This window comes from Uloborus diversus, chromosome 9 (genome assembly GCF_026930045.1).
Source record: "Uloborus diversus isolate 005 chromosome 9, Udiv.v.3.1, whole genome shotgun sequence".
NCBI classification, from domain to species: domain Eukaryota; kingdom Metazoa; phylum Arthropoda; class Arachnida; order Araneae; family Uloboridae; genus Uloborus; species Uloborus diversus.
The window spans coordinates 138,509,083-138,653,261 of NC_072739.1; the positions used below are offsets into that span (position 1 = coordinate 138,509,083).

The 144,179-nt window shown below is 33.0% G+C and overlaps 2 protein-coding genes across 2 annotated transcripts; both read left to right on the forward strand.

The window, feature by feature from the left end:
- The first annotated feature begins 1,946 nt into the window (after positions 1–1,946).
- LOC129230530 (protein Hook homolog 3-like) lies at positions 1,947–71,913 on the forward strand. Its single transcript, XM_054864934.1, has 22 exons — positions 1,947–1,966; positions 3,687–3,759; positions 7,418–7,472; positions 14,523–14,648; positions 22,183–22,250; positions 26,813–26,962; positions 28,366–28,460; positions 31,271–31,350; positions 34,369–34,433; positions 37,781–37,864; positions 37,955–37,997; positions 38,664–38,749; positions 38,841–39,005; positions 39,866–39,935; positions 42,029–42,107; positions 43,248–43,388; positions 45,228–45,427; positions 55,400–55,500; positions 56,922–57,026; positions 68,062–68,133; positions 69,478–69,605; positions 71,054–71,913. The coding sequence occupies exons 1-22, from the start codon at positions 1,947–1,949 to the stop codon at positions 71,064–71,066; spliced, it is 2,019 nt and encodes a 672-aa protein (XP_054720909.1). The 3' UTR covers positions 71,067–71,913.
- A 7,013-nt stretch (positions 71,914–78,926) lies between these two features.
- On the forward strand, positions 78,927–99,535 carry LOC129229734 (uncharacterized). The gene is made up of 4 exons (XM_054864101.1): positions 78,927–79,644; positions 83,683–83,889; positions 88,499–88,633; positions 98,975–99,535. The coding sequence occupies exons 1-4, from the start codon at positions 79,522–79,524 to the stop codon at positions 99,050–99,052; spliced, it is 543 nt and encodes a 180-aa protein (XP_054720076.1). The 5' UTR covers positions 78,927–79,521; the 3' UTR covers positions 99,053–99,535.
- Positions 99,536–144,179: the final 44,644 nt, after the last annotated feature.

Genomic DNA, 144,179 nt, shown 5'->3' on the forward strand with positions numbered 1-144,179 from the left:
TTAATCCCACAAGACTCATATTTGTTTATGCCGCTCAGTACAGTGTATGCATCAAATACTTCTCATTAGCGCCTCTCGATCTTGAATTTATGAGCTTTTTAGTTGGCTTGTGTCTATAGGTATCTTACTTAAATGAATAAAGCAGTCGTGCGGCATCAGTATTTCTCAATGTTTCTAATTTGCGTGTGATGTCGATTTGCTCTGCTAAACGTGTTTCAAACATGAATCATTCTTTGCAGAGAAGAATTACGAGAAAGTCCTTTGAGTGCCCTATATTTGGCCACCCGAGAGATTTGTCAACAAAAAATCTCCTTACTTATATGAAAATGTACTCCAATGTTGCTTTCAAGAAACATTTGAGTTAGCTAGAAAAGTCAATAATACGAAAGTGAGTTCTTCCATTGTTAAGGACATAGTTGCGCAAAAAGTTAAATGTATCTTTGATAAGGCCTCGATTCCTACAGTTTCCCTGAAAAGAATTACTCAGCTCATTGATATCTTCTACAAAAAATATCTCAATTTCATGAGATCTTACAACCAAGACAAGAATAAACCAAAGTTTAAAGAAAGGATTGGTAAATTTAAAAGTGAAGCAAGGAAACCCTTTGACGTCTCTGCCTGTAAGTGAGTAATGAATGTTATTTGCACCTGTAAAAAGACCCTTGACATTTGTGAATGTCCAAGTTACATGAAATGTACGTATGAAAAATCTAAAAAGATACCGATCTCTGAACAAATTTTTCTCTATCTTCAGAGGAAACATGGCATTGGTAAAATTGGAACTTTGGACCAAAAGGAAACGAAAAGGTTGAAAAAAGGTTTTAAAGAAAAGCCTATGCCTCAAAACGAAAAGTTTCTGAGTGCGTTTCAGTTATAGAAGATGAATCTGATCTTTTAAATGAAGAACAACTAAGTTAAAATGTCAGTAATCCAACGTTATTAAGCACAAAACTTGCAAATGATTGCAGACACGTGTTTCGGTGTTACAAGGAACACCTTTTTCAATGCAAAGAAGTGTGAGCTTTTGGATGAAAAGTCATCCGAGAAAAGACTTTTCTCGGATGACTTTTCATCCAAAAGCTCACACTTCTTTGCATTGAAAAAGGTGTTCCTTGTAACACCGAAACACGTGTCTGCAATCATTTGCAAGTTTTGTGCTTAATAACGTTGGATTACTGACATTTTAATTTTTCAGCACAAAGGTATTTATTCTTTATTTAACAACTAAGTTGTTCAGTCAAAAGAGAAACTGATAATGATTACAAATCAACCGACCCAGAGAAGAGAACCCGGTGGCAGATGAGGATTAAGCTGAAAACTACGGCACTAAGTAGCGATCGTTACGGCGTATCTGATCGTGCAACTGCTGCCATAGCATCCAGTATGCTTCAAGATGTTTGCTTAGTGACTGAAACAGATACTTCCAAAGTTGTTGATAGACAAAAAATTAGGAGAGAAAAGAGAAATAGCATTGTTTCATATCTATATGAACAAAGAATTTCACTGGATTATTTAGCCATCGTAGGTTGCGATGGTACTAAAATCAATACTGGGTTCAAAAGTGGCACGATTCGTCAATTTGAAATTTATATTGGACGATCATTGCAATGGGCTATTTCTTTATTACATTTTATTGAGTTGCCTTTTCGCCATCTTTTTCGGCTTTTGTATGGTGGAACAACTGGCCCAAGTTCGTTTTCTGGACCAATAGGAGAACAACTCACAGGTTGCGAAAAACTGCTGGTGATAGATTTTCAAGCAATTGACTGTACAATTCCAGATGTGAACAGAAAGTGCTTGAGCAAGGATCAAAGATATCTTTTAGATATACCTCAGGCAATAAAGGGTGGTCAATTGCCCAAATGATTTGTCAAATCGTGACCCCGGCCCACTCTCACATTCCAAATTGCTCACTTGTGCGAATAGAATCCTTAGACTGTATTTGTATGTGTATCGATCCCATCAGGTGAGTTAAAAGACATAGTGACTTTTATTTTGAGATGTTACATGCCGGTCTGATTTGAAATAAAGAACCGCAAAAATGTCACAGACGGTGCCATTCATGTTTACAGAACAATTCAAACCTGTCGATACTGACCAGACAATCTAAAACAAGTTGTTTACCCTGTCACTAAAAGAAACTCTTTCTTAATGCATCCCGAAAACTTATTAACGGCAATGGTGTTTGATGAAAGGAGGCACATAAGAGAACTAGCGTTTAAAAACGTCTTAAAAGCTAGAGAGTGATTCTAAACGCAAAAGCATTAGAATATTTGTCATTCCATCTTTAAATTTTGAAGCAGAAGATTATTAATTGGAACATGACAAAGCTATCTTCTCCACCTTTTCTTCGAAAAGTTCATAACAAAGACATTGAAAATTGTATTGTAACAGGTACTATACCCGACTGGGATATAAAACTATTTCCCTGCCATACGCAAGCTGTCGAAAGATGTGTGAAGCTAGTGACGGAGGCTTCACTCAAAGTGTGTGGATTTAAGTCAAGAAATGGCTACATAAGAGCAACATTGAAATTCAGATCAATTATGCCCGAATTTTCCAAAAAACCTGATTATAAATTTGCTTCAAAAAGTAACACTTAAAACAATAAGACTTGCATACTGGATTGTAAATTTGGGAAATATTTTATAACTTTCTATTATTTGAAAATGTTTCATTGTTGTAAAGAATGGTAGTTTTGCATGTTTAGAAGATACCGTAAATGGCAAGAAATAATTTAATGTTTATGTGTAAAATAGGGTTTTTTAAAAGGCTTTTCCCTGTAACACCGGGGAAAAAAACAACAAGAACAATTTTACTTTAAATCCCTAAGAAAAGATTAAATTCTCCTTTTTTTTTTACTTTTTCATGCTTGTTCCTGGATCAAAAGGTATTATTCGATTTCAATGTGTTTGTTTAAATTACTGAAGGTTTCACCAATCGTAACTTTTCGTCTTAGAGTATTAAAAAGAACGTTGGAGCAAATTTTTTTAAAAAATCGCTAAGAACACATAAAATTTTCCATTTTTTCAAATTTTTAGGCTCGTTGCGGGATCGGAAGATATTATCCGATTTTAAAAATTTTTGTTTTGTTTTGTAAATCTTCACCAATCGCAGCTTTTCTGCACTATTACAATTCGAAAATAAAAACTTTGGTTTTTTCGTTCCACCCTATTCATCACGTGTGTGTCGGTGGTTCTTCTTAAAACATAATTTCAACTCGGTAACTTGGTACTCGACCCCGTAGTAAAAGGCCGAGTACTCGGCCAAAGTGCTACTCGGTATGTCTCTAAAGTTAATTATCAATGATGTTAACAAATAATTTTCAAAACTGAGCTTAGGTGTAGAACTGTGGCTTTATGGCTTAGGTATTCAAAGTGCTACTTGGTTCAGATCAGTGATGTTCCCATCAATAAGTTATTAAAATTATCAAATTTTAATAACTCTAATCTGTACTGAAATCGGTGTCTATGGGGAAAATATCCTGCTAAACCATGGAGCAAATGTCTGAGCCCCCCTTAAAATGTTGCATATGGGCACCTTTGTTTCAGTAATATATAAGTCTGAAGTAATAGTGTTAATAACAACATTTGACTTGCAACCAAAGCAATGATTCAAATACTTCTATAACTATTTTCTTGACATAAAAAATTATTGCTCTAAAAAATCTTTTATCTCTATTTTAGCGATCCTGAATTTTTTGACGAGGGTTGGCTGGCAAAAATCAAAACAGATGCGGGCTCAAATTGGAGACTTAAAGTAAGATGGTTAATTCAGTGCCTCTTAATGGTTATTTATTCATCTATTTTTAGTTTTTATATCTTATTTAATAAGTGTCATTAAGGTTGTATTTTTTTTAATTGTTTTCCATGCATTTCTTCTTTTTCCATTATTTCTTCTTTATACTGCTGTGGGAAGGCAAAGCACACTATCTGCAGAAGTGACTTTTTGAGACATAAGGTGTTTTGGATTCCATACTAACAATATAAAAGTAGAAATATGATTTTTTTTTCAGCAGAAACCAAATGAGCCAGCTTACACCAATAGCAAGTGCAATCAATGACAAAAATGCAAAAAAAAGGAGAAATTTGAAGTTACTTCCCACGGCAGTGCAAGAAATATGGTGTTACTAAATTTTTCTTTCTTTCTTCTTTTTTTTTTTTTTTTTTTTTTTTTTTGTTCAACTGTCAGGAAAATTTTACCCTTTTCTTCATGGGCCTGCTAGCTCTGCTAAAAATAAGTGTAGTTAGTTGTCTTTTAAAACCACAAATTTTGATTTGGTGCCTAAATTTTCAACCCTTGTACCAAATTTGACTCCTAAAGTTTTGGATCACATTGAAGCTATTCTTCCCCAACTCATTGGGATTAAGACTGGAGCAGAGGATAAATATAAGAAAGAAAAAAATTCAAATGCAATCAATTTTGAATCTGAAAAATCTTTTTCTTTAGTACACTTTACAAATATGCTATCAGCAGTGTATTTAATAAAACAGAAATCTATATTTGAATACATATTGGGTCAGGTGGGGTTAAATGGGGCAGATTTTGTGTATTTTTTAAAATGATGCCATTTGCAAACCCATAAACTTTTTTTTTTGTACTTTTTTTAAAGTTTCTTCTTTACATCTGATTCTTCCCCTTTAATTTAAGCTGCTTCTCATTGAAATTTGTTGTTACTGACACTCTGAAAATTGCAATTAAAGTATCTGACCCATTCATTCCACCCCATGGTGGAGTGAAATGGGTTTTAATGGGGTGAAATGGGTCATTGCAATAGAAACATACAATAACTAAGAAATTATTACCAAAACACGTACAATAGCTGAGAGAAATTGTTTCCAAAGAACCATTTATTTATTTTAACGTACTCAACACCAAAATATTTTTAACTAAAACTCAAAAATATAATGTCCGCAACAATCGAATTCTGCTCATTCAATGTCTTCAGAATTTGACATCTAGGAACAATGTCTGTATCTTCCTACTCAGGAAAGATGTAGTATTTGCTTGAGTTGGCTTTTTGTAGAAAATTTACACTGTTGTAATCTTGGTCACTGACTTTATGTCAAGTGATCAACAAATTTTTGATGATTTCTTGCCCGTGTATTAGGCAAGAACCCACTTCCCAGGTGTTAGTTCTTGCATAAGTAACTCAGACATTTCTTCATCTAAGAGTTGGGTTTCATTCGGTTGCTGCTTTTTAGAAGATGTCCAGGCTCTTGCTTTCGTGAGCAATTCTTGCTTTCTCTTACATAAGTGGCATGCCGATCTTTTTTCAAAATTCCTGGCTCACTCTATGCCAAGAGTGCCACTATTGCATTTTTCAGAATTAGTCTTTATAAATACCTTAGCGACAATGATTGTATCTTTCTATCAAATGGGGAATCACACTTTGTAGAGCTGAAGCAATACATTTTTCTTCTTCACTTAGCGTTGTACGTCTAACCAACCTTTTCGACTTTGTGCGCTGGAGACCCATCTAATCAATGTTTCTCTTGGCATATTATATTTCCTTGCAGCTGCAGGAATTGCTAAATCACCTTCAACTTGAAATTAGTGCAGCCTCTAAATCATAGTCTGAATTTTTCTTTTCCCTTTTTCTTACATACACCCCAGGAATTTTCATTGAATAAATAAAAAATGTGAATTAGGAAAGAGTAGGTAGGTAAATATGGATGGCAAGTTTAGCTTTTGACTTCTACACATTAATAATACATACTTTATTTTTGTTACATGTAAAAATCTTCTAAATTTCCGTTTAAGACCTATTTATGGATTTTGAAAGTCAATTTACTCTCATTATGAATTAAAATTCGCTAAGCCTAACTATGCCCCATTTCACCCCACCACATGAAAATAGCAAAAAAAAAAGAAAGAATTGATACTTTTTCTACCTGTTTTTTGCAAATTGTAGATGAAAGTCTGTTATAACTGATAACACTTGACAATTTCAATTGAAAAAAAATATATAGCAAGATTTTAAGAAGTTTGTCAGGCTTCCTAAAAATTCACATGTGACTTGAGAAACAAAATGTCTGCGTAGTGCTCCCAGCAATTTACACAGAAACTTTTAAAAAATCAGAATTGTAGCCAAAAAGCCCCTCATAACTTGTGTAAAGTTTGAGAAAAATTCAGCCAGACCAAAAATTTTTATTAGTAAAAATACACAGCATGACCCATTTCACCCCACCTGACTCTATCTGATCTATTAAAACTTGCTCCTGAGTTGTTTATTTTGATGTCTAGAATTTCATACTAAGTGCCATTAAAATGCTTAGATTAAAATTCCTATTTCTAACACTGCTTTTATACCCTATTGAAATCTCAAATATCGTTCCATTTACTTTAGTGTTAATAATGAGTTTTTCTTGGAAAAATTTACTTTCTGCATTTATGATACTTTCAATATTTATTTTTTCAACTACCATATTTGCAATGTAAAAATTATATTAAACATAGTAATAGTGTTCATTTATATGGGCTCCTATATATAGAGGGGCAAGTGGGGTTCAAGCGCCCCCCCCCCCCAGAAAGGAGAACTTCCTTGCCTTTAGTATTTTTTTTTTCTTTTTAAAAATGTAAAAACATTTCTTTTCCAGCATTAACGAATAAGTTATTAAAAATGTCAAATTTTAATGTCTTATTTGTACTGAAATCGGTTTCCACAGGGAAAATATCCTGCTAAACCATAGGGAAAGTATCTGAGCCCCCCCCCCCCCTCTTAAAATTTTGCGTATGGAAATTTTGACCTTAAAATTTTGCGATGTTCATTTATTATTAAAAATGACCAAAAAGTTATGTAATATATTTTTATGATGTATTAATGCATTCTTAATATAACAAATTAATGTAATATTCCTTCTTTACTTGCATTTTATATTCATAAATCATTTATGAGCAATGTAAATATTCTTTATATCTGACCAATGTTTAATTAAATATTAAACATTGGTCAGATCTAAAGAAAATATCTTATGACTGTCCACTGACTAATGCATATTATTTATTTCTGAATCATATATGTGTATAAGTAGCCAACAGAAAAGAAAAGGAGCAAAACAGCTAATGCTAAATTAACTCCATTAAAACTGATTTAAATTTAAAACAAATTATTGGATATAAATAATGAAAGAAACCTTAATTTTTAGTTGATATATTTTAGTAATAATATTAAGAAAATAAAGAGTGATTTGAGGATGCATTTACTATTTTGAAGGCTAGTTTGTGCTGATTTAAAATATCGTATGTATATCAAAATATCGGATATTTTCAAAAATTTCATGATATTTTCAAACACTGACCTTTTGTATATCTCAGTGCAATTCTTCGTTAATTTATCTTATAATTCATCTTTTTTGTTTAGTTTCAAAAGGAAGTTTAACTTTTTAACATGCACATTTATTTATATTTTTTTCAGGTCAGCAACTTGAAGAAAGTTTTAAAGTCAATATTGGACTATTATAATGAGGTAAGTGCTCACAAGTTTTGTGATTGCAAGAACTAAAATTTCATTAGTTTTAAAAAAAAATCCTTCAATGAGAAATTTTATTGCTACATTTTTTTTTTTTTTTAGTTAATTTCATGCTGATATTTCCTTGACATTTCTGGCTTTTTATTGAATCTTATAAACCCTGAAATCCTGTTACAACAAAATGAATTTTCAATCCCAATTTAATTTACTCTACACTCCTTGAATTCCGTTTCCACAAACGAAATTTTTAGTCGCTTAAAGTTTGTTATAAAGGAATTTCTTTCTTTTTTTTTTTTTTTGAGGAAAAAATTAGCTCGTTTTTGAGTGTATTTTTCAAAAATAAATAAATGAAATAAGTGTGGGTGTTCTTTAGAACGACCTCCCATTGCTGCGACCCTTCCATTATTGCGATCGATGCATTAAGTCCTGTTTGCTATTCCATAGACATAGACATAGAAAATTAACTTCCATTAGAGTGTCCAAACTGAATCATTCTTTCCAATATAACAAACAAAATTAAATTTCAAGTTTCTTGTAATTTTCAAATTTTCAAAACAACATACTGGAAATTGGAAAACTAATATAAACAATTTCATGCTTCTGAAGGTAAAATGTTTCCATTGAAAAGAGTTTTTTGAAGATAAAAGAGTCAAAGATTTGTTAAGAACAGTGCACAAAGCGATAGACATAAGGAGATTTTTTTTAGAAAATGTCAAAAAAGCAGAAAGCTTCTCTAATGCCTAAATACTGAAGATAGAGACTAATATTTTTAAAGGAATCTCAAGCAAAGCAAAAGCAAACCATTATCTTTAAATTAAAAAAGAACTGATTTCTGTCTGTTACTTTCAGTATCTTTTGTTGCTAAATGTATTGCTTTAAAGCTATGTTAAATTTAGTTTGATATTTTTTTATCGTTAATTATTCACCATTTTGTTATTTTCTTCATCCTGCTTTAAAATGAAGCATAGCTTGCCAAAACTATTCTAGTATTTTTAAAAAGTGAACAATATCTTGTATACTTGCGTTATAGCAATTTATCGAAAGGGAGACCGATTTTGTTCTGATGAAAGGCGTTGTTATGACGAACTTTGACTGTACCATTGAATAAAAACACTAAACTCAGATGGATGCTCAAACCTCTGGTTGACCCAGGTAAATAGTTCATGTGAAAAAATAAAGGAAGGAGACCAAGATGAGAGCTCTGATACACAGATGCACCAGAGAGTGTTGAGATCAAAACAATTTTTGCCTGTCATGCTTTTATATCTTTAGTTGCAAGCTTTATCCATAGTAGGTTTTTCTTTTACCTCGGATAATATTGGGTGCTAATTTTAAACTGCATTCAGACTCCTTAGAAACCCCTTAGTTACAAAAAGGGTTTTCCAACGTTCTCAGAGCTCCTTAGAAATCTTGCTAAGGAGTCAAAAAGGGTTCTGCATTTTAATTCTTAATTACTGTAACAAATTGAAGAAGGTTAGCTTGAAAAATTAATTTTACAAACAAAGATTTTACTACTTTAGAGGTACACATAATCAATCAGTTTCAATTACACTATCAAGGGTCTGACCAGAGGGAATTCCGGTCCATTAACGAAACCTTCACAAAAATCGGATCAAACCGAAACAGACCTTTCACAAATTGCTCATTGAGGAAACATTTGAAATCAAAACAGCGCATATTCACCTGTATTAACCGATAGTTTTTGGATATCAAGAGGTCTTGTCAAGAATTATATTCTCAAGAGAAAAGAGAGAAAAAATACTGCAAAAACACCCACCTAAAAGTTTTAACAGACCCTTCACATTAATCCGATCAACCCAAACAGACCTTTAACAAATTGCTTATTGAGAAAACAAATCTGAAATCATAATATAGCATATTTACGTGTATTAACCAATAATTTTTGTGTGTCAAGAGGTCTCTGTCAAGAATGATATTCTCAAGGGAAAGAGAAGGAAAATGCTGCCAAAACACCAACCTAAAAGTTTTAATGTTGTAGTTTGTGCCATCCCGAATGCATTTGTACATCTATAAATTTTGATATTTCGTTTTTACAAAAAATTTAATTTTTTTTTTTTTTTTTTTTTTTTGTAAAGTTATTTGATTTTTCACACAATTATTTGATTTTTCACAAAATTATTTGCTTTTTTACAAATAACATCCCCTGTGAAAAATCCTGGACTGACCCCTGTATTAGAGATGCAACGAATATTCGGCCGCGGCCGAATATTCGGCCTATTCGGCCTGTCAGCCGAATATTCGGCTTCGGCCGAATACCTAGTTTACTATTCGGCCTTGGCCGAATACTTGAAAAAAAGCTTGTTTGTCACTTTTTTCGTTGAAAATTTTACATCTTTAAATTTGTATTCATCATGTTTGTTGAATATTTTCAATGAAGTCAGCCTCTAGCACATTGTCAGGTTCATTATCCAGTGCATTGTCATATTTAAGGGTGGACATTAATGAATGGATACTAAGATATATCTACAAAATTACCTCTGAAAAAACCACACAAAATAGTTTTCCCCTGACATATTAGGAAGGGTTGATACTTCTTATTAAAGTAATTATAATGTTCTGATAAACCATACTTTAAGAATAACTTAAATAAAAAGACTCAAAAAACTTTTATTTTTCTTATTCTTTAAAATACAAAATTTCGTCCAGACATAAACTATTAAGATTCCTTTTACAACATTTTGAAAACCACCTTTGTAATGTCTGCAGTAGTATGATATGTCCAGGTTCAAACCAGATTTTTAATTAGCCGCAAGGGAAAAAAGGGACCTGAAGTCTAAAACTACTAGTACTTTGCATAATAGCTAAACTTAATACATAAAAATTAAAAAAGTCTTTTAAATCCACTTTTATATACTAATCCAACTAAAACATTAAAAATATATATAGTGTGACAATGCTATTTTTCAAGTAATAGATTATGAATGAGAAAAAAAAAGTAATTGTAAATAATAAATTTTCATTTTGAATAACATAGAGCAATTGGTTCATTAGCAGTAAATATTGCATATGCATAATCCTGATCCTGACACTGCAATAAGTTTTTTTTTTTTTTTTTTTCAAAGATAATGAAGTTCTGTTTCATATTAAAATAGGATATGATTGTTTAAAAATTAGATTCAATTGTTTTAACCAAATAATGAACATTTTTATAAAGCCTTCACAAGGGAAAAAGAAACATTGCATGATTATAGAGGGACAAAATCATTATTTTAAAAATAAAAATTTAAATCAAGGGACCAAGAATAGGTGTAATGGTCAATTGTGAATGTGATATTTACAAAATAAAGGAAATAAGACTTATCAAGTTTTAAAATACAACTAACTAAAGGATTCAGAAATTTTGGTATAAACATATTTTGGGAAAAAATATCAATACAAAAACAGAAGTACACTGATTTATAAACACCATATGAAAAATTACATTTCAGCTAAATAAAAAAAAATTATGATTGCAAAAGTGGAACTGTTTTCTTTGGATGTTTTAGAACAAACGAAAATAAAAAATTAAAAAATATTGCAAAAATATTCAGTGTCGTGAAACTTTACGAAATCTCAAAATGCATCATTATTTTAATTAGAAAGGCAGAGAGAAAAATAAAAATCATTTAGAGTACAAGTATTTCTAATCTAACTTAGTATTCTATTACTTAAAAATGGAATTTTTTGCACTAAACAAAAAAAAAAGGGGGGGGGGGGGTGAAAAACTGCCCCTCTTGGCATTAAGCAATAACTATTAGTGTAGATTGGCTTCTTCAAAAATAATTGAATGGACACAACAACTAGAGATAGAGAAGTGGTTAAAATGATAAACATAAATAATTACACAATTACTTAGAAAAAAAGAAATGCGGGAAAAAATGAATTGAAACTTGAAAAAAATAATTTTGGGGACTTGGGAACATATCATAAATTTTATCATATGTTATCATAAAACAGTTACTTATTTTTATACGCACCGCAAATTATGATGTAAGAACAATAATTTTTCAGCATTTTTAGGAGAAAGTCTATTTCTCTTTTTCTCATAAATGTTTCCAGCTTCTGAGAACAATCGTTCACTATAAACAGTGCTTCCTGGTGCTGAAAGGTATTTCCTGGTTAACTGAGATAGATTAGGATAAGCTTCAGTGTTTTGCGCCCACCATTTTAAGGGATAGTCAGTTCTTCGCAAAAGTGGTTGGGAAAGATGTCGGTCAATTTCATTTTGAGTGGAGGTTTCTTCCGGGGCTTCACTTAGTGGTTGCGTTGCAATTTCATTGAAAACACGCCCACAAAGAATTTTGTGCTTCAGATGTTGGAAGGAATGAACTTGAAATATTTTTCTCCAGTAATTCAGCTGGTTTAGTGCTGGTACTTTTCATAATAGCTATAAGTTTTGACTTAACTTTCAGTGTCATTTGCTTCAATTTTGTTGAAAAAAAATAATTTAAATCTCGGATCTAACACTGTAGCAATGCAGTAGTGTTCATTGTTTTGAATTGATGAAAATCTCTTCTCTAAACTTTGGCTAAGAGTATCCTTCATTGTACCAACTCCAGAAAAGGTCGCTTAATTTATCCAAATATAATTTTAATGTTGTAAGTATTGAGATGACTTCAGAAATAAATGATTTTGATAGTGAAATTTGTTTTGTTATTTCTTCGAATGGTTTCAGAAGATGGAGCACCTTTTCCAAAACTGTCCACTGATTTGAACTTAAGTTGCTTATATCCCCAAATTTAGAGGCATATAGAGAAACTGCGTTTTTTTTGATCTAATAATCTTTCCAGCATGTAATATGTGCTGTTCCATCGAGTAGACACGCTTTGTATTAGTTTTTTCTCAGGAACTTTTAACTCATTCGCTTGAATGCTTCTCAATCTTGAACATGCTAAGGGAGAATGACTGAAATGATTAACAATCTTTTTTCCTTGAGCAATTAAATCGCTTATTGATCTTTGTGATGCTAAACCATCGCATACAGTCAAATGCAAGGAGTGTAAAAAGCAGGATTCATTTTTCAAGTTTGAAATACGTACTCCTTTCTTGATATTTGATCCTTCATCACGTAATACTATGTGGATTTTGTCATTCATTTTCCAATCGTCAACCACTGTTTTGACCATATCACAGATAGCTTCACCAGTATGGCTTCCCGGAAAATGCTTCGCTTCCAGGGCAGCGTGATGATAAATAAAATCCTTTGATATCCAGTGGGCAGTAAAGCTCATGAAACTTTCATTGCTGACAGAACTAGTCCAAATATCCGATGTTAGTGATATGAATTCTGCATCTGATATTAATGTTACAATTTTTTTTTTGCAATCTTCATAAAGAGAAGGAATAACTTTCTGTTTAAAATATTCCCGGCTGGGAATTTTATACTGTGGCTGAGCTTTTTTCATTAAATTAATGAAGCCTTCATCTTCGACAAAACTAAATGGTTGATTGTCGCATGCTATCATTTCCGCAATTAAAGTGTGCAGTTCTACTGATCGGTTGTCATTAATGTCCCATTTTTTTTTTCTTTTCAAAAAGTGAATCAATGGTTTCTTGCTTCCTTTTTACGCCTTGACTTGTACTGGGTGTAGATGTAGATGGTATATTTGCTTCCACAACTGCATCACAAGTTTGGTTTTTGCTTTTTTCATTATATTCTTCTGGATGCTTTTTAGCCAAATGGTTCATCAGTGAGCTTGTAGTTGCTTTTTTTCCAAACTCCTCCTCTTGACAGAATACTTTTGCACAATTTACATCTTGCTTTTGTGCAATCATTTGGTATAGGTTCAAAAATGCTCCAAACAATACTTCTTTTATTGACAGAAAAATCCATTTTGCTTTCTTTGAACTCGGAACAGAATAAAATACTTGCTTAGAGCAACTAATATTACTGACCCTTATCAGTTAGAGCTATTCCACTCTTTTGAAAGGGGTTCTTATCAGTTAGAACTAGTCCACTCTTTTGAAAGGGGTTAGGGTAGTGACAGAACAACTATTGAGCCTATTGAAAGAACAGGTTTGTAAAGTAAAAAATATGTAATACCAGATTAAACCAAAACCTGGATCTGCACAGAGCTACTGCCTTCTTGCCATTTACAACCCTTATCAGTTAGAACCAGTCCATTAGTTAGAAGGGGTTAAGGGGGAAAGGATACAGAACAAGCTTTGGTAGGGAGTCAAAAGAAGATTTTGAAAGTAAAAGAGGAATGTTGAAAAAAGGAAGTTCTTATGAAAGGGAGGTAAAAAAGAAGCTTATTTGAATAGATTCTTTATTTTTTAGATTACCAGTTTAAAAAAGAAAATTAAATAGGTTTACATAAGATGAATAGGATTGCTCTTAGTGCCTGCTATTAGTAATTATTCGGCCGAATATTGTTAAAGATAATACTAATGCTTTCAAAAAATAATTAATTCACTCCAAAACATTTTTTTTCTAGTGTGATATAGTATTTTAAGCTGTTTAATGCACACAAATTGTGCTTTCAATACAAACTGTGCTTTGTTTTTAGACAAAAACAAGTTAACTATTCGGCGGACCGAATAGCCGAATATTCGGCCTTGACTATAGCCGAATATTCGGTATTCGGTATTCGGCCAAATTACTATTCGTTGCATCCCCTACCCTGTATGCACCTCAAACTTGAAAAATATTTTTTTTTCCTCCCTTTCTTATAATTTTAATATTAGCGGTAACTTTACTCTGAAGTCAAAAAAAGATTTTCCAAGATATTTTTCAAATCATCCTCAGGCAAAGTCTCTGTCCCAGAGTTAATTTCAAGGATTAAATTATTCCTTTCTTTCTTAGCAAGCATGGAATCTGCATTAGGAGCTAGGGAAGCAAGTTATTGCATTATCAATGTCTAGTAAAATATTAAAAAAAAGTATTGCATGTTATGGATGGATTAATTAAATTATTTAGGATTAAATAAACATTTTTTGATGTCATGCAACATTTTATACAAATCTTTCATTCATTAGTTACCTGCTTTTCATTTTATTTTAAAATGTATTTCATTAAACTATTGACATACATTTTATTGTAGTTTTTTAGGTCAGCAGATTACTGGGTTTAGAATGCCGGACGTAAACTCTTTGGGAGAAAATAATGATTCTGAAGAGCTGGGTCGTCTCCTGCAATTGGTTTTAGGTTGTGCCGTAAACTGTGACCGAAAACATGGTAACTTTTATTCCTGTATTGTGTACTGATATATTAGGCTTATAATTTTATGCGACTTTTGCCATATTTTGTGATGTTTATTGAAAATAAAGAAAGAAAGAGCGATGGGTACGGTGGGCTCAAGACGTGTGTCGAGAAAAATACTTCCTCTGTTTTAGATTTCAATCCTTTTGAATCTTGTCAACGTTTTTAATGTTTTTGACAATCAGAAATTTTTTTTCACATATGCTATCTTTTATTAACTTATTTTATGTTTTATTTTTATAAATAATAAGTGAATAAATTTTTGGAAGCATGCCAACGTATAACTTATACGGTTTTTTTTTCCCCATATTTGAGATTTCAATCTTTTTTGATCCAGTAAATATTTTTATATTTCTGACAATCAAGCTTAAGTTTGATTGTATGCTACCTTAGATTAACTTATTTTGGTTTTATTTCATTAAATAACAAATTTTATAGAATTTCGATGACAAATTGATTTAAAGAGCCAATTAAAATCTAAACTGTTAATACAAAAATGAAACAGTACTAAACCCTGATTAGACAGATCATTTTTTTATGGTAGTGTGACATGGGCAGTTAAAACAGAAGAAAATTGGCTGCTCATTTTTATTCTAAGATGTCCAAGCGAATGCGAAATGAAGACTAACTATAAGAGACTCTTTGGCAAAATACCAACGTGTAAGAGATGTAAAAGTAACAAAGAAACTACTAAAAAATGCAAATAGGCACACAACTGATATAAAAATTATCTGGAGAAATTAAGAAAGTTGATAGAACAGATTTTGAAAGAAAACAAAAAATTAGAAATATGATAAAAGTTTAAAAAAAAAAAAAAAAACAGCAGAGAGAGAGAGAGAGAGGAATAAACCAAATGTTAAACCAAATCAACTGAACAACTCAAAAGACAAGGCACAGGTAAGAGACCCTATCAAGAGTCTCCAGATTCTCTATTATAATTAACAAACCAATGACTGAAATCAGCTATTGAGAAAAGTGATTTGTCTGAAATTAGCATAGCAAAATGAATAGAAGGTGCAGAAAAGTTATAAGAAGGGGGAAGAACAAAAAGAAACAAAAGTTTTTATTGTTTGTGTAACTAAACCCCTAAGAAACGTTTTCCATTTTGTCATCAAAGTTTTAAACTAAATGTTCAAAATTTTTGACCATGCAGTAATTATATGTTTGTTTCAATCACACACAAACTCAATTTATAACTCCTGGTGTTTTTAAAACCAGAGTAAGTAAGTTTTCAAAAAATATATGTATCTGAAGTTTCACTTTATGACTCTTAAAACGTGATGTTACACGTAACATTTTCATGATGTTACGAGAAGGTAACTTACATTTTTTAAAACAGTAATTCCATCGAAAAATGCTAAAAACGAACTAAGTGAATATTGAAACAAATGTTAAATCTAAGAAATAAAGTTTTGATTTTCTTGCATTTACTAGATGTAGTAATGTTTCAAGATGTTGTATCGTGTAGTTGTGTCAAGCAATGTAGTTTTTGAGTGAGCAAATTAAGAAAAGATTATTGGTAAAAGCAACTCACATATTCAAAATGCAACTCAACTGTTCCTCTGAGGAGACCACATAGGCGACTATTTTTTAAATTTCAGGCTACGAAAGCAATTATTTTCAAGTAAAATTTTGATGACAACCCTATACATGTGCTTTACTTTTCAAAAATGAGCTCTTTTATTTATTATACTAATTTTTATTCCATGTAATGCTTTCTAGTGTACTGTATATACTCGTACATAAGTCGAGAAATGTATTACAAAAAAATGATGTTTAGAGTTAGGAGGTCAGCTTATACGCAGGACAAAATTTCCGAAAATTTTCCCCAATTTTTTTTCTAAGAAAAGAAAACACTCTAAGACGTGAACATTTTCAGTTTTAGTCCATCCCTTTTAAGCAGATGCTAAAGAAGTAAATACTTAAATGCTCTGCTATGATTTTACATGGTCTGACTGAAATAAAGAATAAATAATTACAATAAACGCCGTACTGCGCGAAAAATGGGAGGATCGCCTTATTCATGAATTTTCCCGATAGTGGCGAATTATTGCTCATTTAAAAAAATAATATTAAATGGCTACATCATAAAATTTTATTGATATAAAATCGAAATATAAGCAACCAGTAAAAAAAAAAATCGTAATAGCAAAATTGAACTATTACAAAAATCACAATCGCAAAAGTGAACCCTTTAAGTGCAAAAGAATAAAAATCGGACATTTTTTTTAACATAAAAATTTTTATTACATTTAATTTTCCTTCTTTTTATAACATTTAAATTCAAAATTAGCGGCAAAACGCTCCTGCTTTTTCCAAAAGTAGAGACTCGACTTATATGCGGGTTTTTGATTTTTTTCCCGTTTTTTCTCCTGAAAATAAGGAGGGTTGACTTATACACGAGTAAATATGGTAGATGCTTTCATGCTGAACATAGAAAAACTTTTATTTACTTGAAAATGTCTTGTAAGATATTATTGACGAAATAAAAATCTATAAAGATTAGAGATGAAAACAGTCGGAAAAAACCGGAAAATTTCCAAAAAAAAAACGTTTTTTTCCAAAGGGGATTATTTTCACTCCGGAAAAATTGAAAAAGTGAATTTTTCAACTTTTTAGGAAGTTTTAATTGAAATTTTCAGCAAAAAGTGCTTAGAAATTTCTGACTTAAATTCTGATGCAATTTCCTCCTCCCCCCCCCCCCCCCCGTGTGTTAAAACACTATCTCACTTTAATGTGAGTTGTTGTATGATAATATAATTTGCATACAGATCAAAAACGTTTACTAATGCTTTTTGAAAAAAAAAAACTTAAACCAATATCCTTAGTGAAGAATTTATTTTCCTTCTTCATAAAACAAACAAGCATAACTTTAATCACAAAACTATGTTTCTGCTAACTGTGCAAACCAAATGTACAGGGTGTGGCAAAAAAAAAACGGGCAAGTAATTTTCCATGAAACTTTATTAAAAATAAATAAATTAACAAAACACAAAAAAATAATATGAGAAGACCTTTAACAATCAATAAATTTTATTGGTTTCAAACTGGCAGCCTTTTGCAGGAATACGGAGATGCAACTGCTTATTGAAATTTTCATTCAAGGGCCGCAAATCCTTTAATCAATCCTATTCCCTATAAAGCAATTGGTTTAGAGAGTTCAAACTTATGTGCAGTTTAGAGTATACCTTTGACTCTAAAATAGGCCATACAGTGAAATAAATGGGATTGAGGTCTAGCGAGTAGAGCGTCCACACAAAAGATGATATCATGTCAAAAACAATGCGCCTTATACCACTCTTGTCTTTTTTGGTCATATGAATCGGTGTGGAGTTTAAGGAAAATGTCCAGTCTACATTGCTGAAAAAGCTCTTAGGCCCACAGAACTTCAATAACTTCTAAAATGTCCTTCTGGTTCCCTTTTTATTCACTTTACAGCTCTCATCCACAAAAAACTAGAAGTTTTTTTGGTCGCTTGTGCTGATTCCATCACAGACCAAGCCTGACTTTGGATTTTGGTGATACTTAACATTTTCTAAGGTGTTTGGCATGTCTACAGACCAAATCCTATTGTTCTGGGGGATATGAGCTGATTGAACTGTAAATCAGTGAACCGTATCTCTTCCAGCTTAGACTTACAGCCCGTCTCAAACATTTCTGTCATCTTTAGAGTCATACGAATGCCTGAACTTTTTGGAACTCGTAAAACTTCTGTTTGAGCTGTTTTTCCTTTAGTCGCACTTATCGTTCACTAATTCCCATCTTACGAACGACTTCTCTCATGGAAACCCAAGGATTTCATTGAACTTGCTTTCGGATGACCTGACGATTAACTGAAATGCTCACTGTTCGTTTTTGTACACTTTCTGGACATTGACTATCATTTCCAAGTCACTTGGAACGGCATACCATTTCAAACACCGTTTGCCGAGGCACAACAAGCAAACAAACTGTCATTCTACTTGGTTAAACAACTTAAAATAGCAGGTCATTTGCTTAAAATTGTAAGAAAACCGAAAAACAATACATAAACAGCGAAATATATTGTAAATTATTTTCTAATAAAGTGAGAAACAAAAATAAATAAGGCACTCATTACAATGAAATTACCTTTCTTCCATTCGATGATACAATTTTTGTCCAATTTTTTTTTTTGCCGCACCCTGTATACTGCTGTGCTAAGCAAAAAAGTGAAATCTGCAGTTGGGCTCAAGCTGAGATATTGTGTTTTAAAGTCTGACTCTTCCATATATTTGATTCACATGTCTTTTTTTTTTTTTTTTTTTTAATTTTTCAAAAAAAAAAAAATAGTTTTTGATCAAATGACCCTAAAACATTTTATTTATTAAGTAAAATACGAAACAGAGAGCAACTTGGTTATAATAACTCAGTTTTGTTCAAAAGTGCTGGTATGACTACTTTTACTACTGTGCTTAGCACGGCCGTATGAATAAACTGAAACTCCAGTTTAAGTTTTCTTCAGCTTAAGAGAAATCAATTTAGTTTTGATTTGAACTTAGACTGGATTGGAAAACATCAAAACTCAATAGCTTTCATTTTCAGACAAAGTTACATTGTATTATTTTTCTTTCAAAAAAAAAGAAAATCAATCATGCTTAAAAGTCGAAAATTTCAATGAATATTTCAAGTTTCAAAGGTAATCTAAAATAGAAAATGTAATCATTATGATTAGATACACACATTACCCAATATTATTCGTTGAATGCGACTTGACTTATTTCTGGTGTTTGACCATGAAAACTCTCAGTTTTAGAACAAAAAGGCTTTTTTTTCCCCTAATAAATCTTACCTTTATGTGCATTTCTGTCAAGCAGACGAAGAAGATGTGTTGGATAGCATATATTTTTTAATGCTTAACCCCTTATATGTTCCAAGAAAAACAGAGCTACTAAGAAACCCACCCTAATTTTATTCAGAAAAAAATCAATTTTTTCCAATTTTTCCAAAAAAAAACGGTAAAAAAGCGGTTTTTTCCACCACTTGAAAATTTCCGGAAATTTTACATCTCTAATAAAGATACATATTGATAAGAAGATTTGATTGCAAATCATGCAGTAGCTTAGATATGTTGATGTTATCAAACATAGATGCACTGATTAAACACAGTTATTAGTAAGTGGCCACAATTAGCCACTTTTTAATTATTTACATTGGCCCATTTTTACCAATTAACCAGTAGAAAAATTATTTTTCAATTGAAATTGCTTGAGGTTTGCCAAGAACAAAAAAACTGCCTAATGAATTTATGAACAATAAATAAATGGAACTTTCTGCAACATAAGATAAGATGTAATAACAATAAATGATGATAATAATAAATGAAATAGAATTTTTAAAAAAGGTTCCAATAGAATACGGTAGAACCCTGATTTAACATCTCCCACATTTGTCGTTTTTATAGTTTTTTGTTATTGCGGTCCTGATTTTCATCAATGTTGTTAATGTTCTCAAATCACTGCACTCTTGCTGCTAATGTTTTACTACAAGAAACTACATCTTATATTTTTTTTAAAAGCAGGATCATGATTTAAACCAGTTTTGTCAAATTCTTTCCAGTCAGCCTACTAAAAAATTTACGATGGAAAGTTGAAGATGTTACAGTCATTTCATTTCATACCCTCTGCCTGGGAAAATAACACAACTACAGTTGACTCATTAGCCGCATTCACAACTTACTTTTTGACCCCTGCTCTGGCTCTGCGAAAAACCCGATTGAAAAATTCCCCGTTTCCATGTCAGAAGAGGTTCTCCCATTGTACCATAGAAAGCGGTTTTACCCAGCATCCTTGGCGGCTGGTATACAAACTTCTTTCGTGTAATGCATTACAGGTAGAAACATCGCTTTCACTCCAGAAGCTAGCAGGAGTAGAAAGATTCCACATAAAACCCGCTAATAACCGGAATGCAGTGAAAAGCAGGTTTTTCCCGGGGTCGAAAGTGTCCATGCAAACGGCCCTTCTGTCTAATGCCTTTCAAGGGACCACAAAAAAGCGTCCTTTAGTAGAATGCATCCTTAAATAGAATTGTTTTAAAACTACAGTGGACCATCCGGGACAGTGAAAAGCGGTCTTTAAACTGAGAGAATTGTTAAATAGAGCATTGTTAAACAGAGAACCAACTGTAATTTTGAAAGTTTTTTTGTCTGATAGTGAATGAGTTTAATTTTATGTTTTACAAATTACTGTGAGCATTTACTTTTATTCCAATTACTTCATAGCACGAGTGCAGAACATATCCAATCCAGTGATCTAGAATCGGGGGAAATTTGAACCATTTGGGTTTTGCAGAATCAATATTGTTTTTTAATTTTTAATTTCCCAATTTTCCCCCCAAGTGTCTTTTGAATGCATTTTCTTTTGCATCACCACCTTTTATATTTTCATTAGCTATTTTTTGGATAATAATTTACATTTTATAATAAATATTAGATAGCAGATTTTAATTAAAACTTGCATGTATTTACTCAACTTACTTTTTAGATACCTAGTTGTACAAGTTACCAGTTCATTCTATTAGTTTTAAAGATGCATTTTTTTTTCCGTAATTATCTATACTTATAGTAATAGGAATGAATTTTTATCTGAAACATAAAACATATTGTAATATTCTGGAGAAATTTTCATATAGATTGGGGAAATGTTGGCAGTAAAAACATTTTCTGCTCCCCTGCTTCATAGTATTGAATAAAAATTTAGTTGACCCCATGTAATGTTTCCCGGTTGATTAGGTTTTGTCCTATCAGGCCCACAAGCAATGGTAAATCGGCATTCTATTGTAGCACTTTATAGTTTTTTTTTTTTTTTTTTTTTTTTTCACTTTATTATGGAATAGATAAGTTTTGCATAATTCCAATCTATTTCCCTTGGAAATTATTGTTTTTGTGTAGACAGAAGGTGAGAACCTGTCCCTCTTAAGCATCTTTGTGCACATTCATGAAAGGGTTTAAACATAAAACAAAATATTGTGCTGGGAGAAGAGTTAAACTATGTGCAGACTGATATTATTACTGCACAATTTGCAAACGAATACTGCAGGTATGTGTTTTGGAGCTGCAAGGGGAGCGCTGGAACCTCTTTATCTGAGCTTCCTTAACTTTTGGTTTTATCGTGAGCTGATTATTTACCTCAGAGTAAATTAAATTTTGTTCATTCTTAACTCTGACACCGCTTTGATCCGAGTTGCGAAATAGTATCTATTACATTCAACTTATATGATGTATCAGTTTAAAAAATGAAAGTACAGTTGGTTATCTGTTTGACGACTTTCAAGGGACCACAGAAAATCGTCCTTAAATAGAATGCTTTTAACACTACAGTGGACTATCTGGGACCAAGAAAAACCGTCGTTAAACAGAGAGCCAGCTGTAAATATAAAATAGACAAATTGTTTTTTATCGCTTTTGTTTGTTCCTTTAATTAGGTTGACACATTTTGCTGCACATATTTTGATATAAAGTTTTCAACTTTTTACCAAATGATTATTGTTTCAGAGTTCATTGAAGTTATAATGGGGTTGGAAGAAAATATACAGCTTTCTGTGATGAATGCAATTCAAGAGGTAATCAATATTTATCCACTGTTATTATTTTTTTTTTAAATTATTATGTATGTGTGCAACTGGAATCAACACTTTATATAAAACTTGAAGCTTGTCCCAACTAAATCATCAACTGATGCTGTTGGTGAAGGTAACCATAGTGCTACGGGACTCAAAATCAATGTAATAAATAATTTTGATTATAGTTTTAGTTTTAAAAGCTGTTTTAATTCATCAAATTTTTAGCTCTTTAGGCTGGCTTTCAATATTGTCATTCATTTATGTAACTTTTTACTAGTGCCTTGTTTCTTTTTAGTGCCTTTAACATAACTCACTGCAACAAACAAACCAAATATGAATGTTGGTTCATTGATTTAATTTTACTTTGGAGGATTTCAGTTCTACATATTCAGTTATTTTATTGGTACTCAGGCCCGTGTCCAGGATTTCATAAAGGGAGGGTTTTTGCAGGCCTGTCACTTCAAAATATTTTATTTTGAAGGGGAGGGGCAAAGTGTTTGATCGATATATTTTATCTGAAAAAACAACAAAATATGTACAAAAATGCTTAAATTCATCATGTTTGCAGGGATGTGCCAGTTGCGACAAACTGCTCCAAAAGACTGCTAAATGAACTTTTCTGCTCCAAAATTGGACAAACTTGCGCCAAAAGTGCGATTTTGCATTTAATGTTGCAGTTCCTTCAGCATATTTGGCAGTTTTTTCAGATTATCATCAAGTTTAGGCCTTTGGAGCTTGTTTTTATGATTTTTTTTACGTAGCCCTAATTTTTTGCGTATTTCAAAATCCGATTGCATCCACCTTTGAAAAATTCAATCGTTTTAATTTATTATGTGATTGTTTCCTTTGAGTTGAAAAATTTTGCATTGACCATTATTTTCAACCATTCTTATCTTTTGTTTTCAGAAGAAGAGGACTTGTAAGTTCGTCTTCTTGCCACGCACACTCAAAAATGTCAAATCTAATTGCATCTGAACTGATCTAAGCAAATGCCATGTGTAAAAATTAATATTGTTCACCAGTTTTTAATCTTGGGTTTCTTAAGATTTTAGGACAGAAAATTGATCCCTAATTTTGGTTGGAGACACATAAGATAGCAAAAATCGGGGAATTCTAATGCTCTGGCGATGAAAATGCAGACATTTAAAGTTTCTGAGACTCAAACATTACTTTCCATATTCTGAGCCTGCCTCAAAATTTTTATTTTTATTTTTTCACATGTATTTTAAAATTCCTTTTCTTATGACATCATTTCTCAAAAGCATTTTTTTTTTTTTTCATTGTAATTTCATTATTAATTTTTTGATTAAATATCAAATAGTTAAAAATTAAAGGTTTTAATGATTTCCTTTGCTTGATCTTCAGATTTGTTAACCAAGTAGCTCAGTATGTAACATATATGACTATGTGCATAAGGTCAAATGTTAGTAAATAACTTACAGGTACCGAAAAAAAAGATTAATAAATAGCTCTTTAAAACTAACTTGTAATTTGTTGAGGTAAAGTTTTTAAATTTAACTATTCTTTTTTGCTTTTTTTTTAGCCTTTTTGAATATGTTTTTGAGTTTTATGTATATATATCTTGTGTCTTTTACATATATGTATGAACTACATAAAAGCAAACAAAATTTAAAAATAGATATCAAACATCAAAATTTAAATGTGAACAAAAGCAGTGATGTATTAAGCAAAGTAAATATGTGAACTAAATTTAAATCAGTGTAAGAAAAAAGTAGAGCAGGACATGGCTTGTCTTTTGTGAAAAATATTAGACAAAAAAGAAAATAAATAAATAAATAAATATAAAATAAAATAAACAAATAAATAAATGTAATTAAGAGAGCTTCAATTAGTAGTTGGAGTGTTGGAGTTATGGTTTTTTTGCATCCTTAATCTCCTTTTTTATCATTTTATCATGTCACACATGTTTCTGTGCGTGAAATATACATAATTGCTACAAATTGATGCAAAATTTAACTTTTCGCTGCTGCAAGCTGCTCCAAATTTGCAATTTTACTGCTCCAGGCTGCTCCAAATTCACCGTTTTACTTCTCTAAACTCACCATTTTCCTGCTCCCAAGATTGCTCTAAAAGCGAGTTTAGGACGGCACATCTCTGTGTTTGTAAAATCCAGGGAGAGGGGTAGCAATTGACCCCCCTATTCTCCCAAATGACGGGCCTGCTTTTGGCTTCAATTATTTTCATTCTTAGTTGCATTGTCAGGAAAACACACTTCAGTGTGCAAATAATTCTTCACTGTTTAAGGTCACAATGAGGGGCTTCGCAGTTTGGAGGGGAGGGGGGGATGGTTCAAATTCACAGAAGATTAGGTTTTAAGTAATATACTACCTATTCTATTAATGTATTTTACACACAGCAGAACCTCGTTTAGCCAGCGCCTGTTTATCCGGATCAAACTTGTAGAAAAAATATATTTACGTAAATAATCATTTAAAATTATGATTTCAAGAACAGAAGTTTAAATGCCCCAAATACTCGGTTTCATTTCAATTAAGCATACTACTCCTGCAAAGGACGTACAATAAAGTATAGTACTAATTTAGCAAACAATATGATATACTTTGGATGTCATCCCAATACTATTGCAGCTGAATTATAACTGATGAAGTAATTGAGAAAAAATGGTATGATATAGTTTTGTTAGAAAGCATTGTTTTTTGGTGCAATAAAAGATAAGTCTGCATATTTAAGAATATTATTGATTATTATCAGGATTTTCGTTTATTAGGATTGCCTTTGGTCCTATCTAGTCCGGATAAATGAGGTTGTATTGTACATGTAAGGATCGTTATGAACCCTACCTCCCAGAAGGAAATTTCTGGTTGGGCAAGAAAACCTCAGTATTTATCCATTTTACTGCTTGTTTAGATTCAAACCTATTATCTGTTTACAGTGCAATATATTGCAACAAGTACTGAGAAAATTTCACAAACTCTTTTATAACATATGTTTTCAGATTTAATATTGTAAGATAATGCTTAGCAAACTAAATAGGAAGAGTTTTGATGCAGTTGTAAATTACATTAACAAACGCAATTACTTTGCATCTACAGAGCGGCAACAGTTATCGCTTTTTGTGAAACGACCCAGATCAAAACCCCTTATGAGAAGCACTATTAAGCAAAGTATTGACAGCCCATTCAACTGTTCCTCCATCTCTGTTTTTCCAAAATATGATTTTAGTTGATTAAGAGAAGACAGCGTCGTAAGTTACCAGGCAACTTCAAAGAGAATGCTTTTTAAAAAAAGTTCTGTACACAAATTTGAACATTAAAGCTAATTTTAAGTCAAATATGCACAATTCTTCATTTATTTTTTTATTTATTCTCCAATGGGAGGGGTTTAACCCCTAAAACCCTCCCCTTGGACACGGCTCTGTTGGTACTTGCTTCTAAAATTTTGATATTTTAGGCAGCAACTCCGAAATTTCAAGCAGTAAAAAATATTTGATGAGAAAGTTTTTTTAGAGGCATATAATGTTGTTTTCAAAGTCTTGAAAGTTATTTGCAAACTAGTGTATACAATTTTTCAGACTCTTGCCTGTGCTTTTTTTATTTATTTATTTTTTGATTTTTTGTGCTCTCACAAAGTTTGAGGTGAAGCTCAGAAATTTTTTAGTTGCGCAGAATCATTTACAGTACAACCTCGATATATCAAATCTCTCGGGATGGGGAAAAATTTTGAGATATCGAGTTTTTGAGTTATCAAGATTTTTAAAAAATACACTAGTAACTCTCACATTTACACTCAGGTATGCTATATGCATTTATATATGTACTATGGGACCACTTCGAATTACGATCAATAAAGTAGTCTTCAATATTTCAGTAGATTTGAAATTTTCTAATTGTCAAAAGTGCACAGGATGAGATTTTAAAATGAAGAGCAATTTCAACTTGGTTTTTTCACCTAAAAATTTAAAAATTGTACTTTTATCTTTAACCAGTAACCTCACATTCAAAAAATTCTCAGCAGCCATTGGTAGGAGTTAAAAAAGCTGAATGAGGAATGCATTTTCCGTTTTCGCTTGAAAACTGACGGACGAAAAATCGCACCCCTTTCTTCAAAGTGGACAACATGTTCGAGAGAAATGCACAAAGATTCTAAACTCTGGGGAAAATATTGCACCCCCTTCATGCCACCACCCCCCTATTATCTTGCCCCAATTCCCTATTCACAAAATTTCCAAGAAAAGGAATGAAAAACATTAAGCAATTGGCTTTGGAACTGGTTTTACTACAGAAATTGCCAAAGCAAAACGACAATTGAAACTTGCTTCTGTGCAAAAATTTCGACATATCAAGGGTTTCGAAAAATGAATTTCGAGATAACTATGGAAAATACATAGGGGTTTTTATAGAAAATGCTGGGTAAAATTTTTGTTTCGAGACATCAAGGGTTTCGAGATAAGGAGGTTCGAGATATCAAGGTTTGACTGTATTTATTGTTTTTAAAATTGTCCGCTTAAGATGAAAGATATGGATATATTTTTATGTATTTTGTGTGGAAAGGTGTTGGTTTATTTATTGTTTGATTTTCAGCTCATGACAAAGGAAACTGAGGCCGCATCTTACCAATCGGACACATACGCTGACCTAAACAATCAGTTGAAAGGTTTAACAGAAGATTTGCATTCAACAAAAGAATCTAAAGAACAAATTACTCAAAGATGTCATGAACTTGACATGCAGGTGAGTAAATGGCTTGCTTGATTTGATATTTAGCTGCGTGTCAGCCGAGTTGAAATGTCTTGTAATGTAATGTCTTTTCGACTTCTCATCCAGTTGAGTTGATTGATGAGACTATTTCAAATAAAAAAAGTCATAAAGTTGATTAAAAACTGTCTCTTATAAGTTATTAAATTTGGTTAAAAAAATTTACCAGCATAAAGTTTAATGAATTCTAATAAAACTGAAAGTAAATATGTTTTCACCTAATTAAATCTTGCTGCTTTTCAAAAAGCTAAATAGAGAATTTGCTGAAATTCAAAGACATTTTTTTTATAGACTGTACAGCTGCTTTCTCAATTTATTAATTTGAAAAAATTATTTTGCATTATAACTCTTTGCTGACAATATTTTCATCATCACATTAAGATGTTATCCTATCACGCTCCTTACAAACTCCTGCTTTCTAAGAAAAAATACTTAAGGGGCCCTTAAAACTACAGAATTTTCCTGTTATCTCCTTACAAGCTCCTTGTTTTTCTTTCCTTTTACATAATAAAGAAAGTACTCGTGAAAGAATTTTCCCTCTAATTTCAACCTTAATTTCCATTTAACTCACCTCTAAATATAAAGAGTGATTTGAGGATGCATTTACTATTTTGAAGACACTATTTTTTGCTGATTGAAAATATCAGGTACATATCATAATATCCAATATACAGTGAATTCGCGATAACTCGAAGTCCGTTAACTCGAATATTACTATAACTCAAAGTTTTAATTCCATGCTAATTATTCTCAGTATCTCGAAGTTAACTTTTTTTAACTCGAAGTTTTTTCCAAGATATCTTCAAATTTATTTCGAAAGAACAAAAAAAAAAACAAACAAGTGACTGTGAGAGAAAAATTAATTCACCTTCACTTGCAATTCCTGCACAATAGACCTCTAACGCAAGAAGAGCACCTGTTGAGCCAATATGCAATAAAGGAGTTACACGTGCAGAAATGAGTTATCTTGTTTTCTGTCGTTGTACAGTACTGTTTACACTTTGACATGTTGTTGTAATTTTGTCTGATGCGATTGTCATTTTGATTGTTTTTAATATTAAAATGTCAAAAACTGAAACTAGCGGTAAGTCAAACTTCCGATAAGTCAGTTTTTTGTCGGTCCCATTAGATTCGAATTATTGCAAATTGACTGTAAATGTATCAAAATATCAAATATTTTCGAAAATATCATGATATTTTCGAACCTTGCTTGTAATATCTGAAAGATCTATGTGTGAGGGAAGTTTGTTATTTTTTATTCATTCCTTGCACTTACTGAGGCAGAAAAAATATTGATTTCTCTATTTATAGAAAGTGTTTCCTTATGTGCTTGCTTATAAAATGATGCAAAATAAAACATATATGATGGTATCTTTTAGGTTGCAATTCTTCTTGAAGAAAAAAGCAGTTTAATATCAGAAAATGAGAAACTTTTAGAAAGACTCAATCATCCAGAAAGTCTGGAAGACCCAAGGTATTTTTTCATGGCATTGATCTGTGCTTAAAAAACATATATAACTTGCTTTTTGTACTTCATTGGTAGAAAAGATACAGCAAAATTAAGGATGCTGTATTGATGTGGGTGCTCTATCTGTTTACCTTGTTAGTGTTCTATATTTCCAATAAAAATTAACATTATCAAAGAATAAAATATTGGAGTTTTATCTCATGAGAATTTAGTATTGATAAAATTTACATTGAATTATTATTGAGGAGATCTATCCCGCTAGAGCAAGTTTTTCAACAAAATAATTTTTAGTGACAGACCACTAAAAGTAGACTTAAAATAAATAAATATTAAAGTTTAGAATGCATTAGGAGTTAAAAATGTCTTGTTTTCACCAGTGAGATAATTTAGAAGCCTAAACACTTACAGATTTTACTGTACTTTTCCCTTAGTGTCACAAATCATCTTAAATATCCTTATATATTATTTCTGTAACCTGTTTTTTGTTCCTACCCGAGATCTTCCTCAATTCTTGGTCGATTTCTTTAATTTATAACTCATTGTAAAGCTTATCGTACAGGCTAATGGCGAAAAATAGACCCACTGTCTAAAAATTAAATGCACTCTTAAATCTTCTCATAAATTTATTCCAAGTTAGTAAATTGATTTAAGCTAGAAAGTTATTCTACATGCTTAAATTCTGTTGTATTGCCAGTTTCTTGTTTAAAATATAATATTGAAACTGTAAATTAATTGCTCAGGTCTTCACTTACCTAATTTAGCAGAAGTTTTTTTTTTTTTTTTTTTTTTTTTTTTTGCTTAATATTTTCTATTTTGTGCCTTAACCCACTAATGCTGCTTTTGGAAAAAAAAAACAATAAATTTTGATAATTTTATTAGTATTTATTTTATGTCTAGTAAGTGCATCATATGCAAATTTAATTTTTCCCGTTGAATTTTCTATTTTTATTTTTATGGCAGAATTTTTTACCATTTTTTTATCTATAGTCTGAGCACATTTTTTATGCAAATTTCACATTTATTGTTTGATTGCAATAATTGCCGATTTTAAATATCTATAATTGTAAAATATTACTTAGACTTACATAAATGAGTTTTAAAAAAAAAATCATTTATTCAAAAAATTATGATAATTTTTTGTTCAGTTTGTAAAATAAAATTTTATGAAATATGAACTTAAAAAAATCTATAGCTAAAAATATATAAAAATTGTAATTGCATTTAAAAAATAATTAAACTGAATCTTTATGCATTATAATCATCTATATAAATAGTGAATCATCATTTCAAAGATTCTGGTATTTGCCCTTTCTTTTATAGCACTTTGCACAAAATGCCCAAGAAAAAAAAAGTTACCACCACATTTTTTGAACAATTTCTAATACTCTAGTTAGCTATGGATTAAAAAGGTTTATCCCACAGATCCACTTGCTATGTGTTTCAATAACTATGACATAGAGACAATTGTTTTATTTTTTGTAGAAGCGCCTCATTTACTGCCTGATTCACATCATGTCCCGAATACTTTATTGCTTGCAACTGCTACAACAGTACTTCCATTCCATTTTACATTATCATTTTCATTGCAGAATTATTACATGTTATTCTTGGTTGATTGTGTGTATGTGTTTCATTTCATTGCTTGAACTCAATGGAGCATCCAATTGTATATTCTCTTTCAATGCATAAGTTGAAAGAATGCCCCTTTTAGAAAATTTTTTCATCACTGGAATACAAGTAAAATATTGCCCATAATGGCATGAGTTTCCTCTGGTACTTAGGTGCTTATTAAATTTCAAAAAGTCCAAGTGAAACGTCAGCCTAAACCAAATTATCTAGGTGCTGTAATATGGTTCCGAAAGAAATAAAAGTTCGTATGATGAGAATAACCCACATACAGCTTATATCAAAAACAAACCGAATTTCCTCTTATGGGGGAGCTTTTTGTGTCCATGAAACCCATAATAAAGGACTATCCAGTCATCTACACTGACGGATTCTGAGTCTTCTGAATTCTTTAGCTCTGTTGAAAGTTTCAAGACGGAAACACCTATCATTATCTTGAATTGTTTACTTTATTTATAAATTTTGTAAATATAATTAACAACAATGTTAAAATACATAAAATCTTTAAAAAGTATCACTCATTTGTACAAATTTTAGGTCAAGCACTTCATTTGCCCAAAACAATACAGACTTCTCATTCGCCGGTTGGTGCAGTTTTCTACCATTGAAAGTAAAAGTGAATTTACAACACAAAACGAGAATAAAAACTTTTTAAAAGTGTATTTAAATGAAATGCGCTGTTACAGTTATGATGCAATTTTAAATCCCTCTTGAAATTACTAAAATATATGCAAAACTTGTATTTTGCTTTTTAATGGAAGAGGAATGCTGTTGGAGTTACCATTTATTCAAGTTTTAAGCCTGCTGTTACTTCTGTTTTTAACAAAGATGAAGTAATTATATTTTATTCCCCTTTCTGTGATTATTTACTATGTTAAAATCATAGTTGTTGGGCTGATAGCACCATGTAACGATCAATAATAATTTTTTTCCCGGTTGGTATATTTTTGTACCAACCGGCATTAATGGGTTAAGAAAAGTACTTATCTTTGCTAAAAGTGATCCCTTAGAATAAAAGGTTCTCAGTCATTGCAAATTAATTATTTTTGAATGAATATATTAATTGATTTATTTTGCATACTTAAAGATATAAATATTTTTCCAACTGTCCCTGAAATCTAATGTATCTATTTCTTTAAAATAGTTTGCTATTTTCAAATTATTTAGTCATTTTACCTTGTTTATTGTAGCACGTTTGCTGGAAAACGTTTTCAGCAAATGCAACAAAAGATGGAATTGTTGCAGGATGAACTTTTTAAAATTGAAACTGGTGAGTTTTCTACTCTTTATTTTGTTAAAATATTTGCTTTTTACTTGTTCATTAATTATTAATGTTGGTACTATTGCAGGGATCTCAATTATCCCTGTTTCCTCTAAAAGAAACCCTTTTTTAGTTTCAAGTCCCTAAAAGGCCATTTTTTAAAAATCTGGTCCTTTTTCCCACTGAATTTTTGCTTTTGCCTCTTATTTCTGTTAACATTTTTTCTCTGAAAAAACCATAATGTGTTGCTCAAATCTCTATAACTTGCAAATTTTGAATTAAATAGAGGTACAACAACTGGAGTTTGAAGCTATTGGTTGGTGGAAAAAATTAATTTAACATAGTTTCTTGTTCTCAGCAGAACTAATTTTAATTCAAAGAAAATTTTTCAGCCAATCAATGAATAGAAATCGACCTATAATGAATAATCTACTAAGTGGTTGATTACTGATTACTGCTGATTTATCGGTGCATCACTAATTTTAACCTTTAAAAGTTGAAACAAAGGTTTTTTTCTCAGTCCTTTTTTTTTTTAGAATGTAGATCCTTTTCCTCCCTAGAGACCACCCTGGGGACTGTTTGGTTCAATAAATTAAGGCTATCAGTACTCACTCCTGGGACAAAGAAGCCCTTATTAACCCATTACCCACTGGTGTTGCGTTGACGCAGCGGTTATAATAAATATCCATATAAACTACTCTAGAAATCTAATTTTTTTTATCGATTGCTAATTTGAATTTAAGAATATTAGTAAAAATATGTTAAATAAAAAAAGTGCTTTAAATTTCTTTTTTTATATATGATAAAAATTGTTTCTTTCACATGGTTTTTTTGACTAAATTTGTGATCCAGGTTTCTGTCAGAAAAAAAAAAAAAAAAAGTTTAGGTTTAGATATGAAATACTTTTAGTCAAGGTCACTTTTTATCAGAACATTCCTCAAAGAAACTGCTTCTGCTGGGGAGGAGGAGGAAGTAAAAACTGGCGGCGTTGACGTTGACGAAAGGTCAGCGAAAAAGGGATAAACTGACTGTCTGTCTCAATTGCTTTAGGGTAGAACTATATTTCATTTTTATTCTGCACGTTTTGATTGTGGAAGCTTTTTTTTCATCTCTGCAAGAAATGAAAAACGCACCTTTTTTTTCCTTTCAACTATGTAGATAATGCTTTTGCACGTGTTTAGGCAAGTTACACAAGTTAATGTACAGAGTGTATGTTTGTATGTATTGAAAATTTGTGTGTGTAGATAGTCTATAAATTAACTACTTAAGCTGTCAATCATGCATGAACTACTCATTTATGTCCAAATATTTCTAAGTTATCAAATTAAAATAATTATTTTTTTACTTAAAATATCTTTTTCCAGTATAATATATTACATAGAGCACATAATTTAAGAAAGTGCAATGAAGTTTTCACACTTTTTATTTCTGTTTTAGTGCGTGAATTAACTAGCAAAATTGCTCAATTTCAAAGACCTGTATCTTTTTTTAAAACCAAATACACAAAACAATATATATAATATGTATAGTACTTGAATGGAATATTCAATTGGCCAAGAAATTTTATTTTTAATTCCATCCCCTTTTGGTTTACAGGGGTCTAAAAAATGTCATTTTTCTCAATTTTCTGATCTTTGAGGGACTGTAATTTATAAAGGGTAAACAAACACACAATTACAGCTATATTTCCTCATTAGTGTGACTCCAGTGATTAGTTTTTGCCATATTTCACTTTGTGTTTTTTATCCCCTAAGCGAGTTATGACCCTTTGAAATGAGTAAGAATTTTACATTTGACCTTGAACTTTGGCCTGCTGCCATTATTTTAATTATTAAGTTACAGCTACATAACTCAGTGTGTGAGACTATTATCTAATGTACTTTAACATCAAAATGTAAAATGTTCTGCCATGATTGTTATTCAATTAGATTCGGGCCAAAATGCAAAGGTCTAAAAGTCCCATTTTTGACTACGAAAATGACTTTTGAGGACCTCTAAAAAATTAAGAGTTAAGGTTAGAGAAAAAATAAAAGTGGTTTTAAACATCATACATATGCATCTTTTTGGGATATGAGTTTCAAAAAAATTAAAAATGGTCGAGCGCACTCATCCGTTGAATCTGTATGGAATGACCCTTATGTGCTTATTTTATATAAATTTCAGTTTCTTCTAAAGTGCTCGGCATGTTTAAGAACCATAACTAAGATTATAAAAATTTCCTGTGTATAAAAAGCATTGAAACTGCTGAAGAATTTCCGATAAAACTACTTAGCATTAATGCTCCTTTTCCGCTGACGTTGCGTCAACGCAACACCCTATATTTGTAAAAGTAAGTGCATTTTTGTTCTTTTTTAAGCACATTACTATTATATAGGTTCAGAATGATAACTTTTATGATTTTTATCCAAAAAAGAATAACAATTTCAAGTTTGGGCGGTTAATGGGTTAAGGCAGGAGTTCAACTTTCGCCTTTGTTCGATAGATTCACCACCTCCATGATTTACTCATAATTCTGAAGGGGAAGAATAGTCTCCAGGAGTCCTACACAAGGACCGCTAATGGGGTTCTTTGCAAAACCATAGATTGAGCTCAAAAAATTCCCAAGACATAGGCAAAAAAAAAATCAATAATTATTAATATTAATTTATTTATTTGTAATTGTTACTATTGCAGTTGATTAATTATTAACTTTCAGAATGATAAAGTAAAACGTATGATAATATATACTAAAAAATGCTGTCTCAGTAATTATTTCTTTAGAACGATTTCTTTTAAAAATTGTAAAAATCTTATCCTGCAAAAAAAAGAGGGAGGGGTATGTTAATGTCCTGATAGAAGATTGATAGGCAAGAAAAATTTACAACATAATGAGATGAATTACGTCCAAGAAAGATTTTCTTTTCTTCTTAAAGCAATTTTTTTATTTAGTCAAGTCACAACACATGCTTGAAAAAAAAATTGCTAATGAATTACGCTTATTTACTACCACTTCCTTTCTTTTTAAACTTATTATTCTCATTTTTATAGGACGTGATGAGTTAAAGTCTAAAGTTGAAAGCCAACAGAAAGAAATTATTGATCTACAGCAAAAAGTATGTTTTATTTTTTGCAGTAATTATAAAGTTTATGTAGTATTGAATGCATTAATCAGCAGCACCATGTAGTGAATCTCTGCGAAGTTATTTAAAAGTTGTAGCTTAATTAAAAAATTTAAAGACACTCCTTATATTATTTCTATCCTTTTTTTTCGTGTGAACTCCTTTAGTTCCTTAATATGTTATCAGACTTCAAGAATAAAGTATCATTTTAAAGATCTCCTGCTTTCAGGTAAAAAATTAACCAACAATGTACATTTTGCCTATTTTGAAAACAAAATCAAAACGTTTCTTTCTCGACTTATCATGAACGAGACCCCCAATTGACTTGGTGAAACAATTTGCAAGAGTAATTTTGAAATACAGTGCATGCCCCTTATTTGAATTGTGTTTGTTTTAAGCAGTTTTGATTCAATAAATCGAAAACATGTTCTTTTTTAAAACGAGGAATTCTAAATATTTAAGAGAACTTTACTTAATTTTTAATTAAACAAGATAAGGTATCATTAAAAGTATGCCGTTCAGTCAAAATATTCATTCTTTGATTTTTTTCAGAATTTTATTGTAAAACAATAAGGAAAAGCAATTACAAAATCCAAATTTTATTTTATCTACTACAAAAAATGTATCTACGGTTGATTTCTAAAATAAGGTAGTAATTAACTTAGATCCTCTTTTTTCAATGTCATAAAACTACATTTAGTCCTTAGAATTTGCACTTCATTGCTTCAATGCTGCCATGACAAAGTCTAGTGTTGAGTGCAGGAGTCCAGTGGACACCATGTCTATTCCACTGGTTTTGTTTGACTTTTCCCCAGAAAACTATCAGTAAAAGTGTGCAATACTCTCCCTGCCTTCCCTTCTTCTCTATTTTTATTAAAATGAATAAATGAACCTCATTTTACTGAAAGAAAACGGAAAAAGTAAGAAACTGCTGATGCACCTCGTATTTGTGGGAAATGATCCGTTGCATGCACTTGATTCATTTAAGTGGTCTGTTTGATTCAAATATCCGGCAGTAATTTGATGTTAAAACTGGATTTTGTTCTGTTTTTGAGGATTTGGTTTATTAAAGCGACTGATTCAACTAACCACTGATTCAATTACCCAGTGCTCACTGTACTAACAATTTTGTCTTTCAAAAAAATTTTCTTCTGTGAATTTATTACATGTGTCCCCCAATAGGGACCTGGGGTACATATAAACACAATTGAAAATGCAGGACAAGCATATTTCAACGCAAAACTCTTTAATATGAAACATATACGTATATACTGAACACATTGAAGGGTTTGTAACCAAAACTGTTAGTTTAGATTGTACAGTAACTGTCAATAGGAAAATATTTTTCAGAATCGTATAACTCTGCTCAAATTTTAAAAATTTTGTAGCATGTTCTAGGCACTGGATCGGCAAGAAAAAAACTTCTAAAGCTAAATAATACGAAGAATATTTTATTATGCAAAGTTTATCCTTGTCATATAGTGGTATTAACTTCAGATTTTGGTGGACATTGAGTTAAAGATTTTAAAATTATTTTTAACTTCAATTTTCAGTTAAAGGGAAATATTTTGTCCATTTTTTTCCTTGTAAATATTATATAACACTAAATTGTTGACCAATTATTTAGTAACAAAAAATTTTTTAAAAATATATAATTTTATAAAACTTTTTTGTAAAACATATTTTGTAAAACAAACAAATAAAGTATTAATAATAATGTGATTAAAATTAACGATGAATTTACAAATTGACTGTTGAAAATTAATAATTGTAAGTATTTACACTATTTTTAACACTTATAACAACCCTACACTAATATTCATATGACAGAGAGGATATGAGAGTTTTTCACGTGTGCCCTACATTTTGTGTTCACAAGTGCCCCTGTCAATTAGAACTAATTTTAAAAAATAAAGAATTCTTAATTTAATTGAAAAAAATTGAGCTTTGTTATAAATTTACTTGAACGTTTATATAATGATTTTCAATAGTTAAGTTTAGCTTATTAGTTAGTTTAAAATATGTTTTTACATGAAGAAAACTGATAAAATTACATCAGGAGCTGCTAAACAAAGAAGTTGTCATCACAGGAACATAAACTGGCTCATTACCTGAAAAATTTGGCCAAGAAGTAGCACTAGTGCTGCCATTACTTGAGAATTTTCGCTTGCCCTTATCCAAGTAAAACATACCATGTCCGCATGTGCCCCCTTTTCTCTTATATGTTTTATCTATTACTTAATGAATGTATAATCTGTTTGTAAATAATATTTTCCTTAGAAAGTGTTTGTTGAGACTCAGTTGAATGTCATAAGCAAAAGTCTATCGTCATTTGTCATGTTCTTCAGTTTCCTTGTTAAGAATTTATTTTTTTAAAGCTACAATTTATCATCATATTACAGTTCTTGCTGGATTTCGTAAAACTCTTGGGGGCCGCAAAAAAATGTTCGTAAAATCTAGATTTCATAAAATCGAATAGAGCAGTTTCAATAAAGTTTAGCTCAAGTTAGTTTTGTTCCTAAAATCTGACCTAAATAAAATGCAAAACTGTCTGCCTACTCAACCTACTCAAATAATTTCTTTGACAGCTTCTGAAAAAAAAAAAATGCCTTCCAAGTCCTGTATTGCTTCCAAGAGCAAAATAAGTGGAGTGCCGCCATGCAACCCCATCAAGTTCTTTCCCGATTATTCCAACTTATTTTTCAGCATTAACTGGAGAACAACAAAACTGGCGAGCAACAAATGTTGCTAAAGGAAGAAATCTGTTTAAAAATGTCTGCAAATTTTGAAAATTTTCTGCAAGCGGCACTTGTGTGTTTGTCTATGTTATTTAGGTCTGCTTTAAATCATGAGTGTTTGTAAATTAGAGGTTCATATAACTAAATGTCAACTGTATTAATATTTTTGGATAATCATCCTCAAATCTGAACTTAATCCAGATGTCTGGTAATACTATGTACAGTGGACGCCATTTAATTGAATCAGTGGTTAAATGAATCAACCGCTTTATTGAATCAAATTGTCAAAAACAGAACAAAATCCAGCTTTGTTGAATTAACTTCTTTATTGAATCAGCCATTTTATGGAATCAAACTGTTTAGAACAAACGTGATTAAAATAAGCGGCGACCACTGTATAAGTACACTTTAACCCCGAATTCAGAAAGGGGGAGAAGAACTTGGGGGTCTTAGAAATAAACAATGTATAGAATATTGTAAATTATTGTATAGGAAGTTTAACCAATACTTATTTATTTATTTTTTTTTTCACTTTATTTATTTATTTATTTATTTTTATTTATTTTTTTATTTTATTTTTTTTTTTTTTTTTTTGAAATTAAGAATGAAGAACTCCAAAGGTTGGCAGAAGAATCGCAATCGATGAAAGACGAGCTTGACGTCCTGCGTCATACGTCAGACAAAGTCGTAAGATCATTAAGTATTTGATAAATAAATAGATTTTTAGTTTTTACTTAATAGTGTTACCTAATTTTTCCCCTTGTTTTCTTTTCTTAGAATGTATATGAAGCAACAATAGAGTCCTACAAAAAGAAACTAGGTTTGTAGCATTTTTTTTAAGTCATGAAAGCATTACAATTTTTTACATCGTATAATGTGCAAACATCCAACAAAACAAGTCTCAAATCACATAGGTCCCTTTAATTTGACCAAATAATCATCCTATAGATTAAGTTTATGTGTATATGTATGTACTTGAATCAAAACCGTAATATACACTTTTTGTTAATATCATAAAATATAAAAATGTATGAAAAGATTAAGATGATTCATATTTTTGAAGAGCTCAAGTAGCAAAACTCATGTATTAAGGGGTTTTAAGAGAAAGTAATGGGTAAAAGAATTATGTGTTATTATTAAAATAATTAGGATTGAAGTAGAACAGAGATCCAGACTATTATGATAAAAAATATTGTAAATATGTATGGTAGTTATTTGTTTTTTCCTTGATTTGCGTGTCATAAACTTCAAAAATTTAATTTAATGCTGTTACTTTATTACTTTCCAAGTGGTAGTTCATAGGGTTACTGTTTTCTTACTGTTGTTTCTGAAAAATATATGTACTTTTTCATTCAGTAAATCTTCTTCTGCTTAATTACATCTTTTATTTCATTTATTCCATACAATTATTAGTTTGATTTTTGTTTTGTTTTTAAAATTTATGTTGAAAGCAATGTAACAAAGCAGGATTGCTTTTTAATTTTAGAGGATATGAGTGATTTAAAAAAGCAAGTGAAAGTTTTGGAAGGAAAAAATACCCATTATATGCAGCAATGTATGGAATTAGAAGAAGTAAGGGTCATGAAATTTTGTTTGAGATTATGTAGATTGACACATTTGGAATTAATTTTTTCAATTGATGTAAATTTGTTCTGTTTTCTAGGAACTTAAAAAAACTGTGATGATAAAATCACAAGTTGACATGTACAAGAAACAGGCCCAAGAGTTACAATCAAGGCTATCTGAAGAAACCAAGAGGGCTGACAAAGCTGATTTTGACAGTAAACGTGCTTTGGAAAAGCTTTCTTCAGTTCAGAAAGAGAAAGACGTAATCTTTTAATTATTTCCACATCATTATTATTATTACAAAGAATTTACTCCAAAATCAAGATGGGGCTACACTGACCTCTTCAGTCTTTCTAGTGTTCAGGGGTGCCCGCAGGGGAAAGGGGGATTTTTAAAAAATTTAAAATTTATTTATTTGAATTTATTTATTGATTTTTTAAGTCAAATTATTTTTTATTTTATTTTATTCTGTTTATATTTTATTTATTTATTTAGTTGGCATGTGTGTTATTGGTGTAGCATAGAACTTTTCTTATGAAATATTAATAATAATTAAAAATAAATAAATAAATAAATATTTTTTTAAATAAATGAATAAAAAATATTTTTTAAAAATAAATAAAAACTATTTTTTTAAAATAAATTAATAAAAAATATTTTTAAAAATAAATAAAATAAAAAAGAGAGCTAAAAATAAAAAGAGAAAGAGGGTTGAGAAAAATTTTGGAAGGGAATTTGCGGCATTGAACTTGGGGGGGGGGGGGATGGACACCCCTGCTAGTGTTAACTATTTTATGTATAGCATGTTTAGTCATACTACACAGGTTTTGTTTGGGTAATCAGACCAGCGGGTTACTAGGAAAAAAAAATCTTTAATCTACTTCAAAAAATGAAACTTCTTGCCAGCTATCATTATTTCTTTACTAAATTTGGCAGAAATAGGGCAATAATGCTTTATTTTAAAGCTATGGAATTATATTCAGATTAAAATTAAACATAAATCAACAATCAAATTGTGTGTAAATAAAATTCATTTGAATTGCAAAATTTTATGCATTCTAAAATCTGTTGCAATCTTTTTTTTTTTTTCATTCCCGTTTCAATTATGCCTAAATTTTTCAGAGACTGGTTATTGAGAGAGACTCACTGAAAGAAAGCTTAGAAGAAATGCGTTGCACACAGCTACAAAAGGGTAACTTTTAAAATCTTTTCAGTTATTCTTGTTCTTTAGCTATCTAGTTATGGAACTCGTAAAACGTTTTATATGTTACATAGTTGTGTAAATTAAAAGCGGGGTGGTCAAGGTGGTGCGTGGGCAGGGGAAGCAATTGCCCTTCCCTAGAAGAGCCCACCCCCACCCCCCACCCTCAGCGCCCCATGCTCCTCTCTGATGTCACCAAAGATAATTAAAATTGCAGTTTAGATCTTAAATTTAGAAAACAATTCTGTTGAAGAGCCACATTATATGTAGGGTTTGTGTATTGTATAAAAGTTCTTTCATATCCTTAAATGTTTTTAGGTCTGTAAAAATCATAACATTTTTGAAAAATTTGCAAAAGTTCTATGCTTGTTCCCTCCAAAATATAAAACTTTGTTTTAAGCAAAAAATATAAAAATTGGTCTTCTCATTCCTTTTTGCCTTTTGAGGGATACTGAATCTCCTTAATAGATAAAAATTAATATGATTTTTGCTGAGATGTAACGCTACCAAAACTAATAAACACTTTTTTTTTTAAAGTTATGAAGCTATTAAAAAAAATGTTTCATAATTTTCCAATGAGTTATGATTGGAAGTATCATGACTTATATTTTAACTTAGCCTACTAAAAAAGCTAAAATGATTCATGCAAGGGATTTTATTTTCAATGTATTTTAATCAAATTATTTATGAGGACAGTTAGATTTTATTACAATTAACTAGTTGTGAAATCTGATCTGCTTGATGCTACTGCTTGCGTATTTTATCCCAGATTGTGTGGCAGAACTAGTAGCTTTTTCATGCAATATTCAGTTTTACTTCCATTTATTTATTTGCTCATGGTATTTTGCTGAGAATATGCTGCATTTAAATAAAGGTAAAACTGAATATGTGTATGCCTCTGATGATGTATTAATGTTGTTCAAAACTCATTTATATATATTTTTTTCTTTTTTGAACTGTTGATCCATCCCTTAAAATGTAAATAAATACAAATTCATATTGATTGTGAAACTCTACAGTGATTGATTTGAACAATATATATTGCTTGTATTTCCTGTCTTCTGTAGCTTGTTAGCTACCACAGGTATTAGTTCATGTGTCCCATGGGCCATTTTAGGTAGCCCAATAGAATTATCCGACGAAAAATTTTGTTTATTTTTTTATTGAATTTCAGTCATTATTTCAGTACATCCGGAAATAATATATTGGTAATAAAAAGTTTAAAATTTCTTAGTTCTCTCATAAAAGTGCTATCACAAGCAACCATTTTATCTATGACCCTTTAAGTAGGATTAATTAAATACTTTTAACTTTTTTAAAAATATATTTTATTTATTTTTAAATATTGTTTTGAGGACCGTTTATTTGTGGATCTTCCGTCTCAAAACCTTTTTGAAACAGAGGTAGTCGTTTCCTTTCTTAAAAAAATGGCAAAATTTGCAGCGGAGTAAAAAGGTTGATAAAGTTTTTGTTAATTGCAATAGTGAACTAAATATGTAGCTGACACACTTCAGCATCCGTCAGGTATGAAGTTGGCTCAATGTAACAATTAACAAAACGCTGATTATACTTAAAGTGTTAACTTTCTTTGAAGCCCAAAACTCGACTTGATCTTTTATAATTGTAAGCCCCTCATAGGAGTATGACTAGAAGTTAGAACCTGTTCGAAAATGTTCAGATATATGCATTTTTATTGGTGTGTGCTGTACATACCTGAGAAATATATTGAACAGTCAAAATGTTTTTAAAAAGATAATGTCATTAAGATTGCTCAAATAACAATAAAAATGACACTTCTTTTGGGGTTTAAAGAAACGTTTTTTTCATTGCAAAAAAAAAAAAAGCATTATACATGAAGAGATATCCCTATCACTATTTTTACAACTTTAACGTTGCTATTGTTTTTTTAGTATTTTGCATTTTATTAATGTATGGGGGGGGGGGATCTTTTTTTTTTTTAATTCTTAACATTTTGATGTGATTAATTTATTGTGTGTATTATGATGATTCCATTGTATATTTATTTACATCAAAGTAACTTTCATGTATAACTGTTAAAAATAATTTCTAAATTTTATATTTAGAAAATCCATCCGATCGGAATAACAGCGACACATCTATGGGAGACTCTGAATTATTGGATGCAGTGCCTCCAGAAATCAGGTATGTGTCAAATCAAACTGATGAATTGTGAATGTGTACCTTAGTGAGAAATTCAATGTTGGAGAACAGCACATAATGTTATATTTTATATTTTACAACATGTATTACATACACAGATTTGAGCATTGTGAGGCCCCTTATCCAATACAAAAAAGTTATGAGGTTTGGAATCAAACAACAGTCATAGTGATGCTGCTTTGTAAAAGTGCTTCTATTTTATTGATCTGAAGATTGGTTAGAAGTGTGTTACTTCATTGATAATTAAATCATTTGATGTTCAGAAACATACATGATGCTTTTTTAACAATGGTTGAAAAATATTTTTTTCTTCATAGTATGTACCTTTTTACCTTGGTTTATTTTGACATTTATCAACACACTTGTATTTATTTATTTTGTAAGTCATGGGAATAATTCAATTTGAATGTTAGAGAAGTCGAGGAATTTCTGGTGAACTAAAATAGTTACACAATACTATTGACATAAAGTGTCCGCCCCCCTCCTTTTTCATTTTCTGTTTGTTAATTATTTATTTCATTATGCAGTTAAAAAAACAAATACAAATTTAAGATTTTTATGTTTCAAATGTGACAATTACTCCAGAAATATACATAAATTTTGGTTTTTCACCCTTGCATTTTGGATACCAAATGAAAAAAAAAAATTGTACAAGAACATAATTTTGAACTATGCAAAAATATACGTGCTATGCTTGATATTTTGGCACACATTAACCATTTGACATCCCCCTCCTTCCAAAATTTCAAACTTAATGTAAATATAAATTTTGTGTGCATGTTTTGACGTTTTTTTCTTATGATATGCATTGAGTTTTAAACGTTTTTGCCCCTCTTCTTAGAAAACTTTTTAGTAAAAAACTGGTTTTGACGCATAATATTTTTTAAATCAGAGCATGATTTAGCATTGTATCTCTCTCTCTACAGAAATGCAATCTGTTTAATAGTTTAGTAATTTAAAAGCACTAACGTTCTCTTCAACTTCACTGATATTGTGACATATTGATTGCTGTCTCACTTCTTACTTGATTTTTACCTCAGTTTCTACTCTTAAGTTATAAATTTATGGCTCTGTAATTTTTTCCTCTTAATGTTTCACTCTTCTCTTTTCTTGCTGTTTCAGAGAAAAACTAATTCGACTACAGCATGAGAATAAAATACTTAAAATTAACGAAGGAGCGACAGTTGATAAGCAACTTACTTTAGTTCAAAGCATGCTGGATGATGCTAAATGCAGAATTAATGAGCTTGAAACAGATAACAGGTATTTAAGCATTAAGTTTACTTTTATAAACTAATGCGTTAAAGAACTTAGTGGTGCTGAATATGTGTTTTAGTATGTTATGTAATGAAACTTGCTGAACACGTGCAGAGCACCTATGCTCTTCGGAATTAAAAACTAGATATTTTGTAATGAAATATATTAAGATTTTACACTATGTTAGAAACTTGGTGAGATTCTGAATGTTGTTAAGTTCAACGAACTTTCACGAATAAAGAGCTCCCATAGTTCCAAAATAGGGTTCTGTGGTATTCATTTCAGTTTCTGAATTTACATAATTTAGCTTTTTTGTACTATTTTGATGCTGATGCGCAAAAATATTTTGGTTTTCCAAAGCCCATCTATATGATATATGCACCCCTTACAAGTCATATGAAATCAAAAAAAAAATTTGGGTTTTAAGAGTTTAACAGTAATCAACATTTAAAACATAAAAATGAACTTAATTGTTAAGGCATTTATGGTTTCTGGGCATTTTCCCTAGCTTGTAAATGCCCGTGCATTTTATATCCCCAGTTATGGCTAGTAAAAATTTAAGTCAATTTTTGGATTACAGCAAATGTTTGACTGTAAACAACGAAAAGTAGGGGGAGATACTTCATTTTGAAGGTAAAGTGAAGTGTCTTTAATTTTTCGATCTGAGAAAAGTTTTATCAAGGCCTTGCTTACAGATTAGAATAATTCAAAATTATTTTGTTTTTACAGATTTTTGTTTAATTTTTATGTATGTACAGATTTTAATTTTAATGGACTCAAATGTGCTGTTAAATATGGTTTACAATTTGTACATAATCCCCAACTGTCTAAAAAAAATTTTTTTCACTTCGGACTAAATAGTTTGGTCAATTTTTTTTTAAACAGTAAGTGGACGGGCTCAAATGTGCTGTTACATATGGTTTACAATTTGTACATGATTCGCTCCTGTCTAAAAAAATTTATTTTTAACTGATATTTTGATTGCATAATTCTTTCAACTTTTTTAAATTAGGAGCCGAAAACTTTAAAACCTTAACTTATTTGAAACTAATTCATTCATACTCATTTTGATTCTGGTATTCAACATGTATAATATTTTACATTAATTTAATATGTTTGAATAAGAAATGGTAAAAGTAGGTAATTTAAAAAAATAAAATAATAAAATGCAAAATTTGAAGATGAGTTTATCTGTGTGTTTTGGGGCAACAAGGAACCATTTTTCAATGCAGAAAAGATGATATATGGGGAAAGAACATCCAACAAATGCAATTTGTAGCAATCCTAGATTACTATTGAAAACTGATCAAAGTTGAATCTTGTTGAAATAATAAAGTTAGAATTAAATCTTTATGTTAAAGAAATAGAATTTCAATGCTAAGACTGAAGGCAGTGAAGAATACCATTGAGAAAAAGCATTTTGCTGAGAAAAGTAATTTAGTATATGATTGCTGTCATTTCATTTCAAACATGCATTATTTTGATAATTTATTATGAGGTTGAATATCTTCTGATTTTTTTCGTTTTTGTTTTCAGTAATTTAATGAATTTAAATTAAATTCAGATAATAATTTCATTTTTTCAATCTGTTTTATATTTGTTATAGCTATATTAATAATTTTGCTTTTAAGTTTTGCTCAATAGCATAAAATGTAGTTTTTCAACCTTTCATGTTGCTCCCGAAGAGAAAACATCTTCTGTATGTTAGCTTGAAGTCTTCCAGCTGCCTGGCAGCTTGTAGCCTGTACTACAGATGTCAACCGTTTTACTCGATGTTGTAATACTTGTTAAGAATAAATGAACATTCATGTAAATATTTAAAAAATATGGTTGTTTTGAATTTAGGCTTGCAAACAGACGGATTTTAGAGTTGCAGAGTCAGATTGAAGACCTGCATGCAAACCAGTCTGTAATAAATGTACAGGAAGATCTAGATTTGAAGCAAAGGTTAAATGCTGCGATGAAAAGACAGCAAGAAACAGATGCAGAAATACAAAACTACAGTGTGACCGTCGAATCCTTAGAAAGTCAAATAGAAGTTTCAGGTTAGTTAGTTGTTTACTTTTTGTTATTTGAACTGGTAATTAAAATTTAAAATATTTTTCCAAGTATTTCCAAGCATCACTGACTTTAAAAACTACCATTTATTGTTTTAGTAACTTGATTTTGCTACCCCCTTTCTTTCAGTATTTTAGTTCTTTTAAAAACCGTCACACAAGCAAGATGTATATTTTTACATGAGGAATATTTTTAGTTTAAGACAGAAGCATAAAACTTTAAGCTATATGGCACTTTGAAATCTTTAAAAAAAATAATGCCCCAACATAATACATGAATATCTTTTAAATACACTGTACAACATTCACTTCAGGGGCGGCATTTCAGCATTTCATTTGGGGGTTCGAGTTTCTTAAATATGTATTACCACAGTGAGGTAATAAACACACATTAGCTAACAGGAAGTGGTCATAAAATCGGTTTAATATGAATAAAAATTAGTGCTTAGAAGCAATTAAAAATTCGATTCATTTTCTAATAAGTTATCATACAAAACATCTCGATACTGAAGTTTTTATACCTATTGGAAAAGTTTTAATGCATGTTTTTTGGAATTCAGAAGAGCAGGGAATCGTCTTACTATCAGTGCCCAGTGTCGTGCTGTTTTGCCGGTAGAGCTAAAATAGAAAAGGTTTTCTTTTTTTTTTCTTTTGCCCATTGTGCTTCGAAAATATTTCTCTAACATAACAAAAAACTTTCTCTACCAGCTGAGCTGATTGGAATAGTTAAAAAATAATTGAAGTAACAAAGTTATGTATGAAAACACTTTTTATGTCTTGCTCTTCAAAATCACACAGGCAACTTCAAAAATTGCGAGGAGCTTAATTTTTCATCATTGAATAATCTAGTCTCGTCGGCGCTCTCAGCTTCAATGAGATGTCATCTACCACCAGCTCTGTTAGTCACTATTCCAGGCTGAAGAGTCCACAACAAGGACGAATCTGCAATCTCTGGATGTGATAACTGGTCTGTCGGTATATTGCCTGCAATTTTTCTTGCCTCTTGATAAAAATTTTACTCATAATTGAAACATTTTATTTTTCATTTTCAAAAAATCCAATCCAGATAATATAGAGCCAACCATGCAGAAAAATAATTATCATCAAACCTTGTGTTAATTTTATTCGAAAAACAATCTATTACTTCATACAAAATATTAAAAAATCAGTGTTTTACTTCACATCATCATGTGGGTTTTTCTTTTTTTAGTGCCTTTTTAAAATTGGCTCGGAGGAAGAATTTTTTTGAAAACGTTTCACCATTGATTGAAATATGCATCTATGTAAAATCTATTTTCAATTTCAATTGCAGATTGAACTATGGTAGTATGAACGCACAGATAAATTGTAGATTGAACTGTGGCTTGAATAGTCCGAAAATTAAGTGTGGCGGATTGAAGATGTTTTGACAGAGTAAAGCATTTTTAAAACACTTTCGCAATAGAAACAAATTGAATAAAAATTCAAAGGAAGTCATACATGCTGAAGGACATGAGCTTTTTCACCACTGAAAGAATCGTTTTGCAATAATTCTCACAGTCGTCAAATCACTGCTTTGAAGTTATAGAGAAAGGTTTTTATGGTTTTAACTCTTCAAGACCATCTTGTGTCACTTCAAAATTGCATAATTATAGAGTCCCATAAAAGGTATTTGTTGATATGTTTTTTTTTATTCAATAAGCACATGAATTTTTAAGAAGTTTCTATGAAAGCAGATAATGCATTGAGCGTCTGAAACGTGTTTCTAGCAAAAGAAAGCGATGAACACTCATTGAATAAATATACACTTAAAAAATGAGCGTAAAAGTGAATGTAAAATATCAAGGAATTTTCTTGAGAAAACCATGCAGCCACACCACTTTGCACGAGCCTCTCATATTGGACATACCATCGTTACACTGGGCACACAAGTATGAAATATTTAGCTGCGAAAACGCCGAAAAACACTTCGTGAATTTCTAAGTCATCATCCAAAAAACGAAAAACACTTTTTCTTGTTTGGGAATGTGTCGAGATTCATCAAATAGTTACTGAGAAGCAGCGAGATTTTTTTAATGAACATTGATTTCCGACTTACATAAATTGAATTCACCCATTTTCTATCATTCTGCTTAAGAAATTTGGGGGTGCGACCGCCCCCTCTTGACCCCCCTATTTGCCGCCCCTGATTCACTTCCCCTTTTTTAAGCCCTTATTTTTTTTATTTTATTTATTTTTTTTTTTCATATTTCCATGTTTCAACTTACCCCCATTTAGTCTTCTAAAATGCCGTGAGAGCTGAATTCCTCTGTTGCTGCCAATAAACTAGAGGAAACATGCTAAAAATGCCTTTAAACAAACATGTGATTTTTATGCAAAATTCTACAAATTTCAATCCTCACATTTTTGGAAATGCCCCTTTATTATAATTTTCTGCTTTTTGTAAATACAGGAATTGGAAAAAAAAAAAGAAAGAAAGAAACACGCTGTTAAAAAGTAACTTACTTTTGCTCTACCTGCTAAAATGTTTCAACTGTTTAAGAAATAATGAGTTACAGAGAAAACCAGTTGCAGATTTTTAAAGATTGTTACTGAATTTACAAAATGCTATAATGTAGGCCTACTTTTCCACATACGAAAGAAGGCTTTTTTTTTCAGTGCATACGTCAGGGCTCCCAATAGGGACGGGAAAATGGGTGGGCGAATCTCGCCACTTGCTAAAAGTTGAGTGAGATTTGAAAAAGCTGAGTGAGAAAATTTATTTAAAGAATTTTTTATTCCATAAAAATTACAAAGTTCCACATTTACATAGTAAGGATTTAGCACCGCCTATTTTTGCGTTCATTAAATTTAGTGGCAGCTACATCATATGGAAAGTTCTCCAAGTCTACACCTGCATCAGATATGCGTATTAAATTGCTGAGCGTTTTTGGAGCAAGTCTATTTCGAAACTTATTTTTGATTCTATTTTGGGTACTAAAGGATCTCTCAACAGAGGCTGAACTTATGGGTATCACCAAATAAATTTCCATTAATGTTGATGTGTTCGGGTATGTATTTTTGCATTTTCGCGGAAACAGTTCTGTCACTTCACTTAGGTTTAAATCTTTGTAACTATGCTTCAGCATAACAGAAACATCTTCATATTCTTCAATCAGTTTTTCGCAATTTACGTAAGTAACAAAATGGTTTCCTAACGATAGCACTTTTGCTTTCATCTCTTCATTGTTAGCAGATTTTAATAAAAAAGGGTCAATGGCGCTAAAGTTTTGAATAATATTCATAGATTCTTCTGGGAATCTTCTATCCATACTTTCTTTAATTGAATTTATTAATGATATTTTAGTGGCAGTGAGCTGATCCAGTGAGGAAGCTGAAATTATCTTTTTATTAATCGTTGAGTAATAACCTTCGCTAGCACCTTCCATTTCTTCCCTATCATTTTCTTCATTTACGATAATATTGTGAATGAATCGCTTTTCATTCACGCCTGGACTGTGTTTTAAATTTTCTAAGTGTATTCCTGCAGCATGAATTTTGGGCATGACAATAGATAAATCTGCTGAATCTGATTGAAATGCTTTCGAAAGATTAGTAAGTATTGGTAGTATATCGTTCAAAATGTGTGTTATGTACACAAACCTAATATGTCTTATGGATATCAATAGTCCAGGTGCTGTTGGGTCATTTCTCTCCGTTTGCGAGTCCAAATAGACCATGAGCGAGTCCAAAGTTTTATATAGAACTTCTACAGCTTTATGTAGCGACAACCAGCGAATAGAGTGAAATGTTACATATTTCACTACCGTTTCACTTACTAATTTTTGAACAGCTGCTAACTTTGCTGATCGGACAGCTGAAGCATTGAAGTATGCGAATATTGCTCTGACTGTATCGCTATAAGAATGAATGCTCTGTAAATTTTTGACAGCATCCTGCATAACAAGAGCCAGTCTGTGAGCTGTACAATGTATTGCAATTATACAGGGATTTACCTCTTTCAAACGAGCAATCAAGCCTGCATTTTTTCCCAACATAACTCACGCACCATTGCAGCCCAACGCAACCATTTTTGAAATGTTGATTCACTTTTTTATCCAACATTTCTTGAATAGAAAACATTAATGTATCAGCTTTACCATCCTGGATAGAAATATTTTCCAAAAATTCGCATTTTACTTTTCCATTCGTTACATATCTAATGTTAATGCCGAGATGTTTTTCATTGGCCAAATCGCACGTTTCATCACAAATTAATGAGCAAACACCCACTTGTTTCACTTCTTCCAAAAGATTATCCTCAATCACCTCAGCAATGCATGAATGAAGTTCATTCACAGAATCACTGTGTTCATATCTTATTTTGGAATTTTTAACATCACATCCTTGGAGTTTTATGAACTGTTCAAGATTACCAAACAGCGAATTTGGCAATTCATTGACTGCTACGAACAGCGCGCTTTTTAAACAAGAAATTAAAAATGATTTATTTCTATTGTCTAAATTTACCGTAGCTACTTGCATATCTTTTTTGCAGGATTCTGCCTCAATGGTTTGCAAATGTTCTTTACACATTTTATGGCGATCCAGAGAAGTTGTTTTATACGAAGTACAACGCTCTGAAACAAAAGTAATTTGAATAAAAATAAACGAATATTCGGATTTATATCTATTTATTACAAAAAGTTTCTGTTAGTGTATCGAAGAAATTCAAACTACGAGTAAACTACCAAATTTACAGCTATAAAATTTAGTACACAGGTTGTCTGAGAATTTATTTATTTATTTATTTATTTTTTTGTAATATTTATCATTTTAATGACATTTTAACTTTCGGCGGACAGCTTAATATCAAAAAGTAAATAATTTCATTTTCTTAATTTTATTTTTCAGATGCTACATAGTTAAGACTATTAAAATTTAAAATGAAATTTAAGTATACAACACAACTCTACGTATTATTGAATTTTATATTTCTTGGCGGTTTTTTTATTTATTTAGTTTTTAAATTTGTTTATGGACGTTGTTATTTTAAGGATAATGCAGTTATAAAAAATATTTTTAGGAATTTTTGTTTTTGGATGATTGTTTAACATTAACACTATTTTCTACCTTGACACCAAGTGCGGATCCAGAGTATAGGTGACGGAGGCATGCTCCCCCCCCCCTTTCATAAAATCAACCAAATACAGCCAAAAATATTATTTTGGAAATTTGAATTTCTAAAAATTCCCCCCTTACACCCCATCTTCTTTCGAATGTTCCTTTTATGCCCCCTCTCCTCCCCACCGCCACTCTCTTCCAACAACAATATCACTAAAAGCAATCACTGGATCCGCCCTTACATGATACACTAATTAACAGAAATAATGTCACAAACTCAAAAACAATACATGTACAGTAAAAGCTCGTTCAAGTTAACTGAATTCCTACTTCTATCATTTTTTAAAAATCTTATGGGAACAAATTTCTCCTCTTTAATTTCACGTCGTGTTGGAAACGAGCTAAGAATCAAGCTTAGCAATATTTCAAGCATTCGCAAAATATCCCTGCAAGATGATTCGGCGACTCTCTTTGAAACAGTTGTTTTAAGCTTTAAATACAAAATGTTTTTTTATTTTTCCAAATAATAATAAAATTCAATGATTGAATTAAAATTTGGTAATGTACAAATTTCGTACTCATATAAAAATATTTTTTTTTTAAATATATATTATAACTCGTTATTTGCATTTCCTTATCCAAGAATAAGAAAAAAAATTTAGGCCATTGGTATACTATTAAATTTTTTTTTCGTTCATAGTTGCAACTTTTAGTTTAAAAATAATTTTTTTGAGCGACTTATAAAATATTTACTGATAAAATATTAAATCATTACTTTGGATTTTGGTAAAATTTGGATTTCTTTTGGATTTAAATACAGGACAAATAATTGAGCTTTTACTGTAATTATTAGATGAAAAAATTAATAAATAAAATATTTTGAATTTACCTTTTGCAAATGGATTACGCTTCTTGTGGGCTCGGCAAAGTTTACAAAACATAAGGATAACTCCATTTTTTTCTTCCGTTTCCAGCCAATCATATATACTTTGCCATTTTGGTTGATATTTGTCAAGCTTTTTCTTTTTTTCCGGTGGCATATTTAATTGATCATTTTCTTTCTCACTATTTTCCATTTTCTTTTTATTTGAAACATTAGAACTCGCAAGTAGATACTTTTCCATTGCTAAGGATGAGTGAGAATATTTTCCAGGCAAAACATGCACAAAGCACGTTTGCTAAAATGATCTCCCTAGCCACTAGTGGGTGACCATTGACGTGTTGGACAATTGCTTAGTGATCGATGGGCGTACTGGCAAGACAGGTTAGAGGTCATAGGGTCAGAAATCTCTCCTTCGTTTCAAGTGTTTTGGTGGTAAAACTGGTTATGAAGAAAAGAGATACGTTGTAGCGAGAGGCTGAAAAATTTGTCAGAACTTTCCGAAATCGCCGATTTAAAGGATTTTTTTTTCTTTTTTCTTTTTGTGATTATGTGGCCTGATAATTCGCGAGAATCTCGCACTTTGATTAAATATTTATAGGCGCGAGAATGTCTCGCATCAAAATATTTTTTATGCGAGATTTCGTTTGCAAGTGCGAGATTCTCGCGGTCTCGCGCTCTATTGGGAACCCTGGCATACGTTTTTGCTTCCTATTCAAGTACCAGATTTTCAAACTATTTCAAAGATTTTTTAATTTTGATACAAAAAAATTCATTAGATTGATTTCTTCTAATTTTTATTGAAATTTAGGTTTATTCAGGGTGGCGACAGATCAGGGAAAAGTCAGGGAACTTTATTAATCAGGGAAAAGTCAGGGAAATATCAGGGAATTTTGAAAAAATAACAAAAAATCGGGGAAAATTTATTTTATGAAGAAATTTTTTTTTTTTTTTTGCTTTACAAAATTAAATACTCTGATTCCCTACCCATTTTCTGCCAATGATCTGTTTAAAAAAAAGTAAAATTAATGAGGTGTGATTATACACTGCCGCATATTTGTGCATCTTTTTTCCTCAACGTCAAAGTATTGAATCTTACTTATTAACCAAAGGATGAACTTCCTAAGATTGCTTCTGTGTCTGTTAGGTTGTTTATTTTACCTGGCTTGAAATTTCCTTTTACGCTTTCAATGCTACGTAAAATAAACAACCATACAGGCAAAGAGGAAGCCTTCATTAATGCCTTAGCTTCTTTGCCTTTATTCCGTTGTCTTGAAGTGATTAGCGTTCTGTAATCACGATCTCAAGAAGAAATCTTTGGTTTTTGAATTAATACTATAAAAGCTTAAAAGTTATCACTTCTTTGCATTTTCAATTTAATTGCTAAAACTGAACTTTCAATAAAAAAAACTTTGTTTTTTGCCGTTATACTATTTGTTGCCACCCCAGATTATAAAGGTTTTCTTTTCTTCAGACTTAAGTGATTCTTTAATTTTATAACCAAGTTGTGTTCTTTTATATGTTTTAAAATTAACTAATTGTTTTTTTTCTTTTTTTTTTTTCTTGCATTTCAAAGTTTTTTGTTACAAAAGCAATCTAAGATTTTTTTTTTCATTACATACTGAAATGATTTTAAATAGAGTTAACTTGTGTACTTAAGAAATTTTTTTTTATATTGTTAAAATGCTGTATTCATTCATTAAAACCTATGTTCTTGATTAGAGAAAAGCTCCCTATGAATGGATGTCAAATGGTTTCATCTGTTTTGCATAAATATTCTATTCTTTCACTATTACTTGTTATTCTTGCAACAATTATTATACTGTTTGAAAACTTAGTTCAAAATGACTTTAATTACTTTTTAGTTCTATCTTAAATACACATATGTTTTTAAGAGTAATTTTAATATTTCTTAAAATTCTCATGCTAAGTGGTTTCTGGAGGTGAAGTTTTTTTTTTTTTTTTTTTAATTTTCTATAATCTTTCCATTGTAGAAAAATTTAATGTACTGTTTTGTAGGTTCCCCCCCCCCCCCCCCCCCCCCTCCCCAAAGATTGACTTGATATATTTTTTTAACCATTTTATTTAAAAAAAAGTAACATCTTTTGAAAATATATCTTTAGTTCAACAACTTTACACAGCAAAACGTTAAAAATGCTGCATTTTATACAGATATACAATGGATTTCAAGTAGAGCAAAGAAAGAAAACCATTATCATTGGTAACGTAAATCAGGGAAATTTGGTGAACTTAATCAGGGAAATAGGGAAAAGTCAGGGAACTTTTTTTCACAGTTCCTGTCGCCACCCTGTTATTAAATGTCCATAAAAAGTTAGTAAATCATTTAAATATCTGTAATTTAAAAAAACCTCATATCAAACAGTTTTTAATCATCAATTTAGTGATTTAAAAAAATTGATATTCTTTAAACATATCTTTGTTTCCCTTGAGTTGATAAAATAATAAAATAGAATCATTTTCAAATAATCAGTGGGACTCTGGAAAAACTTTCTTTTTTTTTTTTCAAGCAATGCCTCGTTTGTATTAAGTCATATTTTTGTTTATAAATAACAACACTAGTTCTAATAAAACTAAAAAATAATTTTATTTTTTCAACATTTCCTACATGTGCATTTTGTTTAATTTTGTATGCTTGAAAATGCCATCTTCTTGTTTTGTGATGAATAAAATTTTACTATATGAACAATAAAGCATTTTTATGATACTTTAATACTTTTTCGTGTTTGATGGTAAAACGTTAGTTAAATTGGATGGTAAAGCTTAAGGGTGGTAACTTACTGTGAATACCCAAGCTTTACCTTCAGTTCTTGAGTCAAACCACACCATTAGGTTTTCCAATCCTGTATCCGAATGATATTTAGCCGGATTGAGAGAAAAATCCCGCGGGATTTTGAATTCCGCAAATTTTTTGCATGCAAACGTTTTCCAACCTTTGCTGCTCATAAAAGGACTATTTTCACAAGCGTCATCTGAAGTTTGAATCACCTTCTGCGTATTTCTGCAAGAAGAGCAAGAAAAACTTTATCATGTGATCTGCGGTGGATTTACCATCTAGGAACACTATGAAAATAGAGCATATATTTTTCTGACTTCGTATCTTCATTTGAGGTTTCAGTTTTCATTTGTTCAGTAATTGAGAAAATGCGTAAAAATTATCAACATTTTCGAAGACCATCTCTAAAATTTAAAATTCAGAAAATTATGATTTAGAAAATATATATATATGTATCACAATAGAGAAGGGAGCCACAACACAAGTTTTCATCAAGTGAATTATTTTTTTGAACAAAAATCCTTTCTCATCCCATATGAGCGATGCTTTGTTAAGATGCATTGGACTTTTTTAGGGCACTAAAAAGCTTTTGCTTACTAAATGATAATTGTTAACTGGGATTTGGCTTCGTAGTACTCTTGCTGCGATCACTCCTTGGTGAGATAAATTTCCTTTATCTATCAGTTTGTTGCTTTCTCAGCTTCAATGAGATGACATCTGCCTCCAGCTGGGTTATTCACTATTATAGACTGATGAGTTCTAATAAGAACAAAACTGCAGTCTCTGGATGTGATAACCGGGCTGTCTGGTATATTGCATGTGGTTCTGCCTTAGCGCTGGTTTAGGGGTGGTAACTTACTGCTAATTAGTTATTTTCTCATTTAAAGCTCAATGTTATCAAGCATTATTTCAACCTTAAACCATATTTAAATTTAAATAAGAATTTTTCTTCATTTACTTTTATGATTTAAACAAGAAATTAAAAGATTTTTAAAATCAGGCTTTAATGCCTGATTTTAAAAATAAGATAAAAAGTAGGGCTAAGATAAAAACTAGTTAAGGCATAATTGGCTAACCATTTTTTTAAACATTATTTAGAATAATTAACTAATTCAGAATCAGGATTTGTGACTGTTTAAACTTTTTTTAAAAAGAACACTATAAGCAATTTCTATGTATATGAACATAGTACATCTTTTCTTAGTGAGCAAAAATCAACAGTTGCAAGAATGCTTAAATCGCAAAGATGAGGAAATGAGAGCCATGGAAGAGAGATACCGTCGTTATTTAGAGAAAGCCAAAAATGTAAGTTAAATTTCTTATATATTTTATTTTCATTTTTTCCTGTTTTTCTATATATGGTTCATAAAACACTGTGACATGATGAAAAAAAAAATAATTTTTTGTTTAATTAAGTTCATTTTTGAGCTTCAGTTCATGCAACATTACACAACTTTAATGAAATTGAAACTGGTGTTTGACTGACATAAAATGAATTATCTGTAATATATGTTTATAATTTTTTTTCCCCTTGGATAATTATCCTTTAAGATTACAGACGGTTTGAAGTAACAAAGAACAGGGGTGGCGTACTCCGTGTGCCAGCATTTTTTTAAAGCTGAACTACCAATTTTCAAAGATTTTCCTATTCAATACAATGTTTAGCCATGTTATAGAAAGAGCAAAGATCTAATTGAACAAAGAGGCCAACACAACTAAAATGAATATGATCACAATATAGTAAAAAATTATAACATTTAATTTGCGAATTTCAGTAAAAGCTATTCGCACTAAGTTGTATACCGCTGCATTTTGCGTAAAATTTGCTCCAGATGTACATGTACCCGACCTCACCCCGCAATATAGTGCAATGTTTTCTTTGAAATTTTTAAGATGAAATTTAAGATTTTTTATGAGAGAAATTTTTCAGAATTAAAGTATTTCAATTTTTCAACTCTGAAATTAAGTTGAGGTGTCAACCACCAGATGGGTATCACTTGGTCGGTGGGAGGGGATCGCCAAGAAAAAAAATTCTACATATAAATGATATTTTAATCATTGAGATAACTTGTTAGCATTTGTTGAACAATTATTACAGTTCTTACAATTGTATTTTGTAATTTTTATATACTTTTTGCATGCAAAATCGAAACATTCACGTGTGGTTTCTATTTAAAAAAAAATAAAAAGAACAAGAAAAAAAGGCAACTTTCGACTTTAAATACAAATACCTCGCTGAACGGACCTTGGAAAATGGATAAATAATGGTCATGTGGTGGCCAAGTGACTATTCTGAAATTCACAGGTGCTTTCTCGCTGAGTGGCGTAGCCAGTACACTGTCCTTGTTCTTAAAGGTTAAAAGTGTTTTTATTGGTATTCTTTGAGCCTGTTTCACATATTGTGTAATTTGAGTTTCCGTGTTTATGAAACACTATTATGTGATAAATACTGATGTAAACTTTACTAAAGAAAAAAAGGGTTATTTGAAAGTTTCTAATTTCATTAAAAATTGATTGATGCTTGATGTTGTTGTATTTTAGGTATTAATTCTTAATGCAGTATGAGTTATTTTTCTCACTGCAATAAAAAAAAACTAATGAACTTTTTTTTCTTTTAATTTATGAATTGTTCATATTTATGAAAGTTTTAAAAGCTCTCTCAACTGTATTTTATACTGAAGATAAATTTTTTTAATCATTACTTATACATTGTTTTATGTTTTCAGGTAATTAAAACATTAGACCCAAAAAAGAATCCTAGTTCACATTTAGATGTTGTATCCTTAAAATCACAGCTGTTGGAAAAAGAGAAGATAATATCAAATTTAGAGGTATAAAACTTTTATTTGAAGTGAAATTTTTTCTTTGAGCAGCTACTAAATTTCAACTTTTTGAAAGGAGAGAATATTCTCTCCTGAGCTTTATGAGTGGACATGATCTCGATTTTTTCCGAGGAAAATATCGTAGCAATATTATCAATAGCCTAGTGTAGTCCCACATTGTAAATTTGTGTTCTATGTAACGTTTTTCCACAGCCGTTTTCCAATTTTTAAAAATTGTTTAGTTTTGTTTAACTAATTGTGCAAAAGTATTCCAAAATTCAATAAACATGTTGAATGCTAATCAAGTATGAATTACAGTTTGAGTAAAATAGTGTAAAAAAGGCAGGGCTGGAAAAATCTTTAATATTTTACATCCCCTACCGGCCATGTTTGTCTAAAAATACATACCCAAATAAAATTTTTGCATGCTCAGGTTTTTTTTTTTTAAATTGTATAATAAAAAAAAAATATTTTAGTTTGTCATATAGCATTAATCAGACAAAAAATCAATTTAACAGCTTTTTGACTGAATCAAGAATTATTTCAATATAAATTTTTTTTTTTTAAAGTTTAAATAAATAGTAGGGGAATGTTGTGCAAAGTGTAATAACTTTCATTGAAAAAGTATTTTTTGTTTTTGACAGTAAATTTGAGTGTTCAAAAAAAAAAGTGGAAAATTTTCACTTTTTTTTATGGAACAAAGTGAAAAAAAGATATTTTTCTAGTGAAATATTTCCTATTTGAGTATAAAACATATTTTGATCAAAAGAATCAGTAAATAAAAGGTTGAATATAAACTGAAAAGACATTGAAACAAAAAACAAATAGTTGAATGAATAAATCAGTTGACATACAGTGAAACCTGTGTAAGTTGACCACTTGGGGTGCACTCCTTGAGTGGTCAACTTAAACAGATGGTCAACTTACAGAGGTTGATTTATATGATAAGGGTAAATTCCGTGCCTGAAAAAAGCGGTCACTTTCACGGGTTGTACTATATAAAGATGAATAAATGAGTAAGTAAAATAATGAGTGAATAAGAAATTAAGTGAATGAATGAATAAATAAGTCAATTACTAAATGAAGGAATGTAAATGAATTAATTAATAAATGAAAATGGAAAAGATTGAGATTAAATAACTGAGTGAGTAAACTCAAATGCTGATAAGAAGAACTTGATAATTTTCTACAGTTGAACCCTGATTTAACGAATTCATCAGGACCAAAACTTTTATACATTAAATCAGGGTTATTTGTAATATTGGCAGGGCCTGATTACCGCACAGGCCTACTAGGCCTGGGCCGGGGGGCCCCTCTTCCTAAGGGGCCCCAAATTACTTAAAGAATTATGCATAGCATTACAACTATACAAAAAATACACACATTTTTAAAATAATAGCCTTCAGGGGGCCTCAAAATTATTGTGGGCCTTAGGCTTCACTTTTAGTTAGTCGGGCTCTGAATATCGGGGTGTGATTTTTTTTTAAATGCACTTAGCTTATCTAAGAGCCCTAATAAGCAACTGAGCAAAAATATGCACAATTAGATAGTGTAGACCTTTTTACCTAACATTCCGTGACTATTGCACTAGTTAATTTGAAATTTTAAAGTACTGTGTAATAGATACATATTTCATAATTTCCTCGATATTTGACTTGAAATAGTTCTCTTTCAAATTTTTGTAGAGAAAAAAATACTGTGTCATTTACAGTCTGCTGCATGAGGTATGTTTTTAGTTTCCAGGCCATGTAAAACATTTAAAAACGTAAGTTTTAATGGAAATTTCATTATTCTTTTCTGCATGAAATTCACAATTTATTGGTTTCCCCGTCGCCCGTCAAAAATTGCAGATTCCAATGAAAGTCTTTTTCTGCTTCAGACAATGTGGGTTTGTCTTTTGGGTAAGCCATTTGGAAAACAATCCAACATTTCCTAACTCAAATTAACCAAAAAAAAATTTTCCCAGCTGTTAGAATAATTTGTTAATTCGGGATTTAATATTCGGTAAATAAGAGTTTTTGCCCTCATTTTAGCTGGGGAAAAGAAAGATTCGCTAAATCATGAAATTTGTTAAATAGAGGTTTGTTAAATCGGGGTTCAACTGTAGTAACAAAAGTAATATCTGACTTACCACAAAATGTTATAATATGAGTGTACCAATTTTTTTAAATTGCTAGTATTACCAAATGCTTTAATCTTTGGCGGTATTTTTTTCCTGACTGGAATAGACTATATATGGTACTACATAGTTAAAATAATAACAGATAGGTGGAACTAAAAGCAGAGTAAATATTTCACCATTTCACTTTGCCCTGCTATTTCACTTTGCCTCATGTTCCCCTACATAAATCATAAAAACTACCAATACTTAATTAAAAAGATATAATAATTACATGCTCAGCCGGGCATGTGAGGGAAAAAGATTCATGCCCAATTGGAATATTTACATACCACGGGCATGTCAGGCAATATAATTTTTCGAGCCCTGAAAGAAGGCAATTAGTATGTGTATCGTTTTTAGCAATTTGTTTTCTTGCAACTTAAAAAACACTCAATAAGTTGAGTAAAAGTAATGTCAAAAAATAATCATCTATACTAAAAAGGTAAATTGTAATTAATTTGGAATAGAAAATAATAATTCCTGCTAATGATGGTAGTTAAAGTTATTGTTTTTTATTTCGTATTATAGTGTAAATTTTATTGAAGTATTTTATCTTTTCATCATCATAGGCTGGGCTCACAAAATATTGTTGCCTTGTTATAATTGGTGAATCTTTATTTTATTGCCAATCTAAATGTACAAATTGGGAAATTCTAGTGGTTTTGGTAAAGTTGCGTAAATTTAGGGAAAAATGTCCCATACTGTATTACCCATTTAAGCATTTCTTAAAATTTTGGCAAGCATGTACGTTATTATAATTGTTTAAAAATATTATTATATCAATGTGCATGCTTGCTTAAAACCTGATACTCTATCTTACTTCAGTGTGCAAATTTATGCAACTCTCTCTCTCTCTCTCTCTCTGTATGTGGGTAGTACTTGTAAATTAAAACTAAATGTTTCATTTACGTACATATTTAATCCTCTTAATATAATGTTAATTTACATATTGTGCAATCTATTCCAAAAATCTTTAAAATGCACAATATATTCCCAAGCTATTTGGAATTTCGGTGACCTACTGTAGCAATTACACTTGTATTCCATCATCCCTTGCAATCATTTTCTATTTCCTCTGTGGTTGCCTTATTCCATTGGCAAAGATGGAAAAAATTCCAAAATAGTTCCTTTTTTTACCTTTGTCTCCAGTCACATTTTAACCATTTTTTATGTCTGGACTGCTGTTAAAATTTGTGCATTTATAACTCACTAGCAGTACCCGCACAGCGATGCCTGTACTAAAAATTTAATGGAAGTCTGTTGAATAAAAAAAATTGATGCCCCCACCCCCTCTGACATGAAATGATCATTTTTCTTTGTATAAAATGCGTACATGCCTTTACAAAAAAAAAAATTCTATTAAAGCTTCTTTGGAATTGAAAACTTTTCGTTAAAAATCATTAAATTAGATTTACAGTTGCTTTAAAACTCTATTTAGCGAGTGAAGTGGTTTTTACTGCAGTTTAAAATATTTCACCAAATAAACAAAAAAAGATGTCAAATAATATCTTTCAAATGTAAAAATAATTCCGCATCTCTATTGTTTATTGCCAAACTCGCCCAGCAACCACGCTATCATAATCCATTCGTCTAACGGGAAAAAAAAACATCCAGTGGAACATTCAAAAATTATCGTCAGAAAAAAAGAAGAAAATGTCACACATTTCAATCGGATAAAAACAAATCAAAAGTTTCTTTTCTTCAAAGCAAATCATCAAAACAATAAATTACATTTACGGTTGCTTTAAAACAATAATCCTAGACTGGACTGTCAGCGCTTAATGCGCCAAGCGACCATGCTACCGGAAACCAGTCCTTTTGCAAGTGATGCGGATGTTTTTTCTTTGGCAATAATAAATGTTTTGCCAAACTAACAAAAAAGTATAAAATCACTCAACAGTATCTTTCAAATCTTTATATGTTAAGAGCTGCGTTGCCCGGTCTACCTTGAGAATAAAAATTGTGTCAAGTGACATATATTCAACAATCAGGCTTAAATAAAGAAAAAAAAACACCATGCAAAATTACTCTTCCAAACAATGATGACAGATATTAAAACACTTTTAAGAAATTAAAATGCCAAAGATGTATTTTAAAAGCATAACCATGGAAACATAAAATAAAATAAGTTTAAGTAATTAAATACAAAATAAGGAAAGAAACAATGGATTCAAAAAGTGTAACCGTGGAAATGCGAAAATAAAATGGTTGACAACCTGAATCAAAATGACAGTTTTGGAACTTGATTTTAAAACGCTTGTAACTTTTTTCCTTTGAAGATAGAAGCTAAGTTTTTCGACCATAGGTCGAGAAAGATCTGGAGTAAAAAATGTCGCTTTTTCCAATGGTGTCAAAAAGAAAAACTGTGGGACTATTTCTTCACTTTTTATTGATAGATTTAATGATGAAGGTAGTACCTAAATTTCAGCTAAGCCTAAAAAAGTTCGAGCTAAAAACGCAAATTATCTCACTGTAATTAAGTTAGAGCATTGAAACAAATTGTTTAGAACGCAGAAAATTCTTCCCTTTTCAACAATATACAATATTAATGTGTGCAAGTAATTTTTCACTCCCATATTCGGGAATTTATGTGAAATTTGAGCCTAAATTGGAATAAAAGAACTATTTATCGGATTTTCAAGAATTATAGCCTGTATCACTCAGTAAGAAAGCACCTTCCATATAGTGAAGGAATTTTTCAAATAGGTGCAGGGGTTCCGTAGATTACCTCAAACATATAAACACACAAAAATCCGCCCTCTCTCTTTATAATATTAGTATTGATTATAGATAGCATATACACCTATTATTCCATTAGATATTGATGTATTGAGCAATATTTTGTAACTCAGTTTCAGTTTTGTCCTCAATCCTTAAAAATTAGGGAAAAGGTTTTTTATTGGTATTAATCCTTCAAATTCTCTCAAATTAATGGAACTTTCAACTTCCCCGAATTAAGGTCAATTTTTAAACATTTTAACATCTTAACAGAAAGTAGTTGCTATGTGCTTTGTATAATTTTGTGCAAGAAACTATTCTAGAACACGAAATGTGATAGTTCTACTGCATTCTTTTAGTTGACTTCTACTTTTTGAAACTAATTGCAACAATATTAGTTTTGTTAACTTTAAAATGTTAAATGTTTCAAAGGTAAATTATTAAAAGTTTCAAACTAAATTAGGATTTTTCTACCATTTGAAACTAATTGTTTTTTCCTACCGTACAAAAACATGCCATCAGTTAAAAATTGAGGACATTTAGGATGAGGATAGAGAATTGAAGTATGGCTGTTTTGATAGCAAAATTGTATTTGAGTCAGAAAATGTTGAGAATTACTTAAAATGCAGAAATTTTTAATTTTTTTTCTTTTTTTTTTTTTAGTCTTTCGTAAAATTGTGTCTATTTTTGGCATTTAATTTAATTAATAAGTATTTTACCTTCTCAATCCTTTGCACTTGTATTTAAACATCATTCTTATTTTTGTGCAGTTTCTGTTTAATTTAAGTTATCTTTAAATCGGATAAAAAAGTAATGTCATGTAAAATTTTATTGATCGCCATTTCCAGATGTTGTCAAGTTTGTTTACTCCATTTTCACAATAGTGTGCTAAAATTAAGAAAACTCATTATCCAACTGCAGGCAAAAGAAAGAAAAAAACAATTCTGGAAATGTAGTGTTCTAAGAATGAAAACATGTGAATGATTTTAAGCACATAAATTTTAAAAAGTAGATTTTTGGCATTGAAAAATTACGGGAATAGAAAATTTTTGTAAAAAAACTTCATGTATGTATCTTTTTTCCCTGCTGGTTTTAAAAGGAATAACAATAATTGTATTTCAATAAAAATTGTTCAAAATGTAAATTATGACAAAGAATTTCACCTGTTATTCACCAAGTATAAAATAGATTTTTTTTTAGTTAAATATATTATTTGCATTGAAATGAAATTTGACATTTATAGATTAAATCATATAGATTTAATTGTTAAAAATGTAACTCTTTTCCCTAAAGGAATTTTTGAAGAATTATTAATAGAAAACTATTGCTCATCAGCAATGTTCCATGAAGAAAGTGTAGTAGAGAGTACCAGTCTTTTAGTTTTATAGGCTATTTTTGCAAAATTTTATTAGAAAATCTACAAAAACATACCAAAAAACTTTTCTTCGTTTTTTTTTCTTCACTCATGAAAGTTCTCATAAATTTGTATAAAATTATATTTTTAAGTTGTAATCAGTGGCATAGCTAGACCCGACTTTCGGGGGGGTTGCTTCTTATATATATATATATATATATATATATATATATATATATATATATATATATATATATATATATATATATATATATATATATATGTATGTATAATCGCTTGGAATTTTTCCCTTTTCTTCTTTTTTTTTTTCTTTCTCTTCTCTCTTCTTTTTCTCTTTTTTTTTTGAGACTAACTTTTCGGGGGGGGGGGGGTTTGTCCCCAAACCCCCCCCCCCTTAGCTACGCCCCTGGTTGTAATATTGCCTTTTTTGCCACATAGAAAAAACAAACCATGAGCTGTGAAATTTCAGGTTTTTATGCACCTTTTTTAGAATCAAAATTCCATTATTTCTCACAGTTTCGCAGATTTTCCCAGTTGCTGGCCATTTTGAATTACAGTCAAAGTCGCTTGTAACGAGAACCCAAATTTGATGAGAAATTCAGAAATACTTGGTACAATGTTAAGTCTATGAGAGCAAAACTCACTTTGAATGAGCAAACCCCACATAAAGCAAGCAATATTTTTAAAATTTCTATTGAATTCCAGCTCAGCTTATACTTTTTTTTTTTTTTTTTTTGGTAAATTTTCTTTAGCATTCCAAAGTCAAGCAAAGTTAGTAATTAATTATAAATCCTGAGAACAAGCGATGACAGCTATTTTTTTAATTTGTGGAGTAAAGAAACATTTAAAAATTATATATGTGTATATATTTGAGGCAGTGAGAAGCAAAGGGATCTAAGTGGACATTTTCAAGTTTTGAGTAAAACCTGTTTAAAGATAACATCCTAGGTATGCTTTCATTGATTTTTTTTTCTAAATAATGCTGTATCGCAGAAACTACCAAGGCTACTAGTACCATCTCTTGCCTCAAGACAGAGGAAAGGATCACCTACCATGTGTACTGGTTATCTGCAAATTTTTAATTTTTTCCACTTACATCCCTTTGCTTCTCACTGCCTCCATTTGTGTTCCTCAAAACCAGTGACATAAGAAAGAGACATTCAAACAATTCAATGCAAAGTAACAAGCTTATTTGGTGCTGTACAGTGATTAAAAAGAAGAAAAAAACAACTATGATGAATTTTTATGATTTTTTCCCCACAAACTCTCTTTTTACGAGCACTCGGTTATAACGAGCAAATATCAAGCAAATATCGCTGTCTCTTTGTACTCATTATAAGGAGTTCAACTGTAGTAAGAGAGAAAATGATCCTGCAAAATATTTTATTTAAATCTATTGTGTGCTTTTTCATATATAGTTTTTGTGGTAATTTAAGATTCCTTTTTAAGATTCGAGTATTATATGTTGTCTGTCATCATTTTTGCTAAATAGAATTTTTTTTTTTTTTTGAGCAATCACGATTGCTTATTGTTCTCACTTGACTGTTTTGATGTCCTTTGATTTTATTTTCCCACTGCCACCCTCTGCTGCATCACCGTCGACCGGGTCCTCACGATGTTGCTCCTATAGCGAAAGCCGTCTCCAGGTTGCATCCATATCCTACACACACATGCGTACATACACAACTACACACACACAGGGCCGATCCTAGCAGGTGTGCAGAGTGTGCGCCGCACAAGGGCGGCCAAAGCAAGGGGCGGCCGCAGGCCGCATCATATAGTTCTTATAATCAAGCAAAATTTCCCAAGAAATTCTCACAAGATAACTTATAATAAGTAAAATAAATATGCTGATTTTTAAATGTTCAATTGTCAAAATATATGTCGATTTCCAGACAGCATAGCATAATTTAAGGGAAAAAAAAATGTTAGGAAACATTGTGTTAGTTCATTGTCCATTAATATCTACTCTTAACACACATGCTTCATTTGGTTGCAAAGTTTGTGACAGAACCGGTAATCAGGCACTGATACAGGGGAGGGGAAAGGCCCCCTTCTGAAGCATGAAATGGTCCCGTCTAAAAGGAGCACCGAGGGCGGCCACTAATGTTTCCCCCCCCCAAGCTTTTATAGACCTAAACAATGAAGACATTTTATTTATTTAAAAAAAAAAAAAAAAAAGCTATACTGATTAGATACTCTCGCAAGCATTTCAAACAACAAACTATGTAATAAACTCTGTGTTTATGTGTGGATGCGTGTAGAGAAAGTGGAAAATTGCGACTCCCTTGAGAGTAACATATATGAATGACGAACTTAAATGTTGTACTTTTCCCCCTTTACGACAATTTTTCTGATTAAAATCTTGAATGAACTGCCCGGTTTGAGATCAAGTAGGAGGACAGGACCCTTGCCCCGGGAAGCAAATTTAAATGTAGCTCCAAAACGAAGATGCAAAAGGATTCCTTGACCTCCTTGACGAAACTAAAGAAGGCTTAAAATTGCGTTTCTAGGACTTTACTTTCGGAAAATTTCGCTGGTTGAACCATCGATCTTAAGAACCCAATTAAGTCTCTGATTCACCTCTTCCACAATAACTTAATCAAACATAGCCTAAAAATATTGGCTCCAAAATCCAAAACGTGTTTCCAGACGACAGCCCTTCCTATCATCAAACGTCATATAAAATTGCTTCGGCATTTTTCGAAATTTTTGCAGTGGGGACTCCGAAATCCATTCGTAAACATTACTACCAAAGACCGTCTCAATTAGCGTCTTTAGAGAAGCCCCTAATTCCACCCCCTCTCACTTAACGTATTGAAAAACAAACTAAAATTGCGTTTTTCAAACATCAGTTTCAAGAACTTTTGGGGAAAGACCCCGGACCCCCCTTTTCTTTAACGCAATCACTATGCCTGAAAATTTCGTTTTTAGACAGTTCAGTGGAGCCACAGCTTCCTGTCAAAACTAGCCTGAAATTGACTTCAGTTTCAAAAACACAGTTCGTGCGGGCACACTGAACCCCCGCTCGCTCTTAGTCCCATCGTTATCAAACAATGCTTAAAATACGATTTTGGGACTTATATTTCTAAAGAATTCCGGAGGAGAGCTGCCAGGCTTATGTAACTTTTTACAGCGCTAGGGCATATCCATCAATCGTCGAGGTGAGGTGAACAAAAGTCTATAGTTATATTTTTCAGGTATTAATGTTGAAAAACATCCGAAAGATCCGTAGAAGCTTCCCAGTTTTGTTAACGTCACCAAACATAATATAAAATTGCGATTGTAGAAATATCCGCTTAAGAGCTCCAAAATCCTTTCTTCCCAAAAATAGCCTATAATGGATTTTAGTTCCGAAAAACATTTTGGTTCGGAATATTTTCACGTTTCCCCTATTGTTTTCAAATCTAGCCAAAAACGGGTTTTTGAAAAAATAGTGCCGAGAAATTACCGGAGGATAGTCGCCCCTACCGTCATCAAAGATGGCCTAAATTTGCGTTTTAAACTTATATTTCGGAATCTTTCGATGGGAGACGATTAAATCTCCCTCCCTCTTGCAACGTCAACAAAGGAAACCCAAAATTGCGGGTTTAAAATTTCACGGTTTTTCGGGAAGAACGTCTATTTTTCCTAAGCTACGATCTTAAAAAATAGCTTCAAATTGATTTCAATTTTGAAAGAATTTTAGGAAAGAACTGCAACATTACTTTCACCTAAAGTCTCGAAAAAGTTCCTAAAATTGCAATATTTGACGTCAATTTCGAAAATTTCTCCATGCACCTTGAATATACTTGACTCTTTTGTCCTTGCAACCAAACACAAATAAAAGATTAACTAAAAATATTTTTCATACGTCAATTTCGATAATTTTCTTGGAGCAATCCTCCTCCCCTGAACCCCTGACACCTCCCACCACGCTTTCCCTTCCTCCGTCCCTTTTCTGATGTCACCGAAGAAAGACTATAAAATGCGAAAAGTAACAACGAATAAAAAGCACTAATTCGCAGATGGTAATCTGCGAATTTGTGCTTTTTATACGTTGTTACTTTTCGTTACTTTACAACAGCACAAAGGTATTTATTTATCTTACTATAAAATGCGTTTTTACGACTAGTAAATTTTGGTATCTATTACTTTCTTCAAAGACATAAATTGTACCTAAGGAGTTTCTGACTATAAAAATTTCTTCCTTTTTATAAGATCATTCTTCTGTCCCCCTCCCCTTTTTTTAATTCGAACTTGGCATAGAAATTTAAAGAAAGATTTATATAGACGTTAAAGATTAGTCAACATATGCAAATTACTCTTGAGGGGCGGCACATTAGGTCTTTGCACATGGGCGGCCGACACCCTAGGATCGGCCCTGCACACACACACAAACACATGCACACATATACACCTACACACACATAAACATACACACACACACACAAAAACATACACACAACTACCCACACATTCTTGCCTGCACACAGACACAAACACATATGCCTACCCAAACATACCCTCCACACACACATTCATACACACAACTTCCCACACACTTATGCCAACACACAGACACAAACACTCATGCCTACATACACATACCCTCTACACACATACCCCCACACACATACCCCCACACACAAACACACACGCCTACATACACACACTCGTGATTGCGAAAAACATAATTTGAATTCAAGATGTCAAAATTCAAATTATTTTATTTTATTTATTTATTTATTATTTTTTAAGTCTTTCACTTTGTTTAGTTTAAATCATTCTTCTCTCTCTGTCTCATTTAGAAAGAAGCTGACAGAACGAGAGCCTTACAAGATATGGAAGATAAAATAATCACCACTGCATTTTATAATTTAGTGAGTTTTATTTTATTTATCAAAATTTTATTGGTGCAAAACACCTTAAAAATAATTAATTGAAGTTTGCACGCCATTCAATATATTTATTGTAACCCTGAAAGTTTTGCTGATAAACAATATTTTTTATGATATTTCATAATTATATTCCTTATCAAAATGCCAAAAATTGATCCAAAATATGATATGCAGTTTGCCTACATTAAAATGTATTTTACTACTGAATTGAAACGAAAAGTCGTTTACAGTTTAAATAAGTTTAAAGTTTACAATTACTTCATTAAATTAAAAAGCTTCAAAGTATGTAATACATAATGAAACTATCTAACTTTTTTTTTTTTTTTTTTTTTGGAAAAGGAGTAATGACTCAAAATCTCTAATTCTGTTTTTGAGTAATCACAAATTCCTTATTTTTCTCACTAGACTGCAGTTGATGTTCTTTTGATCTTATTTTGCTATGCTTGTAATACAAACTCCTCTGGTTCTGGACCTCCTCGAGCGGGACCTCTTCCTGAGTAGTGACGTCCATGATTTCAATTTATGACTGTGGAAAACAAAATTTGAATATAAGATGTCACAATTCAAAATAATTCCAGGGGCTAGGTGCTGGATGCCCCCCCCCCCCCCTTTTTGTGTGTGATACTTTGTTTTGTGATTAAAGTGACTGAACTTTACAATAACTTTTTTTCAATTGGATTAATCGAAAATCTCACGATGAAAGAAAAGGAATACAATAGTTACTTTTTTTTATTTTTTTAAGTAAAGGTTTTGTAAAGTGGTACCCAAACTTGAGCATGGATCAACTTCAACCAAACACAATCGGGTACCCCGCTTCTTTTATTGCTGTATAAAATCATAGAATTTTTCATTTTGGACAGAATGGTTCATCTGAGCATGCTCTAATCTGGCTGCTATTAAAGGCACAAAATTTAAATGATTTTTTTTTTTTTTTGATGAATAAATAAAATACTTTATTGTTGTTACTATTATTATTATTTTGAATAAGGACGTAATGCTTTCTTTTTAACCAGAAGAATGAACTTTTACTAATGTTTGTTAGGATATTAGTAATTTTTAGGTTTCAAAACTCAGAATCCGCCGCCGGGTTTTTAGAGGGAAGCTCCCAAGGAGTTTAAAATTAAACATCAATTGTGTATGTAAAAAGTGTATGAGCAGTAATTTAAGGCACCTTTGGTTTTTCATTTCTCTTCCCAACAACCAACTAGAAGGTCATTATTTGAACTCCATACGACCTCTCTCTTGGTGTCCAATAACTTTCTTATTTTATGCATGTTTTAGTTATACAAATAGGCATGACTAATGTCTGTGTAAAATGCATTTTAGGGTTCTCAGCTGCAGAAAAGAGTGGCAGAGGAGCGGTTGACGCAATCAGTCTTCAATCAGACATTTTTATCTCGTCAGAGGCAACCTACGGCCAGGCGAATGGTGAATTCTGCTGGATTATCGTCTAGGTGAGTCCTATTGTTATAGTGATGCACAGACAATCGCAGTGGCTATGCTCAGCTTTACGCCACTGCGATTGTGTGTGAGACAATATATTTTTAAAAGGCATGTGTATAGAGAAGAACCTCTTTCTTTCGCCTCATTAGTAATGATTGGTCTTATATTTAGTTCTGTATCTGTGATAAAAGGAACTAAGTTACTAAAACAAAGTAAGCCAGAAGATGAGTTTCAAGTTCTTTTAGGAGAATTTGTATTGCTGGATTGTCATGGACTCATAAAGAGAAAAGTAGTTTATCAGAATCTTAATGCTATGTACCTCTGAAAAGTACTTAAAGTTAAGTAGGATGGTGCTTAAATCTCGATTTTGAGACAAATCAACATAGTGATTTTACCTCTCAGGTACTGAATTAGTAAATTGATTAAAAAGCACCGTTAAGACCTTTACTGATATGAGGCTATGCGCTGTGGATGCAACAAGGGCAAACTCAAAAATCATAGTTTCTAGAAAAACACATTTTAAAGCTTTTGATTGAGGGCAAACGCGACAGATTTGATTATGAATTTTGCTCTTGTTGCATGCATACTGTCATACAAAGTACAGAAAATACATGTAATATGCATAAACCCACTACACACATTGAAGAGTCCCCCCCCCCCCCCCATCCTGCATGCCAGTAAATTTGAATTTCTAGGTACGCTGGTCAAACTGACTTATTTGATACCTGCCGACTAATGCAGGGTAATACGGCATGTTTGTTAAAATTTTGGGAACTTATTCTGAGGAATCAAATTTTTAAGTAAACGAGACTTTCCTCCAAGCTTTCTATGTTGAAGGGACCTTGAGTTCCTAAATATTTGAAAGAGAGAAAAGTTCAAATATTGTTTCAGTGTTTCAACTTTTCCTGCATTACCATATTCTAAAATGTCTCATTCCCAAAGTGTATTCTTTCCCTGTAATTTTATCCAAACTTTTAACAGTTCATTTTTATTTCACAAAAAATGGACAATTACTTAATAGTTGAAGAACTTCTAGTGCATAAATAAAGCACATTAGCTTCAAATGATTAATATATTGGGTCAACATTAGCCTTGGCGAATCTTTCATAGGTTAGAATCTCTAACCTTGACAGTTTTCAAGTAAGGCATCATAGAATTTTTGATGGAACTCCTGCCATCTCACACTAAATTTTAGCCATGATAGTACCGGCGGTATATTCAAATTAGAGTAATGCTGAGGCACAGTATAACAGGGTCTGCTGTGTGACATTTCAAAATTAGCAAACTATAGTTGCCGCAAATCTAACCTGGCAACATTGTAATGCTGTGATTAGGGTCTGTGTAGCCTTCGTAATGCTGCTAGGTTAGGTTTGTTTGCCCACAGAGTTCGCCTTTAATCTTCAAAATTCTAAAAATTTGTTTCAGTTGAACCTTTTTTAAAAATTATTTTCTGTTACAGGTTTGATCACTAAATTAACATAGTGCTCCTAACTGGAAAAAAAAAACAAGGTCACTAACAAAAAAAATGCAAGGTGATAGTTTCTGCAGCTGAAAAAAGATGACTCACTGGTTGTCTGAATCTTCTTGAACACAAAGATCACCCTATGGACAGTTTCAACTCAAACAGCAAAATATCACAAATCTGCCAAACATGGAGTATTCATCGTTCACACAGTATTAAAACCGATTCTTCCTTCAATCGGAGCTATGTGGTTGCGGATGAGTGCTCATAATGAGGATTACCAGTGGAATGGAACTCTGTTTATGGCTGCTAATGATCACGTTTTGTCAATCTTTAGAACAGATTATTTGCAATCAGGGGTTCTTTCGTGGTCTTTTTCAGGGTCTCAAAAGTGATAAAAATTGTTATATTTTGTTTTGAAATGTTATATATTCTTTGTTGTGTTTTGATTTTTCAGAAATAGCTAAACACTAAATTTATGTAGAATTTCATTAAAGGGTCATTTCACAGTATTTTGGACTAATGTCGAGTCTGTAACATGGCACTTTTTTGCCATAACTATTTGATTTATTGTTTGATTAGCACATAGTTAGGGCAAAACAAGTCATGTTATATATTCTATATTTGTCCGAAATACTGTAAAATGGGCCTAAAACAAACTCAAAAGAACCTTTGAAATCAATTCGTTTTTCCAAAAAACAATAAGCAGCCAAAAGTAAGACTTGCATGGCAAATGTAGTTCATCTTAATCTTAATTAATTTCAAGCTTGTTCGGGTTAACAATGTCCAACTGTAATAGCAAGCAATATTTTAATCTTTAGTACAATTGATTCAGTAGTGTACATAGATTTCGGTGCCCCCCCCCCCCCCTCTCTCGGCAGGATTTGTAAGTGCGGCCCACCCTCATTAGAATTTTTTTTTTTTTTTTAATTTTAACAGTGTTGTTTTTCTGAGCATGCCCCCCTCATCCATTTTACGCTCCCCATCCCCTGCGCCTTCATGAAATCAAATCCTTCATGAAAATGAAATCAAGTTCAGCATAAATTTGCAATAGTTAAGAGTAGTTGTTAAGCATAAAAGAAATGTGTTCAAATGCCAGTAAGCCAAAAACTGAAATTTTTTGCTTTGATTGTATCATTATACCTGCAATTTAAAATTTTAGCTTCACTTCTTCTGATCAGTTTTAACATCCTGGAGGTAAAGCGTTGAATAAAATACTGTTGGCAGTTTCATTTATCCCCCCCCCCTCATCTTTTTTGCAAAAACATCAACATCAAACAGCACAACTTGCTGCACACACGTGTTTTGACACATATTGTCAGATATTTTTTCATCCATAAGCTCATTTCTTTTGCATTAAAAAAGGTGTTCCTTTTAATGCCGAAACAGGTGTCTACATGAAATACTCCGCCAGCTCAGTCAATTCCAGCTGAGGACTGCAGTTCCGTGCGTATTGGCACTCATCAGCCCGGCATAGGAGGCCGGGAGCTGGAGGTGGAAAACCTCTTAAGGAAGCCAAGAATGCCAAAACAAACTGGTGGCTAATACAGAATTAGCACTGACCAGATGAGTGACCGAAGCAATGGTTCGGTTCAACTCAAATATTGAAGGCAAGGCAGGTATATTCAGTAAGTTACCCGCCCTATATCTGAGCTGGCGGTGTATTTTAGGTATTTCTGCCTTAGCCCTGGCTATAGGGCCGCATCTTACTGAATACGTGTCTACAGTAACTTGTGCTATATCTGACGTTTTTTCTGCTTTTATAAAAACATGTGGTTGAGGCAGAGAAGCTACAGAACAAGCAATATTTCAATTTTAAACATAAATAGAGAATTCATTCTCAATTTCAGGTATTGTTTCAAGTCTTGAAACTGTCTTTCGGCTTTGTTAGCAACATGAATATAGTGAGCATTAATTGATTTAACCATCAATAAAAACTCCACACTAAAATTTTTGCAGTATTTTAATTTTTATTTGTAACAAGCTAGTTCAGGGTCCTGCCTGCAGCATCATGCCCGTATATCCCCCTCCAAAGTTTCATTTTAATCTCCTCCAAAAAAAAAAAAAAATCTTGCTGTGCCACTGCCTTTCTGAAGCTCCTTAATCTAGAGCGGAGTGTATTACAGTTGACCCTCGTTTTACGGGGTTTAAGATTTGACACCTTTATTTTAAGCGAATGAGTTTCGGTTTTACACGGATGCGGCAATGCAAACAAATAAAATTTTCTCCTCTTTCAAAATTCGAACTCCTAAAGATAGCTGATTACACGTAATAAACTGCATTTTGGCGTGCTTTTAATTGAGCTTGGATCACTGGAGACATTTTATGCGATTGGTTCCAGAGCTCTTTCCAGAAGTAAAGTTATTAAACTCACACAGTTCAGAACTCACTGGAAGAATAGCTTTAAGGAGTGACAAAGGGTGCCAAAACCAACGAGGATACCAACATTGGTGACCCACAACCAAAAACGTTCACATTGTAAATTTTGAGCAATTCCTAGACAATTAAAATAATCTTTCTGATTTTTTTGTGAAGGAAGATTCTGTCATGGAAATGATGCAAGTGATTGTGGATGCGTTAATGCTCTGCTAAGAATTACAGAGAAAGATTCCTAATGACTGCGAAAACATTATCATAGCCAGTTCCTCTTTATAAACAGAAGACGAAATTAATTTGTGTTTTCTTTATGCATGTTGTGCATAAAAGTCGATGAATGTACACATGAAACTTAGTATACAATTAGTCATCACTAGAATGAAGTATTTTGTTATTTATGGAACCAAACCCCTAGTTTAACACTAATATTAGGTCTCAATTTACGCTGCATTTCCGTGGAACCTAACCCCCACGCAAAACGAGGGTCTACTGTTTTTTAAATCATTCTTTTAATTTTAATTCATGTGAGTTTTTTTACAGAAAATTCTTCAAATTGTTTATTCAATGACTTTGGAATCTAAAAAAAAAAAAAAAAATCTGTTTAGCTTCTGGTTTATTATATTTATTTTATTCTATTTACTGACTTGCACCTGCCAAGTTTAGCTCTGATTTTGTTTACAAAAAATTTAGTTTTCAACCTGTTTATTTAACAACTTTGGAATATACAAAAAAAAAAAATCTGTATAGCTTCTGATTTATTTTATTTATTTTGTTTTATTTACTGACTTGCACAAGCCAATTTTAGCAGCTGATTACTTTTGTTCTGTTGTTGTTTTTGTTCCTTTAAATCATACCTGAATGAATGCCATACTTTTTATCACCTTTTCATTTTTCATTTCAAACATTTTATCTTAAAAATTTATCTGCAGTTGGTTTTCTGTTAAACAGCTTTTAAGGGACCTCAGAAAATTGTTCTTGAGTTTATGCGTAATTTCTTCGTTCCGTCGATATTGAGGCTAAGCAAAAGTAAATCATCCTTGAATGTTTTGGCCAAAATACTTTTCATTCTTAATTGTTGAGAATGTTGGTGTTAAAAAGAAATTTTTTGTCCTCATATAAAATGTTTTTTCTACAATGTGCGTCCGGTACTGAGAAAAATCACCTATAACCCGTTCCGGTGTGGGTCTTTAATTTTTTTTTAATACAGGGGGGAAAAAATATGAGTGGGTGTAATTGATCATCTAGACATTGATTTTATGATTAAAAATTGATGTCCCTGTTTGTTGACACTGGCCTACTAGGGCAAGAAAAAAATCATGTTAATCCATTAAAAAATGATATAAATCTTTTACAATAATGTAATTGAAAATCTCAGGAAAAATGAAGAAAAAAAAATAGACTGTTTCAAAGCAAATTTAAAAAATTTAAATTTTTTTGAAAACTTCCATTTTTAAATTCAAAAATTTGGGATATTTAAACAAGAAACGAGGCATCAGAAAAAGCCATTCCTGTAATGCTACCATCCATGATCATTAAAAAGAACAAAATGCTACTCCTGCAGCAATTTTTGTGGTTTTAAAGAGGATAATTGTTTTTTAGAATTTTTTTAATTCCAGTCCTTTTTTGTGACCACCGCACCAGGAAAGGTTCATCGTGTTGTAACAGAGAATCAGCTGTATATATGTATTTTGCGCTCTAAGATTCTAATTTGTTTCATCTTACTAAATATTAACCTTTTGTAGCTATTATTTGTAAAATCTAGGTAGTGTTGAGATGTATCATCAGGAGGCAATTCATTACATGTTGTTATTTCACTTGCATAAGGATATATTTATAAATTTTATTGTTATCAAGATGTATTTTTCGAATAAAAATCAATTTTATTGTGATTATATCTGATTATCTGTCTAATATATTTCATGTTTTACAAAAACCTTCATCAATGATAGTGAGAGGAGAAAGGAGAGAAGTTCATCAAAGCAGATAAGATGTCTCTCAACAGAAAATTTAATATAACAAATAAAAGCAATTGTTGATGGAAAAGTTTATTGGTTTAATATCTGATGTAAAAACGCTTGTTGCATGTGTCGTTTCAAAAAGTTAATCATTGTTTGAAATGCAATTTTTTGCTTTTGTTAAACTTAAATATAAATAAAATATTTTCTAAGATTACATCTAAAGACTAACCCCTTTGGTTAGCACTAAAAAGTTTGAAATGAAATAAATGTATGATTTCTTGATTATATACTTAAAAATTGTATTTAATCTTAATATATTTTTATTGAGGTTAATTTTAAAGCAACCAGTAAAATTTAAATTAAAAATAAAGAGAATAATAAATATGAGAGGTAGACTAAAAGTTGTTGTACAAATATGAGTACTGCCTCTATTTTGTCTTTTAAATTTTTAATTTCAATTTTATTGTCTGCTGTAGAATTAAACTAATAACAAAGATGCTAATATACAATTTTTGAGTGTTGTGATCAAGAAATCATAAAGTATATTATTCCATACTTTTTAGTTTTAACCAAGCATATAGAGAGTCCTCAGATTTGTTAGATTTGAAATAAATTTTTTATATTTTATTTTGAAGCATTTTTATTTTGAAATTGGTTTGAGGCAAAACTTTTTGAAATGTGAAGTATATTTACCTGTTACCCCAATCCTCCTTTTTTTTTTAACCTAGACATTGAGCCCTTTAAAACATAGAGCAGCAGAAATATTTTCATTTCACTGTCATTTGTAGACGCCTACATTTTTGGCTTTTCCATGCATTGTTATGCATATCTATCAGAATCTTCATAAAGATGTGAGTCAAACTGTCATCGAAAAATAGTTCAAAATATCGCTTTACTTGAGTAAAAAGTGCAAGTGTCTACTATTGCATCCAATGGGGTCGTTTCCAATATTTTAAATGTATTTTTTTCTGAAAGAACATGCTTAAAAACATAGGATCTAACCATTTTTTAAATAATTTGTTTAAGTTTAATATTTTTAGAAAATTACTTAAATTGGTGATCTTTCATTGTTTACATTTCTTGCCGATGACATCACAAATGATGAAATGCCATTCTGTGTTGCCATTCACAGAGCAAAATATTTAATTCGCATCTTTACTCACGTGTAATGGCAAGGATATGGTGATAGCAAGCGTAAAGCGCAATTTTAATTTGCTTCTTGGGGCCTCAGTGGCCGAACGGTCTAAGCGACTGCTTGACATTGGCACACTTGAGACAGTGGGTTCGACTCCCACCCACCCTCGCTCCGGTTGTATTTTCCCTTCTTTGTGATGTAAATTTTTTCATGTGTTGTTTATATGTCTAATAAAAAATATATCATGAGTAATGGAGGCAAAACACTCAGATTGTAGATATGATTGATAGCAAGCGCAGTTGATTGATTATCATAATGTGGAAACGCGGTACAAAGATGTGCCAAAAAGCATCATTTGTGTCGTCATCTAGACCATGTCTTGTTTGAAAAATTGGACATTTTAAAAAAATTAACTAAAAAATAACTGTTGAGAAAATGAAAGAATTTTCTGGGTCCATGTTGTTGTTATTATTATTACAGTGAAGGATCGTTTACGTTTCGGAAGGGACTGTATGAAAAAAGCGTACAAATGAAAAAAACGTATAGTAGGATACATTAATGTGTATTAAACTCTGCGGGGACCAAATTAAAAAACGTATAAATGATAAAAATGTATAAAAGAGAAACGTATAAACGGTGCTTCACTGTTTTTTTTTTTGTTTTTTTTTGCTTATTCTATCAATTTTACCGACTAAAAGTAGTACTTTTGACTGAAGTAAACAACCCCATTATATAATTGAAGGGTTTGGGGCAAGAATGTGATATGCCACATGATGTGAATTTTTCAGTTGACCAATTTCCATTTTATAAAAAATGTTTGTGAAAAATTTAAAGGTATTATACATTATATATTCTGTAATACAAAAACCAGATATGTTTTTTTTTTTTTAATGACATAATCCACTGTCTTGTTTATTTCAGTTTTAGTTACGAGAAACAAAAAGTTAGATCAAAAAGTCACTCCTTGTTGATTCTCACTTTTCTGCCCTGAGCCCTTCAGTTGTTAGAACAAAAATCTTGCTAGTGTTGGAGGAAGGGCACACTCAGCAGCGTCCAGATTCGGCAAGAAAAAGTTTCAGTTTTGTCACCTCTTTCGGAATTAGCCAATCTCGTATAATCATAATCTTTTGTTGAAATACTGGTATCTGAGCCTGAAAGGTCTCACAAGTATTCTTCATCATAGCATGATGACAGTGGTTCACACAAGGGGAGGGTCCTGACCCCTCCCATGGCCCTTGAACTTTTTTAATTGAGTATAACCCTGTGTATGTAGTAGGTAAAATTAATTCCATGCAAAGATAACAATAATTACAGATTTAATAAATGAAAAAATAAAATTTATGCCATACACCCCCCGCCCCCTAGGAGGGGCACCCTTGGTTTGAATGAAATTCAGGAAGAACTGCAGATCTAGAAAAATCTTACAAATGTAATGGTACGAGACTGCCCAACTTTTCCTGGGAACATACAAATATTGTCATCTAATGGAAAAATGGTAAATTACATAATCCATTGGACAAACTGAATATGTGCTTCATGGTATTGACTCACTGAATCATCTCTGTTTCGAACTCAGTTTGAGCTTTCCAAAATTGCCGTAGTTCGGAATGAGATTCATCCTCAAATCTGCAATTTTCAGATTTTTTTCCCTTTTAATGTACGTTTTAGATTAACTTATCGTGTTTTATAGGGAGGCTAATGTTGGAAGAGGATTATTCAGAATAAAAGGAAAGATGTAACATAGACAATGTCTTATCACTCCCCTCCCCCCCCCCCCCCCCACACGTGGCGGACCTCTCTCTCTCAAGAAAGGTTTTTTGACTTTGCAAAAAATCTTTTTTTCACTCCAATTACAGCTTTCAAAAAGTGAAAGCACACAATTTGATCAACACTTACTTGTTAAACATTAAAAGAGAGCAAATTAATCCTTTTCAGTTTTTAAAAAAATGGGATTTTTAAGTAACCTCACTTTTAAAATCGTAACTATTGGAAAATTGGATTTTCAAATTGAATTTCTAATGTTTTATGCATCTTATATTTACAATAAAATACTACACAAAAACTTCATAAACAGGAATTAATATTTCAATCTCTGTTTAGAGGTTTTTCCCGCCCCCTTTTCTTTAGTGGGGGAGGGGGAATGAATAAATAGAAAAAAGCCGGAGTCGGTTATTCTCCTTCTGACTTCACTGCCCTGGAATATTCTACTAACTACAACTGCGTTTTCAGCTCCCGTAAACCTGCATTATTTCCTTATCGTTCGTTGCTATAGATAGGTTAAAATTTCGCTTTTGAAACTTCATTGGGAAGGGGGGGGGGCGTCATATGATATTTTTGAAATTAAGTGTCAAAACGTGCATTTGGGGGGAGGGGTTTAAGACCCCCCCCCCCCAGGCTATGCCATTGCTTACAACTAACGCTCTTCCCCTTTTTTCCTACAACCCTCCATCAATCCAGGGCTCAAACTGTCAAAAACATGGCGAATCTTAATTATTTAATATTAGCTACTGAAGTTCTACAATAAATAAAACTAGAGATTTAGTTGTTTATGAGTGCTGAAAGTCTGAAAAATGAAATGTAATAAAAGATGAACAGTATAAATGTAAGTCGAAAGGATGTTGTATTAAGAACAATTGATTTTGAAAAATGTAAATTACTACTGCAATTAAATTTTCTTTTTATTCTTATTCTTTCTTTTTTTTGCTGGGGACCTCTTAGCAGCTTTATGTTCTTTTAACTTAAAAATTTTCTATCTGTTCAAAAATATCACACTTTTTTTTACTGGGGTGGGGGCGGCAAGGAAGAAACCTACGCTACGCCACTTTAAAAAAAGGAGCTGCAATTAACGGTACACAATTTGACATCAGGAACCAAAATGTCCGACGAAGAATCCGGATGACATAACCGACACCCGCTTCCTGCGTCACTGTTTGGAAACTTTTCTTCCTTCCTCCTCTTGTTACCGCGTAGGCGATGATAACAGAACAGCAGAAGAGATGCAGCACCCCGTGTGTACGAATCCTGCAGGGCTGGCGGGGAAGTTCCTGCCGTCGAATCCCTTCAATCTCAACCAGTCCTTCCTCGAGAGTCCATCCGGCGGAATCAAAGTCGCCCACACAGTAAGTGGCGTCCATTCCTTTGCCTTGCTTAAATTATTTATTCATCTCACAACACGCCTCTCATTCGCAACCAGCTGGTAAAGATCTCGAATCCTCTTGCACGCCAAACCTAGCAGATTGAGGTTGAATATTTATTTCATCAAATGCTGCTGTATAATTAAGGTGACCATGCGTCCCGTTTCGAACGGAACTGTCCCTATCATACAGGTATCCCGTTCCGTTGTCCCCACAGTGAACTGTCCCGTTTTCTGAAGTGACAGAATCAAATCAGCGTCAATATTTGGCTCCAGCGCCTGCGCGAGAGTTATTTTTCTTTCCAAATCTAAACAAAGAGACCAGAAACATCTATTCTCATAGGATTACTATAAAACAGCAGGGTTGCCAAAATAAAATTATTTACGCCAAAAATGAGACTACCGCGCCAGATTCCCAATTATCGAAATATCCCCACAGAAAGAAATTTTGAAAGCTATCCCCATTTTGATAATAGCGAATTAGAGCCGCTATATAAATATCACTATATAAAAATTGGCAATTTAGGTCTGGTAAAATTGAGGGAAATTTACTAGACTTATGCTAATAGTCACTTGTTATTCTACCAAAATATCGTGAGAAATTTCGAAATAAAGAAGAAAAAAAATTAGAAATTAGATAAATTAGAATTCGAAATTCTAACAGTTAGTGTTAGTGTGTAAAACGTTTTTTTTTTTTTTTTTTTTTTTTTTGAGCAATCACGATTGCTTATTGTTCTCATTTGACTGTTTTGATGTCCTATCTTTTTATTTTCCCACCGCCACCCTCCGCACCCTGTCACCGTCGACCGGCTCCTCACGATGCTGCTCCTATAGCGAAAGCCGTCTCCAGGTTGCATCCATGTCCTACACACACGCGCATACATACGCAGCTACACACGCACGCACACACCCATACAAAACTACCCACACATTCATGCCTGCACACTGACACAAACACATATGCCTACACACACATATACATACCCCCCACACACACACATACTCACATTCATATACACAACTACCCACACACTTATGCCAGCACACAGACGAACACACATGCCTACACATACATACACATACCCCTACACACAAACACACATACCCCCACACACAAACACACACGCCTACATACACACACTTGTGATTGCGAAAAACATAATTTGAATTCAAGATGTCAAAATTCAAATTTTTTTTTTTTTTTTTTTTGAGCAATTACGATTGCTTATTGTTCTCATTTGACCGTTTTTGGTGTCCGTGCCTTTTTCAACTTGAACCAGAAGAATCTGCAGCACCACCGCCCACCGTCCTCTGCTGGCGGCGGCGCGGAGCGGCTGCTCCGGTTTTGAGCTATCCGCTTCTCCTGGTCGGAGGCGTCCATGTCCTACACACACGACTTCACACACATACACTCACACATGCCTACGTGCATACACACAGGTCTACGCACACACACAACTATGCACAAGTAACCGCCTAGGAGGAGAGGCAGACTTGGGGGGAGGGGGATAGTAGCCGTTTCTAGAAACAATAACTTCAATGAGTAGGGTCCTGTCTCAGTTCGTGATTGCGAAAAACATAATTTGAATTCAAAATTTCAGAATTCAAATTAATTTTCTTTTTTTTTTCGTTTTTGCCAAAAAAAGTATAAAACTAGATGTAATCCGTTTTGAAAGCAAACTCCTCAAATGCCTACACCATACTCACACACGATTGATCCCCCAGCCAGTGCCCTTCACATGACTCAGTGAATAAACCATAAAGATTATAATTGAATCGTCGGTTTTAAGAAGGGAATAAGTCCAAAAATTAAATATTTGAGAAATTGAACTAATTTGCATAAGTAATAGAGTTTCCATTCAATGACCATTAAATGATTGCTATATGTGAATTTAGGGACTGGATTTAGTTTATTATTATCATTGTTAAAGGTTCCGGTGCGACTTCCAACTTTCTTGAAAGGACGACACAGTTCTTGATAAAAACACAGGAGCTTTATTTATACTATGTACAGGAGAGATCGTTAACAACTGCTAAATTAATCATCAGCAATTAAGCCAATATCACTCAACACCATAAACTCAACGGTTACACACGTATTTACTTCCAAATACGAAAACAACACAGCGAAATGCCTCGCAATAAACAGAGCTAATACACTTTCAGTACAAATTCTCAATCGAAACTAAACTTATTATTATGCGTAACGGCTTTTTATAACATCGAAAAGTTTCCACAATTTTAAAAATGCTTCTAGTATCTTCTTTTCATTCACAAACCTTATCAATGAAAAATAGGGGTCCGTATACTTAAGCCGAATGTATAGGGGCTGTATATTGATTACAGGAAACTATTTAAAGGTTACGTTACTACAATAATTTTAGATGAAAGATAATTTAGTAAACGCCTAATTTAGCTAGATTACGACAAATTAATCACAAAAATAATTACTATTTACAGAATTTGTAACATTATTATTTTTTACCACGCACATGTAGAGCAACGCATAATTTAGAGTTTTAAAAGTAACTTGACATTTGAGGAAATGAGAAGCAAAGGTATGTAAGTGCCAAAATAAAAAATTTTGAGATAACCAGTATACAAATGGTCGGCGAATATCTTCTCTTATTTGGGGCAAGAGATGATACTACTAGCCCTGATAGGTCCTGCTATACATCATGATTTTGAAAAAATTTTCAATGAAAGCCTACCTTAAGACCAGAACTTTAATCGCATTTTACTCTAAACTTGAAAATGTCCACGTATATCCATTTGCTTCTCACTTCTTCATCTTTTGGTCTTCATTCCCTTCTTAAACCTGACGATTCAATTGAAATGAAGTGATTTTCTTTATCTTTATCTTTACTAATAATAAAGCGGAAAGTCTCTCTGTCTGGATGTCTGTGACGCGCATAGCGCTTAGACCGTTCGGCCGATTTTCATGAAATTTGGCACAAAGTTAGTTTGTAGCATGTAGGTGTGCACCTCGAAGCGATTTTTAAAAAATTCGATTTTATTCTTTTTCTATTTCAATTTTAAGAACATTTTCCGGAGCAAAATTGTCATAAGATGGACGAGTAAATTACGAAATTATCATGACGTGGAATGGGAGAGCGAATGAACATAGCCAATTGGCGAGAAATTCGTCATCCATTATTTGTAAATATACAGGTAAACCGAATGACCTTTTAATTTTTTAACTACGGGCAAAGCCGTGCGGGTACTATTAGTAAAATATATAGCCGTGGGGGAAAAAACGAAATACTCTGAATTATTTGGGAACTATGCAAGCGAGAACAGAAAGGAGTGCGTCATCCGAAGTAGATATCTTTCAAATTATGAAAATGAAATTTTGATAAACGGCCATATAAAAAGTAAAATAAACACAAACTCAGAATTTTCGAATGCGAAACCCCATTTTTTACTATAAAATGAGTTTAAGGCTAACTGGGGTACCAAACAGCCAGGGTACCAAACTTTATTGTACTCTGACGAGTAATACAAAAGATATTAGCCTCATTCAAGGGCGCCCATATAGGGGGGAAAGGGGGGGGGTCTCGAGCCCCCCTTAGAAATTAGAAGTTCCTTATTTTTGTACTTTTTTCTTTGCAAAAATTTAAAAATATTTCTTCTCCAGCCATTAATGAATAAGTGATTAAAAATGTCCAATTTTAATGACTCGAATCTGTCCTGAAATTGGTTTTCATGGGGCAAACCCCCCATGCTTACTTAACTTATTTATCTATTACTTATAAGTTATTATTACTAACATATCATGCTAAACCATGATTAAATATCTGAGTCCCCCCCCCCTTACAATTTTGCATAAGGGCGCCCATGGCCTCATTTGAGATCTTACTTTCAAGGTCAAAGTTTACCGATGAATGCAAACGAGTTTACTAAATTTCGGTTTATTTTTCAAAACGAAATTACTGAAGCGACTCGCTTTCATACATTCATTTAGTAAAAGGTTGGAGACCCCTGTTTTAGAGCATAAACTTGAAATTCTCTCTCTGATTTGCAGCTTTTGGGACTGATCTGTCTCTCCGTCATAGCACACTACTGCCAGTTTTTCCACCCACTGACGGGCGCTTCCCTGGGCATACTCTGCAGTAATAGCGCCGCCTTTTTCTTGCTCGTGACGTACGGCTGTTTCGTGACCTCAACGCTACTCCTCATCTCCAGCCTGCTATCCTACTTCTGTGCATCGTTCCTACCGAAGACTGCCTTCGTGAGTACACATACATCTGTATATCTACCAATGGGGATGCTTCCTTCCGTCAAAAGTACTACTTTTATTCACTGAAATTGGTAGAATACGGGAAAAAAATAACAATAATAAGATGGACCCAGAAAATACTTTTATTTTTTCAACCTTTAATTTTCAATTATTATTATTATTATTATTATTATTATTTTAATTTCTGATTGTTAAACCAAAATGTTTCATCGTGTGACGTCACAAGTGATGAAAGCCATCTTGAATCGGAGCGCGTGGTTGTCTTTTCTGGCAAGATAATCGCCTTTTAATGATTTTTTTTCAACGCGAGCAATTTATCAGCAGAACGAGCATTGTTAGTTAAACAAAATATTCATTTAGCGAACAGCCCCTTTGGATGTAAATAGTAATAGTATGAGTGCTGCCGCTTCAGCAAGAAAAATCGAGTTCCACGAATTACGCTTTTGAACAAAGTGAAAGAGGTTTATCCTAGCATAAGAAGGGTAGGTCCAGACCCAGTGCTTTCAATGAACGAAGAGAAAATACTGGTACTCTGGATAGTCTCGTCATCTAAAGCACGGTTTCCGATATTAAAAGAAAACTTTTTAGACAGTGTGTAGCTGCTTTTAAAGGAATTGGGGAGAAATAATTGTTATACTGATGGAAGACCTAAGAAATCATGGTATACTGGTTTTCTTAAACGGAACCCTTCAGTCGCTCATAGGATCAGTGAAAACCTCACATTTTCCCGTTCAAAAGTAGCCACAGAAAGCTCAGGCAACTGGTTCAAGACCGTTCAAGACTATTTAAAAGGCAACAATCTCCTTGGCATTTTAAAAAATCCAAATCGATTTTTTAGTTGTGACGAAACTGCCTTTTTTCTCAACCCAAAGGATCCCGAGTGCTTGCAATTAAAGGTGACAAAAATGTATTCCAAATTGTGAACAATGATGAAAAAGAATGTGTCACAGTTTTATTCACCGCAAGCGCTGCTGGGCATCTTCTACCACCAACAATGATCCATAAACAAAGTAAGAATCCCAGATAGCATTAAGTTCAGTATGACCCATAGTTGGTTATTAGGAAAGTCAGATTTAGGGTGGATGACAAGCAACACGTTTTTTGAATTTCTGGTCAATGTATTTATGCCATGGCTAAAAACTCTAAGATTGAATTCAGAAACAATAATTCTGATTGTAGATAGACGTGTATCTCATTTAACACCTTTCTGTTTTCAAGCCATTGAAAACAAAATGATAAAAAAGTGAGTCGATAGAGAAGAACCTCTTCAGATGAACCAATTGATAAAAAAGATTCTTTTTCCTGGCCTGTTGTGACAAGACCACAGATAAGTATAAGGGGGATTTTAACATTGTAGACTCATCAAGGGCGCCCATATAGGGAGGCAAGGGTGGTGGGCTCAAGCCCCCTTCCTTTAGAAATGAGAACTTCCTTGCCTTTAGTGCTTTTTTCTTTGCAAAAATGTATAAAAATTTCTTTTCCAGCCATTAATGAATAAGTTATTAAAAATGTCAAATTTTAATATCTCTAATCTGCAGTGAAATCGGTTTCCATGGGGAAAATATTCTGCTAAACCATGGTTAAATTTTTTGAGCCCCCCCCCCCTTAAAGTTTTGCATATTGGCGCCTTTGAGACTCAGTCCTTGGAATCCTAAAAAACTAACAAATCCTTCAGTTGTAGGAAAAAGCAGTATATTGGAGAAGGAAATTAAACAACTTGAACAAAGCCAGTTGAAAACTACTGTGAACATTATGGAGAAGTACATTCCTTCAAAAGAATTAGTGTCGTTTAAAGAAATAGGTTCCTTCTATTCTGGGGAAATTGGAGGTAAGTCCCTTTATGAACTGTGGGAATTAGTTGTATCAGCATCCAAAGAATCATGGGAGGAAATAAGTAGTAAAGAATCAAGTGCTGAAACAAGCGATTCAGGAGATGATGCTGAAATTATGGAAACCACAACACATGGAACTGAAACGGGAAACATTGATTCTGTTCAAGAAAATCTACCATCAAACACAACCCAAGATCAGTTTCTTCTAAGTGTCACCTTAAATCCGTTCCCTAACTGGTCAGAACATCCACAACCTGTGAGACTTGTGATGGTGATTAAATCATTAGTAGTGTCTTGGCGGTATTCCCAGCCCCTTCAAAAAAGCCCTTGTTTGGACTCCAGCCGCTTCTACTCCAGCCAAGAGTGTAAATATAAAATCTAATAGCTACAATAGAACGCAAGTAGCAGTTAATACTTCACAAGAGTGACAAAGCAAGTTGCTAAAAAACAGAAACACAAACAAGAACAAGAAGAGGCTAAGAAGATACGGGCTGAAGCGAGCCTTCAAAAAAAAAAAAAAAGAAGAAGAAGAAGAAGGAACTGGAAGACTTCAAGAAGAAGAAAGCAGAGGAAAAGATGAAGAAAAGGAGAGAATAGAAAAAAAAATAACGAAACCACCGAATTACAGAAAGATGAAATTTTTATCATCTATAGAAGAAGAAGAGTGGCATCCAGCTTCGAGTTCAGATGGAGGTGGAGAATTATGAAGAAGACTGATTACCTATACGTATTTTTTTTTTTACATTTGCATAGTTTAGTAAAGAGGCTGTTAGGCAAGTCGCCTTCCTTCTTATACTACAAGTAAAATGTTTCTAATTTGGAAGTTTAAATCCGTGTACAAGTTTCAAACCAAAATTTTGTTTGTAAAAACCTCGCTGTCGTCTTAAATTCTAATTTATTTTATTTATTTATTTATTTATTTATTTGTGATGAAAATTTTCTTGTTGGATAGCTACTCAAATATTGTTCATTTGAATTTAAAGGTTTTTGTACTAGAAATAAAGAACGTTTTCAATTTTTTAAGAGAAAAAGGGAATTTTGTCTATTACTCATCCTGTCTGTTACTCATCCTTTTAGTCTGTCTGTTACTGGGTATCATCAGATTTTTCGGTATCTGTTACAGGGATTCGGAATTTTTTTTCAAAATTCAGCAGATAAAAATAGAATTGCCTAATTCCGAGGATCCACAAGCAGCCAAACGTTAGATGGGATGTTGTTGCATGGGAGAAAAATAGTTCTGAAAGTCTAAATACATTAAATGGCTCAGAAAATTGAGTTAACTTGAGAGCAATATCTTAAGCATGTCTGTTACCGTTGCCGTTTCCTTATGACAGCTAAACAAACAACAATTTTCTGTATCTCGGAAATCTATTAAATTGCACCAAGCTTGGACCTGTGCCTTTGGGAGTAAGAAGCCAACTCCTCTTCCAGCAAAATAACTTTAACACTTTACTTTAATATATCGTCTGAGAGACGTCATTAATTTCATGTGGCATTGTATATTTTGACGTCATCGTGATATCTTTCATTTTTGTGTGCCATTGCAGACGGACACTTCCGATACGTCATTTATTTTTGTGTGCCATTGCAGACGGACATTTCCGATACGTCATTCATTTCAAGTGATATTGTAGACGGCTATTTCCGATACTCCATTCAGCTCATGTGCCATTGCAGACCATTGCAGATTTTGAGGTCACAATAACGTCATTCGTTTCATGTGCCATTGTAGATTTTGATGTCTCCATGACGTCATTCATTTCAAGTGGCATTGTAGAGGGATATTCCAGATATGTCTTTCAGTTCATGTATCATTGTAGATTTTGATGCCACCGAGACGTCATACATTTCAGGCGCCTACAATGGCACTTGATCTGAATGGAGTATCGGATATTTCCGATACTCCATTCAGCTTATGTGCCTGTGTAGATTTTGACGTCATTCGTTTCATGTGCCATTGTAGATATTGATGTCTGCGAAACATCATTCATTTCAAGTGACATTGGAGTGTCTTTTAGATGCGTCATTCCACTCATGTATCAATATAAATTTTGATGTTTCCTAGACGTCATTCATTTCAGGTGATATTGTAGAGGGATATTTCAGATACATCATTCATTTCAGTGCCGCTATAGACGGATATATTTCCAATACGTCATTCAGCTCATGGGTCATTGCAGATTTTGGTATCACACCGTCCTTGGCGCCATGTAGACTTTAATGTCTCTAAAACCTCATTTATTGCAAGTGTCAATGTAAAACTGACATCTCCGTTGCGTCCTTATTGTGGTATTGTAGATCTCGATATCATCGAGGCTTTATTTATTTAAAGAGTCGCCGTAGACTGATATCTCTGAGGCTCTGTGCATTGTACGTGGTATCACCGATTCTATGACGTTTCCTAGGCATGAGCGCCCATATGCAAAATTTTAGGGGGGGGGGGGGGCTCAGATATTTTCCCCATGGTTTAGCAGGATGTTTTCCCCATAGAAACCAATTTCAGTAAGTTATTAAAGTTTGACACTTTTAAAAAATTATTCATTAATGGCTGGAGAAGAAATGTTTTTACATTTTTGCAAAGAAAAATGTACAAAAAGCAAGGAAGTTCCAATTTCTAAGGGGGGGGGGGCTTGAGCCCCCATTTGCCGCCCTATATGGGCGCCCTTGCTCCTAGGTGTAAGTGCATGTCAAGAAATTAAATTTCCTGGCTACTGTTGGGCGACTCGAAATAAAATCTCTCGGAATAACAGTGTCGGTTTCTGTTCTAGGAGTTTGCATACCACGTGACGTCGTGCATCCTTTACCTGTCTTCAAGCATGAACCTGTTGCTTTCTCTGGTGGCCAACATTCCGCAAGGAACCAACTTCCATGAGCCGGGATTCGACGCAAAGGTCGCAGCGGCGGTATGTACAACTCATTGAACGAGCATTGTTTACGTGAGGAAAAGTTGTTGCAATACCTCGTGTATAAAGGAGAAATGCTTAATAGTACGGTTTTGATTTCGACAGAGGTTGAATCGTAGTCCATTGGGATTGTGGTTTATAGTATCGCAGTATTGCTGCTGGCGTCGGTAGGGATCCTATGACTGCAGAATGTAGTAACTCAGTGGTTCGCTATTACTAATGATGGAGATGACGGACATCTTGCCTGTGGGGCTTACATGGAACGTACAGCCACGGCGCGAGTCCTGAGTTCAGAAATAGGGTCATTTTCGAGAGAACGAGAGTCTTTATGAACATTTTTACGACATTTGAAGCAGCACGGTATGTCAGCTTCGGCATCCTTTTACGCTGCATCACAGACAGAAACGCTTTCAATAGTGTGATCGAAGGAATGGCTTGACGTCATTTTTTCAGATGAATCCCGGCTCTGTTTACAACATCACGATGGTTACTCCCCATGTTTGGTCACACGATTAAGTGCCGGTTTGACATTTAAAAGTAGCCGAACCATAACCATCAAGCTAATATACAATGCTGCTGGAAATGTAAAAATGTTCAGGCACTCTTGTTTTGGTGCAAACGACCCCATTTTTTAACTCAGAGCTCGCGATGTCGCAGCACGATCCATTAAGGATCCACGGACAAGATGTCCGTTTTTTGTAACAACGGACCTCTGAAAGAACCGCATGGCGTTTCTTATGACACTCTTGAATTTGGCGATTCCATATTCGACGGACAGTCATAAGATCTCAACTGAAGCTTACAGCAAAACTGCGATAAAATAAACCACAATCCCAATGGACTACGTCCCAGCTTCTATCAAGGTTAAGAACGTACTGGTTAGCATGTGTCCTTCCTACAAGAAGAATTGCAATAATTTTTCCCCAAGAAAACAATGTTCAAATGCAGTTTTTGTATGAGGAACCAGCTAATCAGTTCATTAAATCAATCGCATTGTAGGGGGCGCCATCGCCACCTATTTTACATGACAATCTAATTATTTGCTTATCCCAGCATCTTCCTGTCATGACTTTTTTCATTTGGTGATTATTTTGAATTTCAATGGACTTTTTACTGGTTTTTCGTGGCTTAATTTATTTATTTGGAGGAATTTTTATATTGAATGGATCCATTTAGAATGGCTGTGGTGCCAAGATCTTTTGAAAACTTGCCTTCCTCGTGGAACCGTAATTCTGCTTTATATTACGTTTTCGTAAATTTGGGGCCATTCATTAATTACGTAAGGATGTACGTAAGATTTTTCAACCCCCCCCCCCCTATTCTTACGTAAGATTCCATTTTGTTTTCCAAAATTAATAAAATAACGAATCTTACAACACTGGAATCGAAATGGAATTCACTATTATTAAACGAAACCTTTTTGTATAAAGAACTAAAAAGTTGGAAGCTAGACTGAATGTTTTTTCAAAATTTTTCGTATACGATGCGATACTAATTTTAAAAAAAACATGCCATACATAGTGCGATTCTTTTATTACATTTTATTCTATTCATTCTTTGTAAAATGAATAAAAAATAGCTCATCCTAATAAGTTTTTTACATTCCAGAAGCAAATGAAAAATAATCCCTGTCAAACCACTTGACTGCGCTATTTCTCATGCAAAGTATCGACTTCGAAAATATTACATAAGAATGGGTTTGAAATCCCCCCCCCCCAAGTAAGGATATGTAGAGGGTTTTCCAACCCCCCTCTTCCTCGAGACCCTTACGTAATTAATGAATGGTCCCTCTCTTACTGTGCACAGATCATTTATTTTTTGGCGTTTGGGGCAAAATGATAACTTTAAGAAACACGAAGTAATTATCTGGGCTGCTGTCCTTAATTGCTTGTCCTTGAAAGCTCAATGCATCAACCCATTACACAACCGGAAAAGTCCTACAAAAAAAAATGTAAAATTAAAGCATGGGGAGCAAACATGGCAGCAATGTCAGTGGCGTTTTTCTGTTTTCGTCAAGGAAAAAAGTAAACAAATCGCCAAGCGGGTCAAGGACTAATGTATCTTTAGTCTCTTAGCCCTTATGTGTATGTTGTTTTCTTTTTTAAAAATGAATTATACTCTTTTTACATTATTATAATTAGAGTGATTCTTCAAAAACGTCGAACATTTTCTAATCACCATCTTTGCTAATAATAAAGTTGAAAATCTCTCTGTCTGGATATCCGGAAGATGTCTGGATGTCTGTAGGATGTCTGGATCTTTGTGACGCGCATAGCGCCTAGACCGTTCGGCTGATTTTCATGAAATTTGGCACAAAGTTAGTTTGTAACTTGGGGGTGTGCACCTCGAAGCGATTTTTCGAAAATTCGATGTGGTTCTTTTTTCTATTCCAGTTTTAAGAACAAAATTATCATAAGATGGACGAGTAAATTACGAAATTATCATAACGTGGAACCGTAACATGGGCACCAGCCAATTGGCGAGATACGAAATTATTATAACGTATACTCTGTAACATGTGTACAGAGACATGGGTACATTGGCGAGAAAATTGACCATACATTATTTATAAATATACAGGCGAACCAAAAGACCTTTTAATTTTTCTAATACGGGCAAAGCCGTGCAAGTACCACTAGTCAAAAATAAAAGTGCTTTAAATTAAAAAAAAAAGTATACTGAGTCTTTATGAGAAGCTAAACTTTAGCAATAAAAAGGAACTCACTTTAACAAAGGATGCTCTCCTCCTAACAGCAAGGGAGCACCCCCCCACACACACACACATTTATATCGCAAAACACCCCCAAAGCAAGACCCTTCCCCTAAAAATTTCAATGGCTCAATCTGCGCCATGACTCCCTCTAGGTGGGCACCAATGCTTTAAGTAAATTGTTTTAACTCTACCGTCCGGGTAGAGAAAATGAAAATAGAGTGACATTTTACTCACGGAGAGCCTGTTAACAAAGCCTAAAATTACAATTCAGGTTAAAAATATATACAATTATTTTTTAATTCTTATCTCTTAACTAAATATAAACATAGCAGGAATAATTGAATAAAAAACCTTTATATAAAACAGAAATGTTGTCCATGAGAGTGACAGCAAAAATGTTACTTACTTCAGTTTCGAACGTCAAAATTGTAATACGACCACAAAGCATAAAAGAACTAAAATAGTCTAGGAATGCAATTACATTGTGAGAATAAACGGTGTATAACCAATTCGAAATACCTTTTTTTCCTGTAACGATAGAACTCATTTCTAGGCCAGTAGAGTGGCATGAAAATCTTGTGGAAAACTTCATTGTGATGTACCTTGATGATTTCAATAATTAAGTAAATTGAAATAATATCATTTTACACCATTAAGTATGTCCGATTTAATAAGAAAAGTTTAATTCATTTAAAACTGCCTTCATAAACCTCAATTTTGGAAAATTATATTGAGGCGCCCGTGCCCTCGACCCCATAAAGGTCAGCAAATATAACCCTAGTGTGTCTTGTCATTTGATACAGACCCAAGTAGCATTTTATCTTGGCTCAATATTGGCGTGAGATTGTTCACGTTGGCAATGTCTTGGCCAATATTGGCACGATTTTCGCAATGTTAAGCCAACATTGGCTTCCCATTGCATTAACAATATTGTACTTAGATTGGCAGATAATCTTGTGCCAATATTGGCATCTCATTGCATTAGCAATATTGTACTTAGATTGACATACAATCTTGTCCCAATATTGGCTTAACAATGCGCAACCATCATTGTATTTAGACTGTGAGACAATATTGGCAAAAAATTGGTCAAACTCTGGAAAGCCAATATTGGGCGGAAGATGGCTCTTTGATGTTCAACCGTTTTTGAAACAAATCTGAAAAATGATTCATTTTCCTAAGTGAGCAATTAACCACTGAGCCTGATTACCTGAAGCTCCACAAACTGTTTTAGAATGCTAAAACAAATTTTGAACGTAGAGAGAGTCCTCAAAAAATGGAGCTATTTGAGTTCACTTTAAACGCATTTGTATTTTTTTAAAAACCGGCGAAAAAGAAACTTCAACTTTGTCTGCATATTTTGTGTTTTGTTGCCATGCTCTTCCTCGCCGCTGCACATGGTAAATGCTTTTGTCCGAATATCGGAGATACTTTCCTTAAAATTTTATTGTTGCCTTCATTTCTTAAATGATATTTTATCATTCTCATCAGTGAATTTTTTTAACTATGTCTAATCCACTCTAAAATTTCAAAAAGCGAAAGAGAAAAGCGTTATTGGAGCAACTCAATGAGAAAGCTTTCCTTTGCAGTGATGAACTTTGTCTTCCAAAATAAAAGTAATGAAATAAGGCGAAAATTTTTTGAAGAAATATTAAATGCTGAATAAAATTCTGGGTAGATATCTAACATTGAAGAAATTGCTGAAACGATGTGAAACAGTGAAAATTTTGGATCGACATTGTGTTTTCAAAACTCGAAATCATAATCGAACAGTGACATTCTAAATTGCGTCGAACATTGAGAATTGTGAACTAAGTAACATTTGAAACTGGAGTAAATTCTGGATCGATATTTGAGTTTGAAAACACTGGATCAATATATGATGAAGATTCCAGGAGTTTTATTTTCATGATTCTACACATTGTAGATGTGGTAGGAACTCTAAAAAAAAAAAAGCTGGGAAAAAGTGAGAATGTATCATGAGAAAAACTTTCCGTGAAAATTCAAATTTCTACTGGAAAACTGCATTCCTTTTCACAATGCTCTAAGTATAACACCTAATTTTATTGACAATAATCAAGTAAACTTTTAGAAGTCTGAATGCAAAATCTGAAAGAAGGTTTTACGGACTAGTTTTATGCTACCAAGTTCATTTATCATCACTGACTTGAGTTTTGATGATCATAAGACTTTTGACTCATTACGGAATGAGAATTAAGTTCCATGGTCTATTTTCAGCTGAGCATGTACGATTAAATGGCAGTAAAGGTAGTGTAAACTATTTAGCGTCAACCATTGTTATGGAAATAATTGAAGTTCTATCTGATAAAGTACAAGAAATGTATCCGAAGTCGAATAAAACCAAGATGCTTTGATTAACTATGATTTACACCAGTGTTGAATTTTTTGTGCCAAACCCTTATTTTTGACGTGACATGTCAAGAATCTCTTGAATGTATGTTCAACACCATGACGTTTTTCATATTTCAAGTTAGAACTTTTTTCTAGAAATTTCTTAGGTTTTTTAATTGTTTCTACATGCATAAGTATTGAGCAAAAAAAAAAAAAGGCTCTGTTTATCTAGAAAATCTGAACTTTTATTGATAAATGTTGTGCAAATTCTAGGTCCAACACTGTGGAATTGTCCATTTGCTTTACAAATAATTCTATTTATACCGTTGCCTGTATCAAACTGTTCTAGTGAATGTTCCTTTTCAACCTTAAAACAAATTATAAATTGTTCCACATCATCTCTTTTGCACAAAAAAATTAAGTGTTCATACTCTTTCGTCTATTAAAAGTGATATCAAATAGATTAAAATTTAATAATGTTGAAGAATTTGGAAATTTAAAGGTGAGGGGGAAAACATGTAAAGTAAGCCGTAAGTTCTTTTGCATTATGTTTGGAATATTTATTTGTTTATGAATAAAAATAAATGTTTTTATTTTTTATAAAAACTAAGACAATACAGAGCTAAAAAGTGATGTCAAAAGTTAAGCCAAAATGCAAAGGGTTTAATAATCATTTTCAACTTTTTAAATTTTCCTTTCATTATGGTAAGTGGAAGTATTTTTTTATGTGTTTTAGTTTTCAAACATATGTACTAGACAGCTAACTGCTTGTCCATTATTTTATTGCAATAAGTGCAACCTACATTTGCATCAATAATAAATGATTTTCAGATTATTCTTTGTTCATTGTCACCTACATTACATCCATTTTAAAAAAGAAAAACTTAACTACTTTATTTGCAGTACACTCAAGCCTGTTTCTGTGGGATCCTTTTTCTTTGTGGTACATGAAAATTTCAATCAAATTGTGACTCAATTGACTAACTTGTCTATAAAACAAGTGCTCGGTAGTATTTTTAAGTGATGAATCGTTCTCTGATGTATATTTTAAAAGCGGATTTAAATGGTTGGCGAGATTCAAAGTAGTTGCAAAAGCAGAGCTGTCTTCAGGGTCCCATTTAACTGGTTAAGCCACAAAAAGTGGTAGGTACGGGGAACTCTGAAGTGAAAAGTGTCTTGAATTTGTTTAAAGAAGAAATTCCTACAGTTGTTTCGTAAGTTTTGGGTTATTTTCAAGTGAGACTGTGTTACGAAAGCATTTTTTTTGTAGCTAATAGTGAAGTTTTGAGTGAATTTTTTTATGCGGTCCCTATCCACCACACAAAACTAGGTTTGAGTGTAGTTTGTTTGCACATTTATTATAATGAATGCCAATTTTGTGAAATAGATCTTATTATTTTTCTTCGACAATAATTGTTAGTTCATTATTGAATACTTTTTGTTTATGTGAAAATATTAGACATATGCTGGAGTATTTGATAAAGAAATTTTAAAGATCTACTTACTTTATTTACATAAACATGGTCAAACATTTTACTGAAGGGTTAATTCTTGCAAAATTAAGTTGCTATTTCTGAACTATCCGGGTCAAAGAAAAAGGTACTTAAAAATGATGTTCATATTTAATTTTTTTAAATAGGAATAAAAATACCTACCATTAATTGTTCAATATTGCAAAATAACTTTACTAATCAGTTATTTCAAATTTAAAAGTTTATTATTAATTTGAATGACAATGAAAACGATCAAGCCAAGATTTTGAGCAACTTTTGCACTCTACTTCAATTACATTTACTTTCTGTGCAACCGTAGAATTGCAATGAAACCAAATATGTACAAATTTTCTATTTGTTCGTCGAGGGAGAATTAACTCTAATCCGAATTCTGCTCAGGAACTTTTGTAACTAATATTTAGCAATGTTAGTAAGTTTTGAGCAGAATTCGGAAATATCCGATATTTTCAATTAGCACAAATTAAAGTCTTTAAAATAGTAAATGCTTCCTCAAATCACTCTTTATTTTCTTATGTTATTATTACAATATGTAGAATTAAAATTAAGTTTTCTTTTTATTATATTTCATTTTACATTTTCATCAATTTTTATGGAGTTAGCATTGACTGTTTCATTTTTCTTCTGTTAGCTACTTTTACAGTTATATGATTCAAAAATAAAATATACATTAATTGGTGCACAGTCATAAGAAATTCTCTTTTTTTCTGACCAACATTTAATAACTAGGCACTTTTAGTATGAATTAAATTGATGATGTTGTGAGATTTTGGGCTGTTCTGCTGTGGTCTGAGTGTTGTTACCACAAACGTTTCAACTGCATCTGCGGCAGTCATCTTCAGTTGTTTACGTGGTCGAAGCTTCCAGGAAAGCGACTTTTAATTCCTTCTTCCTTTTCGTTGAAATTGTTGGAATCCTAACAATTTCAGTCCTGGTTAAACTGTAACAGCTACCTACACTGCTGGCCATACGAAATGCAACACCAAGAAGGATAGTAGTCAGAGTGAAATGAAATTTTATACACGTGATGGCAACCTTACTATCAAAAAGTGATTACAAAATGAGAACAAATTGATCATTTATTACTGGAAAAATCCCAAATGAATGGAGGTTTAAGTCTCCTGTCGGATACAGTCAAACATTGAAGCATATCAGTCTTGTAGGATATCCTACTACACAGGTACTAGAAATGTGCACCTAATTCCATCAAGCTCATAGCCTACGCAATTTACCATCTCAAGTGATCCCAGATATGCTCAATTTGTTACAAAGCAGGGTGACGCACTGGACATAGAAAGTGGAAAAGGAAGTCCCCTCACACCCTTGCTGTGTGTGATCAAGCAGTGTCTTCCTGGGAGCCCCGCCATGAGTGCCAACACATGTGACTGAATAATGATATTTACGCAGTTTGGTGTCATGGGGACCGCAGGGTGACCTGTCGTAGTGCTGTGGATCAATAATTAGAAGTGACTATGTTTTGTACATGATTGCAACCCATAAAGGCATCCCAGCTGTGGGTGGGGTATGCCGCTGAAAAGCAAAAGCATTATTTGGTAGTTCACAACGTGTTCTCCATAACCTTACAAAAATGTTATTTTTGTGAAATTCGATCTGGATTCATCGCTATGAGAGCAATCAGGAACCGTTCGGTTGCTAGCAAATCGATTTGAACTCGAACCTACTCCAAGTGCATTCGACCCTAATAAAGCCTGCCTTTTTAGGAGCACACCACATCGACAGCTGTAGTGATGCTATATTGTGTGTGGGACAGGATCACCTCTAACATTGACTCGCTGCACTATCACAACCTAATGGTATATTTTTGTCATGTGTTGAGACTCGTGTTCAATAGGGCAATGCACCGTCACACACAGCAGGGAGGGGGGTTCCTCTCTCACATTATCACCTTTTTTGACCTGCGTGATGTCATGATTTGTCACAAATTGAGCATATCTGGAATGACTTGGCGGTAAATTGAACAATCTAAGAGTTTGATTGAATTAGTAGTGATTTACATTAACTGATAGGAATTGACCTATTACATCATATGAGACTAGTATACCTCAATGCTCGACTGTATAGTGTTGTACATTCAAGCTAGAGTTGATTCAACAGGGTACTTAAACCTCCATTCATTTGGGATTTTTCCAGTAATAAATGTTCATTTTATTTACATTTTGTAATCAATGTTGCCATCAAGTGTAAAATTTTGTATCATTCTGACTGCACCTTCTTGATGTCGCATTTTATGTAGACAGCAGTGTATATAACAATAACAATAATGGAAGCCACTATTTAACCAATATTGGCTTAAAATCGGCATGCAATAATGGCTCAAGAGCGTGATTGCAATATTGGCCAATATTGTCAAAATGTATCCCCTCCGTGCTTCAGCCAATATTGTGAGCCACTATTTAGCCAACGTAACGCCAATATTGGCCTTAGATCGGCATGCAATAATGGCTCAAGATTGCAATAGCAATATTGGCCGATATTGTCAAAATGTATCCCCTCCGTGCTTCAGCCAATATTGTGAGCCACTATTTAGCCAACGTAACGCCAATATTGGCCTTAGATCGGCATGCAATAATGGCTCAAGATTGCAATAGCAATATTGGCCGATATTGTTAAAATGTATCCCCTACGAGCTTCAGCCAATATTGGGTGTAAATCGTACGCCAACATTCAGCCAACCAAGTACAATATTGCGCCAAGATTCAATGCTACTTGGGGATATACAGGGTGTTCAGCAAAGGACTCCCTGCTTTCAAAACTAAATATCTCGAAAACCAAGGACGATATTGTAATAAAATAAACTGTATGTTTACTGTGAAACCCATAAAAATCATATACAGGAACTTGAAAATTAGTTAAAAAACTGCCAACAGGTGACGCTGCACAATATAATTGCAATAGAAGTCTCCATAAATAGTGCTGCGAAGTTGTTAGTTGTTTCAGCAGTAGTTTAGTCCTCAGATATGCTTACATATACGCTAGAAATTATCGTCCAACCTCTTCGCAGCACTATTTATGCAGCCTTTTATTGCAATTACAGCATGCAGCGCCACCTGTTGGAACTTTTTAAAATTAATTTACAAGTTCTTGTATATGATTTTTATGGGTTTCACAATAAACATACCGTTTATTTTATTCCAATATCGTCCTTTGTTTTCGAGATATTTAATTTTGAAACCAGGGAGTCCTTTGCTGGACACCCTGTATATGCATGCATGCATTTTCTTTATTCTTAAATATCTATACATTTTTTAAAAATTATTACATTAATTTATTTTTTTAATCATTTGGTAGAATTTGGAGTTTAATTCGATAAAGTATGAATTTCCCCTGCAGAAATTTACGTTTCAGGACGCCCCTACTTTTTGAATGACACGACACAGCTTAATATTAATGCAGGATTGCAACTCCTCCCCGCCCCCAACTGCCAGGAAGACTCCCCAAATTGGGAGCCTCAACCCCGTAAAAAAGAGAAAAATACACCTTAACCCCCCCCCCCCCTAAAAATTTCAATAGCGCAGTCTGCACCATGCTCCCTTCTAGTTGGGCACCCCTGATTACTGTCAAAGCTTTTGATGTTCACCAGTTTTTCTTCTCTTGAAATTCAGAATGTTTATGCTTCGTAACGTGTTTATGTTTTCGCCTTGAAAACCTCGTTTCGCAACTAGCAGCCTTGCAAGGTGCTTTTTTACTTTTTGTCATTTAAATGCAAATTTCAAAATAACTCGCAGACTTATTTTTCTTTTTTAGGTCTTGGGATTAATCAACAGTTGCCTCTACGGCGCTAGCTCTTACTTCTCCTACATATCGCTGAAGCAAATGTCTTAAAAACTCCGTGAAAAAAAAAGTCTGAAGCGATTTTTTACTGAATATGCCGTTGGGAAAACTACTGTTCAGTGTGTAAAACCAAATGCATTGGATTTTACCTACATAATGAATTTGACCGCAACGGAATTCTTCTCAGGATTATTGACTTCAATTCAATATCGGCGAGTAAAATTTTGCATCAATATGACTCATTTAAAAAGAAAAAAATGGAAGTAGTTAAGTTATTTGAAGTATTTATAGGATTTTTTAATCGTTTCACCTGTTTTTTTAAATGCATTTATGTACAATGTAGGGGAATGTGGGGCAAAGTGAAATGGTTAAGATTTCTGATTTTTTTCAAAATTTACAAATCGGAAATTTATTTTGAAAATTACAGTACATAAAGAAAGAACATTGTGTTTTACAATAAAACTTGCGTTGAAACAGTATTTTTAATTTTTGGCAAGAAATTTTAGTCTTCAAAAAAAGTGGAAATTTTTCACTTTTTTTCATGGGGCAAAGTGAAAAAATATTTTTCCAATGATCGAATAGAAATATTTTCTATTCGATTATAAAACATATTTTTGAACAAAAGGACCAGTAAATAAAATGTTGTATGAATAAATGAAAAGATAATGCAGCAATAAACGAATGATTAAATGAATAAATCAATTAATATATGAAGAAAAATAAATGAACGAGTAAAAGAATGAATGAATAAGAAAAAAAGGGAATGACTGAATTAATAAGTGAATTACTAAATGAGAAGGAATAAATGAACTAATCAATAAATGAAAACGCAAGATATTAATATTAAATGATTGCGTTAGTAAATGAAACAAGTTATTTCACTTTGCCCCATCCACTTTGCTCCGTATGAACTTGACTAGTTGTACAATTTATTTAAAAAACAAATAAGCTTAATGTTAACTAAATTAATACTGCACTGAATATTAGGAGGCCTCGATAATTTTTTAAAATGTTAGTAACAAGAACTTGATCATTTTATAGTAGCAAAAATAATTTTTGACTTACAACAAAATCTTACAATATGAGTATCAAATTTTTAAAATTGCCTGTATTATCATATGCTTTAATCTTCGGCGGTATTTTTTTCCTGACTGGAATAGAATACATATGGTACTATATACTTAAAATAATACCAGATAGGTGGAGCTAAAAGCAGAGTAAATATTTCACCATTTCACTTTGCCCCATGTTCCCCTACATATTTAAGAAACAGGCCTGTTGTTTTGTTTAATGTTTCAAATCGGAACGTATGATTTATATCTTTGTTACAAATTTGGAGCAGAATATTCAGAAATTGGTTTGTGAAAAACAGATGCCTAAAAAAAAGCATAGAAATATAACAGTTTTTGACTTTTTATTTTCTTTCCTTTCCCATGTTTTCCCAAGTTATTTAGATTGTTTTCAATTTTTGGAAATTTTATATGTGTTCTCCGCGAGAATCATTTTAATATGAGGTGCTTCCCTCCAGTAGAAAAAGGTTGGTAGGGCACTACTGCTGTACAGCAATATTTTTTAAATTTTCATGAATTTAATGTACTATCCGATTGTAAATTCTGTATCAATTCCTTCATAAGCCAGCCAAAAATGATGAAAATGCCAGGGTCGTGCCGGTATCGTATTTATAATACTTTTGTATACTTACTTTTGTATTTATAAATAAAAATATACGAGTCAAAAGCATGACAATAAGCCTTTTTGGAAGTAATTATTGATGATAATTCTTATTGTCGTTTCTGCATGTCTTCGATTGTAAATTCTTTGAATGTCAAATACTTATTTTGAGCTTATTCTTCCTAGTGTTAACTTTTTCCTCGTACACTTTTATTTTAACTAATTACTAATTATTTCTATTAATTTTTCATGTATTCGATTGAAAATGCCTACCGAGTGTTTTTCGGCCTTATGTCCCTATTCTAAATGCTTAATATAAGTGATGTTTTCTACGTGTAAATAATTTTTAGTACTTCTTTAAGGGAATACCCTTGAATGAATAACAATTCCCCCCCCCCCTCCTCATGCACATATCCTTTTTAAAAAAAACAGCAAAAGTTCCGTCGCAGTTTAAAATATTTCTCCAAAGAAATCGAAAAACATTAAATTACATTAACAGTTGCTTTAAAATTTAAAGTAATTCACCAACGCCATTCTCGCTAAGCGACCAAGCTACCGTAACCCAGCCAATGAGCGAGCAAAGCAAACTCCAATCAATTAACGATCCTATCTTTTTAACCAAAACATTTAAGCAAACGCCTCCCGCTCTACCCTGTGCCCCGAAGACAAAAAAAAAAAAAAAGTGATCTGATCATACTAACGAAAACGTTTAAACAAAAATCTCTCCCTCTCCCCTTTCCCCTGCAGAAAAAGAACGTACCGTATTTTTCGCGGCGGATAATCCGCAGGTCCTAAAATTGGCCTGAAAAAAATGATTTAAAAGCGTAAAGTAGTAATAACTTTTAAGGTGAAATCAAAGTTGATCCAAAGAATAATCTAAAAAAAAAAAAACCATTTGTTTTGGAAATCGTGATTATAGCCCTCTCTAATCACTTGAAGACTAAAAGTGGAGACAAAGGAGCAAACGGTCTAATCCCGTGCAAATGAAGGCTTTTCCCATTACTGTATGATTGTTCATTTTGCATAGCCTGAATCGCGTGAGAGGAATATTCAAGCTTTGTAAAATAAACAACCTACTGGCAGTGAAACGGTCTGTATTGGCGAATCCTGCTGTAAATTTTGAGGTTCATTACATGGGTGTTGAGGGAAGAAGAAAAAAGCTCCTGTTCTAATTGATTGAGAAAAGTGAAACAAACTTCCTCTTGAGCCAGAAAAAAAAAAGATCTTATTAACGACGTATGGTGGAAATGTGTGGGGGAATTTTTTAGCTCCCTTTAAGATGAAAGAGGGGAAATTTCTGCTTGAATATTTGAAAAGAAAAAAAACTGATTCGAAATTTTGAAAAAGAGCTCCCAGGTACAGGCTCCCGGGGTACTTTCGAATTTTGTACCAAATTTTAGGGCTGTAGGCGCTATGGTTGTTTGTGCTCGATGCGTCCTGGGTACCAAGCGCAAACAAACCAACAAAAAAGAAACAAATATCGTCCGTTTTCTACATGTAGATTTATTTTTATGCTTTTGGCGGAAAATGCTAAGGGGCCATTCATTAATTACGTAAGGATAGTTTTGGCAATTAAGACCCCCCCCTCCCCCATGTACGGGCACGTAAGATTTTTCAAACCCCTCCCCCCTATTTTTACGTAAGATTCCATTTAGTTTTTCAAAATAATAAAATAGCGAGTCTTACGTCGCTGGAATCGTTATTAATTTCCCTAACATCAAATTAAACCTTTTTGTGTAAAGAAATATTTATTCAAAAGTTGAAATCCAGAATGAATGTTTTTTGGACTTTTTTTTTTGTATATGATGCGGTACTAATTAAAAATAAAGCATGCCATACAAAGTGCGATTATTTTATTATATTTTACACCATTTATTCTTTGTGAAACAAATAAAAAACAGCTCATCCGAATACGTTTTTTACTTTCCAGATGCAAATAAAATAAGGATCCCTGCTAACCCATTGACCGCGAGTTTTCTGAAGTAAAATATCGACTTGGCAAACATTATGTAAGAAGAGGATTCATCTCCCCCCCCCCCCTGAAAGTAAGGGTATGTAGAGATTTTTCCACCCCCTCCCTTCCCCTCGGGAACCTCACGTAATTAATGAATGGTCCCTAACGGAGGATTTTTTCCACTTTAATATGAATGCGTTCTATCGAATATACTTATGAGGTAACATTTTTTCCGTGTGTAAATGTTTACTGACAAATTATTTTCTTTCTTTTTTTTTTTTTCCATATCTTTTATTTCAATATTCATTATCGTCTACTTTTCTTGCAAATGCTTATTGGGTTTTTATTTTCATTTAATTCCTTATTTTCAATACGTCGCATTGAAAATGCTTTTTTTTTTACATGTATTTTTGTTTCTTCATACTTCATTAATTCTGTTGTTGCTGTTGCTGTCGTGTGCCAGCTAGGCTTGATTCAAACATTTCTTTTCTTTTCTTTTTTTAGCCTACTTTCCCAGTAAAAGTCAGAGAAAGAAGAAAAAAGCATGAAAGAAGGCTTAATGCAGCTTAAAAATATCCCAAAAAACAAAAACAAAAAAGTCAAAAATGAATAAAATAATTAGATAAATATTGAAAAATTAAAAATTGGAAAGTAGAGTATTGAGATGGGGAAAAATGTCTGTCAGTCTGTCCCCCCTACTAACTTTTGAATGAGTAGTCCGATTCGAACAATTTTTTTTTTTTTTTTTTTGTTAGAAAGATCTCAGCGAGGACATCTCATTCCCGTAATCCATTTTTTGATTTGAACATTTTTCCGTTCTATTTTGAACACTTCAAAAAAACTTAACATTAGCGCCTACGGGGAAATTCAAAGCAAAAATAAATATTGAACTTAGAGGCGAAGTGGCTCCAAACAAACTTTGTATGGAAAAGCTTTTGATGAAAAACATGTATCGAAAATATCTTTTTGATTTGAACAAGTTTTCGTTTAATTTTGAACAGTTCAAATCTCTTAACATTAGCGCCTAAGGGGAAACTGAAAGTCAATATAGATTCCGAACTTAAAGGCAGATTTACTTCAAACAAACTTTGTTGGAAACAGCTTTTGATGACCTACTCTCAACTCCAACTCTGATAATTTTGGGGCTCCTGACTCCGACTCCTGTGCCCGAAAATTACTCGAACTCCGACTCCCCGACTTTGAATCTGACTTCGTAGCTTTGCAGAAATTTATGCACGGAGGAAAAATGACTGACTCCGACTCTTGGAAATTCGACTCCAACTCCTATATCAAATAACAAGTCCGACTCCGACTCTGCAAATATTTGCAGACTTGTGGACTTTTTGGGGAAATGACCATAGACTAATAATAAGAATAGACCGAGCTATGGCAACCCTTTTGCTGCTCATAAACCAAACCCATGTGGATATCCTAGCAACAACGGGCGTTTATCATAACAGGCGATCAACGCCCGCGAGAAATAAAATAAATAGAATTGATGGAACACGGAAGAATGATCTTTTATGTAGTCCGATTTGTAAATTTGTTATTCTAAGTTGCAAATATTTTGTTAATATAGTGAGTTTTTCGTTTAGATAGCACTGTGCGTTTTCTTTATTCAATTTCAATAAGTCTCTAAGCAATTAAAGATGCAAGCGCCCAAAAAGAATTGGCAAACGGTAAGATTTTTTACCTACAATTTCAATTTCAGATGCCGATTAGTACATTTTTGCGTTAACGCAAAACGTTTATGCCATTACGTTTACGCCAACACTGACGTAGCAGTTCCGAATGAAATAAAAGTTACTGAAAACTGTGATCAAAAAATAATTACTAATGTCAAAATAATGCATAACTGAAAGAAAAACAGTTCAATCTCTGCACCTGGAAAAAAATTATAATGAAAAGACATTACGTCTTAAAATATATGTCGGATGTCAAACTATAGATAATGTTGCCATCTAGCAACCATGCTGCCAAAGTTTTCGCCAAGCCTTCCAAGTCACATGATGTATCCATGAACCAATTTTTTCATCAGCAAGTCTGGGAAAGCTCGGTCTACTCTTATTCGGAACTCCAGCGCTGGAATACGCTACCTTGCGGTGATTTACAAAACTGCAAATGAAACTAAAACATTGCCACGTTGCGTTCCACGTGTGTCTGTTGACGTAAACACAGGCAGTTTGTTCTGAGTATTTATTAACGCAATCGATGTGTCTTAGTTTGCTTTCAGATACAGAAATTAATTCGTCCCTTAGTAGTATTCTCGAACTTCTCAAAATAATGTTAGTTTTCATTATTTCCTTCATAATTGGTGAAAGCGAAAATTCTGGATTAACAAACTTGGATAACTATACAAGGTAAAAAATTTTATTGTTTTGTATGAATTTGTAAGAATATGGGGGTTTTTTTAATCTTAAATTAATTAAACTTACCATATTTTACAGCAGCATTTAGTTGGAATGGACAGTATGCAAACTATTTTCTTGAATATATTATCGTAGAACAAAATGAATAACCGAGAAAGAATTTACTTTATTCCTTTTATTCTCAGCTGAATGGTTTCGCCAAATTTGTTTAGGGTTTAGTATTGTGCGAGCAAAGTAACCTTGGCGAGATTTCGCGTTTTTAGTTAAACCATTTTTAATATTTATCATGAGTGGAATAAAATGGTAGTAAGATTACAGAATTCGATAAATGAAAAGAAATAATGGTCAATCAACTGAAAAGAAAACTACCACCATATATCCGTGAGAATTTTGTTGATGATTTGCATAACATGACACAATTAAATCGTAACTCAAAAATTAGAAAAATCGAAACAGAAAATTTTTAAATTAACCGATTCGGGAATTCGAGAGAAATACATCAGCTACAAATGGAAAACAATAAGCGCTAGCCAAGCAAGGCAAAAAAATATCATCTTCTTTCGATAACAATTTGTAATGTCATATTGAATTTTCTAGCATTAATTGTCATTCTTGTCAGGCCACAATTATTATTTAGTTTTATCAAGAATTGATAAATATCGAATTCAACATCGTGGAAATAGCTGCTTAGAACTACGAACTACGTAGTTTGCATTAATCTTTGACATTTAGTAATGCTTCTTGAATTCTCATTTCTTTCTACGTGGGCCAGAATATCCACAAGACTTTGAAAATTAATTTAAAAAGAATAAAGCGAAAAAATCATACGTACGAACAAAAATCATAACACTTTTACCATTTTCTTCGTTACCATGTGCGTTTGTTTTAGTTTTTAAGTCCGCCATTAGACAGTGACTTCAGTGCCCCCTATAGTTCGTTGGAGTTGCGAATTATTAGTGTATTGAAATGACCGATTCCAACTCCGAGTCTTTGAATTTAAAACTTTCGGCTCTCGAAATTCTTTTCTCCCAAAATCAGATGGACTCCGACTCTGACTCCGCAGCCATGGTTTTTACTGTGAAATAATTGTTTTTAATATTTTTTGATTTTATTTTCAAGCTAAAGTTTTAATTTATGTATTCAGTTTTGGGCGGAGAAATTCGGAGTTTACATGTTTCTATATAAAAGTATGCGCAGACGATTTTTTTTTCGACAATGAAAATTATTTCTTTAAGTTGACATTTTATTGTTTTTCTTTATTTTTGAAAGTACATTAATTCATTCTTAAAAAAATTTTCGGCAACAAGGGAAAAACAAACGATTTTTTTTTTTTTTTTTTTTTTTGATATGATGTATTTATTTTAATGAGCTTTTAATTTGAATTCTTTTTCCCCCCCTTTTTGAAAGCGGTTGAAAATTGTTTTTTTTGATGGAAAAAATGTATTTAGCTGCTTTGTTTAAAAGGATTTTTTACGTATCTAATTCTTTAGATGAGCGAGGCATACTTTATTTCTCGAAATCAGCTTTAAATATTAAAAAAATATGTTTGAAATAATTTACGATTTTAGCAAATTTTGAGAATACTGATCAGATACTAGAAAGTCGATGTTGGAATATGGGAAAGTAGGCTCGTTTAGTTCTAGACAGAACTTCTTGTTTTGTACAAGTGATAGTGAAAATTTTCTCCATATCACTTGTACTCCATGTCACTGTTCTAATGTACAGTGGCTTCCAAAAGTGTTCGTACACCTTGAAATTTTGTAGTAAAACCAAAATAACGCAAATCTGAATTTGAATATGAAGTCCAATTTTTTTTTCACACCATACCTATGCCATTCTGAATAAAACCCAGTAGTTTTTTTCGAAATATTGCCAGATTTTATTTTTGAAATTTGTCAAAAAACGAAGACACGGAGAAAAGATACGCCACAAAAGTCATCGTACACTGAAATATTTTCGAATAAATTCATAATTAAAATTATCCTACGTGGTTTTTTTTTATTATTTGTGCATTGTAATGATACTATTAAGTCATTTGCCTTTAATTTTTTGTGTATTTATCCCCTAATATGCTGCTTATTATTTTTAAATGGCTGGTATTCGTAAAAAACAACAAACACGATTCGAAATTTGATTTGTTTTTCCTCATAGCCATAAATTGGTTTGAAAGGTCTCTAAATTAGGTAATTTATACCATTCTATAGTGAAGCGCTTGACAAAATGCTTTAAAGACAAGAATCGGATCGGAAACAAGGTAAGAAAAGGTCAACTGGCAATGTTAACAATGCGTGATCTGAGGTTTACAGTTAAAAAAATTATGAAAAATACACATTTGAGTGCTGAAAAAGTTTCTGCAGACTTGAATGAAACATTTTACATTTAATTTTCACCTAAAATTGTTCTCCAAGTTCTCTGATCAACTGGATTAAATGGAACCTCTTCCCGCAGAAATTTTCTTGTTCGTGCGAAAAACAGTAAGCTTACGCTTTCCGTCGTAATATCAATGATAAATAAGCTCAAAACGTTTCGGAACAACGTCTTACTTATAGATGAAAATATATTCAACATTTTGGGTTAAATTGTTGTACAATTGTAAATAGAAGAAAAAATGAAGACTTTAATCTTAAGAACTTAGTTGGATCAGTTAATCAGGACGGTGAAGGTGTTCTAGTGTGAGGGTGCATTACAGCATCAGGCCTTGGAAATTTAGAATTTTTTGATGAAATAATGAATCATGCTGTTCCTTTAAATATTTTTTAAAACAATTTTAAACTATTAGCCCAAAATTTGGTAATCGGAAACAACTTTGTTTTTTTTTATCAAGATAACGATAAGAAGCACACGTTTGTGTTTGGTGCCTCAAAAATTGTCCTTAAGCTTAAAAATATCTCCTCAATCGCCAGATTTAAACTTAATGGAACATATTTGTAGATATCTGGTAGCTAGATTACGAAAATACACCATTGAATCGAAAAGCGAACTAGAAATAGTAAGACTTGAAGAACGGCGGAACACTTACTCAGAAATTGCACAAAAAAAGAAAAAAAAAACAATGAAATCTATTTTCAGACGTTTAAAAGCTGTTGTTGATACTGCATGATATTCTACTAAATAATAACTTTGCAAAAAGTTAGATTATTTACTAATTTTTTGACATTTTTTCAAAGTATACGAAGACTTTTGTGACATAAAATTTCCGGCAATGTTTGGTTTTTGATTTTTTAAAAATTACGTTTTAATGTTTTATTAAAAATTTTCATGTAGTTTTGTTAAAAATAGATCATAGATCTTATAATAAAATACCTACTCCGAAATATTAATTCTAACCAATGGATAATGGCCTATTTCATTGAAAGTCGTAGGTGTACGAACACTTTTGGGAGCCACTGTATATCTAATAGTGTTTTTTATGCATTCATTAAGTTATTTTTATTTACTAATTTTTATCTTTCTTATTATTTGTTCGTTTTTGCTTTTTAAATTTTCAACTTTGATATCAATGTAGGTGTTGATCTATCCCTCTTGTTATCTAATTACTCAATAGCGCTATTAAAACAATAGCTCTTAATGCGCAGTTTAAGTGGTGCCATCTTTTAACTAACTGGATAACTGGAACAGTAGAGCACCTAATACCCTAATATCTTCATTATTTTTGCTTTTGTTTCATTTCTTTATTTATTCTTTTGTGTGTGTGTGTTTTCTATAAAGGAATGCTTATTGCATTTCTAGCCCAAGGATTTTGATATAATTTATTGCTATGTATTCTCCCCTATCCCTACTGTTGTAAAAGAACACTGCCGTTTTTTCATCTTAAACGATTACTGAGGTATATTTTCCTTGTGTGAATAAATGATCGACCTCCTCCCCCGCGCGCATTTTCGTTCACCTATTGTTGCTTTGACCAATAAATAGTGAATAGCTGATGAATTATTTTTTACATATCGTTTACGAAATGCTTAATTGAGTCTCCTTTTTTTTTTTTTTCTTTTCGTGTCTTCTATAGTAAATTATTATTGTCTTTTTCTTTTACATACGCTACATTGTAAAAATTTTATTTGAAGTTTCTATTTTATTTATTTTTATTTATTTATATTTTTCATTTATGCCTTTCTGCCCTGTATCTAAAATATGATTGAATCTTCCTTTACCTTCCAGTCCAATTGAAGATGAAAAAATACTGTAAAAGCACTTATTTTTGTGATGCTTTAATTTTCACAAACCCGTCGTCATCGTGAAAATTTAAGCCTCACGACACATTTTTTATGCATAAAACTTGCTTTATATTAAAAATTCGTAAAATTTTTATCTCGCGAAATGATCGATATCTTCATTTGCGCGAAAATGATTGCTTTTATAGTAACTATGTTTGTCTCAAGAGATTATTTATTTTAAGGTGCAAAATGTAGTGTCATTTCGATCATGTACTGTTTTTGTTTTCTTGTACAAAATCTTTAGTTTTACAATATACTGTATGACATAATAAATATACTACTGTTATTTCTTATTGTGATAAAACTTAGTCTGACGAGTACTTTTTAAATTAGAGCGTTTTGAAATCGGGACTTCAACTATGATCACCTTGTGCATTAATAAGGCCTGAATGCCTGAGAGGTCGGGAGTTCTTGCTCTGGCAGCTGCTTAAGCGTATTAAAGAGGTTAGATGTGGCTGGTTCGACTCACACTTTCTTTCCAAGTGTAATTATTCCCCTATCTTGTTAGCAAAAAGAACGTGCTGCTAACAGTCCTCTTAAGTTTGTGAATCTGGTTACTTTTACAATTAATAGAACAGTACAGCAAAAAAAAAATGCATCAGTGCGAATCATTTTTACGAGAATTTTTTTTAAAAAATTGAGTGAAACATACAAAGTGCACTGTCAAAGAAAATGTTTTACATTGTTTTGATATTATAACGTATCTGTAGAACATCGCTTAATATAGACGACAACATGGGGTTCGTTCGGAAACAGGGAACGGTTGCACTGGTGCCACCGCAAGTCTTCCGAATCGGCGAACAGTTGGTTCCTTGACGTCACCTTCCAGCGTTCGGGAATGCTTCTCTCACCACAGTCTCGATGTGTTTAGCAAGATCACATGATATTTTTTGACCAATCCGGTCTTGTTTCAAGGCAATGTCGTCTACTGCTGAACTAGAACTAACCGTGCTGTAACTTCGAGTGTTCGGAAACAAAGCTGTTCTACCGAGCTCACCAGAAAAATACCAGTGACGTCATAACCGCCACATGGTCTAGCAGATGAACTGTTTCCGAACGCAGTCATGAAAATATACTTAGTGGTCCAAAAATGGGCCAACTCCCCCCCCCCCCCCCGTTATTCCAACATTGTGTTAGTTGTGGTCGACTGTTTGTTATACACAGTGACCTTGGAGGCTTGAGAGTCATAAATATCGGTAGAATACCATCCACGTCGTAACACAGCTGAATTCTTGGCCATGTTCTCGCAGATCTTTTGCGCAGAAATCTGCTGTGCTAGGACGTGGATGGTGTTCTACCGATTTTTATGACTTTCAAGCTTTGAAAGTGAATAACAAACAGTCAACCGTAACTAACACAATACCAAAAATTACTCAGAGTTACGCCCACTTTCGGACCACTCTGGTAGACAATTTTATTGATGACGTTACGGATTGCCAGACGGAAGAACAATCTTCCAACACTCTGTTGCTATGAGCGTTGCTAAGGGAGATTTAACGTAGGTTTTCCGTCGACGAACCTTCTTGTCTGTTTGGAGACTTATCACGAAAAAGTGCAATTAAAATGCTAAATATTGCGAAGATTTTCAAAAAGGAAATGTTTTTCATTAAACAAGATGCTATGGAAGCAAACCATGTTTCTTCCACAAGCTACGACAATAAGCGTCGTATCGGGGTGTGTGTCATTCAGCATGAAGGACAAACATAGGCTGAGGTAAGTAAAGCTTATTTATTTTGTTAATATTGGAACCTGTATTATATGCAAATGCACATGGACATATGCAATTATATATGTTTTAAACTTTTTTGACGTTAATGCAGGGGTGCCCACATAAGGGAGGGGGGCGCGGACTGCGCCATTGAAATTTTTAGGGGGTTGTTTTGAGAGGTATTTTTTCTTTTTTAAGGGGGGTCTTCTCGATATATAGAGGGAAGCCCTTACTCTTTAGAGGGGGAGGCACCCTGTTAATCAATATAAGTGAGTAAAAAGATATTTTTTAAATCAATGCATATATGTTACTGAGGTTTTCACTTGCTTCTAGGACTGGGCGATATCAGAATTTTAATACCGCGATATATCGCTCTCCAAATATCAATATTTTCGATATATCGATATATTCTTGGGGGGAGGGGTGCAAAGGATCGAAAAACAACAAAAAACATTACCAAATATAATATTATTTCTCTAATTCAAAACTTTCCTGGAGGAGGGCGTGCTCAATGGTATAGCTCAATGCATGACCAGAATGCTTCGCAACGAAAAAGTTTTAAATATTCAATTCAATATTTTGTTTAAATCTTTCAATTTGGGCAGTCTCAATAATTTGAATGTACTTTGAACTGTATTTCGTATTGATGTCTTAAATAGTTTGTTTTTAGTCACTTAATAGCTTTTGCTTTAAGACTTTTACTTTTTAGTTGAGTAAGATTAAGTAAAATACTAATATTAAATCTTTAAAGAATGCAGCTATAAATGCACTACAATTTGATATGTAACTCAAATATTTTCGGGGGAAAAATTAAAATTAAAAAATTTATTTATTTATTAATTTTTTTAAAAAATCTGAATATTATCAAAATTAATGTAGTAAACTTCTTTTTTTGGAGTTTTTAAATAAATTTTAAGACTTTTTTTATTTCAATGAAATTTTTCATAATTTTTAAAATCCACGAATTATGTATATTATTCATTTATGTTACACTAGCAAAAATACCCGGCGTTGCCTGGGTCAGTAATAATTATTAGAAAAAATCGTTACTTGCTTTTGTTTTCTGTTTTAAGTGAAAGAATTTAAAACACATCTTTTTGACGTGATTAAAAATCGAGTTTCTTCCTTACCCATAAAACTAAAATAGCAATAAGTATAAAGAACAAAGTAGTATTGATTTAGAAACGAAAGCACTATATTTAAGCATATACAAATTTAAAAAACATGAAATTAATCTTCTCATGTTTAAAAAGATTAATCTGTTGATACTTTTTTTTTTAACATGGAGTCTAAAACTTTCTCTGTATGGCTAATGAAGTACGAAGTGATTAAAAAAAAGTAGCTGTGCTCGTAATCCCCTTATACTTGCTTTAGTTATTTCGGGAAATTTCAATCATTGTGGCTCTTGGTGCGATTTTACCGAATTTGCGAAAGTCGTTTCGGGGTACCTTCGATGATGCTCCCCCATTCTTTCCTTACTTTGTAAAACGATATGATATTAATTTTCGTTACAGAGATATCGTCGCCAGATGCTGAGATATTTTTGGTCACCATAAAATGGCGCTAAACAGTTTCATCCGAAATGTTACTAAAATAAGTAATAAAATTAGGTGATTGTTTGAAATCGTGCAAAAAGGAAAATTAATGGAAGTTTTTGTGCTGTTTATGGATTTGCCTAATTTAGTTGCTAGATTATTTAACACAGTAAAAAAAGTCTTTTGAAAATTCTTTGATTGGCGATATTTTGTTTACATGGTGAAAGCTGAGAAACATTATGACGTAGTCTTCGGCTTCAAAAACCAGCAACGTTGAAAAAACTGCCATCAGCTACGGAAATCTTTCTGCAAAAATTTTGGCGATCTGCTGGTTGTTTGGATAATGAGTAAGTGTTCAATCAGCATAAATAATAATAAAAACCATTAATTACATTAAAGTTCCGTTTAAATGGAAAATCATCAGCCAAATCATGTGTTATTTGCCAATCTTGTGCAAAAATCTTACTTCAAGATTTGACTTGAGAAAAGCCTTGAACAATCACGAAAAGCAAAGAAAGTCAACAATACAACAATTGTCGCTATCGACAGGGAGTTGAGATGATACACTAAATACTGTATTGAGTTGAGGAAAGCCTTCGAACATGGATCTAAAAAGCTCATAACTCGTTTTTTATTCTACTTAGAAATTTCGAACAGGTGGCATCTTCAGCAGAAAAATCAGAGCTTTCGATGGACATATAATGTAAATATGTGCAAGTATTTTTTCATCCCAATATTAGAGAATTTATACAAAAATTGTTTTATTGCCCCCCTAAGGGGGTTTTGCCCCCCATAACGGGACGAAAACTACCCTATGTGTTATTCTGATGCATAAGCTATATTATTGTAAAGTTTCATCAAAATCCGTTCAGTAGTTTTTGCGTGAAAGAGTAACAAACATCCATCCATACATCCATACATCCATACAAACTTTCGCATATATAATATTAGTAAGATTAGTAAATAAAAAAAAAGCTTAAAAACTACTTACTTTTTATCTTCATCCGACGGTCTTAAAGAATCTTGGTAAACCATCCAATAAATGTCATCAATCGACAAGCTCAGCTTTTTCAAACATGGTACTTGTTACTCTTCCGAAAATGCGTCAACTTTCACAAAGAACCCATGCCCGTGAATGGTAGAACTCAATTCCATCTTCGTAATGCGTACAACTTTCACAAACAACACTATGTCATCGCATTAACGTTAATGCGTACAACTTTCACGAAAAACAAAAAACAAATTGAATGTTAAAAACAGGGCCGGATTTGGGAGTGTGGAGGCCCCGGGGCAACGAAGGAGTGGAGGCCCCTAATCAGGGTTCGAAAAGATCATATTTTCGAGAATATCCGATACTTTGATATATATCCGAATATTTTGATATATATATGTATGTATATATCCGATATTTTTGATCAGCACTTTAATAGTAAATACATCCTGAAGTTACTGCTATTTATTTTTTTATTATTATAATTTATGGGGGAGAAAAAACGTAAAATTGCTGACCCGTGAAAGTTAGGATATTTTGTAAAAATTTTATTGTGGGGGCCCCATTGTTGGGAAGGCCCCGGGGCAGTAGCCCCGCCTGCCCTCCCCTAAATCCGGCCCTGATTAAAAAAAATAAAAAATCACCCCCCAAAAAATTGATGGCGCAACTTGCCCCCCCCCCCCTGTGGGCGCCCCTGGCTTTTGTTACACGAATTAGTAATTATATTGAATTCCCTACACCAATTATAGAGTACTACAAAGTCACATTTCATTTAGCGACTATCGTTTAGCAAAAGATTTCTGCGCAAAAAATAATGAGCTTGATGAAAACGTGTGATGTAGAGCTCCATTGCAGTTGGTTTTACTGTGATTAAATAATTATGGACATACAGCAAAAGATCTCCATAAAAATTCACCACCTTATAAAATAGATTTTTCTTTTCTTATGGGCGTCATGTTAGTGGTTTTTGCTCATGAACTTCAAATTTCGGACACTTGATTTGTGTATTACTCTATCAAATTTAACTCACCTTTGTTGCTTCGGTCAACGTTGGTCATTGCATCAGTGCATTTGATTCATTACAGCAGAGGGTGAACTCTGAATGCGGGTCGCGGTCTCAGTAAACCTTTTTGAATAATTTCGCTAATTTTACCTCTCACTTTTCAAGAGACAAACAAAAAATTGAGCAGCTTAACTTATTGCACTGTCATGGGAGTCATCCAGTGTTTCCAGATGGTCAAATCCAGGTTTCCCCAATTCCTTTCCAACTTTCCCCAAAAAGTGATGTTTTCTGTCAAAATTCCCCAAATTCAAATATTATTTTTCCACTAATATTTTCATAAAATGAATCGACTTCCTCTGATATTTTTGTCTCCTGAAAAAATGTTTTTCCCCCAAATAGCCAAAGTTGGGGAATTTCTTATAAAATTCCCCAACTTCCTTTTTTCTTCCCATTTTCGCTTTTTTTTTTTTTTTTTTTTTGTCTTTTTTATCTTTATCTTTTTTTATCTTTACTAATAATAAAGTTGAAAATCTCTCTGTCAGGATCTCTGTAACGCACATAGCACCTAGACCGTTCGACCGATTTTCATGAAATTTGGCAGAGAATTAGTTTGTAGCATGGGGGTGTGCACCTTTAAGCGATTTTTCGAAAATTAGATTTTGTTCTTTTTCTATTCTAATTTTAAGAACATTTTCCCGAGCAAAATTATCATAAGATGGACGACTAAATTATCAAGCTATCATAATGTGGAACCGTAACGTGGGCAAACCAATCGGAGAGAAATTCATCATGCATTATTTGTAACTATACAGGGGAACCAAAATACCTTTTAATTTTCTACTACGGGCAAAGCCGTGCGGGTGCCACTAGTCATAAATACAAGAGCCTGACCGAGAGATAAGAAATAACCAATTTTTTTTTCTACTCGCATTTACTATTCTGCTTCTGTATGTAAATTTAAACTATGACATTCTTCATCACTGTTATTTTTGCCTGTTTCACGTATCAATTAGTTACTCACGCAGAACTATTAATGCGAATTCTATCAAGTTGAGCAAAGCTAAACCAACGCTGTTTGATACAAACAATGTAACTATCAGATGTCAAGACGCGAATTTAAATACGAAAAAAAAAAAAAAAAAAAATCTCGAAGTTTTATTCCCCCAGGTTTTCCCCAAGAAAAAAATTTTTCCCCAAAGAATTCCCCTCAAAACCCATTTCCCCAAAATTTCCCCAGAGAGCACCAGATTTCCCCAAAATGGGAAAAAAAATCCCCCAATCTGGCAACACTAAATTCATCTAGTGTTTCTTCCAAGTTTCTGTTTCCTCTTTTCGAGTCGCGCCGAATATTGAAGATTGCTCAATTAGTGCGTCCAACTTAATTTTCAAGGTACCACCTATATTAATATTATTAGCTTCATGGTGAGAAAGACATCGACAGGCACTTTCTACAGGTCAGAGAGCATAAATAAAAAATATCAGGTTTTTCATTACTCTTTTGTTCGGAAAAAAATATTGTGCACTTTTAGTAAGTTCTAAGTTTTGAACGCATTCCTCAAATTTACAGAAGCGTTCCATCATTGTATTCAGACTACTCCAGCGGATTTTGCATTCTGTAATAATACAGTTTCTCAATTTCTTCTAAAGTGCAATTTTTAGAGTTTAAATATTTAGTGATGATTTTCGAAAAGGTTTATAGTTTTTACGCATTTTACCAATTGCTGAACGAATGCATACTGAAACCTCGAATGATAATACCAATTCATTCTCAGAAAATTATAATCTGCTTTTGTTGTTTTCTTGAATGGTAAATCTACCGTTCATCATATGAGGCATCAAGTTTTTCTTGCTCTTCTTGTAATGGACAGGAAGGTGATTAAAACTTCAGATGATAACTTGTAAAATATTCGTTTTATGCATGGAAAATCCTTGTGAGTTGGGAAATCCCGCGGGATTAATCCCGTTTAATATCATTCGGGATTGCGGGATTAAAAACCTTACTTATAGGGTGTTCAGAGTATAGAGAGGTCAGTCTATGCTGTCTATGGAGTTTCGCCGGGATGATCAAAATGTGTTCAGAATATCGGGGTGTTCAGATAGAGAGTCCACTGTAATTGAATCCTTGTTTGAATAAAAATTTAGGTTCAATATGTTGACGTTGACTACTAAAAAAGATGCAGAAATACGCGACAGCGTATAATCCGCACCTCATTAATTATATATTCTTTAAACAGATAATCGGCGGATAATGCTCACAGAATTACGATATTTTTGCATAGCATTTTCCCTCTAGCTTTTGTTATTTTTTCAAAATTCCCTGATGTTTCCTTGATTTTTCCCTGATTTCCACTCTCTGATGCCACCCTGTGTTACCTGTCTATTTGACTAATTAAAAGATCTTTTTTCTGTAAAAATAAATTTTTCTCTCATTTTTAATATACAGTTGTTAATTGTAAAAAAGCAGTCGAAAACGTTGTACTGTGGAATGAGTAAAACGACAACAACGTGCATAAAGTACAAATAATTTTTAACTCTATTTTATTACTTTATTCGTACTTTATGCACGTTGTTGTCGTTTTACTCAGTTGTTAATTGATTAAAATAAACCAATTTTCAAAAAAATCCAGTTATCCGAATTTTTGATCATCCGAACGGGGACCAGTCCCAATTCTGAGTTGGAGTTCCACTCAGGGACTCAGGGGCGTGCATGTGGGGGGGGGGACACCAGTTGACCTGAGCCCAAACCTGAAGGGGGCCTATACGATTGGTGAAATATATGTAGAGATGTAGAGGTAAACTATTTGGAGGGTGACCCGTAAAAATCATTTGCGACGGGCCCCAAAATTTCTGTGCACGCCCCTGGTTCCACTGTTCCTCGGTTCATTTTATAGGTTATTTTGTTTAATACGTACTTTCATTAACTCGGACGCTTGAGCGGGCGGAAATTCTCAATTTTCCGAATGGAACTCCAAATTTTGACGAATGATGATAATTTTGCCGAATTGTCAGACAAAATTTGCTAAATATGGAAACTTTTAAAAAGTCAATGTTACTTCCCATAGGGCGCCACTGGATTTGGACCCCCATGTATCCAGATTAATAAGATTCTACTGTAGCACGTTTTTTATGTATTATTATATCCTAAAAACCATCATTGTAACTTTAAACTAGAATTTAAAGTTCCGCACATACCTTGAAACAAAATGCATAGATACAAAATATTTTGCCCCCCCCCCCTCTCTGTATTTCCCCCAGTGGTCGCCATTTCTGAGCAAAACCCATCTAATAACCGTGTATGCTTTCTCGGAGATCTCGAGTTATTTATGTAAACTCGAGTGTACGTTTTCTTTATGGTAGAAACGCCCTATCAGTTGGCAGTGCTGCGATGGAACCGGTTCCTTCTATAGTTATTTTCATGAAATGAATACGAGCCCGCCGCGCCCAGGTGCGGTGCACGGGACCTTTGCCGCGGAATTATGAAGCTCTAGGTGGTCCTAAAAAGCAACCTTTAACCGACATATCAGACAGCGTGGGCCAAACGAGGAAAGATTTGATTTTTGAAATGCTATTACAATTTTGTACACTTGAAAAATTTTTGAAGCATTTCAGCATTTGGACGTCATTTGAGATTTGGGGGTTACGTTACTACAATAATTTTAAATGAAAGATAATGGAATAAACGCCCAATTTAACTAGATTACAACAAATTAATCATAAAAATAATTACTATTTACAGAATTTGTAAAATTTCCCGGGCGGAAACACCACAATGTTACAAATTCTGTAAAGAATTACTATTTACAGAATTTGTAACAATATTGTTCATCATAAGGTTGTACGAAAATTAAGAGACCACACATGAGTTTACTATACTGGTGGGACAGTTTGTGAGCATCAAATGTTAAAGTAGTTTAGCACATTTTAAATGCATCAGTTACATCTACTGCAGGAGAAAGAACTTTCAGCATTTTCAGTTAGATTCACAATAAAAAAGTTTTCTAAAAAAAATCCGACATAGTAGCTAAACTCAATACAGTGGCGTAGCGAGAGAAAATCCTTGGGGGGGGGGGTAATTTTTTCTGAAGTTTAAAGTAAAGCCATGCCCTCAAGTTCACACACACACACACATATATATATATATATATATATATATATATATATATATATATATATATATATATATATAACCTTGATCCACACTGCCGTCATAAGAAAGAAAGCCCTGTCTCCAAGAGAAAAGATGTTGCGCAAAACAGGAAGACAAGCTTTTTACCGTCATAACAGCTATTATATTAAATACTAGCTTTTACCCGCAGCTTCGCTCACGTCGATGCAGTTTTTTTCAATCGATTCAAGTTAACGGTCAACACAGGCAGAAGCCAAATAGTTACTAAAAAATGGTTTGTCTCCAGTTTCGCTGACATTTCAAATTGCCTGCCCCTTTAAATGTATCAAAAGGTATGATTAAAACTGAAAATTAGGGAGAAGGGGGGTAAATGAAATGTCGGCGAAACTGGGAAGACACCCAAAATATCACACAAAATAAATCCCGAAAACGTTCAGGAGAATTTCTCAAATTTTCTAAAATGTTATTAAATTTGCGGTAGTCGTATTGGGATACCTCAAATGAGGCTCCCCCTCCCTACTTTGTAAAACTGTTACTAATTTTCATCGAAGAGATAGTGTCGCCAAATACTGAGATACTTCTGGTGATTTTAAAATGTTGCTACTCGAAATGTTTCCAATAAATAGTAAAAATTTGGCTATTTTTTGAAATTATGCGCAAAGACAAATTAATGGAAGTTGGCGAATTATTTTGCGTGTTAACAAATTTAAAGAACTAAATATTAAAGAAATGGCGATATTTGATTACATTGTGAAAACCGAGAAACAGTATCGCGTACTCTTTAGCTTCACAAAAAGCGACAGTTGAAAAAATTGCCAAATGCCTTAGTTATTGAAATGATTCCACAAAAAAAGTTTGGCTAGATTCCTACTGATCGATTCAATACACAGTCAACACAAATAATAATAATAATTTAAAAAAAAATTTTTTTTTTTCATCCCCATATTAGAGAATTTATACGAAAATTGTGTTTCATTGCCCCCCTAAGGGGGGTTTTGCCCCGGGGACTAAAACTACCTTTTGTGTTATTCTGATGCATAAGCTATATTATTGTCAAGTTTCAACAAAATCCGTTCTGTAGTGTTTGCGTGAAAAAGTAACAAACATCCATACAGACAAACTTTCGCATATATAATAGTAGTAAGAAAAATCTTTTAGCTCATAAACAGAACCCTTCAGGTTCGACTGAAAAATAATTTTTTGGGGCTCATGGGAGGGGGGGGTCTGATCCCCCCCCCCCCATGGCTACGCCACTGAGCTCAAATGTATATCCTATAATAGGAAGAAGCTACATTACGAAAAGGGAAACAAAACAAAAGGAACGAGAACTAGAAATGAAAAGTAGAGCTATTACACAAAAAGTTGAGCAATTATTTATAATTGAAGAATTTCTTATCCTAAATATAGATAACTTGGGTAACTCAGTAAAACTTTAGAATAGACCTTTCTGATAACACTGGTAAACAAGGTTTCTGTTCCTCATTAAGTAATTATATTTTAGGAGGGTCAGTGATGTTCCCATATACTCCCAGCAATCAATTGCGCACGATATGTGTATGCGATCACATACGGAATATGTCATTATATGAAAATTTTTGAAGCTTGAAGGTATACGCCATATGTCTACAAAACGTTTGAGATTATACGGCGTATATGGAGTATACCCTATGGAGAACACCACTGTAAGGTTGTTGAAAAATAATATGACGATAAAAAAACTACATCACATACAGATTTTTGAAAAATCCAAAATCTTTAAAATCTCAATTTAATGTTATTTATTTAACATATGTACAATATTTTGTCATTAACCATTTTATATAAACAATTACAACGCATAGAACTAATATAAAACACAAAAAATATATATTGTACAAAAAGTTGTAGAAGAATGAAAGAGAGATTTTTGATGAAAAAACTAATGATACTCGTAAAAAATCTCCTAAACTTCATACTTACATACATACTTTGTAAATGCCTTAACCGCGGATGCTCTCTTATTGGCCCTATCCAGGGCCGTATTTAGACTTAACGGGGCCCTAAGCTATTTCAGGTATGGGGCCCCTTTTGTAGTTTTGAACAACATTTCTCTCGGTGGTGTAAATTTTTTTCCCCCTTTACTATGCTTGTCTCTTTCCTCTGATACTTACAGCAAGACTTTTACTTTGCTGATCGTTTCTTCCCTGATGTTCAGTTCGGATTGACTTAAGAGGGGGAATGGTATCAAGAGAGTGACTCAAGACTCCCCCGGAGTGAATTTTGAAAACTAGATATAAAATTCTGCATTTTGAAGCCGTATAAGATGTAGTTGGAGCTTTAAAAATATCAGGACAGAAATAAGCAAACTAAACTTTTTAAACGTTATGCACTCTTTCGAAAATTAAGATAATACATAGTTAAAAATCGTTTTTGTCACGACAAATCAATGACAGCACTTGACAGAGAAAAAGAGCGCGGGAGGAAAAAAGACAATGCATTGTTACTTGCTCACATTGGCTTTCGGTACAATTAGTTTTTAATCACCTAGCCAACCCTCCGACAAATACAACAATGAATTAAGTATAAAATGATCAATAGCAAAAAATGCTTTAAAAGAATGGTGTACAATTTTAGAAAATAGATAGCAAGAGTTGACCCATTTGAAAAATTCATAATTTATGCATTTGATAAAAAATAAAATTGGAGCTCACTTTGCTTAGTATTTTCAATGGCTTATCTATTTATTTTCAAGGACTCGAAAACAATTACAATTATTTAACTTACTTCATTTGTACCTTCCAGTCTGATATTTTAATACTTGATTGTAAATTTTTTCAGTCCTGTTCTAACTTTGTAAGAAACAGCTATTTCAAATTTAAAAGAAAAAAGAAGCTATAGATTTCTTTTCGAACAAATTTGCTTCAGGTGGCAAGTGGGGCAGACAACGAAAAGGAATATAAGTAGTGTAATTTTTTTCCGTGCTAAACAGATTGGCAACATGCAGAAGAAGTAGGCTAAAAGCAAGCAATAACAAAAGAATTTCCAAAGTACTATATTCGGAATAATATAAATAGCAGGATATGAAGTATGTGAGTCACAAAAATTTTTAATATGTTTCAGCAACGTGAGAACCATGGCTTTTACACTTTTGATGCAGGATATAGCAAGGAGCTGAACTTGATATATATTGGCATTTCTTCTCCCATTTGTGATTTGTAGCCACACTTTTCCAAATTTTCAAGCACTAGAAAATGAAATTAATTTTTTCAAGTACTTTTCTTTTCTTTTTTTTTGGGTAGGAATCTTACTAATTTCCGGGAGTTGGGGGCCCCTGACAAAAACAGGGGCCCTAAGCTATAGCTTGCTTAGCTTGTACGTAAATCCAAGCCTGGCCCTATCACAAACTTCTCTAATAAGATCCCAACAGTAATCATGAGCATATTAGGAGTAAGCCGTCCTTAATATCGCGCTTCAATTGCAGAAATATCCTGTGGAAGCGCTTCCCATGCTTGTTGCTCACAGTTCCTATACTTTCAGGAACAAATTTAAGAGAGATGCCAAAAAATAATTTTTCAATTACGTTGAACATCCGAATTTTTTGTAACTTTTCAACATGTCTTTAATTAATTTTTTCATTATTAGGACTTATATTATTTCCTAAGAATGGGGTGGTTTCCTTCAGTCAAAAGTACTACTTTTAGTCATTAAAATGGATAGAATGAGCAAAAAAAAAAATACATGGACCCAGAAAATACTTTCATTTTCACAACAGTTTTTTTTTTAAATAATTTTTTTTAAATGTCCGATTTTTTCAAACGAGGCGTGGTCTTTATGACGTCACAAATGATGCAATTTGGCGCATCTTTCTACTACGTTTCCACGTTATGATAATCAAGCAGCGAAATAAAATTGCGCTCTACGCTTACTATCAAACATATCGTTGTCAATACACGTGAGTAAAGATGCGAATTAAATATTTTGTTCTGTGAATGGCAACACTGAATGGCATTTCATCATTTGTGATGTCACACGACAGAAGTGTAAAACAATGAAAGCGCACCCATTTAAGTAATTTTTTAAAAAATATTAAACTTAAATAAATTATTTTAAAAATGGTCAGATCCTATGTTTTTAAGCATGCTCTTTCAGAAAAAAAATACTTTTAAAATTTTGGAAACGGCCCCATTGTGTCACAACATTTTAAAAATCAATCTCAGCTGTTTTTTCTAAATCACTAACACTAGCTTCAAACATTTATTCATTCATAAGCTTTCTTATTTGTGGGTCAATGAAAATACCCTTCCTTAATTTTTGCATAAGTGAGTGATGGGAACTGTTCATGCAAATATTGTAATCCACACCCTTTTTTAACCACTGCTAAAACGAAATTCTTCATCAATCCCAACTTTATGTGTAAATGTGAGAGAGTGTTTTTTTTCACCTGCAATATATTGTTTGCGCTCAGGCCATTTCTTTTTGATATAATGATCATGCTTTGCCCTACTGTCCCACTCGCACAGAAAGTAGCGGAGAAAGTTCCCACAATTTTGTTTAAAACGTTTTTTTTGGCGTTAAAATCGTGTGGTTGACGATTTATTTGGCACATATTGTTTTATTGGCATTAAAAGTATTTGAGGTTTAATCGTTTGTTCTTTGTTAGTTCACTGAGATAGTGAGTTATGAATCGTGAAAATGTGCGTGTTACTGTCATTGAATTAAGGCTGCTCTTCAGTGGGAAAGAAAAACCATCTCGCTTGAAAATGGGCTTTTTCTTTAAACGAAAGCAATGTTCATCAGTGAAGTGATTGACACTTCAACAACCAATAGAACGAGCGGTGGCCGATGAAAGTGTGGATCATGTGACCTGTCACATTTTGCAAGGGGACAGACCGGACGCTCCCCTGCTGTGCAGAGTAGTCGAAGGAGGTAATAGCTGACGGCGAAATGAAACCGCAGCTTTTTACAGACCCTTCCAAGGAAATTCTAGTTCTTTCCCTCTTGAGTCTTGACTACATAGGTAAAAGAAAAATAACTCAGTGTAAAAGGCGCGGCATTTTGCAATCCCGCTTGTGATATTAATTTATTTGCATTCGCACTAAAATTAATTTTTGAAACGAAGATTTTTTTCCCCCATTAATACGGTTCCTGATCTCATCTAGGAAAAATTAACGAATGAATGAATATTTGCAATAAATTTATAAATTCGTTTTATTTTTAGAAAAATGTTCGTTATTGAAAATTGATAATATCAAAAAAGGAAGGAAAAAAAAGATAGCCTGCATGACCACACTGAATTTTAACGAAATGAACTACAAATTCTAACCAAAAAATATTCTTTAAAAATGGATGATCCTACTTAATAAATTTGAAAAATCGAGTGCCGAATAAAAGTGGGGACTAACTAGTTATCGGTTGGCGAAATTCTTTCACTTCCTCTGCCTGTTTGCCACTCTCCCCAACCCCATCCGAGTTAGCAGAAAACATTCTTAAAAATGAAACTAGATCCTCTTTGCATAGTTAATACTTGATTGTACAATAAACATTAATGCCACTAATTAGTTTCATTAACCTTTATTTGAACTGATAATATTTATATTCTAGTGCTAAATTAAATACTACTTTGTTGGTTAGTTACCTGTTTTACAAATGTAGTGGCGACTAGAAAAAAAAAATACCTTTTCTCACCACTGGTGACCAGAAAATTCCCCTAATCTTTATCTTTGAATCCTTTTCTTTTTGAAAAAATATTTATTTATTTATCTAAGTACTATATGCAGATGAGAAGGCTACGATAGCATTTCTCAAGGGGTTGTTATGGTGAAAGTTCTTTCAAATTGAGCATAACAACGGCAAAGTCGCGGACGGCTACGGATAAGGATTTCCTGAATTTGAAAAATTAAAGATTTTTCTCTGATCTTTGTATGCAAGGGTGCTCACCCTGCTCCAAGCTCAAAGGCAAAAATCACTCCTTCCCCCACTCTCAATGTTTGTAAACTATCTTGCGTTGAAATTTTGCAATAAAACTAAACCTAGCACTTTTAGAGTCTCAGATTCCCAGTTACTAAATTCGGCAAAATACATGAGGTATTACATGCACTATATGACCAAAAGTATTGGGACACTTTCAAAAATTCACAATTTTACGGATTTCTCAAAAAATAAAAGACCAATTGCTCTCTGCTCTGTAATTTTTTTCTCATGAAAAGTATACTCCAGACGTCAAATCCAATAACAATTAAGTCTGCTATTCATTTAGGGGACCAGCAACAAATAATCTGTTCTTATCATGAATCACTTTATAGCGATGGCAGGAAAGTGTTGCCAGTTTGCTAACAATTCCTTACCATTCGTCGCCTATCCTAGAATTATAGAAATTCGGCTCATTAGATTGCTGATAACTTTTTAAAATTTAAAGAAATTGCGGTGGAATTTTTTTCATGGATTGTAGGATGTATCTAAGCTTTGAATTATGAACGTTATAAATTGCTATCTTTCGTGTCTGCGCAGTGAAAAATTAATAGCTTTAACTGTTCATATTTCAACAAATTTTCAATATTTTAACTTCAAATTTTATTATTATGTTTCTCTAAAATGCTGTCAAATATTTTAAAAGTTTAGTAACGTTTGACGAAATACTCTGCGTAATATAAGGCGAAAACCTTCAAAAAAATTTTGCATTTTTGAAAGAAATGCTTATATTTCCATGGGTATAAGAGATACTTTCACAAAAATATAAAAATAAGTTTTTGATAGATTTTTAACTCATTTCTGAAAATTATAGCTTATTCCCAGCAATTTGCAATGAAAAATTATCAAAAAACTTTTTTACTCAATTTGTTGTCGGTCCCCTAAATGAATAGCAGACTTAATTTTTATTGGAAAATGACAACTAGAGTATACATTTTATGCGAAACAAATTATAGAGCAATTGGACTATTATTTCTCGAGAAATCCCTAAACATGTGAATTTTTGAAAGTGTCCCAATGCTTTTGGTCATATAGTGTATATAGTGCTTCTACTTCAACACATTGAGTTTTTATTAAAATTTTCTAATAAGTCTTGTGAGTGTCTGATCCTCGTTAGTTGTCATAATAAATATTAAGGGTTGTACTTTTTCTCAGGAGGCACGAAAATATTACCTACATGTATATCTGCCTGAAAAAAAAAAAAAAAAAAATCTCGAAATACTTAGATGAAAAAAAATCTCAACGCCTCGCTCTGCCAGATTTTAAAGTTTTTATCGCTCTGCCTCGTTTTCATGCATCTTGCATTTAATGAATCAATAATAAAAAATAAAAAAAGGGCAAGAAACAGATTTGCAGGAAATACATAAAGTTGAAACAAAAATGAAAATGAACAGCTTACATTTAGGAAAGCAATTATAGGTACAAGTAAGGGTTCACAATTAAAAAAAAAAAAAACAAGACAAACTTTTTCTTTTAAGTTCTGTGTTACGCACTTCTGTGCCGAAAAATTATCGTATCCTGTCTTCAGTCACAGAATAAAATGAATGTTCTAATCCAATGATTATCAAGTAATTTTCATTCGTATAGAACAAAAATCTTTTTTGAGATCCCACATTTTCCATTCTATTGACTCCTAGTAATATGTAAATACAGCGAGAGAAAGGATTTAGCTTCTTGTTTAGGAGAGGGAACCATTTCTATATTTAATTAACATGATCTTTATCGTAAGCATACTATTTACTCAGAAATACTCCCTATTTTCCCAAGCACTCTGTTTGAGGGCTATGCCTTTTAATTTTCTCGAAAATAAAAATTTTCAAAATGCACTTTTAGACGATCTCTGGTAGTATTTGGAAGTAAGTAAGAGGTCCTGTGATCTTCCACCAGCAAATTTTTGAACTTGAAACGCCAAAAACACAATTTCAGGTTCTTCAATTCTGTTAGGAAACGGGGAGTTCGGAAGCTTTCCCCGAAATTTTTCGAAATAGTCTAAAAACGCAGTCTTAGTGTGATGTTGGGGGGGGAGGCAAAATTTTTAAAGTGTTATAAACATGATTGTAGGCCATCTTTAATAACGTTGGGGACATGCAGGTTTTTGAAATCCAAAAATGCAATTTTAGACGACTTTTTTTTTTATGGTCAAAGAAGGACTTTTCACAAACTCCCTTCCCGAAATTTTTTGAAATTAAAGCCATAAAAACGAAATTTAAGACGATCTTTAATGATGTTTTTTAAGGGAGGGGGGGGGGGGTGCTTATGTGACCTGAAAACCTTTATGCCTGTAATTAATTTTTTCTACATTGTATTAAAATGCTGATCTAGCTTCTGAGAATGAAAATAGAAAACAGTGAAAACTTGTAACCCCCATTCTATATTGTTCACATTTTAGTTAGCTTTGTAGGCAACATAAGGCTGAAAACGTCATTAAAACTAATACATACAATGCTTAGTAATTCTACCACGGTGTGTTTTTTACATTAACTGAATTATATTAAATTGCTAATATATTTTTCATGATTTTCTATGTGTTTAATGAGTATGTTGGTGTACGGAATGTTTTCCGCAATTGAATTTTCCACCTCCCAAACCTTCTAAAGAAATTTGACGAGTCTGGCTCTTAAAGACACAAATAATTTTCAAAAATGTTTGTTGAGCTGTGGAAAGCACTTTATGTGTGTACCATTTGTAGTAACATAAAACACATGTAAAATGATGCAAAATACCCAGTATCTGGAATACGATTTAATCTATATATAAAAATATTTTTCTACTGGAAGGGAAAAATGTCAACTTTTCGCATTCGACAGCATTGTAACAATGTTCATTATATTGTAAATAAACAATTTGACTCAGAAATATTCCTTTCAAATCTATTTCTTTTCAAACCACAAATTTGAAAAAAAGCAGATGTTGCGAATTTAACAGCTAATAGCACGCATCTACATGGATTCACTTTCAAAAGCACTTGATTTTTCACGAAAGCCTTAGGAAAAGAGGAAAGAAGAAAGGACGTCCAGCGGAGGTCATTGAGGGGAACTAATGAGAGGGTAATAAATCTTACACCCCATTAGCACTTACCCCTTAAGTCTGTGCTTACCCCTCAAAAAGGGGAGGTTTCTAATAAAGGGCGGGGCGAATGCAAAAAGTGAACGTATTTTGAAATTTTTTTCAATAGTTAGAACATGATATTTGTTTAAAAAATGGTCGCATTATTTCAAACAAGATCTCAAAAGAGAGCTGGAAATATTTTGCGTGTCAGGGCGTTCTTAAAATTTCGATAGCACGAGTTGCAGATGTTTTACAGAGCGAAATGTCCAACAGTACCTCGTTTTCGAAGAAATTCATTTTTTCTCGAATTTTAAAAAATCGGAGAATGGACACATCAAAAAAGTAAAAACTAAAAGAAACAGACATGGTCTTGAAAAATACTCAGAAAAAAAACCGGATCCGAAAACTTCACAGGAATTTGTAAAACAAGCTCCAACTTTCTCCGTAGGTTAACATTAGATCCGAATCTTTCAGACTCTCAGTGAAGAGCACCCTTAAGCAAGAAGGGAATGAAAAAAAGGAATGAAAACAGCCGACGTTAGTCGAACGACTGGATTCAAGAGTAAAACAGTCTGTCACCACACTGTGAAACGCTACAAGGAGACTGGAGGGACTGCCGACCGTCCAGAGAGTGGTCGTCCAACCATTGCAAAATGCCTGGAATGAGATAACGGTGGATGCGTGCGCGAGCATCGTCAGCAATTTCAGACTGCGGCTCCGTAAATGTATTGAAGCCCAAGGAGCCAGTTTTGAACAATTGTTGTAATTTTTTGTTTAATGCTATTATTATTGTTTCAATAGAGAGTTTTTACCGCTTTAACTTGTTGATTTGTTGAATTATGTGTTAAAGCCATTGAAATATCTAATAAAATTGTGGGAATTTTCTCTGCACCCTGTAATTGAGTTGTAGACCAATGAGAATGGCAATTACTGCAAAAATTGCTCCAATATGCTCCAATTATGATGTGAGTAGACGATTTCCTGAAGTAATATCTTCATATTTTCATAAGATTCTTTCAATATGCAAGAATGAGCTATATGAACCAATGGCAGGGCATTTCCACGCTCCAAAAGACAACTTCAACTACGGTGATCTTGCTTGAAACCGAAATGATGCGAAACGCCTAGCGCCCTCTGTTCAAGCTCGCAAATATAAAACTTATACAGTGCTGGCCAAATTATTAGACTAAGACTGTTTTAAAAGCAAATTCTTTATTGATTACATAACTATAGACACATTAACGAACAGTGAAATAATTATCTAACATTTAGTATGCATTCCCTTGTTCTTGATAAGCAGTTTAAGTCTTTTTGGCATACTTTTCACAAGGTTTACACCATTTCTTAACTTTTTAAAAAAGGAGGTAAAAAATTGTTTATACTCACTATTATGTATAATCACATACACATACTCACTAATTACCTAAAACTAACTTTAAATATAACAGAACACACTAATAAAAAGAAGTGAACTGTTTAAGCTGATTGAGGTTATGTTCCTGGTAGGTAGATAAACAAAGAACATAAACAGAGTAGACAGTGCTGCCACCAAACAGGGCCGATCCTAGGGTGTCGGCCGCTCGTGTGCAAAGACCTAATGTGCCGCCCCTCAAAAGTAATTTGCATATTTTGACTAATCTTTAACGTCTATATAAATCATTCTTTAAATTTCTATGGCAAGTTCGAATTTAAAAAAAAGGGGGAGGGGAGGACAGAAGAATGATCTTATAAAAAGGAAGAAATTTTTTATAGTAAGAAACTTCTTAGGTACAATTTATATCTTTGAAGAAAGTAATAGATATCAAAATTTACTAGTCGTAAAAGCGCATTTTATGGTCTTTCTTCGATGACATTAGAGAAGGGACGGAGAAAGGGGAAGCGTGGAGGGAGGTGTTAGGGGTTCAGGGGAGGAGGATTGTTCCTAGAAAATTATCGAAATTGGTGTATGAAAAATATTTTTAGTTTAATTTTTAATTGTGTTTGGTTACAAGGACAAAAGAGTCAAGTATATCGGTGCATGGAGAAGTTTTCGAAATTGACGTCAAATATCGCAATTTCAGGAACTTTTTCGAGACTTTAGGTGAAAGTAATGTTACAGTTCTTTCCTAAAATTCTTTCAAAATTGAAATCAATTTGAAGCTATTTTTTAAGACCGTAGCTTAGGAAGGATCGACGTTCTTCCCGAAAAATCTCCGAAACTGAAATTTTAAACCCACAATTTTGGGTTACCTTTGTTGACGTTTCAAAAGGGAGGGAGATTCAATCGTCTCCCATCGAAAGATTTCGAAATAAACGTTTAAAACGCAAATTTAGGCCGTCTTTGGTGACGGTAGGGGATCTGGCGGCTATCCTCCGGTAATTTCTCGGGACTATTTTTTCAAAAACCCGTTTTTTGGCTAGATTTGAAAACAATAGAGGAAACGTGAAAATATTCCGAACCAAAATATTTTTCGGAACTGAAATCCATTATAGGCTATTTTTTGGGAAGGAAGGGTTTTGGGCTCTTAAGCGGATATTTCTAAAATCGCAATTTTATATTATCTTTGGTGACGTTAACAAAACTGTGAAACTTCTACGGATCTTTCGGACATCTTTCAACATTAATGTCTGAAAAATATAACTATAGACTTTTGTTCACCTCACTTAGACGATTGATGGATTTGCCCTAGCGCCGTGAAAAGTTACATAAGCCTGGCAGTTCCTCCGGAATTCTTAAGAAATAAGTTCCAAAATCGTATTTTAAGCATTGTTTGATAAAGATGGGACTAAGAGCGGGCGGGGGTTCAGTGTGTCCTCACGAACTGTGTTTTTGAAACTGAAGTCAATTTCAGGCTAGTTTAGGCAGGAAGGTGTGGCTCCATGGAACCGTCTAAAAACGAAATTTTCAGGTATAGTGATTGCGTTGGAGAAAAGGGGGATCCGTGGTCTTTCCCCAAAAGTTTTTGAAACTGATGTGTGAAAAACGCAATTTTAGTTTGTTTTTCAATACGTTAAGTGAGAGGGGGTGGAATTAGGGGCTTCTCTAAAGACGCTAATTGAGACTGTCTTTGGCAGTAATGTTTGCGAATGGATTTCGGGGTCCTCCACTGCAAAAATTTCGAAAAATGCCAAAGCAATTTTATATGACGTTTGATGATAGGAAGGGCTGTCGTCTGAAAACACGTTTTGGATTTTGGAGCCAACATTTTTAGGCTATGTTTGATTAAGTTAAGGTGGAAGAGGTGAATCAAATACTTAATTGGGTCCTTAAGATCGATGGTTCAACCAGCGAAATTTTCCGAAAGTAAAGTCCTAGAAAAGCAATTTTAAGCCTTCTTTAGTTTCGTCAAGGAGGTCATGGCATATTTTTGGATCTTCGTTTTGGAGTTACATTTAAATTTGCTTCCCAGGGCAAGGGCCCTGTCCTCCTACCTGATCTGAAACCGGGCATTTCATTCAAGATTTTAATCAGAAAAATTGTCGTAAAGGGGGAAAAGTACAGCATTTTAGTTTGTCATTCATATATGTTACTCTCAAGAGAGTCGCAATTTTCCACTTTCTCTCCACGCATCCACGATTGTTGAACAGAGGTTGTTACATAGTTTGTTGTTTGAAATGCTTGCGAGAGTATCTAATTAGTATAGTTTTTTTTAAATAAATAAAATATGTCTTCATTGTTTAGGTCTTTAAAAGTTTGGGGGAGGGGGGTAAACATTAGTGGCCGCCCTCGGTGCTCCTTTTAGACGGCACCATTTCATGCTTCAGATGGAGGCCTTTCCCCTCCCCTGTGTCCATGCCTGATTAGCGGTTCTGTCACAAACTTTGCAACCAAATGAAGCATGTGTGTTAAGAGTAGGTATTAATGGACAATGAACCAACACAATGTTCCCTAACATTCTATTTTTCTTAAACTATGCTATGCTGTCGGGAAATCGGCACATACTTTGACAATTGAACATTTAAAAATCAGCGTATTTATTCTACTTATTACAAGTTATCTTGTGAGAAATTCTTGAGGAATTTTGCTTGATTATAAGAACTATGTGATGCGGCCTGCGGCCGCCCCTTGCTTTGACCGTCCTTGTGCGGCGCACACTCTGCACACCTGCTAGGATCGGCCCTGCCTGCAAACATTAAATTATGCTAAAATAACGTAATAATCAGTGTATTGTACATGCTGTACTTTAACAGTAAAATAAATAGTATTTTAGTTCAAATAGTGTACAAAAAAAACCTCTTTAGTATAATAATTTGTCCAGCACTGTAAAAGTGAACTCGGTTTCTACTCTCTTGTTACATGATCTACCGCTGTAATGAGTTAAAATATATGTCTATGGATCAACTGCATCGAAAAGAAAAATGTAGTAAGTTTATAACTGCTATAAGAAAGCCTCTATATAATCCAAAACGTATAAATAAGATTTCTTAAAAATTGGAGGGTGATAAAAAAAATTTTCAAACATATTCTTTTTCAACACTTTGAAATCTTTAAGAAGCACCTAAAGTACATTGAGGAACAGAAAATTCGTTCACATTAGTTTTTCAGTGTAATGATTAACTAACTTGTTTTTCGAATAAAAACATTTTTATGTTCTGTGTAATCTCCGGAACTATTGCAACTATTTGAAAAAGTCTTTCACTATATGAAACTGCTGTATTATTATAACTGCTGTAAGAAAGCCTCTATTTAATTCAAAACGTATAAATAAGATTTCTTAAAATTGGAGGGTCATAAAAAAGTTTTGCAAACATATTCTTTTTCAACACCTTGAAATCTTTAAGAAGCACCTAAAGTACATAGAGGAACAGAAAATTCGTTCACATTTGTTTTTCAGTGTAACGATTCACTAACTTGTTTCTGGAATAAAAACATTTTTATGTTCCGGGTAATCTCCGGAAGTATTGCAACTATTTGAAAAATCCTTTCACCATATGAAAGGTGCATTCTTTCTGAGTGACATAGGCTATAAACTATGCATAGAAATATTTGTACTATTTTTTAAAACGTCCTGTACAATATTCATCCTTCTAGTCAATCGGTATTTTGTCACTTAGGAACTCATTTAGAACATTTTCGCGGTCAAACCATAAACTAATAATAAGAAATCGTAGCAACCGCGAGAAATAAAATAAATAGAATTGATGGAACGCGGAATAATGATCTTTTATGGAGTTCGATTTGTAAATTTGTTATTCTAAGTTGTAAATATTTTGTTAATATAGTGAGTTTTTCGTTTAGATAGTATTGTGCATTTTCTTTAGTCAATTTCAATAACTCTCTAAGCAATTAAAGATGCAAGTGCCCAAATAGAATCGGCAAACGGTAAGATTTTTACCTACAATTTCAATTTAAGATTCCGATTAGTACATTTTTGCGTTAACGCAAAACGTTTACTCCATTACGTTCACGCCAACGCAGACATAGCAGTTCCAAATAAAATAAAAGTTACTGAAAACTGTAATCAAAAACTAATTACTAATGTCAAAATAATGCATAACTAAAAGAAAAACAGTTCAATCTCTGCACCTGGAAAAAATTATAATGAAAACACATTACTTAAAATACATGTCGAGTGCCAAACTATAGATAATGTTGCCATCTAGCTACCATGCTGCCAAAGTTTTCGCCAAGCCTTCCACCAGTCACATGATGTATCCATGAACCAATTTTTTCATCAGCAAGTCTGGGAAAGCTCGGTCTACTCTTATTATTAGTCTATGGGTCAAACAGATTTCAAAAGCCTTTTGACAGTTAAAGGTTCTGCTAACCTATCAAGAAGTATGTATAATAGATCGGTCTTATAGAGGACGACAAACCCTGAAAACTAACCTTGTTTGATAGAAATAAATTTCCGACTCCGCTCCTAAACTCAGAGAATTGTTTATAACTATTCTAACTTTTATGTCAACTTTTAGAGCCTATTGCTTTATGGCAAACATTTAAAAAATGTGTTTGTGACGACATATTTCAAGGGGAGCTTCAGCAGAAATACTATGATTGTAGTTCAATGTCGAACGCTATAAACAAAAGTAGAATTTAAATAAAAGGCAAAATTTGTAAGTGATACTCAATTGGAGACATTTGTTTGCCACCGCCGCAGAGAGTCATCGAAAACAACTCTATGAAAACAAGATCAGTACAAAAAAAAAAAACAGGAACGCAAATGCATGTTTTTCGTCACACCCGGTGGAACTGGAAAACCTAGTAAATTCAACAATAACCAAAAATTGATCAACAGGCTTTTGCAATGGTTTTTTATGGAACAGCCGCGACTTTGCTTAGTGGTGGACAAACTAACCATTCCACATTTAAACTACTACTTTAAATATCTCCTCCAAAAAGAGTATGTTTTACAGGAAGAAACGGGCAATCGGGAAAACTTCTTCAAGAGGCTGTCTCATTACGCAAGACGAATGTTTGATGAGCCACCATTCGGCTATAGAAGACGTAGATAGAACATTTAAAGGCCAAAAAGATACAGATACAATTATTAGATCTGTTACCTTCGTATTTGAGGGTGACTTTCATCAAACTTTTCCCGTGGTGCAAAAGAGGAACGTTTGCTTTGCAGATATCCTTCATGCCTGAATAAAGGCATCTTCTTTTGAGAGCCCTTTACAAATTCTGTATCTTAAGAACAACTATAAGAGCCCGTTTAGAAGATGGTAGTAAGCATTACTATAGTCTTTTATTACAAATGAGTAACAGGAAAATACCTGGAAAATGATATCATGAGATCTGAATTGATGAGTTGAGAAATTCTCTCTAAAAGATTTGATCCTCAATGTTTATCCTGAAAGCAAGACTCCTTTCAAAAACATTACTCTTGGATATGGGAGAGGGCAATAGTTTTTGCCAACAACGCTGTGCATCACCCACATGAATTCCTTAATTCCCTTAACTCCTCAGGATTTCTCTTCGTGCTATTAAAATCAAAGGTCAAAGGCAATATAAAGTTCCCAATAATTTTATTGCGCAACTTTATATTGCCTAATCTTTGCAATAGGGTATTGGACCCCCAATTAAAATGGCTACGGAATAATATGATTTAGTGCATTGTTCTTACAGCTCCAGAAGCAGATCATTTGGTTCATATCCCGTGCATTCCCATGGTCCCTGTATATTTCCTTTTCCCAATTTAAGTGACTACAATTCCTAATGGAAATTTCTTCTGCCATCGCTATCATCACATCTGAAGTTCAAACGCACAAATATACGTATGCGTAGTACAAAGTTATCCCTTTTATTCAAAGATCCTAATTACCTTTCATAAGATAATTATTCCTTAAACGATTCTTTTTTGAAAGCCATAAAAAAAAAGTGTGTAGTGTTGTATGATTCTCAATTAGCCTAAAGCAAAAATTACGGATAAGAATCCTAGGAAACGACCTCGATCCTTCACTTTCGGCTGCGCCGGGTAAAATACCTATCTCTGCACCTTCGAACGGAAAACAGAAGATATTTTTGCTAATAGCGTTCCTGTAAAAGTCCTTAGGGTCCACGGGCAGGACCTTTCCATGGGATATAACATAACCCAAAAGGGAAGAAAAGGAAGTCATTCAGCAAGTCCAACTCGGCGGTTTTGAAAAAGAAGACGAGAGATTTCCTTGATTGAGCAGGTAAGGATTCGACGCTTTTTACTTCCTTTTACAAAAAAGGAAGTATTGTATTCGCGAAAAAAATTTGACTCAAAAATCAGCCTTAATTTCCATTTTTCTCACCCCCGAATGAATGATGAGTTTTTTTTCGACGCGACCACACGTAGATATATGCCTAGGAACCTACAGAACAGACACCTGAAATATCCATTTTGACGACCCCCGAGATAATTACAACGAACTTTCTCGTGACGTCTGTATGCACGTATGTATGTGTGTATGTATCTCGCATAACTCAAAAACGGTATGCCCTAGAAAGTTGAAATTTGGTACTCAGACTCCTAGTGGGGTCTAGTTGTGCACCTTCAATTTGGGTTGCATTCGGATGTTCCTAAGGCGGTCTTTTGCCATTTTTGGGGGGAAATCATTATTAATTTCGATGTAAACTCAAGTGGTGTTATAATTTGTCGGACACTTGGCGATACATCACCAGTCTTTTGGTCGCCAAGTTTTGTCGCCAAATAGTGCGATGTTTTTTTTATATATATAATTTGGTTTCAATATGGCCACTGTTGGTGAAATTTAGAGAGTAAACAATTGAATCACATTAAAATTTCCAATAATGAGGAAATAACATTAAATTGGAGTAAAAGGAAGTTATGTGATGCACACATCAGCTCGTTTAGGATGGTTGCTGCGCAGGAGGGGGGGGGGGGAGGTTTTACAAAGATTTGAAATCAGTTTACAAAAATGAGTGAACGAATGTTGGATTTTCCAATGTCACCCAATAGTTTGATTTTACATCTTCTTAGGTGACAGATTTTTTCTTTCACAACGTGACATTGGTATCGCGTAATCCTTAGGTTAAAAAATGCTTTGAGTTTTACAATACTTTTTTGTTGTGTTGGCTGCTGAATTTTATAGGTTTTACAAAAATCAACAACCGATCTCTTAAATGGCCGACTGCTGGAACTTTTACCCTAACTATTTGGGTCATTCTTCAAAAAGTAACTTTTCTGTCACACGCCTTTTACAGAGAAAAACGTTAAGGAACAATTCATTTAACAACGATTTTTAATTTCATCAAAAATATTCTTTTTAAACCTGCCAACAATTTTTTAATAATAATTTTTATTTCAGTACATTTTTGGTTCACAACATGTGAATTCTCACCTCCGTGGCATGTCATACTCCTTGTGTGACTGTTTATGTTGCTAAATAACTTGTTAAATTAAAAGTATATATATTTATTTATTATTCCTTTCACAAGTATCTCAAACTCTATTTTTTTAAGTATATATTTAATTTTTTAATATTGTGTTTCAGTTTGTTTTAGTAGGAGAAAGAGTCATGTCACACAATAAATTCTCACCTCCGTTACCTAAACACAAAATGGCATTCTTCATTAGCACGCGGCAGTAATGACAACAAATTTTATTTTCCATGATACAAAGAAGCCCTCTTGTTTATTTTCAGCCATAGTTGAAGTTGTGAGATTTTTGTCGAAAAACAAGAAGATAGATTTTGCTTAAAACTTAGTGTTGTCATTCTGGCTTCTAACCTCCGTGAACTTGAATTTTAGGGATGTAAATTAATGTAAAAAAAAAGTGAACGTGTTTTCATATGCTTAACATGTGCAGATTGCAGCAACGAAGAAAGAAAATTCCCTGAAAATTGTATCTATTAGGCCTATATTAATGGAAAATTACTCACCTTCGTGACAGATCTTATCAATACCATTATTTCTGAGTTGAAAATAAATGATGGAGGGAAAATACATCAATTATAGGCATTCTATCAAAATTATGATATCCTCAAATTTACTAAATACTATTTTTTAACATACATTTGAAACTGCTAATTAAGACGTACTTTAATTGAGAGAGCTTAATGTTACATTCCCACTAATCATTAAAATTGCTGATTGTTTGCAGAATTAACAAAATTACTACTTTGATGTTAAATTGGCCTCGATTTTTAAATGTTAAGTTTTTTTATTTATTTTTTTATTTCCATGAACAAAGCATTTTTTATTTTTTTATTTATGAGTAAAATAATTAGAACTTAGCTGAGCCATTGTTTATGGTTGCTTTTAGTAGGTAACACCTTCATGTAAGAATTTAAAAAAAAAAAAGGTTTCGAAATTGAAAAATATTTGCGTTCAAAAGTTACGTTTTCTGGAGAATGACCCATTTACATTTTGTTACATTAAGTATTGCGAAATAGGAGCTCGACTATATTGCCTAATAAAACTTTTTCGTTCATTGGAGACAATTAAAAAATTAATCCACAAAATATTTCGAGTTTTTTTTATGTAATAGGTTTTTTTTTTTTTAAATTTTTTAATCAGTAATCGAAATACGTAAAAATTAAATTGCTTAAAACGCAAGAGAGCGAACTCCATTCAGTAAATTAGTCGTTTCATTATAGTGTGAAGGTAAACGCACCAGTAGTGTTCACTTTAAGGTTTATATTTGAAAAATTGGGAGGAGTAGGCAGAGCATCATGGAAAAATGTTATCAACTATTCAGTATGGTCTACTGGATTGTCCATGTTTTTTCAGCTGTCTTCTAACGCTTCTCCATAACGAGGTATATAAACATTGTGTTGTATTATGAATAGAACAATGCTCAAAAATAATATTTTTAGAGCTGTAACCATGTTATGAAATGTGAAAGATCATGTCTGGAACGTTTTCAACTCGAAATCGTTGCTTTCTCGGCTGACAGTTTATCTGGCCACTACTAGTACCAAAAAAGTTGAGTAATTCAAAAGTGGCTACACTGAATCAAGAAGGTTTTTCATAAATCAACTCTATTTTCCTTTCAATTGGTAGTAATCTCTTTACATAATAAACTGCCTCATTTCTGATATAATATTATTGTGTGATCTAGTCATAGGGTAAAAAATTTACATAGAGAATCCCCGCTATAGTAAGAAATTGAAGCCGGAAGTTGCACCGCTATCCCAAAATCCTTAGCTTCTTACTAAATATCTTGAGATTATAGAGTAAAGAAATATACATAGAGAGGCCCCGTCTATGGTAAAAAGGAGATGAAATGGAAGCCGGAATTATGGGATACAGTGGTGCAATGATGAGCGGGGTTATGATAACATGATCGATTCGCGAGAATAGTTTTTACCTATCTCGCAAAGGGACCATATAAAGTAGCTAGCGGAATGATTTGCATTTTAATTCATGTTTTAATGCAATTTCGAAAACGTGCTTTATAAACTTGCAACGATATCTAAGTTTAAATTAACAACCAATTGAGATACAGTAGTGGAGTGTTTTGAATCAAGATGTATCTCAAGAAGCCAAGGATCTTGGGATACAGCGGTGCAACTTCCGGCTTCAATTTTTTATAAAGCGGGGCCTCTCTATGTAATTTCTTTACTCTATGCTTGAGATGCATTTTGGTTCAAAACATTCCACTACTGAATCTCAATTGGTTGTTAATTTAATCTTAGATATTGATGCAAGTTTATGAGGCACGTTTTTAAAATTGCATCAAAATATGAATTAAAATGCAAACCAATCCGCCAGCCACTTTATGAGTTTCTTTTCGAGATTGGTGAAAACTATTCTCGCGAAGCGATCATGTTATCATAACCCCGCTCATCCTTGCACCGCTCTATCCCATAATGGGGTCGTTTCCAAAATTTTAAAAGTATTTTTTTCTGAAAGAGCATGCTTAAAAACATAGGATCTGACCATTTTTTAAATAATTTGTTCGTTTAATATTTTAAGAAAATTACTTAAATCGGTTCGCTTTCATTGTTTACATTTCTTGCCGATGACATCACAAATGATGAAATGCCATTCTGTGTTGCCATTCACAGAGCAAAATATTTAATTCGCAACGATATGGTTGATAGTAAGCGTAGAGCGCAATTTTAATTCGCTTCTTGATTATCATAATGTGGAAACGCGGAAGAAAGATGCGCCAAATAGCATCATTCGTGACGTCATCAAGACCACGCCTTATTTGAAAAATCGGACATTTTAAAAAATTAATTAAAAAATAACTGCTGGGAAAATGAAAGAATTTTCTGGGTCCATGTTATTTATTTATTTATTATTATTATTATTATTATTATTATTTTTGCTTATTCTATCAATTTCTGTGACTAAAATTACTACTTCTGGCTGAAGGAAACAACCCCATTACGGCTTCAATTTCATCTCCTTTTTTTCCATAGACAGGGCCTCTCTGTAAACTTCTTTACTCTTTGGATCTATTAGTGGCCACCTCCAAACAACAATATGTGCGCTACTGACCCACGTACAATGGCCACTGATGGATCAAATTTGAGGTTTGGGAAAAAATTGAACAAATTGACATTCTGGCATTTTTAAAGAATGAAACGATTAAGAACAGTAGGGCCATGATACCTTCATTGAGTTTCAAATGTGGTAATTAATATTGTAGGCCCACAGTTTAAAAATGCCACAAAATATGCTTCACTTTGGTGACTCCTAGTGAGCTTACCTCTTCTATGAACAGGCCCGGATTACCCATCTGGCCATCTTAGGTCCTGGCCTAGGGGAGCATATCAAGGAGGTAAAAAATAATAAAATAGCGAGTTGGTAAAAAAAAAAAAAAAGCAAAGCAGAAAGAAAAAATAAAAAACAGGAATTTGGCTCGCTACCATACATAGGAGAAAATTTAACTAGATTGAAACCTGCCTGCTGAGCAGGTAAAAAAAGGGGAGAGGTACATAATGCTTGATTGAAATAATCCCTTTTCTGATCAAAGCAGATAATTTTCAATATATTCGATTTCAACAATCATTTCTTGAAAATACAGATTTTATAAAGGTGAACTTATTAGAGGTAAGTCACATACAGTAAAATTAGTGAAAGCCATGATATATAAAAATTTAAGTTATAAAACTTGTTTATGGAACAATTTTTCTCTTGAAACCATGTCAGTAAGTATGTGTTTTGCAATTAATAATCGGTTGATTCATATTTATTTATGACTGCCAATCGTCAGGGGTGCCCCAAGTTCAAATTTTTGGGAAGAGGGAAATCATCAGTTTACCGAATAAAACTTCAAAGTTTACCGAATAACAAAATCTGAGCAATGTACTACTATTAGTAGTTTACTAAAATATCTGAGACTAGCAACGAGTAGTTTCTAAAATTGTGTTTGCAATAAATAACATGAATAATCAAAAAATAAAATAAAATATTAAATTAATACTGAATAATCAATTTACCAGACATTACCAGATATAGCAGATATTTACCACCAAAGATTTAGGATAGGTTATAAATATTTTAAAACTTCCGAATTTGTGTAATTTGTAACATTTTCAGACTTTTTAAAAATTTTACCCTTCAAAATTCCCTGATTTCTGTATTTTATCGAGATCTAAAACTTTCGTAATTAATTCTTTCGACCAATTTTATTTTCTAAAATCTTCATTAACTTAAGAAAAGAAAAAAAAAAGTCACCTGGCTAGGGGGGGGGGGAGTAGAACGCAGTTTCATATACAGGGGCGGACTGTCCCGCGGGCCGATGCGGCCTTTCGTCTATGCGCCCTCATGCCGGAACTTCCTGATTATTTTTCGAGCTTCAAAAGTAAGACAAGTCTCATTTTTACTGTCATTCAAAATTTAAAAAAAAATTAATTTGAATTTTGACATCTTGTATTCAAATTATGTTTTTCGCAATCACGAGTGTGTGTTTGTGTGTGAGGGGTTTGTGTGTAGGGGGTATGTGTGTGTAGGCATGTGTGTTTGTGTCTGTGTGCTGGCATAAGTGTGTGGGTAGTTGTGTGTTTGAATGTGTGGGGGGAAGTATATTTGTGTAGGCATATGTGTTTGTGTCTGTGTGCAGGCATGAATGTGTGGGTAGTTGTGTGTATGTGTGTGTGTATGTATGCGTGTGTGTTTGTGTATGTGCGTGTAGGTGTATGTGTATGTGTGCAGGCATGAATGTGTGGTAGTTGTGTGTATGTATGTGTGTGTGTATGTGTTTGTGTATGTGCGTGTAGGTGTATGTGTGCGTGTGTGTAGTTGTGTATGTATGCGCGTGTGTGTAGGACATGGATGAACCTGGAGACGGCTTCCGCTAGAGGAGCAGCATCGTGAGGAGACGGTCGACGGTGGAGCTGCGGAGGGAGGTGATGGGAAAATAAAATGATAGCACGCAAAAAACAGTCAAATGGAAGCAATAAGCAATCGTGATTGCTCAAAAATTAAAAAATGTGTTTTTGAATTTCTGCTGTCCAGTACGAATGCTTCACACGGGACAACTAATACAATCTGACCTAAAAACAAAAAATAGGAACAGAATCTTAAAATAAGCACCCCCTCTCCCCCGTCTGGTAGCACACCTGCCCCCAGGTCCAGGAATACGTGTAAATGGTACTCTCGGTGATACCTTTGCTAAAAGAGCGATAATCGCCAAAAGAGACAACCCCATTATAAAACTTCAAGCACTTTCTCAGCCAATCGGAAAGCACTTGCATCTTAAAGATTCGCCGCCGAGCAGAGAGAGTGAGAGCCGCGGAGCAGTCATCTCTATCACGCAATCGAGGCAGTCACCGTGTTCTGAGGACTTGTTGATACTGTTCGTTCCGGTGTGCTCGACAACATGGTGTGAAGCTCTTGTCTGCATTTTTGGATTTCACAATGGATATTAAACTCCGCCTGTTCGTCACCCTGGCGATGGTGTTAGCACAAACGTGCGTTGGATTCGCGGTTCGTCAAGAAAAAGGTGAGATTTTTACCCAAAATATTTAATTCCACAAAGAGTCCAAAAATGTTAGATTGTTGTTACCAGGTCCGTCATTCCGAATTTTTTCTGGGGGACGAGGGAGTCAAAGGGTAAAGTAATTCGAGTAAAATAAAGAAAAAAGAAGCAAAAACCATGCTCAAAAACTTCAATTGCGATTTTCGAGCATGTTGCCTCACTAGTAAATTAAGAAACTCTTCAGCGTCTACTGTCATGCCTTTCCGCACCAAAGACACTCAGACTGCTCCTGATCCATGGTGGATCTTAAAAGTGTATTTGTCTTTAAGAGTTCAAATACCAGTCCCCAGTGGCAGTAGCGATTGGTAAAAAACAAAATGCACTGTTTGTTAAGAAACATTAAAGCAAATTTGAACTCTTCCATTTGATGGTTTGTTGTTCTTTTCTTAATACAAAGTTCTTTCCGGAAAATATGTAACTAATTAATGTAAATGCATTGATTCCCCAAAGTCAGGAGGAGAAGCGATTGATCCCCCCCCCCCCCACCTCTCTGTTTCAATTTGACAACTTGATGAAGACGATGACAATTTGATGAAGACAACTGATTTCAACTTGATGAAGAACGTGAAATCTACTTGTGTGTAATGCAATTAAATTTTGATATTTCCATTTACAATTTTTAAATATTTGTTCTTGTTCAACAGCAGACGTATCTCACAAGATACGTCCGTTACTGAAAAAAAAAAAAAAAATTCTGCAAAAGCTTCAAAATTTGATTGCATTTTGCAGACGTAGATATGTTTTTTCACGAAGTTCATCCAGTAAAACAGGAACCAAACATTTTTAGTCTCTTAGTTAGTTGTTTTGTCCAACAATTGATAAATCTTCAAAATTGGAATTGCTCTTAGGTTTTCATTTTTTCTTTGTTTATCCACATGGAACGTAAACTCTCCCCGCCTCCCTCCCACTCCTCTTCGTCTTGGCAGTGTTCCACTGACAAAGGGGTGTGGAGTCCCAAGACTTTCAACTACTTGCTCTTCCGCAAGAGCGCGTTTTTCTCGAAAATAGAATTCGAGCCAATCTCGGAATCGGAAACCACCTGACCGCCGATATCGATATTTAGCAGACGATATTTGAACCTCGAGGAAAATGCCCAGTTTGATGGATTGGGTGTAATGAAAATGACGTATGTTTCTTTTGGTATGAAAATAAGACGTCCTAGAAGGGAATTAGAAATTGAAATCTATAGCTAGGAAGAGCAGAAGCGTTGAACTGAAGCAATGGCACAGGGGGGTTTAAAAGGTCGTCTACCGCCTTTGGATGGATGGCATTCTAAAAAACCAGCACCAAAAATAAATAAATGAAACAGCTTATATAAATTTTTAGCATCCTTTGTATTCTCTGGTCTAAAAGATTCAAGTTGTTTACTGAATTAAGTTTACTCAAATAACCGAAGAACGGGCTTGTTTTCCATGGGGGGGGGGGGGGTGTTCTTGCCCTTGTGCACACAATGCAAATTTATCGGAAAACAGCAAAAATCACTCCCACTTTTGTCCAAAACCATCTTTTCAAAATCAGATGTGGGGGCGTTGTTTATCACGCCCCCCCCCCCCAAATGAAGAATTTTCTAAAGAAGTAATGAATGATTCAAAATGAGCAGGGGTGCACTAGGACAATGGCGCACTCTCCCCAAAAACGAGACCCCCCAAATGAGATCAATAACTCTCAGGGTCGTCCAAAGAGACGATAATCCCGGGGCGAATCTTTGCAGGCGCCTCGTCCCCCCCCCCACACACACATACAGAAATTAAGCTGATTAAGAAATATACTTCAATATACAGCAAGGTGAACATTTGCCTTCTTTTTAAAAAGCGAAACTCACGGGCGTGTGATGGAAAAGTACTGAATACTTTCATGTCTAAATTGTTAATCATAACAGATTTTAGCTATTGAACATGTTATCCTGCGTATCAAAAAAGACAGGAACTAAATATAATGTGTTAGAATTCTAAAAACTGTTTAAGACAAATTACTTAATGAAACGGGGGGGGGGGGGAGAGAGAACTACCGTGTTACCCCGCATTATCCGGCATGCCGCAAAATTCGGGATTTCAATAACACTTGCCTGGTCCTTTCCGGCATCCTGGAAAAAGCGAGGTCAGGAAAAATAATTAATGCTATAAAAAATATATGTTCAGCTTAAAAATGAATATAAGTTCTATACATATCTTATTGGTATTAATAAACAGTTTAATTTTGCAAAAATATTTACTAACAATGTCGTTTGTATTTTAACAAGAAAAATATTGTTTAATAACGAACAATTTATTA

Coding starts and splice junctions, on each gene's coding strand:
- LOC129230530 (XM_054864934.1), top strand. CDS start 1,947: ATGTGTATCGATCCCATCAG. Junction 42,108..43,247: donor GCAGTGCCTCCAGAAATCAG/GTATGTGTCAAA, acceptor TTGCTGTTTCAG/AGAAAAACTAATTCGACTAC. Junction 68,134..69,477: donor CCACTGCATTTTATAATTTA/GTGAGTTTTATT, acceptor AATGCATTTTAG/GGTTCTCAGCTGCAGAAAAG.
- LOC129229734 (XM_054864101.1), top strand. CDS start 79,522: ATGCAGCACCCCGTGTGTACGAATCCTGCAGGGCTGGCGGGGAAGTTC. Junction 79,645..83,682: donor GAATCAAAGTCGCCCACACA/GTAAGTGGCGTC, acceptor TCTGATTTGCAG/CTTTTGGGACTGATCTGTCT. Junction 88,634..98,974: donor ACGCAAAGGTCGCAGCGGCG/GTATGTACAACT, acceptor TTTCTTTTTTAG/GTCTTGGGATTAATCAACAG.